General features: G+C 50.5%; 5 protein-coding genes across 6 annotated transcripts; 3 read left to right on the top strand and 2 right to left on the bottom strand.

Annotated features, from left to right (window-relative positions):
- Positions 1-12,338: 12,338 nt before the first annotated feature.
- Positions 12,339-63,596, top strand: LOC309581063 (discoidin domain-containing receptor 2-like). Its single transcript, XM_082295476.1, has 17 exons — positions 12,339-12,401; positions 38,232-38,369; positions 40,447-40,549; positions 42,559-42,787; positions 44,465-44,612; positions 44,803-44,908; positions 46,033-46,219; positions 50,012-50,258; positions 51,323-51,415; positions 51,912-52,069; positions 52,317-52,512; positions 53,643-53,887; positions 56,193-56,314; positions 56,659-56,856; positions 58,488-58,722; positions 60,179-60,328; positions 61,463-63,596. The coding sequence occupies exons 2-17, from the start codon at positions 38,306-38,308 to the stop codon at positions 61,601-61,603; spliced, it is 2,622 nt and encodes an 873-aa protein (XP_082151602.1). The 5' UTR covers positions 12,339-12,401; positions 38,232-38,305; the 3' UTR covers positions 61,604-63,596.
- A 3,061-nt stretch (positions 63,597-66,657) lies between these two features.
- CIMIP2A (ciliary microtubule inner protein 2A) lies at positions 66,658-80,137 on the top strand (the record flags this gene model as incomplete). Its single annotated transcript, XM_082295493.1, has 6 exons — positions 66,658-66,713; positions 70,161-70,330; positions 73,706-74,007; positions 75,024-75,126; positions 76,244-76,333; positions 80,049-80,137. 6 exons carry the CDS (start codon positions 66,658-66,660, stop codon positions 80,135-80,137), a joined length of 810 nt encoding a protein of 269 aa, XP_082151619.1.
- Positions 80,138-80,139: 2 nt separating this feature from the next.
- On the bottom strand, positions 80,140-82,248 carry LOC309581019 (tubulin beta-4B chain). The gene is made up of 4 exons (XM_082295400.1): positions 82,126-82,248; positions 81,931-82,039; positions 81,744-81,854; positions 80,140-81,334 (listed from the first exon to the last, which is right to left on the bottom strand). The coding sequence occupies exons 1-4, from the start codon at positions 82,180-82,182 to the stop codon at positions 80,274-80,276; spliced, it is 1,338 nt and encodes a 445-aa protein (XP_082151526.1). The 5' UTR covers positions 82,183-82,248; the 3' UTR covers positions 80,140-80,273.
- An 8,956-nt stretch (positions 82,249-91,204) lies between these two features.
- On the bottom strand, positions 91,205-102,536 carry LOC309580837 (ectonucleoside triphosphate diphosphohydrolase 2-like; the record flags this gene model as incomplete). Its single annotated transcript, XM_082295077.1, has 9 exons — positions 91,205-91,432; positions 92,653-92,784; positions 93,767-93,862; positions 95,192-95,464; positions 96,523-96,750; positions 97,805-97,964; positions 98,717-98,867; positions 100,288-100,405; positions 102,423-102,536. The coding sequence occupies 9 exons, from the start codon at positions 102,534-102,536 to the stop codon at positions 91,205-91,207; spliced, it is 1,500 nt and encodes a 499-aa protein (XP_082151203.1).
- Positions 102,537-104,423: 1,887 nt separating this feature from the next.
- Positions 104,424-114,729, top strand: NELFB (negative elongation factor complex member B). 2 transcript variants are annotated; one of them, XM_082295184.1, is made up of 13 exons: positions 104,424-104,610; positions 104,761-104,924; positions 105,112-105,211; positions 105,498-105,728; positions 106,688-106,873; positions 107,867-107,979; positions 108,784-108,886; positions 109,827-109,922; positions 111,151-111,293; positions 112,180-112,286; positions 113,145-113,286; positions 114,015-114,123; positions 114,366-114,729. In XM_082295184.1, exons 1-13 carry the CDS (start codon positions 104,509-104,511, stop codon positions 114,501-114,503), a joined length of 1,734 nt encoding a protein of 577 aa, XP_082151310.1. In that variant the 5' UTR covers positions 104,424-104,508; the 3' UTR covers positions 114,504-114,729. The 2 variants fall into 2 exon arrangements, with proteins under 2 accessions (XP_082151310.1, XP_082151311.1); XM_082295185.1 differs by lacking the exon at positions 109,827-109,922.
- Positions 114,730-123,372: the final 8,643 nt, after the last annotated feature.

The raw sequence follows: 123,372 nt of genomic DNA, 5'->3' as shown, positions 1-123,372 counted from the left end.
AGGGTGTTTGGTTGTGCCAGAGGTCCCTGGGTGCCCCCACACCAACCATCACCCTGTGCAAAATGGGAGGGTGACTTTGAGTGCAGCTGAGCATCTGCAGAGTTTGTTTCCACCCCTCTAAGACTCACCTGCCCTAAAGCAGGGTCACACCTTGAAGGCCTGCCAAGGTCTTTGCCTCCCACCAAGCTCCTCTCAGTGCTCAGAAGTGGGGCTCAGCTTCCTGCTGCGTGAAGACCACCTCATCCCTCAGCCTCTGGAGCCCCTCGTCAGACAGCACAGGAACCTCCAGGTTATGGAGAGGATTTTTCCTGCCAGAAGATAGGATGCAGGACTCAAATCCCAGCTCAAATGGCTCTTCAGGTTGTCCCCAAGGGCTTCCTCAGTTGGCAAAAGCTCTTCCTGAGTCAGGGACGCCTCTCTGTTGTGCTTGGAGCAGTGATTTGTGGCAGGCTGCTCCCACCCTGCTGCAGACACTGACCCCGCTGGTTCAGCAGCTCCAGCAGCACTGGGAGGCTGTTCCCTATCACTGCTGGCTGGGGCTCGTGGGGACACCTGCAGGTATTCTGCACCCTGCAACTGCATCCCAAAGCCAGAGCGGGGTTTGGACCAAGTTGCCTTTTTGCATTTGCGCTGGGGAAAGTGCAGGGTGGTTCCAGACAGCTCTGCAGTGAGGGTGCTGTTACTTCCCACGAGAGCAGGGCAGTGAATGAGGAGGGAAAAAGGGAATATGGAATAGTTCATGTCTTGAGAGCACAGACTGTGACCCCGCAGGCCAGTTTGTGCTGCAGCGTTCCCAGGGCCGGGTTCAGGACAGCAGATCCCGCGGGCAGGAGCTCAGATTGCTCCTGTGTGTGAGTTGGGAGGGGTTTGTTTTGTTTTACAGTGATTATGAACTCCTGTGGGCTTGGAGCGCTCCGGGCAGGAGCGCTGTGGCCGGGGTTCCCAGGGCACTCCTGCACCAGGGCTGTGGGAGCACGACTGGGATGTGCCCTGTGTTTCTCCATGGACATGGCCCAGCTCCAGCCACGGCCAGGAGGCTGCACCTACACGTTCTGCAGGAGCTCTGGATAACTTCAGCTGCCTCAGGGAGAAGAGCTTTGGATTTAAATATTCCTAAAAAGGACCTGATCCCAGCTGCCTCTCTTAATCGAAGCAGCCTGTCTGAAGCTGCCTCCAGAGGTGGGTGCTGGCTGGTGGGGCCAGCCTGGCTGCCAGGCTGAGTCCTCCATGGACTTCCCTGCACCATGGGAAGGTGTGATGACACTGGAGCAGAGCTCTCTACCACACAGCACAGCATCAGCCCAGCCACGCTGAGCTTGCCCGGTCCCTGAGCTCCTTGAGTGCTGCTGGGGCTGCTGCCACTGCTCTGTGCCCACCCAGCAGGACCCTGTCCTCTCTCCTGGTGCCTCTGGCTGTCCCAAAGCCCACAGAGGATCCGTGCTGTTGGCCCAGGGCACCTGAACAGTGTTTGCAGAGAGAGGCAAATGAAGGTGCTGCTTGCAGGGGATGCAGGGGAGTCCCATCTCCACATACTCCGGTGACCTGTCCTTGTGCTCAGGGCAAGGGAAAGCTGCTGCCAATCCCTGCTTTCTTTTGCTTTCTTCCCAACTCCTGTGGCCATCACTAAACAGGTGAGGTCCCACCAGGAAAGCAGATTTTGACCCCAGTGATGGCAGGGGAAGATCAGGGCTGCAGCAGAGGAGAAAAGAGCAAGGACAGCCCAGGTATATTAGGGCTGCAATTCTTCCGAGGGTGCAGAGGGAATGTCTGCAATGGCTTTTGAGACCATGCAGTGATGGGTGAGCCTTGGAAAGATGGAGGGAGGACGAGAATCCCCTGTCCTTGGGAAGGAGGAGGAGGGACAGGCAAATACAGGAGTGAAGCTGTGAGCATCCTGAAGAGCTGGGTGAAATGACATCCAACATTTTTCAAAAAAAGTTGTGACCATAGTATCTAATTTCTTCCTCTTACAGGATATTCAGAGGATAGCTGTCAGTAGTTACTGGGATGAGCTGGAAAGAGCTGGGGAAATGAAATATTCCATAAATGGTGGGAGAACAGAGTCAGACAGAGACAGACACAGTTTGTCTGCCCATGGAATTTGGAGGGGAAGGGGAGCTGAGAGGCACCCAAGCACTGCAGGAGCCTGGGATGGGAAGTACAAATTGGAGGAAAGGTCTGAAAGAAGGTGCTGCAGAGGAGGGTGGGAGTGAGCAAACGCACGTTCCAGAATGGGGAGGGTGAAGGGCTGAAAGGAAAACAAGCCTGGGGGCAGCGCAGCACTCACACTCCACGGGAGGGAGAGCAGCCCGGGGCTCGAGAATGGCAGACATCCCGCTGAAATGTGTAAGTAGGTGTGTTGCATATGCAAGGCATGAAGTAATGCAGGGCCACTGCTGGAGCAGTGTGGCCATATTTGGGCACCTCTCGAGGAGGGAGGAAGGGAGGGAGACCTCAGTGCTTTGCCTCCCCAGCATCCTGCCGGGAACGGGGAGCGCAGGACAGGAGCGATGGAGCCCGGGGAGAAGTTTCAGGTGAAGCGTGTAAGAGGTTTCAAATATGCAAAACACGGGCAGAAGGGAGACAGCGGTGCTTGGTTCTCCCAGCCTTCCTCGGGCAGGGTGTGGAGTTGGCTCCGGAGGGTGAGGTTGATGTAAAACTTTGGGAAAATTGCTGGAGCTGTGGAGGTGCAGCACCAAAGTGGATGGAGCAGAGAGGCTGCAGAGTTGTGGTTTAGGCAGAGACACAGGACTCTGCTCAGGGGGCTCAGCAGGTCCCGCTTTGCCTGTTCTCTGCCTCCCCTCGTGCCTGTCAAGGGTCCGGCTGGAACTTCCCCATGCCCAGCACAGAGCTGCTCTCGCTAGCAGTGCTCAGCCGCCAGAGATTGCACCAATTCAACATCATTCCTCCGTAAAGGATTTGCCTCGGTTCCTAAAGTCCACCTGGACTGAGGTGCGAAGTTTCAGGCAGCTGCATCTGAAAACTGCCGGCCTGGGGCAGCGTGATGAGATCAGCGAGTCACTGCCCAGATGGATTGAATTCCAGGTGGGATGGGTTAGAGGAATGTGGGAAGCAGCCAGCACTGAAACTGGAATGTGCAGAAAAGTTAATGATGTAATAAACTAATCTGGAAACGCCTTTAGCTCCACTTGACACTTTCCCCTTATCAATTCAGTTTATCGATATGTATTAGGTATTATTTTAGGGTCTGTATCTCGAGCTGCCTCAGGGGACCTGTAGCCATCCCCCAGGAAGTGCCTGCAGAAGGAGCAGCCCTCCCCAGCACGGCTGGGTATTGTCCAGTTACAGATGTGAAGCTGGTGGTCTCTCCCTGTCTCCTGGGCAGTTTGGGATGTGCCATCAGCTCCTGCTCCTCCTCCAGCTGTGGAGGTCACAGCACAGAGCCACTCACAGCTCCACGCAGGATACAAACAGTCCAGGATCTTCCGTGGATGCTAATTTGAGTTTTGTGCTTCCTGTGATGTCTTATCAGTTGATCCCTCAGGCTGGGATTCAGCTGCCCTAATTTTGGTAACTTGAGGAAGCCTGAGTAAGTCTGCCTGGGATTTTCCCATCCCTGCCTCCTGAAAAAAGCCTGTCCGGGAACCCAGGCCTGGGAAAAGACCACCTGGAGAACCTTCCCTGAGATGAGTGGACATTTTTGTGGCCAGCAAGTGAGATGTGAAAGAATGTGAAGCATTAATTGCAGCCAAACCCTCTGTTTATCACCTGTACCTTTGTCCCCCTCCTGCTCCTACCCAAATGTGCCTCACTGTCCAAATGCTCTCACTCAAACCAGACCCATGTGGTATCTTGCCTGTCCTCCTGAGAAAAAAAAAGAAGTTAAAAAAATTTCAAAATCCTGCAAAAAGACATTCCCAGAATTAATGGTTTCCTTTGAAACTCTCTGAGCCACCCAACACAATTTGTGTGCAGCAGTAGTTGCAGGTGTGACTGTCTGAAATCAGGGAATCCTGTGCTGCATTCCCACCCAGCCATCCCCAGCTTCCAGGTTGCCCTGGGAAAGCTGTGACTGAAGGAGTGTGTGCCCTCTCAGCTGGCACAACCTGAAAGCAATCCCGTGCTTTTCCTGACAGATCAAGCAAACTGCCCAGCTCTTCCTGAGATGACTTCATACACCCTGCTGTGGGATCAAGGTCCCTGAGTCACGGGCTTGCTTTGCCTTCACTGAGGTCCTGCATCTCCTTGGGTGCCGTGGGGGCCTTGGAAAATCAGGTCTGAGCTTTTCCTTCGAGGCTAAGCTGGTCCTTGGCTTCAAGGTTGTTGCTTCTGTCTCCGAGAGAAGCAGGGCTCGTGTGCCTTGGGTTTGCTCCAGCCATTCCGGGTGATGGAATGAGGATTTCTGCCCCTCCCTGCAGATCCCTGCAGCACAAACAGGCCTGGATTCCTGGGTGGCTTGAGGTCACAACACGATGCTGAGTGTTGCAGAACTCTTCAGCCTGACGTGACCTGGTGTCCTCAGCTCCATCTGTGCTGTGGCCTCCATCACCTCCAGCTGCAAAAGCCACTCCTTGGTGCTTCCTTCTGCCAAATATCCGGCACTTCCAGCTCCTAGTGCTGCTCCTGCTGCATCCACAGCTCAGGTTTTGCCTTTGGTGGTCAGGGAAGTGAACTGAAGTCTCTGGGTTAGAAAGGGTGGATGAAATTCAATTCTTTGGATTCAGCTCAACAGCTATTTTTATTTCTCCTTGCACCTGGTGGGCAGAAGATCTGCTGCTTGCAGTGCTGATTCATCTCCTCACCTGAGGAGGATCCAGTGACCTGCTTGGACAAGCTCACCTGGGAGTTACAAATGCATCGCTGTGTTACACTGGCATGACAATGATGGGTAACAGGAATTGGAAATAGGAACTGGATTTGTCCCTACAGGTCCCCTCCTCTTCCTGGGGCTCCTTCAGGGGCTGGGTTTGCACTTGCCCCCTCCATCTGGGAGTTGGGCAATGCTGGGGAGAGGGATTAGGGGGGTGAGATGTGGAACTTCACTGAAAACCTCTGCATGATGAACAGCAGGTGATGCCTCTGGTGCCAGAGCTGGAGTCAACCCCTGGGTGCCTGTGCTTCAGAAGCTGCCTGTTAACTGCACACAGCTCAAGTGATGGGACAGCTGGAAAAAGCTGATTTGATCTGTTGCTCTCCATGGATATGATCCTGATTGAAATAAAGGCGAGAGTTGAATGTAACACCAAATCTTTGGGTTTTGTGTTTAACATCCACCCAGCACCCAGGTGTCCATTTGGGTCAGTGTCTGTGGCACTCTCCTGTCCTGAAACCCCATGGTCTGGGAGGGTGTTACCAATCCCCAGCCTGACTCACTCAGGTGTTGGGACCAGGGTGGTTCTGAGGGCCCAGACACCGCAGGGCAAAGCAGCAGCAATCCACACGAGTTCTTTCTTAATTGTGTGCTTCTTTTAAACCACTAATGTGTCTTGGGTGTTGCCTGACAGCATTTCACCAGTCCAGACAGTGGTGGGCAGTGACTGGGCCGTGGTCACTGAGTGTTCGCCATCAGAATTAAGGGATGAGCCATTCCACCCCACTCCAGCCAGCTTCCCTGAGAGATGGTGACCCACGAGGCTGCTTGAGCCAATTCTGTACATCTTAGGAGCTGCTTCACCATGGAGGGGGGGATTTTGGAAGCAGCAGTTTGTCTCCCAGCCCTCTGGACTTTGCCTTGCAGAGGAGAGGGGGGAAAAGGTTACCAAAGACCACTGAAGTGCTGTCTTAAAGCCCTGGCGCTGTTTAAGGACTCACCTGGGCAGCACAAGGGAGAGCCCTGAGGAAGGGTTTTTTCCGCAGGAAGTGCCTTGAGGGGAGTGAGGGGCTCCAGGTTTGAATGGGGGTTAGGGGTGATTGCACAAGCTACGGCAGCATTGCCACGTGGAATGAATGCCCCATCACCTTGGATGTGCTGGGTGGCAGAGTCCTGCAGGGGGGACCCCACACGCTGCAGTCACCGTGTTATTTTATTTTTGCCTGAGTTTCCAGAGGAATAAGCCTGAAGAGTGAGAGTTCTCCCGTTGTGACAGCAGGTGCCACACTGGTGATTTACAGTGCTGGGAGCACAGGGGTTTGATGCCTTGTGGCTCGAAGCCAACATCACTTTGGTCTTCCAAGAAGCAGAAAGCAAGAAACGTTAGGGAGCCCAAATGGCAAGAGGAGATGTCAAAGAGTAGTTTTTAAATTGTCAAAAGATAGTTTTAAATTTTTAATTTTTGCCCTTTGCTGCTTTGTGGTGGCTAAAGGCTGCCTAAAAATGCTTAGGAGTGATCAAGTTCTATTTATCTGATCTGGTGGAAAGTGTCCCTGCCCACGGCAGCAGGGTTGAAACCAGATGAACTTTAAGGTCCCTTCCAAGCCAAAGCATTCTAGAACATTATGATTCTATTGTTTGACTTTACATTAGCTGTGCAGAGATGACTGCCCAAGGTCTTTTACAGAGATCCATCTTTCACTCCCACCTGCTCAGGGCATGGGGTGGCCCACAATGACCAAGACACGTGAAGTTTGCAGCTAAATCTTCAAAATTCATGACAAAGACCTGAGAGAGCTGGAGCCCTTTCCAGCAGGTTTGTGGGCACTCAGCCCTTTCAGGCTCTGTTTAGTCATTATAAGGCACAAAGAATTCGAACATGATGCTGGTTTTTTCCTTTTCTGGGCATATCTGAGATGGAGCTTGCCAGAGCAAGTGCTGAGGTTGCTCATTTTTCTGGGGCAGAGTGCTGAGGTTGCGCAGGATCATAACAGAGACTGTGATCTCCCATCTCCATCCCTCCAGCTCAGGGCCAGAGTCGCTGGTGGATGGGATGGGAAGGCAGGGGACAGCACGGCCATCCTCAAATTCTGTTCTTTATAGCAAATATGTGAATTTCAATGAAGGATACACTCTCAAAAGCACTGAAATGTCTCGAGGCAAATCCTTGTGGTAGACAGTGGTAATAAAGGAGAACAGAACCAGGAAGGAGAAAACTTGGAGCGTGCTGTTAGCAGCGAGTGCCCGTGGGCAGATACTGGGCAGATATGGGGTGCTGGGGTAGGGACATTCCAGAGTGATTTCTGAGGCGGATGAGCTCCTCCCATCATCACTTCACTCATCAAAGTAAGTATTTATAGCACAGGTAGGAGCAGGGGGAGAAATCAAAGAGGAGCTTCCCAGAAAGACGCATAAATCACTCCAAGAGTTCAGCTCTGGGGCTCTGCATTTTTTGCTTTAATGAGAGTGAATAAAAACTCTGGTGTTATTACTAATATTTCTTAATATTATTTCAGCGGTCTGCTTTTTGAACTAAAATCGTCTTTGAGGTATTTCCATGGAGTTCTCCCAGCTTTCAGAGCTACGCCTGCAGACTGCTAAGGACATGCTGTCTTACACCAGAGAAAACATTTTCTCCAGCACAGATCTGCTGAAAAACAATTCAGAAAATCTGTCCAGGCCGATGTTTGCTGCCCAAGCTCTCAGGAGACCTTCAGGCCTCTCAACAAAGCGAAGCAGGAAAGCCAGGAAGGTGCTGTACCCAGCCCACGTGAGAAAATATTTGCCACGTCAAGAGAAAGACCCAGTCAAGCGGTGGCTGCTCTTCTGTGCTGGCATCATCCTCATCCAGGTGTTAATTGAGGCTCCTGAGCAGGAGAGCCTGGCTGGGGGGCAGAGCGCCGTGAGAAGCTGCTCTGTGCGGCAGCATCCCCAGGAGCTGCCGGGCTCGCACGGAACCGCTCCAGAGAACACGCAGCAATCATTTCCTCCGCAGCTGCGGGGCACCGGGCTCTGGGGCACAGCGCGGCTGATGTGCCGCAGCAAGCCCAGAGCCATCCCCACGCCTTCTGCAGGCTCTGCCGGGCCGGCTCCTCCCGTGCCGAGCACTGAGCTGCCTCTGAGGAGCTGCCCTGCTCCTGCCCCTGCGCATCGGCTGCCGGAGCCCCAGCGGCTGCAGGGGTGGCCTGGGGACTCCTGCACCCCTCCAAGGGGACACCGAGACTCTGGATGGTGACACGGGGCCAGCAGTGGCCAGAAGAAGCGTTGATGAAAGCCCAGCAGCAAGAGCTGGGCAGTTTTTCCTGCTGATTTGTTCGTGACTGTGATGAGAGGCTGTGGTTTCCACGAGCTGTAACAAAAGGCTTGCAGGAATTAGAATCGCCCTCCTGGGCCGGGTTTGTGCTGTGCTGACCTGCTTGTCACTGTTGCGTGACTTGTTTCAGTGCCTGTATTCGCGTGTCGTGTCAGTTCTCAGAAGTTAAACCAAAGTAGCTCAGCTCTCACAGTAACAAGAGGGCAAAGCTCCCCTCGGTAACACTGTAAGAATAAACTGCTGAGACCCGACTTCCACAGCGTGTTTTGCAATTCAGATTTTAAAACGAAGATTTGCTGGCCATCCTGGGGAAATGAAACTGTCCAGGCAGCAAGGATAGTGGGGTGGGAGCCGCGGCATGACCCGGGCATTGACATGCTGGTGGTGAGCACTGGGAGAGGTCCATCAACCTGGGGCAGATGCCACAGCTCTAGCTGGGGACATGGGGCACCAGATGAGCCCAGCACTGGGATAACTTCTGGGAGAATGTTGGGAGGTCCCTAAAACTATGGGACATGTTGGGGAAAAGGGTTGGTCAAGGGGTGGTTGAACTAGAAATCACCAGGGGTCCTTTCTCACACAGTTCCACCATTTCTGTGTTGGCCAGGGGGTTACTGGGTGGTTCTGTGCATGAAACACGAGATTTCTCCCAGCTGCAGAGCAGTGCAGGTGCAGGTTTTTTGGTGAGAGTGATGATGTGTGGGGGCTGCACAGCAAGGGGCAGCTCGGGGTGGGGCAGCTGCCTCCAGACACGAGCAGGCTGTGGGAGCCAGGAGTGAAGAAATCTGGCTCAGGAGCTGCTTCTGCTCCTCAGAGCTTATTGTAAAGAGCCACTCAGGGCTCCTTGCAGGAAATTCAGACTGCAGGATTTCCAGCGGATGGTATTTTATCTTACTGAGTTCCCGGGGCTGTTTTATCAGACAGCCCCTGAGGCTGGGATTCAGCTGCCCTAATTTAGGCATCCTGAGGAAAGTCTGAGTAAGGCTTCCTGGGATTTTCCCAGCCCAGTCTCCTGGGAAGAGGCTGCCTGGGAAAAGGCACCTGAAACCCCTTCTCCAAGCCATGCCCACGCTCCAGACTTACGTCTCTCACACACCAGGGCTTTCCCCATGAAGTTCATCCCCAAAATACCATGTTATATCTGTGCCCTCCAGGTCTCCAGTCCAACCATTCACTCTGCAGAACAACTTCAAACTTCTGCCAGGTTGCTCAGAGCCGTGTTCAGCCCAACTTTTAAAATCTCCAAGTGTGAAGACTTCACCGCCTCCTTGGCCAATCTCTTACACTTGCCTGGGGCTTAATTCCAATTAATTCCGTGCCACATGATGACAGAGCTGGTGAGCCTCACACAGCTGTTCACTGGGCAGAGTGTCCCGGAAAGCAGGTGTTTTCTTGGGAACAGCAGTTCTTTCCTCAGGTCTGGATAAAACCAGAACTCAGCTGTTTCATAATGACCCACAGCAGCCAGGTGTGACCCAGGGATGGGAGGAAGCTGGGTGACACATGCGGTGGTTGCAGAGGAGGGGTGGAAAAGCCAAGTGCAGCACTGCAGGCCAAGGCAGAGGGGAACAGGGAGCTGCTGCAGCCCATGGTGAACACAGAGACCTGTTTGCCTCAAGAAAAAAGGAGATGAAACTGAACCTCTACGGGATTTTAGCTGTTTGATTTCTACTGGAAAAAAAAATAACAACCCATGTACAGCCAAGGAACTGTCTGGATTAAGAAGCAGCTGGGACAAAACTTCTGTGGGTGAAGATCCAGGATGAGCCCTTCAGAGGGGTAAGTAGGGGAGGACACACAAACACAAGGAATAACTGATCGTGAAGTTTTGTAAAATTCAGGAATTATAAATTCTGTTGGAAATAGAAAGAACTTTTAACAATGGTGTTGGTGTTGACATCTCTCAGAGTCGATGGGGAAAGCAAGGTCTTCCCCCAAGCCCAGCACATCCAGAGGCATCACGAGAGGGCAGCAGAGACAGGAGCTGAGCAGGACACACAAGGAGTGGCCTGCAGTGCTCCAGACACCAAGTCTGAAATCGCCATGGCGCAGGTACAGGGCATTGCTGAGGATGCTGCCAGTAGGAAACCAGAATCTGTCAAAATAAACGAGCGTGCTGGGGCATAACCCAGCAGAACAGACACAGCTGCCTTGAACAGAACATCCTCCATCCCTGAGTCCTGTAAGTGGGAGGTTTTATTGTTCCTACAGCGTGAGATGGCGAGCTGAGGTAAAGGCAGGGGCTGTTCTGGCAGATTGTCATTACTCATGATCACATTTCTGAGCCAGCAGTGTCCCCAGGAGTGGATTAATTTGGTACTAAAGGTGTGTCCTGGTGTGTCCTAGTGTGTCCTATAGGACCAGGCATACTGGGAGATCCTAATATCTACTTAGACTGGATTCCAGGAAAAATTCCTTCTTCTCTGAAAGGATGGTCAGGGATTTGAACAGGCTGCCCAGAGAAATGGTGATGTCACCATCCCTGGAACGGTTATAAAAACGTGTAGGTGTGGCACTTGGGGACATAGTTTAGTGGTGAACACAGTGATGCTGGGTTAATGGTTGATCTTGGAGGGCTTTTCCACCCTTAATGATTGTATGATTCTATGCAGCACTCCAAAGATGCTCCTAAAGGGGTACCTTGCTCCATATTTCCCTAATCCTACAACTTGAACACTTGACTGCCTCCATGCCCATCCACACTGGACCTGCAGCTGCTCAGTACTTTTTCCCAGGGAGATGTAAGAAGATCTTTCGCACCCTCACTAGCAGAGAGAGCTCTGTGGCAGCTTTTTGACTCTCCACCAAATATAGGAGCCGGCCCCGCTTCCCCTCCTGCGACACAAGGGCACCAGAGCTGCACCCTGCAGAGGCGTGCCATGGGAATTATAAACACAGCTGCTTTCTTCAGGCATGTTATTCACCCCCTGGCTCACTCTCCGTTGGACTGATGATGTCTCAGGAGCGTAATGGGGAACATATTAAAGTGCTTTTTCATTGCTTTGCCTCACCTAGATATTGTGTGCTGCTCTACTCCATTGCACAACTGGCTGTCTGAGAAAGGGGAGGCTGAAAATGCTGCTGTAAATAAGACTTAGAAAGGAGACAAAAGCCAGGGAAAATGCTAAGAATGCAATAAATCAATGAGCAATCTAGTGAAGACATTGCAGGGCCTGTACCTCTCTTTGCCTCATAGCAACAGAGAGCCACTTAGCAGAGCTAAAAGCCATGATACCGAAAACTGGTTTGTGTACACTTAAATAGCAAAAAAGGAGTTAAAATTATTTGTGAGAGACAGAAAGTTTGGTTGTTATGACCACAGGATTACCTAAACACCCAGTATTTCTGCTTTCTGGAGCAAAGCAATGTCCTTCAGCGTTATCTGCTCTTAAACTGTACCTTCAAAAAGTGAGGCATATGGGGGGCATGGCTCAGCCCAGAGGCACCTGGGACACAGCAGGGTCCTCAGAAACACGGGGACACAGAGACACCACGAGGCACATGGGGACACGGAGGGATGTGAGGTACATGGGAACACAGGGACATGTTTCAGCTCCAAGGCATATGGGGGCACGGCTCCTCAAGCATCCCTGAGGCACACGGGGAGATGGAATCATCAGAGTTGGAAAAGACCTTCAAGCTCATCCCATCCAAATGCCCAGCCAGCACTACCACCATAACCCCATAACCACTAAAGCACATCACCCGGCTCACATGGAGGGACCGTGAGGCACGGGGGAACACGGTTCAGCCCTGAGGCACAGGGGATGCAGAGTGACTGTGAGGCACGGGGGGACATGGAGAGACACAGGGAAGAGCTGGGAGGCACAGGGGGACATGGAGGCACACAGGGGGACAGGGAAGAGCTGGGAGGCACGGGGGGACACAGCCGTCCCACAAGGTGCTCAAGGGCATGAGCGCACAGCCCTGACGCGCGGGAGATGTGGCGGGACTCGGATGCACAAGGGACATGGATTCACAGCCGCGGCGCCCGGGGGACATTAAGGGACTCTGACGCACCGGGGACACGCACGATGCATAGCCCTGGAGCTCAGGGACACGAAGGGACTGGGATGCGCAGGGCACACGGGTGCACGGCCCCGGCGTTCAGGGCGCACACGGGTGCCCGGCCCGGCCCCGCCGCGCTCCGGCCCCGCCGCGCTCCCGCCCCGCTGTCCCGTTGCCGTAGCGACGCCTCCCGGCGGCCCCGGCCCGGCGCGGCCGCTTTAAGAGCGCGGCGCCCGCGGCCGCCCCCGCCCGCCCGCCCGCCGGAAGGGGCCGCGAGCCCGCGCCGCCGCCGCGCCCGGCCTGCCTCAGGTAAGCGCCGGGGCTGCCCCGCCCGCCCGCCGCCCTGCCCGGCTCCCCGCGGGCCCGCCGGGACGGGACGGGACAGGACGGGACGGGGGAGGCGCGGCCGCCGCGGTCCCGCCGCGGGAGGAGCGCGGGGCCGCCCCCGGGGCGCCGCTTGCTGAACCCCCCCCCCTCCCCCGCCCCCGGGGCTCCCGGTGTCCCGGGGGTATCGCGGACCCGCACCCGAGGCTCGGTGGGTGCCGGGGCCGTGTCCCCGCTGGGCCGGGGAGGGGCCGGGCCGGGGTCCTCGGGGTGCCCTGGGCTGTGCCCGGCCGTGCCGGGCTCGGTCCCCGCGGAGCCCCCAAAGCTGTGGGAGCGCTGCCGGGACCGCGCGGTGTTCGGGGCAGGGACGCGCCCGGGAGCCCCGCGAAGCGAGCGCCGGGGCTTTGTTCGGCCTCTCCGCCCCTCCGGGAGCGGCCCCGTGCCCGCCCGGGGGTTCCCGCCGGGGTTCGTGTCCCCCGCGGGTCCCCGTGCCCCGCTCCAGCCCTTCCCGTGGGGGTTTTTGGTTCCCGCAGCCGGACCCGCGCCCGGGCCGGTCCCGCTGCCCCACCAGCGGCTGTTGGGGCTGTGCGAGGTGGGAGAGAAGCCCCGGTGCAGAGCGGCCGGGTTTGTTCCGCTCAGGTCCCGGGATCTGGTTCTTCCTCGCAAGTTTGATAGTAGGGTACTCGTGCTGCCCCATGGCTCATTTGCCTGGGGTTTTCTTCTCCTTGTGAAGAAAAGAGCTTTCAATTTATTTTTTTTCCTTAAGCCGACCTTTGTGGGAAAACTTTGCTTTTAAGCTTTTACTGTAGATTTTTTTGGTTTATGCCATTGCTTGTTCGTTGGTGTGTTTCCCCATCTTTTTTTGTGTTGGATGCACTGTTCCTTTGGCTGCTCTGCCTTCTAAATGCTCTTTAATGGAGAGGTGGGATTGGGAATAGATAAAATATGAGAATCTGGGTCTGTTTTGTGTCAGTTTCTTTAATTGAAATGTTGTAAGCCAAAGGGGAAAGAAAAGAAAAAGTGATCAAGTGGAGCTCAGGGCACTTTACTTTGTTGGAGGCAGAGAGGAAAAACTTATGAGGGAACGAATGAGATTTTGTTTCACCTCTCTTCTTTTGAGGCTGAAAGATAAATGAGCATTTTGAAATGCTTTGGTTTGAAATGCCGAGCTCTTCATTTTCTATTCAGCTGACTCCATTAAAGAAAAAAAATCTTTTAAAAAAATGTAGAAGAGCAGTTCTGCAGTTGTGGAGCCAGCAGCAGTGGTGTGTGTGGGCAGAGAGGCCTTGCTGCTCTTCCATCAGCCGTTCCTGCCTTGTCTCTGTGGACTATAAAATTAGAAAGGCTCCGATGTCCATTCAGTCTGATGTCTGGGTAATGTGGGCTGTGGAAATCAAGAGGAGCTCTCTGTGAATTAGCTGCTGTGCTGCTCGTGGCTTGCTCAGCCTGTGGGTTCTGGCCTCTGGTGTATAATTAGGAAAGTAATTGTATTTTAAGAACCCTTAAATCTATTATCCAGGTGTGTGCTTGTCCCCTGGGCAGGTGTCAGGTGGTGTGAGCTTTCTTTTGCTGTGAGCAAACGATCTACATCCTTCTGATGCTCACAGGCTGCAGTCTGACATTTGCAGCATCTTAGAACCACTGAATACTTTGAGCTGGAAAGGATCTTTAAAGCTCTTCTAGTCCAACTCTCCTGCAGTGAGTGGGGTTATCTTCAACTATCCCAGGTTGCTCCAAGCCCCATCCACCCTGGCCTTGGACAGTTCCAGGGGTGGAGCAGCCACAGCTTCTCTGGGCACCCTGTGCCAGGGCCTCCCCACCCTCATTAAAAAAACCCCTGCTTGCTCATATCTAATCTACATCTCCCCTCTTTTAGTTTAGAAGCTTTGCCCCTTGTCCCACTTAACCTAAAAACTTTAAAACTTCCAAGAGTGAGACTCTGAGGCTCCCTGTCCTTTTCCTTCACTGGAAATGGCCCAGGTCATCTCCTCCTCCCCCTGAGCTGTCTCCTTGCCTTTCCTAGGAGTTTTTGTCTTTCCAGTTCCAGTCAGTGTCCAGGAAGGCTTTTATTTGTCGCATCTTTTCTGAATTTGCTTTATGTGCACATTGAGCAGCCCGGCCATAGAGAGCACAGGTCTGTGGTGAGGGACGGAGAGCCAAGAACAACTCCAACTGGCTGTAATTGAAAACTGTCAGCTTTGCAGCAAAAGAGGATGTTCAAAGCATGTGGCTTGGGGTAGCTCCTCGGATAACGCTGAGTGGAGAATTGGATCTTCAGTTCTAAAGAAAGTCAGGATGTCCAAATCCTGGGGAGTTCTGTTGGCTAGAGCACGAAGGTGAGATGGCAGTAGGGCCATGCATGGCTTTCCTTCAGAGGTGCTGCTTGGTGCTGTCGTTCTGCACCATCTGCTGTGGTTGCTGTCGCTCTGGAGATGTCCTAAAGTGACTTAGAGCAGCTGAAATATCCCAGTCACGGTGTTTTGGAGTAGTCTGCTTGTTCCAGGTTTCTTGCCCTTCCCTTCAAGGTGGCTGTTCCCTGGGGGGTTTTGGGTGCAGTGGGGGTCTGTGCCCTGGAGGGACCAGCAGAAGGTTTTTGGGTGACAAGTCCAAGAGGAAATCAGTGTGCCCAGCCAGGCTCTAGGTGCTTTGGGAAACTCTTGGCTGGGCTGAGACAACATGGGGCAGGTGGGGGCATGGAAGAAGCCTGGGCATTCAGGGGGAGATTAGAATTTGGGAGAGAGGCAGTGCTAACAGGAAGCAAACGCTCACTGTAGCACTAAACAGCACAGAGTAGCTGCTTCTGCCCAGTGTGGGTGAACTTCATGCAGTTTCTTGATGAGCTGGTGGGCAAAATTCACTGTTTAATTCCCTGATGCGCTGCCATCCTCCTGGGCTGTTGTATCTGCTGGTGTTTGCCAGACATTGCCTAAACTGCTCTTAAACTGCAGCTGTTTTTGCAGGTTCCCAGTTACTGCACAGTTGTTCTTACTGTGTTTATTTTAGTGGTTATAAACTGATTTTTAAAAAGGACTTGGAACTTGAGCTGGAAAGTCTCCTTTTTCTTCTTCTTTCATGATTTGGTTGAGAAGCTGCATCAGAGGAGCCAGCAGCTGAGCCCTTCAATACTGCCCCCCTCCCTTTATACTTTAAATTTTCTGAGCTGTGGTTTTCCAGGAATTTGGGGGCAGTTGTCCTGTACCTTGATTTTAGCAGTGGACATCAGTTTGGGGGTGGGGTGAGGGGGGTGTCTGCTCTTAATCTGGTAAAATTAAGAATTTGGCTGGGGACTAAAAAGCTCGAAGGATACTTTTTTTTCCCCCTCGTAACATTTTGTTTAGCCTGAATGTTTGCAGTCAGAGCTATGTGTTTCTTAAAGACACAGAAAGCATAAAGCTTTTTTAAGGCAGTTATTTCAAACAATGTCATCTGGAGCTAGAAGGTGCCACCACTGACCAAAAAAGTTGCAGCATGACTGTGATCCTGCATTGTCCGGGGCAAAGTCCCTCACCCTGATTTGCACCCTGGCTTCAACAGCTACGGCCTGAAGAGTTCGTAGTCCTTAAATAAGAGTAACTTTTGTGAAAAAGTTACTGAAGTTATATAAAGTAGCTTTTGTAAGGGAGAGCCCGGTGTGATTAACTTCTTTCTGCCTCTGCTCTCAGGATAATAAATGTGTGTCGCCTGATCTTTGCTGCCTTCTGTTTGTTTCAGAACAGTTACTTCTGCAAGTTGAACTGAAAATAGGTGCTGGAAGTGGTGAATAATCACTTCACTGGGAATAATCCACAGCTGGGAAGAGCCAAGGGCTCAGTCCTCCAGATCTCCTTTGTTAGAGACAGGCTGGCTTTTTTCCCCCCCTCCCTCCTGTGTTCTGTACTGAACATTAAACAGTGATTTCTATGCAAGAATTTTAAGGAAAGTCTTTCAAAGCACTTGAATGACCAACGAGGGGCAGCTGGGAAAGGGTTGCCTGGGAGATGCTGCTGGGAGCAGCTGAGGCAGGGTGTGACAGCATGGGAGGAAGTGAAGGAGGCAGGATGCTGCTCTGATCTTCCCTCCCTCCCTGCTGAGTGCAAGAGTGGTGGTCCTGCTTCTGGGAGCTCAGGGGATGCAAATGTGACCGAGTGTGTGAGCACAGGACTCCACACTGCTCGTTCTGCTCACCACAGAGCCTTGGGCAGCTGAACTGGGAGTGCAACCTGGGAATCAAATGCTGCACTTCGTTCTGCGCTCTGCAGCGCTGCTTCCCCACTGCGGGAAAACCCACAGGGTTTTCACTGGGGACTAAAAGGTGTTGCCTTCAGGGGATGCTGTAGCACAGGGAGGAGCGTAGGGCTCCTGGGTGCTCCTGCAGCATCACCAGAAGCTCAGGTAAAATTCTGTTAGGTCACTTTGAACAATCTCAGGACAACTGGCACTCCAGGGAGTTTATTTGCTTGTTCCCTTACTCCTCCTCAAAGCTCCTACTGTACTGGTTATTCCTGTCTTCTGTGCATGTCTGGGGTCCACGTGAGAATTGTGAGGAAATGCTGAAATGCACATCCAGAAATTAAGAGAATATTCTGGTTTACACATTGAGATGATCACTGTTGCATGTTTAAAGAATTGCTTTTCTGGATGCTGCTCAGCTTGCAGCTCTGAGTTTGTCCTTGCACTCTTTTAGTGCCTGCTTGAGATGAATTTTGCTTGAAAATGTGTGTTCTCAGGCTGTGGAGAATGCAAATAGGATGCTGCAGTTAGGTGTTGGCAAAGTGTCCTGTCTGGAGTTGTGTGGGAGGAGAAATGGTTTCTTGGTTGTGTGACCCCAATGGGGAGAAGAGCAGCTGGGGTTTAACAAAGTGGTTAAAATTATATAGGCCCCCAAATCCTCCAGAGACATCTCTCCTTTCCTAGAAGCTTCCTTTAACAAGCTGATTTCTCAGGCTGATTGCTTGCAGATGAGATCATGCAGTGTGTTTTGCAGGGAAAGAATCTGAACTTCAACTGGTGAGCCAGAAAGTTTTAACACGCAAGTCACATGCCCGGTGTCCTCATGGCACACACAAAACCCCAGAGGCTGCGACAAGGCCGAGCTCAGGGTGGCTTTGTGCTCCAACAGGAGCTTTCTGAGCACACAGAATAGCCAGGGATGCTCTCAAGTGCTGGGTCCTGTTGCTTGGACAGCAAAGAGAGACGATGGCAAGGAAGTATTTCATCTTTCCTGAGCTCTGTTTCTCTCTTTAGTGTGTGTGGGGTTGGGATAAGCCCAAGCGAGGGAAGGCTCTCATCTGCCTTGATTCCGCAGACGTTTTTCTGCTGGCTTCAGCAAAGGAATTTATGTAGAATTGATGGTGTTTTTTCTGTTAATGCATGAGAACATTCTGAACAGGGAAGGCTTGATGGTAATGTTCTGCTGCACAGGATCCCAGCAAACTCTGTTCTTGCTCTCAAAAGGGGTGCTGGTTTCCATTTCTCTTGATGGCAGCTGGGTTACTCTTCCAAAATAATCACAGCCATTGTTTGAGAGTGTTGAAAATTAAGCAAAGCTGTCCTGAGGTGATGTTGGGTGGTGTTGCCAGCACAGGGAGCTTTTGTTGCCAGTAGCTTTAAAGTACAACCTGTTCTCACAGGCAAGGTAGGAAGGCACCTTTCTGATGCCAGAGCCTCTTTGTGCCTAAAATCTCTTCTTCCCAATCAAGAAGGCATTAATTATGCAAACATGCATTGGGGGTGGGTGGAGTTTTTATTGGCTGTGGAAATAGGAGCCAAAGAGCCAGTTGATTCCAATCTCTCTTTAAAAAAAATTAACAATGGAGTCAGACTGGGAGAGGAAAGTTTCAAATCCCAAACTTTAAATCTATCAACGTTTTATGCAACTTGAAGACCGGAATGCATAAGGCAAGATGTGTTAAAACCTCCTACTACTCCACAGCCATGTTGTGCCTGTAGTCTCCTTCTCTAGGTCACTCCTGTGAGCTGTCTTTTTGAAACAAATAATTGAAAGTAAAATTTACAGATCAGCACAGGCTTTTTTTCCTGTCACCTAAGCATGTTTGTTCCATGGGAGATTATCAGAAACTTCTTCCAACGTTTAATTTCACACAGGTATTTTACACAGGTGGAAAGGTAAGCATGTGAAAGTGGAAAACTCCTGTATGCAGGTTATCGAACTTCATTTGGCTTCCTTGAGAGTGTGTACTAATGGAAGTACTACATACGTGAAATACTTGCTTTTTATGTCGTATTATTGGATATAAATATTATTTAGATACATATAATATTATTAGATACATATAATATTATTTAGATACATAAAATATTATTTATATTGTTATTTTACATAAAATAATTGTGAACACAAGTTGCTTTGGTTCCATGCCCTTACTGGCTCATAATCCCTTCTTTTGATGGAAAGGACTGGTAGAACACTTGTTGCTCTGATGGATGGCAGTGAGGTTGTATGTGTTTTGTAGCAGCTCAGCCATTTCACCCTTCACTCTGCTCCTGGATGGGATCCTGCTGGGTTTGCCCACCTGGGGCCTGGCTGATGGTCAACCCAGACCTGGCAGGGTACACGTGGGAGATGATGGTCTGTACTCTGCCTAAACCTTGTTTTGTCCATGAAGCTTTAAGTGTGGAGCTGTCAGAACCCCAGCCCACTCAGAGCTAATGCTTGCAGAATGCATGACCAAGGAATTAAACTGGGTGGAGTCATTCCAAAATTTGGATTTGAGGCCTGTCTGCTCCTAATGCAGCAGCTTTGGGTGTTTGCTTGGAAGTGCTCCCAGCATGGATGATGCTCTCTTGACCTGATCTGACTTTTTTTTCTTGATGCTTGGGTGCTGTGCCCAAATCTGTCTGCAGAGCTCTGCAGTGCAGAACTCCGGTGCGTAATGAACCTGAAACAAGTCAGCTCCTGTCAGAGGATGGCACGGAGATGATCAGCTCCTGTGTGCCCTGGGGGAGGGAGGAGGGACAGACAAACTGCATAAACAGTTGTGTTTCTTCCCCAGGACTGTCCTGTGTCCTGAGGCTGCCAGCTGCCGTTCGGAGGCCAGAGGAGTAGGGCGGGGTATTTTCTTCCAACCAGACGAATTTGTGCTGTGAAAATGAGGCGTTAGTTCAGTTTCTCTGGGAATAGCATTTAAGGTGTTAAAACGTCCCACCCATCAGTAAGGAAGAGCTGCTCAAGAACAAGCAAATACAGAGGTAGAGCCTGCAGAGCACTCTGCCTTTGCAGCTCTTCTTTTTCCTTGAAGAATGAGTCTGGGCATGTTTTTGTTACGTTTATCATTTGGTTGTGGTGTCAGTCATTTGTGTTGCCCTCTCATGGAGAGCTAAACTAGCCAAGTGTCAGGTTTTGTTGTCCATCTCGATTACTGTTATGTTATTTCACTTGTGCTTGTTTGTTTCTGCCTGTCAAAAGGTAAAAAAAGGAAAAAACAAAATTAAATACAGTAGCAGAAATAGCTGGAGTATCAGTATTCTCCAATAGGAAGATGTCAGCCTATAGTGAGTGCTTTTCACAGAGCTCAGCCTGTTTCTGCTGCTCCTGACAAGCTGTCATATCTTCATGCTGGGTAATGTGATCTTCCAGGAATGTTTATCTTTCATTTCTGCATTTGTGGTGGAGCTGAGCTGGGGGTGCTGGGAATGTGCCTTCAGTGCCCTGTTGTTGTTTGGGATGAGGCACTGCCCCTGTGCTGCTGAAGGGAACAAACCAGACCAGCAGAGCTGCCATGCAGAGCTCCCTCACTTTCCTCTGGATGAGGGTCCCAACGCTGTGAATTCATCCTGTGGACTTTTGGTTCTTAAGTGCACGTGTTTTGAGTTTCTCTGGGTTGTGATGGATATTATTCTAATAACTTCCCAAAGTGTCCTTCCTCTTTCCATCAGTTTGATGCCCTCTGCCTGCATACTTGGCTAGCACCAATCTTATATTTTCTTTTATGTTTTGGGGCAAGGGTTTACTCTGATAAAATGAGGTTTGCTGGCCAGTGTCATCAGTGGATACCGTGGGTCAGTCCTGGCAACACCATGGGTGGACATCTGGAGGGAACAGCAGCGATGGCAGTTTCTCTGGTGACCAACAACTCCCTTTCATCTCGGTGTCAGCAGCTGCTTCCCCATCACCCTCCAGACAGCACCTCATGTAGCCTCTCTGCCTTCTTCCCAAGGGCTGAACCCACCAGTGGTTAGTGTGGTTCGGTCTCTGCTACGGCATTTTTTGGCCTTCTCCCAGCACTGGAAGGACAGCAAATAGCAGCAGTAGTGCTGAGACCTCCCTAGAGTAAAGACTTATAGTGGGAAATGAATTTTCTAGTTCCTTCTAATGTCTTGAGAGCTATTGCCTGTCTGGCTTTTAACCTGTATTCTTGGATTATTGCAGGCTATTGTATTTGAATGCATAGCTGAAGTTAAATTGCCGAAAAGCAATCTCTTCTGGTGGGTGTTAATTTGTGCAAGGACAGTGTGACGCAGTGTGCTGACCCTGATTGAGACCTGTGCAATGCAACAAGGCTCAGATCCTGGCACTCCAGTACTCCTGCCAGTACAGAATTAGCCCTCATTGTGTCAGTGCTGACATCTCTGCTAACCAAGCTTTTAATATTATCTAGGAGGCTCTCTCCAGAGAAACCTGATGCAAGTCTGCCTTGTTGGCAATAATTACTCTGCCTCTTCTCGTTTGCTGCCACAGAATGATGGAAGCACCAGTTGAAAGGATATCTGGAGGTCTCTAGCCTGACCTCCTGCTTAAAGTGGGACTGTCTCCAGCATGTGAGTGATCACCTCAGCCATGGCTTTGTCTGGCCAAGTCTTGAGCACACCGGAGATGGAACGGGGTCTCACACCAGATCAGCTTTTGTTTGCTTTTGCTTGGGAGTTATACCTAGTGAACCACCTTGGAGAGTGGGTTATGCATTTAGGTTGGAATGACCTCATCCTGCAGGTTTGAAAACATCTGAGTGAGCTGTTGGGAAATGTCCCAGTAGGGTTAATATAATGTGTAATGGATCCAAATCCTTCTGTCTTTTCCGTGCTAACATGGGAAACATGAGCAGACCCTCGTGCTGTTTCTGCAGGAAAAGGCAGGGATCCTGTTAGGTGGTTTTCTCATGTTTGCATAGGGAATTGCAGGTGAAACAGTGCCTGTAGGACATGTCCTGTTGCTGCAATGAGCTCATGGGTGTTTACCCATGGGGGTTAGCCATGGTCCTTGTCAGGAGGCATAGGATGAGCACCCCTGAGCATTCTTCGCCCCAAGGTCGAGTGTGGGACTGATGCTGCCCAGACTGAGGCCACACAGTTGCCTTTTATCCATCCTCCTCAGCCCCTCACCGTGGGTTTTCCCCAGAGACTGCTGCATGTATTTCAGAAAAACTCCCAGGCCATGAGATGAGTGTGTGCACATCTGAGTTGCCCATCACGGTCCTTCGTGTTGAAGGGAGCAGAACAGCTCTCTACATCTGAGGAGTAGACTTGCCTTCTGACATGCCACGAGCTTCTGGACACAGTGGGTGTCCAGGGATGGCACGTAGTCAGGCCAGACCAGAGGCCTGCTGCTGTGTCTGGGCTGGATTCCTTCAGACAGAACTGTGGATTGCAACACCCTCGTGCTTGCTCCAGCCAGGAAGTCTTGCTTGGAAGGGAAATGGCTGAGATGGAAAGAGCTGCTGAGGTGGAAGCTTCCCTAGCCAAGGCCTCTTTGCTAGACTCGACTCTGGATCCCTGGACTGTGCATCCCCTAGTGCAACAGGGAGATTCAGGAATTATGTGAATGCTACATGGACACTGAAAAGGAGAGCTCCTGTGGTCCGGTCCTGATCTTGGCACTGCCATCTGCTCTGGAGATTCATGTTGTGTTCCTGTTAGAGTGCAAACCAGTTTTTGTGTAGAATGAATCTGATGCTGTGGAGCGAGCAGCAGTGTCCTTGGGTGGATTACAAATTCTGCATCCTGCACATCTGAACTGCTCCTGCCTTTTGTTTCCATGCCAGAAAGGGCAGCCAAAAGGGATGGGAGCATGGGCTTCTGCGTGCTCTGGTTATTTGAAGATGGAGGGTCCTTGCTGAGGAATCACAGAAATGTGGGGATCACTGTTGTCAGCTGCTCTCCACGTGCTTGCTCTGGTCCAAAGTGCAGAGGTCAGGTTTGGGGTTGTATGGCCAGAGGGTCCTGGAGCAGCAGCTGTAAAGGGCTTCAGGGGTGTCAGCCGCAGGCTGACATTGGCTGACAGCTCTTTTGTTACCACCAGTTTTTCCATGCACCGCTTACTTTTGCAGAGGTCTTTCTTTGTGTGCCGCAGGGGGAGCAGCTGCAGTGGCGTTGCTGCCACAAGCTGAGCTCTGCCATTCCATGGTTCAGTTGGGTTGGTGTCCCTTGCTGGGAAAAATCACATGGCTGGTGCCGAATCTCTTTTCCCTCATGCTGTTCCTCCTTGATGAAGGTTATAGCCACGCTTATGGTTTGCTCTGGTTTTCTGCTGTTGTTTTCCATGTGTCTGCAATAAAATCTCTGGTGAAGGATGCTGATTAGCTTTTCTCTGAGTTGGATGTTGAATCACTACTCAGACATTGGTCTCCTCAGATCCCTACAGCTTGTAGATGTGATATGCCAACATAGATTTATCTGGGAAACGTCTGGGAGAGAGGAACAGATATGGGGAGGTATCACTGTGGGAGGGACAGCAGGACTTTGTCCCCAGCAGCCCCAGGACCCGAGTAGCTCTGCTTGTCAGAACTCCTTACAACATCTCCTTGCTCCAAACTCCTGACAGGGCTGATGGGCAGAAGGAGCTGCCTGCTGCCTTGGTGGGGGAGGAACACATGAAGGAGAATGCTAGATACTGCCTAGTGCTTCAAGAAGAAAGGCTGGCTTTGAAAGAGGCCTTGTACATGCTGAATATACCATCTGCTTCCAGGGATTAGGGGTCAAAACCCCAGAGCAGAGGTATTCTGGTTTGTGGGAGCTGAGCCCTTCCTTGACGTGGCAGTGATCCTCATCTGCAGCAGGACACCAGAGGATGCTTGGCTCAACATGCAGACAAGAGAAAGGCTGGAGATGTCTGCTTGGGCTGGTCCTGGTGTCCAGGGACAGGGAGGGATGTCTGTTTGCAGATAATGGTTTTCTCTGCCCCTTCCTCGCTGTTACATCAGCGAAAATGGCCAGGGAGAGTGTTTACAAGTGTGTCCTTGCTGAGCACTCCTCTGTGCCAGCAGCTCAGTCCTCATGGATGACGTGTTCTCTGGGCCTTTGTCATTGCAGCAACAAAAGCTGAGCTGAGCTCACTGCCCTGGGTCTGACCTGGGGTTACAGCTCTTCACCCTCATCACCACTTTTGAGGCAGCCCATGATGGAGACCCTGCCACTTAAACACAGGGCAGATGGGAGGCTGCTCCTGTTTGGATCTTTCCTGGTAACGTTAAAGCTCTGAGAGGGATTTCTGGAGCTGGGGAAGAGTCATTGTTCCTCCATTGCCACCTCCCCAGCCATTCTGATTCCTGGGAGAGGGAGCTGTGGTGGCACAGGGGTGCTGAGGACTCTGTTCCCATGTCCCAGCAGGACAGGGCTTTGCTGAGCAGCTGCCTGCATGCCTGGGAACAAGGAGCTTGGTGCAGCTGCAGAATTGTATCAGCTGGGGACATGAGGATGTATCTGTCCCATGGCTGACCACAGGCTGTGCTGGTGATTTGGGAAGTGACTGAGAGGCAAAGGAGAAGTTCTGCTCTGATACTTGCCCTCTTGAGGACTCTGATCACTTCTCTTCAGAGCAGGAAAAGCTTCCTTGGCACTTGAGTGGGGGGAATGTGGTGGAAGGGAAGTACTCCCCTTGTTTTACACCTCTTGGGAAGGGTGTGTCCCACATCAGGTATCTGTAATGTCACCACATGCACCGTCTTGTAATCTCTGAGCCTTCTATTGCCCAGCTCTAGTCAGCTCCTGGTACGTGGAGATGGCTTGTCAGTATTTCTTGGAAGATGTCATATCTCAAACTTGCCCTCGTCATCATGCCGAGCTCTGCCCCACTTCCCTCTTTTCCCAGGTCTATGGCTGGAAGTGGATTTCTTTGCAGTGATTCCAGCAGAGCTGGGCTGAGCAGATGTTTCATGGGGTAGTGGGAGTGAACATGCTCACACTGGGTAAAGACAGGACAGAGCTGCAGGGTGTAAACAGAGCACTTTTACAGCAGCCTTCTGTGTTCCATCAAAAGTTCCTGGAAAGGTAAAGGCAGGAGCTGGCTTTCACCACCTCTCACGGAAAGAATAAAAAGCTTTAACATTGTGCAGGTCCAGCCTCCTTAGTGGGGCTGTCCTGTGTTCCTCAACTGTGTCTGTGTTTAGCCCAAGGCCACTCAGGGATGTCCTGGTCCTGTGTGACATGAAATGTTGGTGCCCACAGGATCACCAGCTCCTGCTGGAGCCTTCCTGGGAAAAGGCAGGTGGAGGTTCTGCCATAGCATAGGAGGCAAGGAGTGTAAGGCCCATGGAGCGGAGCCCCTGGGGAGGGACAGGAGGGTTTGTGGACCTGTGCTGCTGCTGCTGCAGGAGACACCAGCCAGAAGGAGCTCTTGGGTGCTGTTTCATGATGTTCCTTATTCTTATTTGGATGTGTGTTCCCATCTCAGTGTTGGTAACTGGGGCAGTTCTCTGGTCACAGGTCTGGTGCAGCTCCCTTCCGCAGTGGGATTTTGTCCCTTTCCCTCTGCAGGAGCCTTGTGCTGGGTACAGAGGAGGGATCCCCTCAGGTGTTCAAGGCCATCAGACTGTCTTGAGCTGTTTGTGTAGCTGCCTTCCCATCAGTGTCAACACAATCACAGGTGTTCACTCATTTATTTCTCCCAGTGCCACCTGACTGGGGGTGGCTTGGGGTCAGCAAAAGACAACTTCCTGATCCCAATGTGATCAGCTCACCAGTTCATCACCCATAAATTCCTAATTCCTGCCTTTCTGCTCAGCATAATGGGTTATTTTTAAGCACTGGGAGAAAAAAAAAATTGGAAACCATTTCAGGTCATTACTCTGTGCTTTGTGAGTTCACCTCTTATCTCTTGGAGTGCATTTGGAATATTTCTGGGATTCACATTATATAGATGCCTTAAACCCAACGAATTTGGCCTGCATTGGGATAAACAAGCTTTTGTGCCTAAATTTGTATGTGGAATTTAGTATGTGCTGATGGGTGTTCATCTGTTAATTGGATGGATCTTTTCCAAAGCCAAACAGAATCTGTTGGAGAAACTCTCATGATGCCAGCTCTGGCCTGAGCTGGGTCCTGCTCCTTTCTGCTCCCTCGCCTTTTAGGAACCTGCCTGTGCTCTGCAAAGCTGTCCTGTGCACAACCAAAACAGGGTCTGTTGATGTTATTCCTGGTCCTTTGAGAAGATGACTTAGTGGTCACATGTGCTGCTATGAGGTCATTAGGAAGTCTCTCAAATACCCAATTTGAGAAGCAGTGATGCTATTGCAGAAGTATGCTCGCTCTTCGATGTGAGATGCAAAACTCTCCAAAGAACTTGAGTTTGCAATAGCTCTGAGTGGGATCTGTTATTGTGCATATTTGGGCTCATTCCAGTAAAAAAAAAAAAAAAAAAAAAGACTGTTTTCTGCTTTGCTTTATCCCTCGATTGATTAGTGGATGTGTACTGTGGGATCAAGTTACATCTCAGAGGGCATCCAGCAGAGAGCCTTTTTCTGTGCTGAACTGCTCAAGTGAGTCTGACTGCAAGGTCAGCAGTTTTCCAGCAGTGTTTTGTGCCTCCACAGCAATGTCCTTCCCCAGGGAAAGGAGCTCCTCAGATCTGTTTGTGAGTTGAGCCATTGCTCTTCCCAACACCACAGGGAAATCGGGAGTGTTTTCTAGACCCTTGATGTTGTTTCTGTGATATGCATCTGCTTTGATGCTTTTATTGATGCCACTCGTGTACTCCCTGTTCCTGGATGTCCAGTGTTTCCCACTGCCACAAACTGCTCTGTGTCTTGCAAAGGGAATTGTTTTGGTCCCAGTTTACCCCAGGGGCCTGTATCCAGCTTGGTTCCCATGTACCATTATGTTCTCAGGGCAGGCATCCTTGTTTTGGGAGGACAGTGCCTTGGGAGGGCATTATCAGAATGAGCAACACCCGTTTGGATCAGGCAGAAAGGGATCTGCTGTCTTCCCACATCCACCCTACTGCTGCTCGTGTCCCAAACCATTTATGAGCCTCAGGGACTGTCCCATCCCTCTGTGCTGATTAACTCACTGATGCATGGAAAAATTACCACGGGGACAAAAAAGAAAACAGTTTTCTGTTCTCAGAACAGAGGTGGATTGTGTGGCTGGGATGGGGTAGGGAGGCAGGGAGCAAAATGGAAGCAAGGTGTCATCTGAGTGCGTGTCTGACCACATCTTGCAGCTCACAGCTGTATTTTTCAGCTGGGACTTAATGTGGGCACAGTGTGCTTCATGTCTGCTTCCCTTTTTCCTATGGGATACCCAAAACACCTGCTGCTTCTGTTGAGGCTTTGCAGTGATTCCTGCTGGAAGCTGCTGTAGCCTGTGGGATTCTGCAGGATGGGCTAAATGGCTGCTGCCCCCTCTCTTCAGCCTTCTGCTGTGGAGTCCCCGTGAGTCCTGTACAATGCTGGCTCCACTTCCCACCCTGGCTCTGCTGTCCCAGCCCTGCACTGCTGGCCTTGGGATGAGTCTTAGCCCTGCCAGGTGTGTGAGTGAGACATTGCAGCCCTTCCCTTGCTGAGCAGCTCCCTTGCAGGAGGCAGGCTGGCACCTGCATTTCCTAGCAGGCAGGGTCAGCGCATTCCTTCTGCTCTCTGGTCTCCCTGTGCTGCTGTGGTTCGTGTTGGGGTTGAATCCCAGCTCTCAGATGTTCCTCTCAAACCCCAGTGCCCTTGTCACCCAGGTGAGCGTGGCCCCATCCTGCTGTGCTCTCCAGTGGCTGGGGCAGCAGAGCCCATGTGGGCGGGGATGTCAGGGGGTGGAAGGGCTTTGCGGGGCTGTGCAGCCCAAGAGCGGTTTTGTAGCTCCTGTGGTGGGTTTCGGTGGTCTCACAGAGTGTCACAACCTGCTGGCCCTGTGCCCAGCTCAGTGTGTCTTGCTGCAGCCCTGCTTGTCCAGTCCTCATGGAGCCACCTGCCTGTGATGTTCCCACTGTCACCCTTGGTAATTATCTCCCCTGAAGTGCCACAGCCTGGTTTGAATTCTGCATTTCCCCTCAATTTCTGTATTTTTAGAGCAAAGGTACTGAGTGTGATGTGCTGTTCTCAGACAGCTGCATTGGTGACCTCCATCCTGTGGGGCCCTGAGCTGAGGAAAGCAATGGGGTGAGCTGTTGTGATGAACATGCAGAGAGCCCTGGTGTCACAGCTGGGCTCTCCCTCTTCCAGGAAAGACTTTGGAAGCACAAGTCCAAATGTCTGAGAAGTGCTCGGGGTTATAATAATTCTGTTGGCTGGGCTTGCTAATAAATGACTAGTTCTGTCTCTGCTTTTTACCTTTCCCCATGGGTGTCACAGGCTGGAGAAGATGAAGGTGAGGAGTGGTGATGTTCCTGCTGGGATTCTCCCGGCGAGCGCAGGCAGCTGCGTTACACCAGGAGGTGCAGGCTGGCCCTGCGGTGCCTGGCCTGCCCCTGGGACTACACGGGCCTTGCTTCCTGAGCAGGAGAGCTGCTTTATGTTGTGGTTTTACTAAATGAATTCAAAGCTTGGCCTTCCTCCAGGCAAAGTCTGGGCCAGGTGCCAGCGGAGCAGCCCCCAGGGAGAGCACTGGAGCAAGGAGGGGCCAACAGCAGGGAAGAGCAGAGGAATCCAAGAAGGCAGATTTGCCTAGAAAACAGCTCTGTTTCCATCTGCTGGGTCAGGAGTTGCTATAGGAACTGGGATGATAGAGGCAGGGCCATCTCCTGGGCCTGTCTGTGTGTGCGGAAGGAGGGAGGAGTTACTCAAGTTTGAACATATCATGTGTGTGCTGGTGGAAAGTTGCAAGGAATGTTGAAACTACAGCCTGGCTCAACCTGTGGAGTTCCAAAGAGACATGGCAGTTGTTCCCTCTGCTCAGGAGACCCTGGCAGAGGCAGGTAGGGTCCTTCCAGCTTAACCTGGCTCTCAGCTTGGGATCAGCTCTCTCCCTCCTCTCCCCTCGTGCTTCTTTCCTTGGATAAAGCCTTTGGAGACTTTCTGGGAGTGGTGGAGGGGTTTGTGGAGGTGGCGATGCTGGGAGGCGAAGGCTTTGCTCCCTGGGCTGGTAGGGAGAGGGTGGCTCTTCCCACCCCGTTTTCCCTCCTGCAGCTCTGAGGGGGTTCACAAACTGTGGGTATTCCCTCAGGGATGTGTGCCTGGGCACCTCTGGGACATGCAGGGTGTTTTGTGGGCACAAATGTGATGCTGGCTGGGGGGTTCTGGGCAGAAGTGGTTTCTGGGGCTCTCAGGGAGTGCGTGCAGTGTTTGAGCTCTGAGGTGCTGCTGAGATGTGCCAGGGCTGAGGCTGGGACAGATGTGCAGAAACTGGAGCTGGCAGCAAGTGCCTTGTGGGCAGTGGGAAGGTGGGGGAATGTTCTCCTGTCCCCTGAGCCCCAGCAGCTCCTGCCCTGCACGAGTTGTGGGTGTGCATTGCCTATGTTCACTCACCTCCTCTCTGGAGGAGAGGCAGACCCTGTCCCCTCCTGAAGCACCTACTGCAATTTTGGCCACCGTCAAAATTTTCAGGCTCCCATTTACCCTGAGACATGGGAGTATGAGTATGCAGCCCCTCCAGATGAAATCTGATTTATTTCCTCAGTAAACCCATTTTTTCAGGTGCTGAGAACTTTCCAAAATAGCTGTGTTTCCACCAAGAGTGTTCTGGGGTCGCTCACTGCTCCACAGGTATTTCTTTAATAGGTTTGGCTGAAATTTCATCTGCTTTTTTTGTGTCACAGTAGATAATCTCTTAAAAAAAAGAAAAAGAAAAAGGTGGGTAGTGTTGTTTTTCTTTTTGAGAAGCTGCACAATAAGCTGCTGAAAACTGAAATGTGATCTCTATCCACAGAGGCAGAGCTTGCCAAACTGGCTGGGATCACAGCCCACCTACTCAGGCACCCATCTTATCACAGGCACAGGAAAGCCCCAGAGCCTGAGTGCAGCCAGCTGTGGAATAACCTGCCCGTGTAGGAGATAACTTTCTGGCCACATTAATTACTGGTTTGCTTATGGCTGGCTAGAGGAAAATTTATCTCCAGTGTGCTCGCTTTCACTCTGTTAATGGAATTGCAGATGTTCTTATTATGGAGATCTACTTCCAATGTTTTATTGAATTACTCCCACATTGCTCTGTGGCAATATGTCCCAGAGGCTCAATGCACATGGTATGCTGTGGAATTTCATTTCCTCAGTTTTAATTTGTTGTTTTTTAATTTTAGTTCACTTTCAATATGGAAAAGAAGTAAATGGGGTCCTTTTTTTTTTTTTTTTTGGTTTAGGCATCATTGTTTTACATGTTTCTTTTTTCCCCTCTCATCTCTCCTGTTTCTCTTGCCTTTGCCTCAATACCAGGATTTTCCTACTGCTACCTGCCTTATGTGTAATTGCTAAATCTTATTACATCTCTGTGGGCTTCTGTTTTTTGTTCTGTCTTGAGAAAATTTAATCAGAATTGGTCATTCTGCCTTGCTCAAGTTGTGAAATGCTGCTTGAGCTTTTTCTGTGTTCTTGGCTTCTCCTTTGTTTATAAGCAGCACATTTGGTTTGATTGCTTGAAATACATTGTGGTAAGCAAATATCTTCTCTGTCTCTAGTCATGGTAGGTATTTTGCTGGAATGTTTAATTAATGGCAACTTATCTCTGTACATGGGGAGTTAAATTTTATCTTGCAGAGCTGTACTAGTAAATAGTAAACCCAGTGGAACATGGTTGGATCTGCGTGGAAATCCTCACTGGAGTCTCTGGGCTCGGTGCTGTGGTTTCAGGTGATGTGTGAGTGTTGCCACTCACTGCTCCCATCTCTGCCAGGCACTTCATAAATTAAACTTTAAAACCACTTTGGGTCGTAAACAAAGTTTGCTGAAGCCAAATGCAACAGCTGTGTGTACCCAGACTTGGCTGCCTTGGCTGGAGGTTGTGCTCAGCCTCTGGAGAAATGGTACCCACTGAGGTCACAGCCTGTATTGTCTCCTCTGGCTCCTGGGGTGCTGTGGGAGGGCTGGAGCACTTCCCCCTCGCTGCATTTTGGTATTTGGAGTTATTGCAGTCTGTGGAATGCAGTGAGGGATGATAAGTTATTCTTCTTTCTGATATTGGAAAAGCTTCTTCAAGTCAGTATCTTCCTGTGGCTGTAGGGCATGGCTCTTCACTTTTATTAACATTTTTTGGTGATGCTGGAGCAGAGCCCATAGTGCTCCTCCAGCAAAGGGGCTCTGTGCCAGCTACAGGTGCTCTGAGTTTTATTTTTACAGATATGAAGAGCAATTGCAAAACTCATAAAACACAGCTTTTGAGAATATCGTCATTTCTGTGGTGGTTTGATGGAGACTGGATGGGCAGCTCAATTAGCAGATGTTCCAAAATCCTGTTTCTGGTTTGATTTTCACTGAACTCTCTTAGCGTTTGGCTTCCACCCTTGCAAAAGTCAGCAGTTCTCAGGTATTACTGCAGCTCTATGCAACTGTTTTCTTCTCTTCTGGTTTTGCAAAGAGTTTGCCCCAGTAATCATGTTTTAGCTTTTAAATAGGTTCAGCTATGAGCAATTAGCAAAACAGAGGTTGTAGATAAGGACCAGTTACTGTAAAGTCAGTATTTTTGAAGGTAGGCAGTTGATAAGGAAAGCTAAAGATAACTGAAACAGCACAGCAAATATATCATGGGGCAGTGAGAAATATTTTAATATCTGTATAACAAAATAGATTTAATCGGCAGTGATTATATTGTTGGGAAAGGTTAAACCTGATTGCTGATGACAATGCAGAGAAGTAAAACATTTCTTTCCCATTTTTGTGGAGAAGCTGGATGATGTTCTCTCAGAATATCTTCCGTTGCACTGGTGACCAGGGAGGGTGTTAAACCCAAGATAACATTTCAAAGTCTTTTGAAACTTGAGCAACACTGGGACTTGTTTGTTTAAAACTAATTGGCAAATCAGCTTTCTGAATCCTGGCTGCCAATTTGTAATAAATCTGGGAAGACCAAAGGAGTTCCAGAAGTTTGGGAAAACATAAATGTTGTAGCAGTGTTTTTAAAATAGAGAAGGGAGCAGGTAACCAGCAGGCAGTGGAGACCAACCTCTGTCACATTAAAGGAGGAGCTTGCTCAGCGATCCCTGTGCTCTGATGGAAAGCTTTATTGAGATTCCTGCACTGGTTGCCAAAAGTAGCTGCACTGACATCCTATACCTGGATCCTGAGGGATCCAACCCTGCTGTTGACCAAAGGCTGCTGCTCCCAGGAGGCAGAAGAGGCTTTGCTTTGAGAGCAGGAGTGTGTTGGATCCCCTGGGCAGGGACTGATCCCTGGCATGTCCTTCATGTTTTCCTGGATGCCTCAGCATGGCTGGTGGGCTCTGAGCTGAGAAACACCCACCTGAGCAGTTTTGGTGGGTTCTGATCCTTGTCCCCTGTGCCAGGGTGGCCGAGTCTGTCTCCCTGTCGCTCGTCAGCACTGTGTTGAACAAGCTGATTTAGAAAGTGCCACCTGATACCCCTCAAAAATAGTTACCAGTGGGAATGTGATCCCTGCACTCTGTAAGCAGAGGGCTGTGGAGTCGTGCTCCTGCCACGCTCTGACACCAGTAGGGGACAAACTCAGTTATTCCCAAGTTTCCCTGTGAACAAGTCAGTGGGAGTCACGGCAAAATCTGAGTAGAGCTGTCCCACTGCCTGGAGGGAGCCTCTGTCCCGCCAGAGAGAAACTTGGGAGAAAATATTAAGTAAATTAAGTAAAAAACTTGGCTTCCCTGAGCAGGGGCCAGGGTGGTTTAGTTGGGACAAGAGGAAGCTCTGGGATACCCAAGAGCAGATTATCAAGGAGGTGCATAGCAGGAGGATTGACAGCGATTGTCAGCTGAAATAACAGGAGGTTCTGCCTTGGCATAAAGAGGGATAAAGTTTTCTCTCTGCAGACGGTCGAGCAGTGGGAGATATTGTCCAGAGAGGTGGGGGAGCCTCCATCCTTGGGAGCTTTTAAGACACAGCTAGGCAAAGCCCTGCACAGGCTGCTCTGACATTGGTGCTAACCCTGCTTGGAGCAGGAGGTGGGATTAGATGCTCTCCTGGGGATCTCCTCCAGCCCAAATAATTCTTCGACTCAGGAACCTGATCTCCTTCTGAGTGCAAGTTTGAGCGTGGTTAAGTAAAAGGTTATGGTGGAGCCCCCTGAGAATGGGGAGGGAGGAAGGTGGTTTCGATTGAGTGCTCTTAATACCCCATCTGTCATCTCTGTGGTTAACGTGTCGTGGGGATGGTTGCTATGTGAGACTCTGCAGTGGAAGATTGTAGGTCTTGAGAGGAATTGCTGACTTGTAGCTGATATATTTTAAGGATTGTTTTAAAAAAAAAAGGCAAAAAGCTGGAGAGAGATGCCAGTGTGAAGGAACAGTGAAATTGTCACTGTGCTGGGTGCTCTTTGGGCCTGTCAGGGTGGGAAGGAAGTTCTGGAAAGGGGCAGAAAGGGACACTGCTGCTTGGGCAGGGAGAAGGGAGGTACTTGGAACTGCTGGTTTGTGCATGGTCTTGTTTGCCTGCCACTTCTGTCCTACAGAAACAGCGGCACTGGAGCCTGGAGTTGGGAACTGGGAATTAGAGCCTCTGCAGCTGAGGGGATGTGTATTTTGGAGGGTGTGCTGGAGGCTCCCCTGCCCCTGCTCTGGGTGGGGGGTTCCTGGGGAATGTCCATGTCCTGAGCAGGGGGCCTGGCAGGTCTGGCTTGGGTCATGGGAAGTGTTTCCAGGATCCTCAGTTGAGATGAGCTGAGTTCCCATGCCCTGGGTTGGTGGGGAAGCTTTGGTTTTGGTTTAGCTGCGCTAAACCCCACCATTGTGGTGCAGTGGATTTGCATTTCCTTATCTTTGGCTTTGTCTTTCTAATGGTTTCTAATCTTGGCTTTGTTACTTGGATGGATTAAATTACATTTAATGCATGTTCAATTATCTCCAAGTCTGGTTTTGTGACAGAAGTGCTCTGGGCAGTTTTACAAACTGAGGACACCCCACTCCTGCAGGACTGGCTGACAGGCAGTGGGAAAAAGCTGGAGGATTTATTGGTCTTGTGCAGAAACACCGGCACCTCTCTGGGCTGTAGCTGAGGCACTGCCTCGTGTTTGAGTCCACGGGCTGAAGCTCCTCCAAGTGTTAAATGCTGTGGCGTGGGTGACCAGAGTGCTGTTTTTCTCCTAAAATCTAGCAGGAGTGAGCTGTAACTTTCTTCATAACCCCATTAAGATGTTTGGTTACAACATGGAAAACGAGGCTCAAACCCTCCTCAGCCTCAGGGCAGGACTATCCCCCACCTCTTAAGAGGGTAACCACAAAGTACACCCAGACCTCGATTCTTTCCTCTGCCACTGCCTCAGACCCAGCTCTGTGATGTCCCCGTCCCCACCCCAGGTGCCACTCCTGAATATTGTCCTTTTAGTTCCACATTCGTGTCTCTTCCAACAGGTCTCCTAATGCCACCTCAAAGATTATATTGGAGCCTATTCCTGTCTCAATTTCCTTGTTCCTGCGATTTACTTCTCACACATATCTTCATTAACCCAACCTTTTCACCTAAAATCTGTTTGCTTTTATCTGTCCAGCCTTGTTGCTGCTCCGGACATCACTCTGTGGTGTCACTATTTCTGCCCAGTGTCCCCCACAATGTTCCTAACATTACAATGGGTTTTTCCTCTTTCTGACCATCTCTGTTGGTGCCTAAATCCAAAATCTCCTGCTGTAGCCTTGCACCTCATGCCAGGATCTTGCTGGCCCTGCCCAGCTGCCCTGTTACTCTGACACGATGATTTTTGATGTCCCTGTTGGCACTTGGTTTGTCCAGGTGCCACCCACGTGTCGTGCAGAGACCTCTCCATTGCTGCCTGGTAGATTGAATCCAGGGAGAGAGAAACCACACTCTGAGTTCACCTGAGGGGAAATTTGTTGCCTTCTTTTCACACAGGGCTCCTGCTCAGGCGGTGTGGCTTGGTCCATCCTTCACCCTCCAGCAGCTCTGCTGGAGTGGGTGGCCATATTTTTTCAGTCTTGTGCCAGTATTAGAATTGCAAACTGAGCAGAACATTTTAAAAAGTGATCAGAATTCTTTCTGCTAAGTGTTTTTATCACCAAATTCTGTTTTGTCCAAGCTGGAGTTGTGTGGGCTCCAGGGGAGGACTGCTGGGTCTGGGGTCTCTCAGATTAACTCTGAGGCAAAGAGAAATGCTCTACCATTGTTTTGGGAGCCAGAAAAATGGAAATCACACTTCCCAGCCTCTTGTTTCTTCAAACATCAGATACTGCTGCAGTTATTAGCTTTGCTGCTTCCTCCTTGAATTCCTTTAGGAATGCTAGGAGATGCCATCCTCATTGTTCCTGGACCTCTTCTGGGGATGGCTTGATTTAGGATAGATCCTCCTGTCCTGCACAGGGCTCTGTGTGTGATTCACTCTGTGTCTTGCCCATGACCGTGGAGTTTCTTGGCGCAGCTCTGGGCATCTGGAATGGGATTCCTGCAGCAAACCCTCCGGTCCCACTCCGGGGTAACGATCTGCAAAGGAACCAGTTAAAACAAATGCCTGTTTCAGTTGGGATCCAGAGAGGCTTGCAAACATGCCAGACCTCCGTAATGGATCTCTGGAGGGAGAACAGTACCTGGAGGAGCTCCAAGTCCCACCTTCTTCATGCACATCACTAAAGAATAGCTCCCTCCTGTGCTCACTGAGCCTTTCTGTGCCGGGGACAGCACTGGGTCACAGCCAGCTGCTGCTCTGTGGAGGCACGGACTGGCTTTTCAGGCATGGTATCTGCGAGTTTATTGGGGAAAAGTGCCCTCTTTTGCATTTCTTGGTGAGTTTTTCAACTAGTAGATTTTTTTTTTCCACTCTCCCAATGATTGTAACAGGATTTTATTCTCCTGCAGCCAGCTGTTAGCAATTAGCAACTTGATCCAGTCGGGCTTGGGAACAGAGTTTAACACTTTCTTGCCTCTCAGAGGATGTTGCTAATCCTTTTTTTGCTGGTTTCAGGCTTGTGCTGTAATTTTGGCACTTGGTGTGTATGTGTGGGCAGGGTGGGAAGATAGGCGTGAGTACAGCAAAGGACTCTAATGCAGCTGAAAGAAAAGTATTGAGCCATTTACACAGCAAAAGTCTTTAGTAAAATGATTTCCAAGCAGTTTGTACGAAGGGTTGTATTTAGGAGTAATTCCAGTGTGTCCTAGCTTTGGGAAGTGTGCAGTTTGGGAGTCCAGTCTACTCCTGGCTGAGATTAAGACTCAGCACCAATCAACACCAGTAGTTCTTTGAGCAGTGATTTCTGCAGTTGGAGCTCCTGAGTGGGGCTGAACCTCCTTCAAAATGTTTCACCCTCCAAAGGGGTGAAAACCACTCTTGGTGACCGTGCTTAGAACAGCAGCTGGTGTGGAGCACTAAAAGATGAGAAATGGCCTTGTTTGCTCCCTCTGTGCATCACCTCTCACAGGACTCACTGACAGGCACTTTGTGGTGGTCCAGGACTGGGAACCAAATGTGATGGGAAAAACAAATCCAGCAGAACCTGAACCAGCTGCTGAAGTCCCTGTGCAGGGCTGAGCTGCTGGAACAGTTCACCACTGCCACACAGAAAGGTGAGAATTCATGTTACCAAACTGGGAGTGACAGGACTAGTCCAGACCAGCCTTTTCCTCTGTCAACAGCAGAGACACATCCAGAGAGGATTCATCCTGCTTGTCTTGGATACTGTTTAGGCGAAGGCCAAATTTGAAGTTAAAGCCTTGATGTTGATGACAGGTCCCTTTCTCAGGTCCTGTGGCAGGACTGTCTCCCCTAGTGCTGAACTCTGCAGTTCCCTTTGCAGGTCTGGCTTTGGGAGCTCCCAGGACACCTTGGCAAATCACCTGCATAAATGAACACTCACCAAGTCTGTCTTCAAACTCTGCCCCAAAACTGTCTTTACAAAGTCTGCCTCCACTTGAATACCCGATGTCTCTTCTCTGTGGGAGTTGCAGCCTGTCCTGGGATGGTGGGAATCGCTGTGTTTTCATCAGCGATCACCTCCTTCCATTCCAGGGGGAGAGGATGACCTCGGATGCACAAACAGCTGGAGAGTGCTTGGTCAAAATCTCTTCTGTGGTCGCCAGACCCTCCTGCTGAGATCTGGGCTTGTGCTTTGCTTTTGCAGGCTCACCACAGGGGATGCCACGGGATCACAGATCCTTCCCAGCCCTGGCCAGGGTGCTCATGTGGGAATCAGGAGGTGGCTGAAGCAGGAGGGACCTGGTGATTTTAAGGTGTTCTTTGGTTGCCTGGCTGGGTACAGCACGGCACAGCCACAGCCATTATTAGCTCCCCCTCCTGCCTGCATGTTTGGCTTCCTTCCCAAGAAGGCCCTTAGTTGTTTTTCAGGCTCAGAGCCATCTTTTCTGATGGAATCCAGCAGGGACAATGGCCAGTAGCATATCCTTAGGAAAGAGAATAAAAACAGGGCAAGCTCCAGTGATTCTAACCCCGATTTAACTTCTGGGCGTCCAGCAATCTGCGGCTGGGGGATTTCCCAAGCCAAAGGTTTTACCTTTGGATTTAAGAAGCTGTGGTGTATCTGTCTGTTGTGCATGTATCCAGTTCCTTGGGTATCCACGGCAACTCAGGGCTGTGACTTGTACAGTTTAATTATGTTGGGTGGGAAAAGAGAGCCTTTTGTTACCAATCTCTGAGCTAATGGCATCTGATGCTCCTGCATGCATGCCTGCACTGGCACAGTGATGGGCCCTTTTATAGCCTCTCCTCCTTTGCTAACAAATCCCAACAGTCAACGTTGCCTTTTTACTACCACTCCGAGGATTCTTGAGCAAACACCCTCTGGTCCTGGCAACTTTACATTTATTGATTTGTTCTGTTTTCTTTTCTCCTGGCATTCCATTATGAGACAGAACCTCTGCAAAGTTATCCTCCAGGGTGGGAGCCTCCCGAGACTCTTTGTAGTGAATGTGGACAGAAAGAATTCGCCTAGCTGCTGATCTGACCTCCTGTTCCTTTAGGTGTTATCATGGCTTTCCGATGAAATCGCCAGTGTTTAAGCCCTTTGCTATTTTCCCGGTTTCCAAACAGGAAATGAAGTGTGCTCGCCCGTGTGAGTGCACATGCACTTTTGGGAGCAGTGGGGATGTGCAGGGAGAGGTTATTTTCACCCTGTTTTGGACCTTTATCTTAAAGTTGTGTGGCAACTTCCAAGGTGCCCGCTTGGCTACTTGGTGCCAAGGTAGAGGTGGATAAAGCCTGCTTGGGGAGCCAGGTTCATTTGTAGCTGCAGTTTCACTACTTGTTAATTTAGTAAGGAAAGTGAAGAATTGATATGGGAGAGATTCCTTTGAGGGAGATTACGTTGCACTGGACTTGTTTAAGAGCAGTTAAGGGCGTCCATTCATCTGCCCAGGAGCCATGGCAGCCAAGGGCCTGGGAGATGGGTTGCATTGGTAGCTTTAGGGCTGATGTAAACAGTCAAGTGATGATTGGTTCTTCACGAAATTTCTGATCTGGTGATGAGCAGAGCAGGGCTGAGGTCAAAGACACTCTTGAAGGCAGGGAAGATTGCCCAGCCTGTCACAAGGCAATGACACACAGCAACCCTACAGCACAGAGAAGTCCTCTCTCTGGAGGACTCATCCTCTCTCTCTGCTTTGTCTTTCAGAGATGTAGATGGCAGCTGCTGCCTTTGAAGGACTCGCACCCGTCTGACCCTGCGCAGCACCTCCGGTTGCTACCATGATCTTCTGCATGTTGCTGCTGGCCTCCCTGCCCGAGCCCTCTGGCACCGAAGTCAACCCTGGTAGGGAGCTGCCAGGCTGGGAGAGGACTCATCTCCCACCTTTTGTGTGCTCCTTCTCAGCCTGTCTTTGCTTCTCACGGGGACTGAGTGTAAAGGCTGCATGTGGAGATAATCGCTAACGTAGTTCCCCAATGTCCTCTGGACTGAGATGTTCCCAGACAGTTGTGCTGGATTGGGACACTCTCCTGGCAGTCCCAGGAAGCCCCAGGCACATGGACATCCTCCTTTCTCTGCCCACCCAGGCCTGTCTTGAGCTCTGAATATCCCTGCACTGCTCTGACTGTGTGGCCTGCAGAACAAACCTGGCTCCAGACTGGCTCAGAGGTTCCATGCTCGCTGTGGAAAACAAATTACCAGTTAGCAAAGCATCAGCCACAGCTCTCCAGCCAGCAAGGGGCATTCTGGAGAGAGAAGTGTGGAAGGGAAGATACAAAACCTTACCTTGCACAGAGCTAGGGTGGAGATAGGGATATGAGCCTGAGTCCCTGTGGAGGGCAGGACCTCTTATGCTGCAGCATTTGGCAAGATACAGTCATGATGACGATGGATAAGATAATGGTCTGCAATGTGTTGCAAAAATTCCTCTAATGAGGTGTTTTGAGCTGGAGACAGTCTGTGAAATAAATAAATTTAATCCTTTTCCAGCTTGGCTGAAGGTGTGGTGAGGCAGCAGTGCTGCCCTGAGGGCTTGTGCTGGCTCTGCCGGGGCTGGCTCTGTTTGTTTGGAGCCCTTTGTGGCTGGCTCTGACCCTGCTCTGGCCTGTGGATATTTGCAGAGGTTTGAGGTTGTGCTGCAACCAGCCAGAAGTGCAGTGAGGGCTGTGGGGGGACCTCAGCAGCATTCCTGGGCTCCCTGTTACACAGCATTCCCTGCACTGTGCACCCCACCACACACCCAGCGTGGAACTGGGGCTGCCATCTGGTTCTGGTGGTTAAACCTCATGGAGAAAGGGTGATGAGAAGAGAAAGGGTGATGGCAGCTGGAGGGTCAGTCCCACGCAGATTCCTTCTGATGGTGATTGGTACAGGAGTCAGTGCACCCAGAGGTGCAGGAATACCTCTTCCATGCCAGCTCCAGGGAGGTGGGTGGGCTCTGAGCACAGGTCTGTGGTCCCACCCTCCTGCAGGAATCTCTTCCACCAAGAAATAACCACTCACACATCTCAGCTCTGCCTGTGACATCCTCAGGCAGCTCTGCTGCCCCAGCTGCTCTGATGCCTCTGCCTGGAGCTGTGCCCTGCTCTTCCCAGACAGATTCCAGCACCATGGCCCAGCTGGTGCTCCTTGGCTGTAATGCCACAGGCTCCATGGGTTATCCTGACCTCCAGATCTACTCCAGGAGCAGCCTGAAGTATATCCTGCATGTCCTTATAAACCACAGGGGCTGCTGTGTGGGTGATTTCAGACCTGTGTAGCAGGGTCCTGGTGAGTCTTCTTGTCTTGCAGCAGTTGTTTGACCTCACTGACAAATGGGCTGGGCCACCTCTCTGAGCCCCAGTGTCTCCTGAGTGCACAGTGAGTCCTGGTGGCACCTAAACAGAACCCAAGGATGGTTTTGCTCAAGATATGTGCATTTGGTGAGAGCCTCATGCTGCTTGTTTTGGTGAGAGCTGTGCCCACCCACAGAGTGCATCCTTCAGTGCCAAGGACGCTCTGGGTTCTGCTGCCAGCCCTGGGCTTGTGAACAAATGGGTTTTGTTCAGGATTGCAGGAAGACTCAGTCCCCCAGAGTCCTTCCCAGCCAGCTCTCTATCTGGCATTGCTGGACAGTGTGTGTCTGACCTTTAAATAAGGTGTGACCAGACAGGACTCGTGCTGCAGGAGCACAAAAAGCACTTTCTGCTTTCAAATGGTGACCCCACCCTTTTGGAAAATCTCCATGTGTTTACCCACAGTTCAGCAAGAGTTGTACTGGTCTGTGGTGGGACAGGTGAGAGTGACCACATGGGCATGACAGGCTTTTCATTAAACTTGCCTGGTGATTTTAAAAGAAATGAGTGCTGATCTTTGTTTGCCTGCCTGGTGATTTTAAAAGAAATGAGTGCTGATCTTTGTTTGCCTGTGTTCCCATTTGCAGCAATCTGTCGTTACCCCCTGGGGATGCACGAGGGGACCATCCGGGATGAGGACATCACTGCTTCCAGCCAGTGGTACGACTCCACAGGGCCCCAGTATGCACGGTGGGTTCACCTCTGACAACAAATTTAGTCCTTTTCCCCTCCAGAAACCCAATGTGTGGTTGAGGAAGAAGATCCCCCACCCTTAAAATCTCATGTGCTGCTTCTGTATTCAATCTGGTTAGAGCACAGTGAGAGGCCAGGAGGCAATGGCAATGGTCACAGCTGTGATACAGGAAATTCTGCTTAAATATTAAGGACAAAAAATCCTTCTCCATGACAATGAAGTGATGGGACAGGGACCCAGAGAGGTGGTGGTGTCTCAGTGTTTGGGGATCTGGCTGTACCAGGCCTTGAGCAACACAGGGTGGCCTTGGAGCTGGCCCTGCTGTGAGCAGGGGATTGGACTGGAGACTCTGAGGTTGCCTCTGACTTCCATCTTTCAGTCACTCTGTGAATAAATCTCCAAAGGATTTGTGACTTACAGGTCAGCCAGGGACAGTGCCCCTGGGATTCTTGTGGAGTGCTTTAAACTAAGTCATAGGAAATCCTTTGCAAGTATGAACATTTCAACAGCATCGTATTGAGGAAATGGGCTGTGCTCACTCTGACTCAAAAACCTTGGAAAGGCAGAGTTAAGGAATTGTTAAGCAAGCAGCTAAATGATTTTCTTCACTGTCAAGGAGGCCTAGAGTCCTTATCATAAGCTTTGCTTCTTTTTTTTTTTTTTTGTCATTTTATTTCTCTCAAAGCTGCTAACTGATGATTCACAAAAGAGTTGCAAATGTGAATTTCCTTAGAATTGTTTGTAGTGGTGATATCAAACATTCCTACAGCTTTGGTGAAAGTCAGGTAAGAATTTCAGGTTAACTATGATACTGATATTTTTATGATGAATTCAGGCAGTCCAAAATCATAAAATTCTCCTAGTACTCAATTATTATTTTTTCTTAATATGTGGTAGAGCAATGATGCTCAGTGTGCTGTGTTTTAATGGTGTTTGAGCAGGCCTGTGGGTCTGAATGCTGGGAGATTTGTCCTCTGAGCATGGCTTATGTCCAGTGCTGCAAACACTCTGGGCATCACTTACCGTCTGTTACCATCCTCTCTTTGCTGGGGCAGCTGGATGTCCACAGGGTGAAGGCATGAAGCTGACCTTGTTTGGTCAGAGTTGTCCCATGCAGATGTCTGTCCCTGTCACTTCAGTCACCCTTCCTGCCTTTTTTAGAGCTTCTTTTACTTGCTATTCTAGTGTTAGAAAGTCTTGCACAAACAGCTGACCAGCCAGAGATTAAAATCTCCTCTGGGCTGAGCCTTGACCTTCCGTGTCTCCTCGCGGGTACCACCTTCCCTGGTGCACTCACTGACCCCATCAGCTGGAGGTGGGGTTAGCTGTCTGAAAACCAAGGGCACTTCAAGGGCTTGCTGTTGGCTAAGAAATCCCTATTGCTAAAAAACCCACACATTTTTCTGGTGTCCAGATACATTTTTTACAACTACAGCTCTCACAGTATTCAGCTTAGGAGCAGACACTTCCCACCACTCTCCTGGCGGTGTCCTGCACCAGCAGCTCTGATGACTGCAGGAAATGTGAAATATGTGTTTAAATGACCCACAATAATTTTGTGGCAGAGCTTTTCTTGCTAAAATTTATTTTTAAGGTTGCTCATTTTTGAGCTTTGTAGAGCTGCAGGAGGTGCTCAAGCAGAAGTTCAGGCCTTACCAAGTGGGGTTCAGGAGCAGTGAGGATGCACTTTAGTAGCAAGGTGCTACAGAGCAACAAGCAGTTCCCTACTGAGCAGCAGGATTGTTTCTGATCGAGGTGGAAGTTCATGTCTGGGAAAAAAATTACTTGGAGTAGTTAATGAAAGAGATCTGGAACTGAGGAGCTGTTCTGTATATGGCAAAAGTGCCTGTAGGACTTGAGTCTCATCTGACCATCATCCCAAAGGGCAGAGGTATTTGGTAGCCACTGCTGATTTGGTTGCTTCCTCCCAATCGAAGTTCCAGGTGTTTCCTCAATTAATCACTGGAAATCGGATTCTTTTTAATGCCTGTGGTTTTCCCCTCAGGTTACAGAGGGAAGAGGGGGATGGAGCCTGGTGCCCAGCTGGTTTGCTGGAGCCTGAAGATGTGCAGTTCCTGCAGATTGACCTGCACAAGCTGTTCTTCATCACTCTGGTGGGCACCCAGGGCCGGCACGCCCGCGCCACGGGCAAGGAGTTTGCCCGCGCCTACCGCATCGACTACAGCCGGAACGGGGAGCGCTGGATCTCCTGGAGGGACCGCCAGGGCAGGAAGGTGAGCGTGGGGGGAGCTGAGCCTGCTTGGAAAGCTGCACTGTGCAAGGCACATCCTCCACATCCTGCTTAATGCACTCTACTTCATCGTGGCTCCACTGGAGCAGCGTGTTCTGCCTCAGTTCTGTGCTTGCTGGGCATCATCCAGCAGCGCTGTGTCATTCCTGACGTGGGGAGCACTGGGATCAGCAGTGGCCAGGACTGGAAACTGCTGCTGGGTTTGTCTCACACACAACTGATTTGGGTTTTCTGGCCCCGAGTAGCGGCGTGCTCAGGAGCAGCAACCCCACGGTGTGGAGATGCCACACAAGGTGCATCGTCTCATTGCTCCTCTCAGCAGATGGGCAGGATTCCCAGCTCTTCCACTTGGAGCTGCTGCAAAGGTGGTTTTTTTTCTGAGGGGATGTCTGAAACTTTCTTCCTTTGCCCATGTCCCCTGACCTGATCCCCCAAATCAGGAAAACTGTGGCTCTTCACTACCTGTCTGTGCATGTCCCAAACACCACGTGGGCATCCCTCTTAGACACCTGCTTCTAAACAAGCTTAGAAGCTGCCAAACAGATGCCTGTTTTGAGATTTAAAATAGGAGGGGGTGGCAGGGAACTAAGGAGTTTCTGGGTGTCTGATAGCAGTGTTTGGTGTATGGATGTTGAGGAGGAAGGAGTTTACAGAGTAGGAAATGTGCTGAGCCCACACACTCAGAGGCTTTCCCCCTCACCACAGTTGTCTCATGCTGTCTGCAGACCTGAGCACAGAGCTTGGGGCTGGCTGAGCTCTGGTCATGTTCATAAGCCTTTGTGAAACTTCCCCTGGGAATGAATCCCCTGCAGCTCATCTGGCCTGGTCACCCTGCCTCAGACTGGCTTGTGGAGTCTGAAGACCTGAGTCAGACTTGAGAGGTACTGGGTGTGGTGATGTTTTCTTGCACTGGGGGTGCTTTGAAGTCCCAGCAGGGTCTGCACTGCGGTATTTGGTAGCAGCTCTTGGCTTGTTAATGAATTATTTGCTCCCTCAGACCTTTGATCAGCTGTTTGGCCACTACCATTTTTTTTTTGGTGGCACACATTCTGGTGTGTGCTACAAAAGCTGTGTTTGTGGGATGGGAGAGGAAGTCAAAATAAACAGTGGAGTGTTCCCAGGACAACGGTGGCACTGAGGGGAAGGGGAGAGTGAAGGTCCCTGCCCTATCACTGCACTGTAGCAGGATGGGGTGGCTGTGGTGATGCTGAACACCTCAGTCCAAGATACCTCCTGTGCAGCACCAAATACTGCAGCACCTCTGGAACTGTGTTGGCTTGTAAAGGGCATCAGGACCCTCTGCCTGCTAACTGGTGATGAGGGCAAGCTCTGTTACCTGTTGCTGGAATGCACGTGGCTCACCTGAAGGAAGGGGTTGCATCCAGGAACTGGAGCTCTCTGCAACATCCACTCACACCTTCACCCCCACCTGCCTCTCTCCTCTCCCTCAGTGCTGCCTGGGGGGGTCTGCAGCAGGCAGGAGGTGAAATGGCAGCACCCCTCACACCCCACCAGCCACAGAAGGAGCAGGGGAGCTGCAGCAGCTCCTTCCCTGCAGATTCCACACGGGGAAGCTCCCAGGTTTCAAACAAGGGGGTACCACAGTGCAGCCCAACAGCACAACAGGAAGGAGTTGCTGCTAAGGCTCTCTCTCCTCCAGGTGATCGACGGCAACACCGACACGTACGACGTGGTGTTGAAGGACCTGCGGCCTCCCATCATCGCGCGCTTCGTGCGCCTCATCCCCGTCACCAAGGCGCCCATGACCGTCTGCATGAGGGTGGAGCTCTATGGCTGTGTCTGGCACGGTGAGTGCCCGTTCCCACGCCTGGCACTGCACTGCCCGGGGCTCCCCTGCACCCCCACGTGTGCAGAGGGAATCCCCGGCCCGTGGAACTGCTGCTGTTGGTCCGTGTCATAAATTAAAGTGCCGTACGGACAGAGGTGGTGAGAGGCTGCTGCTGCTGTGTTTCTGAGGTGTATGGCCTTCTTTTTTAGATGGTTTGGCATCCTACAGCATCCCTGAAGGAGGGACAATAGCAGCTCCTGGCTTCCCCATTGTTTATCTGAATGACTCGACCTACGATGGCTACCAGGAACGCAGGTGGGAGATGTTGTCCCGTTCTCTCTCTGTCACTGTGCAAATTCTCTTCTTTCCTACTCACCCTGTCACTGGTACCTTGTATCCCAAACACTTCCTCATGCTTGTAGGATGTTGCAAGGTGCTGGGTATCAATGTATTTATATATTATCTGATGTTTTCACATGGGGCTGATACAGTAGAGCCTGGATATTAAAAAAAAAAAAAAAAAAAAGGGGGTTTTATGTAGAGAAATTAGTAGGTGTTGCATGTAGCTGTCCAGCACTAACTTAGGAACCTGCTGGAGAGTGTCAGGGAGCTGCAGATGTAGGTGCAAAACCCAACCTGCTAAGCCAGGACTCTTTGGAACTACTTAACCTCTAGTTTACGTGCTTGATTGGCTTGGAAGTAGGAATCTGCCTCTTCCAGCTGTTAATCCTGGTTTGGAGTTCAAAGGCACCTGTTCCTGTGCTGCAGTGACAGGAGGGCTCACCTGGGATGGACTTGCAGAGCCAAGGACTTGCAGAGGGTGTCAGGATTGTGCCACATTGGCATCTTCTACTCTGGAAAACTGCATAATGGGCTCTGCACCCTCAGACAGGAGTGGAATGAGGCAGAGTCCTGGCAAAGAGTCCAATCAGCCTGGGAAAGAGCCAATAACGCTCTCCTCTTGCACAAGGAGCAGTGCCAGAAGTGATCCTGGTTAGAGCTGGCTGTGGTCTCACTCCCCCCTTCCCTGCTTTCCTGTGCTTGCCTGCAGGACTTTCCCCACTGCTTCCCCCAGCACAGGATGAACAGAGCTCCTCCCATGCAGCTGCATGGTGGGATGCTGCACTTCCAGCTCTGTTGGGAGAACACACAGACTCATTTTCCATAGTCTGGTTTTGTTCTCCAGAGGCTCTGGCTGTAGCTCAGCTTTGCTCTTAGTCCTTGACACCAGTGCAAAAACTTCTGTCTTTTCCCAAGCTGGGAACAATGTTAAAATCCCAGCCCAAACAGCATCAAGGTGGTGCTGCATAAGAACAGGGAGTGAGTTCTTGCCCAGGATGGGTTAAGAGTAGGAAAACTGATGTTTTCCTGGTCCTGGTTGGAAGACCCATGTGGTTTCCCACTGGAGCTCTGGCTGACTGTTGGTTCTCCCTGGCCAGGCACCTGTATGGAGGGCTGGGCCAGCTCACAGATGGAGTGCTGGGGCTGGATGACTTCACCCAGAGCCACCAGTACCGTGTGTGGCCGGGCTATGACTACGTTGGTTGGAAGAACGAGAGCTTCAGCAAAGGCGCTGTGGAAATGGAGTTCCAGTTTGACCGCCCACGGAACTTCACCTCCATGAAGGTAACTCAGCCTGGACCCTCTCCAGGGGCACAAGCCTTGGGTCTAGGGGCTTCCAGGTTGCCCCTTTGGGTCATTGAATGGCTTGGAAGGGACCTTAAAGCTCATCTCGTTCCACCCTCTTCCACAGGCAGGGACACCTTCCACTAGACCAGGTTGCTCCAAGCCCCGTCCAACCTGGCCTTGAATCCTCTTCCAAAAGCATGAGGATACAGGAAGTGCCTGACAGCAGAATTTGAGCAGGAGATACCCCAAGTTTTCCAGTGTAGAAAGGTGAAGCAGGTGAGCACTTGCTTCTTCAGAGCTCAGACTCTCCTTCCAGTATTTGGCTTGAAGGAATAAAAAGCAGACACCTGAAGCAGTGTTTAGGCAGCTGAGATGGATTTAGGATGTAGGATTTACTGACCCTGGAGATAAAGGAATGTGGCTGCGCTTCCATTTTGATTTCTCTGGATGCCTCAGCCTGTGCTTGTGCTGTGGGAAATTGTTTGAACACACAGGAAAAACAAGAGCTGAACTTTGGGTCTGTAGTAAACAGCAGGATCTTTTAAAAAGGATTGGTGGCTTTTCTTGTAGAGATTTCAAATGAAGGAGAACCCACCACATCCTTAAGTAAATTGTTTTGGTGGTTACTTACTCTGGTTTTATTTTGTCTATTTTTAACTTGCAACTGTTGGCTCTTTGCCTGCTTTTGCTGGCAAAAATAAGAGTCCTGCCTTCTCAGAAATCTTCTGCTTCTCAACCTTGATTAAACCACTCTCTTAATCTTTGCTTCAGTAAACTAAGTTGGCAGGACTTCTCAATGCCTTCCTGGTGAGACCAAGGGTCATTTTTGGAGCTGTCACCCAGTCCTTTCTTTCTTTGCTGATTACTCTTTTGGAGGTACAGAATCTGGACCTGGATGCAGGCTTTCTATCAAATTGCACAAAAGAATGGTACCAATTTCCTGCTTTTGGATGATTCCTCTTTGTTTGTGAATCTTGTGATGATATTAATCCTCCAAGCCAAGAGAGAGGGAGCCAGTGGTCATTAAGGTTTTGGGATCATGCTAAAAGCCAGTTCCAAGTTATTAGTGTCCAGGATAAAAGTCCAGTGTGGAAAGCATCACTTATATTGTGTCCCTGAGTTCACTACCCTGACATGAGTCAGTCCTTGAGATTATTTTAGGCAATTCCCTCCCTCCTGTTTAGTTTATTTTATTGCTGTTGATTCTTCTGTCTCCCTGAGGTCATTGAAAAAGAGTAGCAAAAAATTTTGATTTAGGAATCCATTCCTGTCAGAAAATCAGAGAAGAATTTGTGCCTTAAAATTTGTAGCATTTACTAGTTGACAATATTTAATCAAATTAATATAATACACGAGCCCACACTGGGACATTGGGGACAGATGCCTTCCAAAAATCTGTCTTGTAAACACAAGCATCCTGATAAACCAAACACATCAGATCATAAAAACAGCTACTTCATCCAGCACTTAATTAAAAAGCAGTTCTGATTAGCATAAATCAATCTTTATTATTTATTGAATGTTGCCTCTTTCAGCTTTGCATTTCTTTTGTGCAGGCCAGGTGGTCTGTGGATAATTTTTGCATCCTCTTACCTGTTAGCTTTATCCCAGTCCTCTGGGCTTCCCCAGTATCTGAGGAAGTATTAAAAATAAATGTTAGTAACATCACAACTGCATTGCATAGGCTTGCATGCTGTAAAGTTGGACTTTAGTAGGAGATGTTTGCAATAGAAAATGTCTCTGTATCAGTCCAGGATGGAAACACATCCAACTCCTGCCCAAATATGGCACAAATTGTATATTCCAGGCGTCAGGCTTTCCTGCCTGCTTATGAATGACTGTTTCTCCTTGTTGAATAATGTTTTCTATGCTTCATCTGGTCCTAATTATATGCAAATAACCTCCTTTTGTCTTTTTGCTGCTCATCAGGCCTGTTGTCCTCATTACTGCTTCACTGCTTTTCACTGCAGGACCTTACAGAGGCCAAGCAATTAATAGGGTTCAAGGCTGTAGGTGGTTTGGAAACTGTTGTTGTCACCATGGCAAATCCTCCATAGCCATTAGGAAATGATTCCTGGAGTCGCTGGGGAGGGTTGGACCACTGTGGCTGTGAGAATGGAGCAGCCTGAGGGATACTGAAGACTTTGAGTCACCTTATTTCTTCTGGTTCAGATCAGTGGCCACAGTGCTGAGATTGTGGTCCTGAGCTTCAGGTCTGCGTGGCAGAACTCCGTGGTGGGTGTTGAAAAGGAGCTGGGTAAGGTTTGCATTGCTGACTGACAGTGGAACAGCATAAAGGAAGCTTCCAAAGCTTGTCCCTTTTCCCAAAGCCTGCTTCCTGAAGGCCTGGGGGAGTGCCAGGTGTTTGGTGGTGATGGAGATGTCACTTTGATGCTGCAGCCTGCGAGCAAGGAGAGAGAAAGTTGCTCCCAGCTCTTGGAAGGTAAAACACACCCCAGCTAGGGAGGTGTGGAGTCAGCCTGGGAGGTGCTTGTGAACTGCTCAGTGTGAGCACGGGTTGTGGAGCTGCAACGGGGAGATGAGAGGGTGTCTCTGTTCAGTGAGGTGCTGTTGTGCCAGCACAGTGATTGCAGTTAAACTCCAGTGTCTCCAGCTAAACCAGGGCTGCAATTGCAGCAGAGACAACCTGATGCTGAGCCACCAGGAGAGGCTGATGGATGCAGGCTTATTGTGAGGGTTTTCCCCTCAGAAAACTCATAAAAAAACCTCATATAAAACTCAGATCCTTGATTGTATTCAAGGTGCAGCCACAGCAGGGTGTGTGTCACAGGGGAGTATCTTTTTGAGTTTGTACTCGTTTGTGGTTTTCGGAAGCCATTAGCTTAGACTGCAGGTGCCAAAAGTTTCTAAATGCTAAAGAAATTTAGAAGACAAACCTCATCTAATGGCAGAGATCAATTGTGACATCTCACAGCTTCAGCTGGTACCTCAAAAAAGGGACCACAAAGAAATCCCTGGGATCTCTCATGCCAAGAGGGACAGAAGAAGAATCCAAGAGCAGTATTAGGGTCTGGATTCTCCTTGCTCTTCATTGCTTCACTGTTTCATTACCAAGTGGCTGCTGTGTCATTGTTTCCACTCTGGCCTCTGAGATCGGTTTCTGTGGGGGTTTTGGTGGGTTCAGTAGTTCATTTTTTTAACATGGTTGTTACAGCTCACAGACCACAATCTGTGGGCGGTCCACTCCAGTTATTGATCTTTAAGTAATATTTAAGCTGCAGCTTTGTTTATTCTAACTATTATTAATGATCAGATTGTTACCTACAAGTTTCACTACAATCCATATTTCCTATTATCAATGATCAGATTATTAGCTCTAGGGTTTACTCTAATCCATATTTGACTTGCAGTACAGAACCGTGTAGTTCAGATTAAGTTCAGCTTGTGGCCTAACAATTCCAGCTATTCATGTCAAGCAATTCAAATAATATAACATTTTTAACACTAAGAGTTTAGGTGTGGTTTTTCTTTCCCTTCTTAGGTTAAATGTTCAAAGAGAATTGGTCTGCAAGGCTTTAGATTAGTACAGGGTTTGCTTGATTGATTTTTATATGGGCCTTTTGAAGAGCCTGTCAGAGTTTGACCATGAATGTAGCTCTTGCAGGTAAAGTTCAGAGCTGTTCCAGAGCAGCTTTTTGCACAGGTGTTCCCATTGCATGCTGGAACAAGTCACTCATTCTGCATTCTTACAGGGAGATACTGGGCATGGAGAATGTTCATGAACGGAACATCCTTGGGGCTTGATTTAGTCCGTTGTCCTCTTCCCAGGTGCACTGTAACAACATGTTTTCCAAGGGGGTGAAGATTTTCCAGAGGGTGGAGTGTCTGTTCAAACCCCGCCTGATTGCAGACTGGGAGCCCGAGCCTGTGGGGGTGGCGACGGTTTTGGATGACAAAAACCCCAGTGCCAGGTTTGTGACCGTCCCCCTGCAGCAGCGCGTGGGCAAGGCCATCCTGTGCCGCTTCTACTTCGCCGACACGTGGATGATGATGAGCGAGATCTCCTTCCAGTCAGGTGAGTGCTCCTGCGGTCAGGCAGGCCTGGAGAAGCACAGGGAGCAGAAGAGCTGGCGTGGGAGTGCAGGAGATGTGGGGCTCACAGGAGTGTAGCACTGTGGGCTGCACAATGGGAAGGAGGAGGTTGTGCAGGCACTGGAAGGGCGATGCAGGGGCTGAAAGGTTGGGTGGATGTTTTCCAGGCTGCCACTGATGCACATGTGCAGAAGCACGACCTGGGCAACCAAAAATTGGGCTGCAGAGCAGTTGTTTTTTTTTGAAACAGATCACAGAATGACAAAGTATCCTGAGCTGGAAGGGCCCACCAGGATCATCCAGTGCAGTCCCAGCCCTGCACAGACCCCCCAAGAGCCCCACCCTGGGCATCCCTGTCCAAACGCTCCTGGAGCTCTGGCAGCCTCGGGGCCGTGCCCATTCCCTGGGGAGCCTGGGCAGTGCCCAGCAGCCTCTGGGGGAAGAACCTTTCCCTGCTCTCAGCCTGAGCCTGCCCTGGCCCAGCTCCAGCTGTTCCCTGGGTGCTGTCACTGGTCACCAGATTGAAGATATCAGTATCTGCCTCCACTTCCCCAGCTGCCTGCTGGCTATGAGGTTGATTTTTGCTTCTCTTTACCAAGTATTTTGTTATGAATAATTCAAGTATATCTAGAGATGAGGAGATCAAGTTTAGCAGATTATTAAAAAATGGAGGCTGTCTTTTTTTTTTTTACCTTAAGTTTTAACTATGATGTAGAAGTCAATGCCATGAGGTGCTTTAAAAGGCTCTGAAAGGAAAAGGACAAGAGTCTTGGAGAAAACCAAGGACTGGCAGGAAAAAGAAAACCAAGGACTGGCAGGAAAAGATCTGGCTCCAAGGTCTCTAATCAGCTGTAGTGAGAGGACATTCCTGAGAGAGGAATGCCCTCAGTGCTGCTTGTTGCTTACCTTGGAGACAGCAGCCCCTCTGCTGGGTTCCTGACCTGCTGCCTGGACCCCAGCACCCTCCTGCTGGGGTTGGGATTGCAGGGACTGCTGGCAGGAGCAGGAAGGTTTTGGTGGGCTGACACATTCCCTTTCCTTTCCCAGACATGGAGAGTGTGAATCCCAATTTCGTTACGGCAGCCACAAGCACCATGGATCTCCTGGAAACGGAGTACAACGTTACTGAAGGCACCTGGGGTAAGGGCTTCTGCCCCTTGGCCATGCCAAGGGCTCAAGTGTTGGGGAGTTTCACAGGAACATCCCAGTTAATGTGCTCTTTCCCTCCGTTTCTGGAGATCTGGGGATGGTTTGGGTGGTGCCTTATGCACAGGGCAGCATCTGACAGTCCCCTGAGCCTCAGTTGGTCCTCCTGCCCTCAGCTGGCCAGAGCTGCCTCTGAACATGAGGCTTAGATGGAATCAGTGGAACTCTGAGCACTGTCTGCTCTAGGATGGATCCACTGCAGGAATCTGTTCTGCTCAGAGCCGTGTTTGGTTGCAGAAGTTCTCTGCACAATTCTTAGCTCTTTGAGCCTCCAAAATGAGAATTTCTGGTAAGAGCAAAATGTGAACACAGCTGATGTTAATGCTCAGGGAGCTGCCCAAGATCTTTTCTGTACCAGACTGTAGGAAGTTGGCCAGCACAGAAAACTTCTGGTGCTTTAACCCCAGATTCTCCTTCTCTGTGATTGCAGGAACCACATCTTCCGTAACCAGCACCTGGATAGGGGAGAAGGCAGATGACTCCAACACCTCCATCCTCGTGGGCTGCCTTGTGGCTATTATTCTGCTGCTCCTGATGATTATAATCATCATTCTTTGGAAGCAATATGTTCAGAAAAGGTTGGAAAAGGTAATACAATGGGGCTATTTTGCAGACACAAATTCAGAACTAATCATTAACCCTAATGAGCTCAGAACTCTGTGAAAAGCACAGGGTTTCCCCAGCTCCATGGAGTCGCTAAAGCTGCTCCCACAGCAGGGGAGGATGCCAGCCCTGTCCAAGACGTTACTGGAAGTTGCTGTGGTTGCAGCCAAGGCATTACTTAACAACTGAGTGTTGCCTCAGTGTTTTGGGCTTTTTTCCCCTCTCTCTGCAGGCCCCACGCCGAATCCTGGAGGAGGATGCCACCGTTCGCCTCTCCTTCTACAGCTACACCATTGCCAACAACCAGACCCAGATCCACCAGTCAAATCCCACCTATGAACGTGCTTTCCCACTGGATTTGGAATATCACCAGCCAGCTACACTGCTCCAAAAGCTTCCAGAGCTCTCCCAAAGTGCAGAGGATTCAGGTAACATCATCAGTCTCCAGAACTGCATGTTTCTTCTTTTGTTATTTCTGTCAGATTGTAACATGTGCCACTTGTTTAAGTTGCCACCTTTGACTCCTGTGCAATGCAATAACCCAGGGACCTCAGGCAGTATTGTGGAGCTCTGACACTTTTCGGCATGGAACTGTGACAGCTGGAGCAGCAGCCCCACTAGAGGGTGGTGGCCTTTTATTTTTTTGTTTGAAGACTGTTTATGTATTACCCAGGTCATCTTTTAGCAGCTGATTTGGGCAGTCAAAGCAATCACACATCGTTTGTGGAGCTGCTGCCTGCAGCACTCTTGGGAGAAGACCTTTAGCATCTTTTTCTGCACCCAGGGCTCTTTGAAATTTCTGTAGAAAAACCAGAAGGAAATAGAGCAGGGAATTGTCCGTGGTGTCCTGGCTTCCAGCCCCTGGGGAGCTTTTGGACCCACACAGAAGGGAATGTTTCCAACAGTGTTTTGTACTCGGTGAGGGCAGTGCTGATCAGTGAATGGAAGGGCAGTGCTGCATTCCTCACACTGACAAGTTGCTAAGATCCAGCATTATTCTGCACAGGGAGACTGATTGGATTGAGCCAGGGCATGAATTCGAAGCAGAACAAATGTTCTGTGTAGTACTGACCATACAGGGAGTGAATTCCAAAGCATTATCCCATATTTATGTGAATAACTGTAAGAGGGAGAGGAGTTTGCTACCGGAGGACATGGCAAATAGAAGCCTTGATCAGTTCTTGTAGCAGGAGGGAATCCAGAGCAAGTTTGACATTGTAAAAAAGATCCCTGCATCAGGTAATGGAAACTGATTGTACTTAGGATGAATCAGAAACAGAAAATCACTTCAGACTCGCCTCCCTGTCTGGACAAGACTCATGACTGGCTAGAACAGGCTGTGTTGAGCAGGAATTTGCTAGCAGCTCACAGGTATTCCACAGCTTGTTCTGGTTGAAGCCCTGGTTAAAACAGAGCAGTGTCTCCCGTGTGGGTGTCCCTCAGTAGGGGGTAGCAGGCGGCCGAATTCCCAGAGCTGTGGGACTGGGAGGAGCGGAAACTGGGACACACTGGTTCTGAGGGATGAGCGTGTGACTCACCTGTCTTTGGCTCCCCTTAGTGTGCAGTGGGGACTATGCTGAGCCTGACCTGACCAAGTCCACCCCTCACCAAGGCTTCCAGAACAACGTCCCTCACTACGCTGAGACGGACATCGTGCACCTGCAGGGGGTGACCGGCAACAACATGTACGCAGTGCCGGCCCTCACCGTGGACTCCCTCACCAAGAAGGACATCTCCGTGGGGGAATTCCCCCGGCAGCAGCTGAGGCTCAAGGAGAAGCTGGGGGAAGGACAGTTTGGAGAGGTACAGCCATTCTCTGCTGCTTTTCCTCCAGCAGAAAGGAGGTGCCTGGCAGAGATTAATCTCCTGAGCTGCTGTGCAGTGGGACTGAGGGGTCTGCATTCCAGCGTTTTAGTTAAAATGTGTGTTTGCTCTTGGGGAAAGCTGATGTCCCTCAGGCTAAGCCACTGAGCCCCTGTGCAGCTCTGAGGCTCTGCTCGGTACCACAGGAGTCTTTATCAATAGATGAACTTGGCAAACTTTTTCTGTTTGCTATCTGTATCTCTGTAAATTCCCACCTAGGGTTGGGAATCCAGGCTTTCATGTCTTCCATGGACATCTCAAATGTGATGGCTGTCACCCACCTTTAGGCATGTGGGTTTGAAAACTCTCCAAAGTCCAGCTAACACTGATCCTTGCTGTAAAAACAGCTTTCTCAGCCATAGATGGAGCTTCTGGGGGTGCTCTGTGCACTGACCCAAACAAAGACATTTCCCAAGCACTGTGGCACCCTCATTTTCTGGCATTGCTGCTTGCTCAAGCCCCAGTTTGTCAGCAGCCTCAGGCAGAATGATGCACACATCTGTCATCTGCCAAGCTTTCCCTTTGCTCCTTGAGCTCCTTTCAAGCTGTCAGTGTTTTCACCTCGCCTTTTCTTCTCTCCCTGCTTCATTTTCATACCATCTGTAGCTCTATCCTGAGCAGGTCTTTCCCTCTCCTGCTCTCACTTTTCCACTGTCTTTTTTTCTTCCCAGCTTTTGTTCACTCACAGCCTTAAAGTCTGTCTCTCTATTACATTTTGACAAGCACAGCCCTTTACTGGCTGCTTCCTGCTCTGTGATGTGCTCATCTTTGTGGTTCCTCCATTCTGACACCCCAGCCCCTTCCCTGTCCCCTCACCTCTTCCTGGCTCACTCTGTGTGCTGGGAAGGTGCTGACATCCTCAGCCTCCTCACCTGGCTGTCAGTGCAGCCCTTTCTGCTGTTGCCTGGATCCTGCTCTGTGCTCCAAAAGTGACACAGAGAGAGTTACTTTCTCATTGTTTTGCTTCTGGTTTCTCCTTTCTTCTCATGCCTGTCCTTCTAGTAACTGCAATAACTCTACCTTTGTGTTGATGGGAGATTTGCTCTCCCATCCTCATTTTCCTTGAGAATGGATTCAGAGCCTGTTCCTTTCCATGCATCACAAACTCTTTGGCAAATGTGCTGCACCACATTTTCCTGCCTCTCCTTCTCACCTCCTCAGTCCTTACCAAACTGGCCATCACGTGCTCTGCTCCACTGCTCTGGCTCTTTGTGCTCCTAGAAACAGGGCTTATTGCTTCTTTCAGCTCTCCACTCTTCCTTTCAGTCTTTTTTCCTCCTTTCTCCCAGCCACCCCTCCCTGGTGACACATCACCTCAGAATTACCTGTGCTTAGTCCTGTGGCTCTTCCCTGTCTCAGGTCTTATGGCTGCACTTTCCCCACAGCAGCTTCATTCTCTGTGGAACTGCAGCAGCATCTTTGTACCTTCATTCCCGTTCTTCAGCTTTGTCCCATTTTTCTCTGCTCTCTCATTTTTCTCCTCACCATGCTTGTGACAAAAGCTCTTGCTGCTCCCTTCATACAAAATTCATTGTGCTCCCATTACACTCTCCTCGCTGCTTCAAGTCTTTCACTGACACATCCAGTCTGCTCCCCTTTTCCAGTCCTTTCTCCCATCCACACCCTCAGGTCTGTCTGCTTTCCCCACCCTGTTCTCCATTTGGATGCATATTCTGGTAACTTCTTAAGCAAGTGTCTTGTCACCCCTTCTTGTACAACCCTGGCAGCAATTTTATATCTTTAATCATTAATTTATTGGAAGACATTTGGAATTGTGTGTAGTCATTAGAGTATTTGTCTATTCATCTCTGGGTATATGCACAGGTGAGGTGTTCATATCAGAGACACACATGCACATGCTTTTCTCCTCTTTTTTTCCTCTGGAATTAGAGGATTTTGGATAACTGGCTGTAGTTCCTGGATGCTCCTCAGTAAAGTCTGAGCAATGCCTCAAGCCAGGCCATGGTTTGATGGTTCTGGACTTGTGTGAGGTGCTGTAGTGTTGGGGGCACATCTGGCTTTGATCCCTGTGCTCCTGTGTCATGGGCTACATCCTGGACACATTTTACCAGGATCTAGGGCCAGCCCTTGGGTCATTTCTCATCACAGCTGTGTCACCTTTGCTGATCATTCACTTGTTCATTCTGCCAGCAGTGACAGAGCAGTGACCTGGCTGGGATGTTGTTTTCGTCTGGTTTTCTGCCCGTGTGTGCTCTTACAGCTGCCTCTGCCTTCTGCCCTGCAGGTGCACCTCTGTGAAGCCGATGGCCTGCTGGAATTCCTGGGAGTCTCATCCTCAGAATTCACTCACCAGCCAGTACTTGTGGCAGTGAAAATGCTGAGATCAGATGTCAACAAAACAGCCAGGTAAGTGCACCTGCAATGCCAACCTGCTGGGGAGGAAAACAATGCTCCCCAAGCACAGGTTAACCCTGGGGACTGCTGTGGGAGTGTCGTGTGTCTGTGGTGGATGTTCCATGTGTTCATGGAAGGAGCAGGACACAGCAGGGAGTGGGGGTAGGGGAAGCTGGAATGTCAGACTGGAATGCTGCATTAATCCTGTTTGCTGGGAAAGGTCAGCGTTGAACACGAGCTCAGAACCAGTTTCACACTTGTGTGTGCAAAGTGTGAATTGCTCTGAGCTGGGAACACACCACTTGTGCTGTCCTCGGGAATGGTTTAGGATTCAAAGGTGTTTTCTGGTTTACAAGGAACGATTTCCTGAAGGAGATCAAGATCATGTCCCGGCTGAAGAACCCGAACATCATCCGGCTGCTGGGCGTGTGTGTGCGGGACGACCCCCTGTGCATGATAACAGAGTACATGGAGAACGGAGACCTCAACCAGTTCCTGTCCCAGAGGGAGATCTACAGCAAATTTGCCATTTCAAACAATATCCCCTGTGTCACGTAAGAGAAGCTGCCTGTCTTTTTGGGATAAATCAGTTTTATCTGCTGTGCCTTCCCTGCAGGGACCTTCCTGCAGCCTGGCCACTGCCATGGCACATGGACACCAGTCCTGCTTGCTGTGGGGTTGTTCCTGAGGCCTCTGTGTTCCCCTGAAGTGTCCCTGACAGAGCTGTTCTGGTCACAGAGACCATCCCAGATGTATTTATTGAGGTGGCCATCTGTTTATGTTAGTGGGCTTGCATCAAATATTTCATTAATACGAAAAGCAGTTGCATTACAGCAAGAATTTTGGGATGAAAATCAATAATGTCTCTTAGGCTTTTAAGTAGGTTCATATGTTCCCTGGTGTCCAAAAAATATTGCATGAGAGGAGCTGAGTGTGGAGCTTCAGTAAGGAGAAGATTTTATCAGCCAACAGAAGGAGAATATTTGGCAAAGAAAAACCACTTTTTGTCAGCAGTGGCACTCGTCTCCCTCCTCAATGGGAGGATTAAATCTGACATAAAAGCATCTCTGCTATTGCAGAAATGCTGTCCTCAGAGGAGAGTGATGTAGGACTAATACATTCTGCTTGATAAAGAGCCCTGCACTGACCAGAAGCTGCAGCACTGCTGAGCCTTTGGCGTGTTCCTCCCCAAAGGGTTGCACAGATTTGTGGTTCAGGCACAAGGCTGGCAGGCAGAGCCAGCTCTGGTGTGCTGGACAGGAGGTGACTGGCTCTTACCATGGCCAGACAGCACCAGCCTTGCTGCCAGGACCTGTCAGGAGTGTTAATCTGGGATAGTGGAAGGTGTCCCTGCCCACGGCAGGGGTGGAATGAAATGATCTTTAAAGTCCCTTCCAACTCAAACCTTCCATGATTCTGTGATTAGTCCCCTTTTCTTCATGTTCTGGTGACAAAGACCTTTTTTTTTGACCTTTACTAGAGAAATACAAACTGGGAGCAGTTTATCAGATGTGTCCTGGTGAGCACTTGGTCGTGTGAAGCATTTGAGCAGCAGCAGTGGGAACCAGGCTGAGCAGCACAGAGCAATAGTGTGGGAAGAATGCTGAGAGTCCAGTGGTCCAAACCCTGTCTGTGTATCCTGCAGCTTTATTAATCCCATCTTCATTTTGCTAATGGAGGAATTAAAATTAAATTAGATGGGAAATGCATCTGTTTCTATTTTCAGTAATGTTTAGCATATTTAAAACCAAGTAAACTCTCTTTCATGTGAAGTGACACACTTATGTTAATATAAGCATTCAATAGTGGTGTTGTTTGAAATACCAGGCTAAGTGGTTTTTAAGATATGAGATTCTGAGCTTCATTTTTCATGTCTCTCTGCAAAAAAAGTTGGTGCTTTGATGCATGAACTCTTTGAAAATCTCGAAATTAATGTTTGATATTGAAAAAAAAAAAAAAATCTAAAGGATGTCAGATTGTAAAGGCCTGAATTTCAGGGACAGCCTGTCTGCTCCTGCTTACTCAGCTTGGGAGCTTGGCTGTTCGTGTCCTGGAATGAGACAGTTTAGTTCCACTGTTATGGCAGGAAATAAACCAACAGGTCACTAACCCATCACATACAATAAAGTCCTGAGTGTGGGGGAACTCCACTGATTTTTCTTTGTTTTATTTTCCTTTACTGCAGCCACTCCAACCTGCTGTACATGGCCACCCAGATCGCCTCGGGGATGAAGTACTTGGCATCTCTGAACTTTGTGCACAGGGATCTGGCAACTCGCAACTGCCTGGTGGGGAACAACTACACCATCAAGATTGCAGACTTTGGCATGAGCAGGAACCTTTACAGTGGGGATTACTACAGGATCCAGGGGAGAGCTGTGCTGCCCATTCGTTGGATGGCCTGGGAAAGCATCCTCCTGGTAGGCACTGCACAAAGCCTCTCCTCCTTCCTGCTCTGATTCTCACTGTGCCCCTGAAGCAGTGACACATCTGTGTGCCAGCCCTTGCACCACCAATATCTGTGCTGCACCTGGCCCTGGGTGAGAAATCCACAGGGTTGTGTTGGACATCACTCATATCCTTGGAAATACAGCACGTCATGGAATGGATTGGGTTGGAAGGGACCTTAAAGCTCATCCAGTGCCACCCCTGCCATGGGCAGGGACACCTCCCACTGTGCCAGGCTGCTCCAAGCCCCAATGTCCAGCCTGGCCTTGGGCACTGCCAGGGATCCAGGGGCAGCCCCAGCTGCTCTGGGGCCTGGTTTCTGTTCTGTGCCTGACATTCCTGCTGGAATTGTAAGGAGGTTGCCTCTCTGTGCTTATTTCCCCAGTTGGGAAGCTGAGAGGGGCAGGGACAAAACTTCATGAGTTTTTCAAGTGCCAGGTTGTGGGGTTTTTTCATGTTTAAGGGTCCTGCTTTTTCCCCTCAGATTGTTCCACAGCGCAAACACCTCCACTCTGGAGGATATTTAGCCAAGTATTTCTTTCTCATAGTAGTTGGTGAGTTACTTTCTTGCAACATGCTCTCCAAGCACCCAGGAAAATTGCAGTTACCTCTGCTATAAAGGCTGCCAGGCCCACGCTTTCCTAAAAACCACCCTCTTTTCCTGGTTACAGTTGCATCTAAACCATAAATCACTCCCATCTTCCCTGTGTGAACATCTTCCAAACCTTGACAGACTGCAAGGATTGCCAGATAAGCCTGGGTGAAGTGGGGCTTGGGTGTTTTCTGCCCAAACAGGCCTTCCAGCCCCTCAAGTGTTTTGTGTTATTTTCTGAGCAATCTTCTTTTTACTTCTCCAGAAACACATTGTTCCAAACACAGCCAGTTTGGGCACATTTTTTTGAAGACAGAAAACAGGGACTGCAAGAAGATTGTCACTGGCTTCTTACACGTGCAAAAATCAAAATTGTCTTGGGCCTTTCTCTAAGAGTCTGGAGTCTGCTCTGGCTCTGCTTTCACCCTGAGGGCTTTGCTTCCCTTTCAAAGGCTCTTCTGTGAGCTCTGCTGTTTTGGGTGGAGGTAGGCAGTAGCTGTCCACCCCCCCCCCCCCCCCAGTTCATTTAATTCTGCTGCAAACAGAATTTCTTGGAGGGACAGAAGTTTCTGGCCTTCTCTGGGACCTGCTCCCTGTTACAAAGCTTTGCCCCTGTGAAAACTTTCTCAGGGCTTGTGGGACCCCCCTTGCTACTCCTGCCCCACAAACAGCCCTGTCATCCTTGTGTGTGTGTGGCTGGGAGCAGCTCACCTGCTGTGCTGGCTCTTTTTGGAGCATTTTCCCTGGTGCATCCTCATGTTGAGCTGCAGAGGGTGCAGACTGAAAGGGCTTTGCTGAAAGCAAACCTGGGCTGAGCAGATCCTCTCTGCCCACAGGGCAAGTTCACCACAGCCAGCGACGTGTGGGCGTTCGGGGTCACCCTGTGGGAGATGTTTGTGCTGTGCAAGGAGCAGCCCTACAGCCTCCTCACGGACGAGCAGGTCATCGAGAACACGGGGGAGTTCTTCCGGAGCCAGGGCAGGCAGGTAAGGAATGCAGCAGGCTCCTCCTTCACTCAGCCACTCCCATCCAGGTGGGTGTTCCCAGGGCCTCCTCGCTGCCCTCACCTCCTCTGCATCTACTCAACTTCTCACCTGTGTCCTGCCTCTCCTCCCCTTTTCCTGGGCTCACTGCACCAATTTTCCTCTCTTGGAGTCCCACTGGAAGAATCTCTCTGCCCTGTCCTGCTTCTTTCCTATTCTAAACCACTTCACTCTGCCCTGTCTGCAGCTTTTCCAGGCTCTCCCACACAATCCTCGTGCTCCTTTCCTCTGTCAGCACTCTCCCACCAGCATTGCCTCTGAAAGATGAGGAAGCAGGAGGGAGTTGAGGTGGGAAGGAGCAGTTGTTAGTTCCCAGGGATTAGATTCTCCCTGTAGTATCTCCACATATGCCAGGAAGCCTTTGGCCATCTCCAGCTGCTGAAGGGCTTTTCTGTGTCATTTTGTCCCCACTGCTGCTGCCCTCAATAGATACCAGTGGTACAGGACACTCCATCTCCTCAGTACCCAAAGCTGTGGAGTGCCAGTTCAGAACAGTTCTCCCCAAAATTCACCTTTAGCACCAGGGAATAAAGGGAAATAAAGTGATGGGGAGTTTACTCACCATCTCCCAAATACTAATGATTAACCAAGAGCCTAAAAGAAGTGAGCCTAAAAAATGAGAGGGAGAAATGAAATCATTCTGCCCAGCTGTGCTGTAGATAAGCTCTAAAAGGTGTTCTTTCTGTCTCTGCTAACAAGCTGTCACAATGCTTAGAAAGCCTCATGGATTGTCTACGGTGAGTTGAAAGTACTTGGATTTTATTGTGGTAAATCTGGGTTTGGTTTGTGTTTTGCTGTCTCTTGGGAGACAAATCCCTCAGAAGCCTTGATGTTTTCTGGGGGACAAAGGCCTGTTTTGTGACCAGCTCATCAGTCAAGTTGGCAAAGTGTCCGTGGTGCTGTTTGAGAGGCTCTGTCCAGACTCTGCTGCCAGACTGGGGCTGGATGGATTCCAAACACTGCATGGTGGCTGTGTCTTGTAAACCTGGAATGAAACTGTCTTTTGGTGTTACTTTAGTAAAAGCTCAGTTCTTTTGTGAAAACCCCACTGAAATACCATGACTCTCTTCCTTTCAGATCTATCTCTCCCAGACTCCTCTGTGTCCTAACCCTGTGTTCGACCTGATGCTGAAATGCTGGAGCAGGGATATCAAAGATCGTCCCACTTTTGACATGATCCACCAGTTCCTGCTAGAACAAATGGAATCAAACATTTGACTCCAGGAAAGAGGCAAACTGTTGAGAACAGAGTGACTTTGGGGTCTCTTTGCCTGTCCCTCACAGTCTGGGCCCTATTTCAGTTGGGATGTCCATGGCAGCTGCTCGTTCTCTTGGCCATGGTCTGACACACAGGACCAGAGGATCTCATTTGGTTGAAAAAATCATCTCCTCTTCTGAATCATTTCCTGGGAATACTGTGAGAGGGGTTTTATTGGATACCCATACACCTTTGGGCAAAAGGAATGAGTAAAACTTGGAGGGACTCGGAGCTCTCTCCTGGCTGGAAGAGAAGGCCTGGTCGGTGAGAGCGCTGCCACTCGAGAGCAGGTTTCTGGAAGGAAAGACTGCAGCCTTCTAGAGCTGTTCCATGAAATCAGATGGAAGTCTTGTGCACATTAGCAAGTGTTTCTGTGTGCTCTTGCTACAATGGTGAGAGACCAGAAGCATCTGGAGCTGGGAAATGGTTTAATGGACTTGGGAACTGACGGAGCATTTAGGAGCCCTTTGGGAGTGACACTGCCAGGGTCTACAGAAGATGCTGAAACAAGAGTCCAAGATGATGTTCTGTTTTCCTGTGGTTGTTAAGCACTGCTTTGGTTATATATGTGCGTTTTCCCCACACTGGATTTTTTTGTTGTTGTTTTCTAGAAAAAATTATTTTGAAAATGAATGTTAAAGGTCATTGGGAGGTCATTGTGTTAGAAGGTCTTCCTCTGACCTACAAATTAAGGTTAGGGTAGGGAGTTTGTATTGAGAAGTAGCCGATACTGTACTACTGTCACTACGTAGATTTATTAACCTAATGAACTTGTAGCCACAATGGACTGATGTGCAATTAATCCTGTATAATTACCCATCAATATGAGATCTCTAAATCAATGCTGTTACGTGGGAGAGGGAACTTAGATTTGGTGGAACCGGATGGCTGAGAGCAGAACCCTCTTTGTCACTTGTCACAGCTGCCACGAGAGGGGTGGGAGGAGCACGCAGGTCACACGTGTGTGTCTGGAGCCCGAGGTTCCTCTCCAGGTGTGCAGCAGGTTGGTGCCACGGCCAGGCAGGGGCAGCTGAGCCCAGGCTCTGTCACTGCTGTGTCACAGGAGGCCCCAGGGCTGGGCTGGCACATCCCCTGCTGTGGCCTGTCCTTTATCTCAGTGCGGGGCCTGTTACTCATTGAACTTGGGGTTGCTTTTTGTGTGTCCTGTCACAAACAGCTCATTCTCTGGAGGGTTTTAGAGGGCTCTGAAATCCATTTGGAGCAAGTTAGAGAATTCAGTGTGTTTCTACAATGAATCCGTTGTGGATTTACCAGGTGCCTGGGGAATACTCTGCTATTCCCTCTCTAATCATTTAGCAAGATACTTTGGACCAAACCAAATATTTCATAAGCTGGGAGAAGATGAAAGCTCAGCACTTGGCTTTTTTTTTTTTTTTTTTTTTGAAGTAGAATCCAGCATAAGATGTATTTCCAGTAAAGATGATAAAGATAATTTTCATGTTAGCCACAAGCATAGATGACTGGCTGGCTGTGCTGCGAGAGGGCACTGCTGAGAGGGGAATGCCTGAGTGGTTACAACACAGGGATAATTGTGCTAAAAGAAACACCCTGCTTCTGAATGGGCAGATGCCAGGATGGAGCGTGGCATGGCTGTGTCTGCTCCTTGGGAGGGCTCCAGCCATGCCTGGGCTGTCCTGCTGGGGATGTGTCCCCACCCCAGCTGCTCCTCTGAGCCCCTTTAGGGCTGGGGAGCTGGAGGGCCCAAGTGCTCTCATCTCCCTGCAGGGATACCTGGACTCTCACCTCCACATAGGTTTGGTTTTTTCTCTCCCCTGTGACTGGGGTGAGCTGCCCTTCCCTGTGGGAGTCAGAGCCAGCAGGTCCCTGCTCCAGCCTGCTGGGTGCTGTTGTCTGGCAAACCACTCAGCCATGGGGTTTCTGGAGCATTCCTGCCCCAGAACATGTCCCCAGTATCACCCAGCCATGTGTGTGGTCCCCTGTGCTCCGGAGCTGGGAGCTCCCAGGGTGTGGAGTGTCCCCTCTGTGCTTCTGTGACATCTGGATGTGCTGTTCCTCCACTGACATGGTGACATACAAAGTTTGTCTCATACCAATAAATTCTAATGATAACCTTGACAAAAGTGAATTTCTACCTTTTTTTTTTTTTACCCAGGTGTCTGCCCTGAGAATTGATATTTCGGTGTGGCTGTTCAGTAGCTCTTTGGGGAGTGTGTGACCCCTGGGTTTGGAGGAAGCAGCCACAGACCATTCAGAGAAGAGAGTTTTGAAGGGAGTTTCTGGAAATGCTGGAAAGGTGCTGGCCCAAATCCCCTTGGGCTGGTGGGACCTGGATGGGCCTCTGGGGTTGTTGGTTGGTGCTGCATTTCAATAAGCAACTTTTTCATCTCAGTGTTAAAATCGGGTGCTTTAGGCTGGGAGAAGACTTTGTAGGTCCCTTATCAACCTGTCCACTAAAAGCTGAGCTAATTTCAAAGTTCCCTTGGGGTGCTCTGGGCTTTGAGAATCTCCAGGGCTGGAGATGCCACCTGCACCCCTGACCCTGTCCCTGTTCTGTGCCCACGAAGAACTTTTTCCTGGTGCCTGGTGGACCTTTCCCTTGTGCCTGTTCCCTCTTGGTCTTTCACTGTGCCCCTCTGAGCTGAGCCATCGTACCCCTGGCAGCCCCTGGGGTTGCCCCTGCTCAGAGCTTAGGTATTTGGGCAAACTCAAATAGATTTTATAAAGGCTGGGGATATCAGATCTCTCAGTTTAGGCACCGAGGACAGGAGTCAAAGCAGCATTTTTATCTTCTCAGATATAAGTTTGAGGGAAATTAGGCCTTAAGGTGATGATCGTTAAGGTCCCTTCCAACCCAAACCAGTCTGGGATTCTGGGATGTTTAATCAATTCCATACAGGAGTTAGATATTCACTGATTTATTTCTATCTTCACTGGCTGCAAAAGTTCTCGAAAAAAGAAAGGTTTGGCCAGAAGGAGAAGCTACTGCTGCTCCATCAGCAATCCAGTCAGTATTCCAGGAGTTCTGAAACATCCACAAAATCCCAGTGAAATTTTCTATGTTGAAGGCCCTGGGCCAGGCTCAGCAAGTCAAGTATTGCAAACTTTACACCTCCTAAACTGGATTTTAATCTTTCCTTTCCTTCCCTCCCCCTGGGCCAGGTGCCCTCACCTTCCTCATGATCTTCTGCCGCTCGCACATCACTGTGTTGCTCTTGGAAAACCTGTACTGAGGCACGTGTGGCTGAAGTTGTTCTGGAACACAGAAGCAGCACATCAGAAACCACCTTTAGCATCTGGGGGAGAACACCTGAGCACAGCTCGGTGACTTTGCTGCCTCCAGAACAGCTCAGGGCAGCGTTTGGAACTTAAACCTCCCTGGGATCCCTCATTCCCCAGCTCTGGCCAAGCCCCACCAAGGCAGGGCTGGCTTGGGGTTCTGCCTCAGCCCTGGAGGAGACAAAGGGCTCTCCACACAGACAGAAGGAGTGGGTAGTTTTAATCTCCTCAGGAAAACCTCTAGTTCAATCCTTTCTCCTTACTGTGACAGTGAAATCACAGCAGGGCTGAAACCATTTGCATAATTCACAGCTGATACTGAGGCTGATACTGCTCAGACACCAAAGAAATAAAACCCTGCAGGTCCTGCACGGACAGCTCTGGGTTCAGACCTGGGCAAGTGAAGCAACACAAGTTCTTCACCCTTTAAAGCTGTTGTCCTGCAAGAACCACACCCCTACAGCAAACAGCTACCACAGAAAATTACAAAAAGACTCAAGACTGATGGGAAAACTGGTTTGAAAACTTACATGGTTCTCAAGTACTTACTAGTACTGTCTCACTCTTCTGTACACGACAAACACAACAACTGCTATAAGCAGCAGTGCAACTGCAGCTCCAATTGCAATTCCAGTCAGCTGGGAGGGGAATTCAGGGAGAAAGAAGTTAATAATTTTCAGCTTCAGAAGCTAATATGTATTTTTTGGAGGGCTGAAGAACACTCAGCTCAGTGAGATGTCTAAAAGTCAAGCACATTCATAAATACTTAATTTTTAATTCAAACATCACACATGCAAGAAGTTTAAACTGCAGCAGTGACCAGTGCTAAGCTCACATGCAAAATATCCCATGTTTAAATTCCCCAGGAGCTGTGAGCTGATCAATGCAGTGTACAGGAGGTGCATGAGGGCATCAAGTGCCAGGACAAGGGGGAATGGCCTTAAGATGAAGGAGGGCAGGACTGGATGGGATATTGGGAAGGAATTGTTCCCTGGGAGGGTGGGCAGGCCCTGGCACAGGGTGCCCAGAGCAGCTGGGGCTGCCCCTGGATCCCTGGCAGTGCCCAAGGCCAGGCTGGACATTGGGGCTTGGAGCAGCCTGGGATGGTGTCCCTGCCCATGGCAGGGGGTGGGAGGAGGTGATTTTTCAGGTCCCTTCCAACCCAAACCAGTCTGGGCTGTTCAGCAAACAGGAGCCCCTGTTCTGGGCTGGGAGAAACCCAGCACCTGCAAGGCAACGTGGCCACGTTGTGTTGGGAATGGGAGCAAGCTTTACCCTGCAGGAATCAGGCAGTGAAGGATCATGCCACCCTCAGACAGGCAGGCCGGGAGGGCAGCGAGGAGCAGGGAGAGGAGGGATGGCTGAGCCCAGGGAATCCCTGAGCCTGTGCCTCGAGTTTTCCCTGCTGGGAGCAGGAGCACATGGCCTGACCAGGCAGGCACAGCCAGGCTCTCCAGAGTGCTGGTGCTGGGTGTGAACCACGGACACGCGTTTGTGCTGGGGCCGCTCACGGGGAACATCTGGCACTGCTGTCTCCGGGGCTGGGAGCCCTCAGGCAGCCTGACAAACGCTGTAAAATTCCTGTGTTTGTCCAAAACTTCCAGGTGCGGAAAGAAAGAGCTGTGTCCAGGAGAAGCTGAGGGGTTTTGTGCTGCAGATGGAACCTGGTGGGGGCTGACATCACAGAGGCTCCCCTGGTGACAGCATTGAGCTGCGTCTCCTTCCCCCCCTCCCCACCACCAGCTGTAACATCACCATGGCATCCTACAAGGGAAGCAGCATCTTCCCTCGAAACCCCTACCACATCCCTGGGTAAGTTCATGCAAAACATCCATTTCCAATGCAAATAGCTCTGGTTGGGATCAGGGAGAATTTATGACTCGTGATGTTTTGGGTTTTCTTAAAGACACAATTCAATATTCCGTGTAACAGTGCTCTGAAGGACACAGAGCTCCAGGAGAAGCAGCACCTTACAGAAGGGTAGAGTGACAGACCATGCCATAGTGTGTGGACAGCAAAGCCAAAATTGTTCTTTTTTCCCATTTCTTTTAAGCTGCCAAATGCCACCAGAGCTACTGGGCAGGGTTTGGCTTCCAAACTGTCATAATATTTGCATCAAGGATTTTTGGAAGTCTCCTTTAAGTAAATGGTTGTACAGATGTGACACCCTCTGGTCACTAGGCTGGAGCCCTGTCCTGCTGCTGGGTCAGGGACTGGAAAGTCTAGTGACTTACTCCACAAGTAGTTGGATTTCTTTCCAAAGCTTTTTGTGATGCTCTCCTCTAAAGGCTTGGAAAGAAGAAACCCTGGATATGAGGCAATGATTTACAGGGGAGAAGGTAAGATATGAATGGGAAGAACGGGGGAATTGCTGTGAATTAAGAAGCTGTGTGTGGGGTGAGACCTGGTCTGGGTGTGTAAAGGGGGTGGGAAAGGCTGGGCGGTCCCCAAGGGAAAAGCAGCTGCTGTGGGTACAGAATCCCTTGGATTAGCCCAGGCTGAGGCGAACCAGGCTGTGAGCCCTGGCACAGGGAATGCCAGCCATGTCCTGTGGGTGCAGGGCAGGAACAGTGGGGGCAGATCCCAGCCACAGGGAGAGGGTGGAGCAGGTTTCCTCAAGGCTGCTCCTGCAGTGACGACCAAATCAGCCCTTCCCATCACAGTGACAGGCAGCATTTTCCATTACTGATCTCTGTACCTTCCCACTTACAAAAGCTCTGAGGTTGGGGGTTTTAAACTCCTTTTTGCATTGCTGTGGCCATCTGATGGGACATTCCGTGTGTGCTGTCAAAGCTGTGCTGGCAGCAGCTTGGGAATGACGAGGGACAGCAAGGAGGGAGCCATGGCTGGAATTGCATCCCCAAAAGCCTCAACACCTTCCCTTGCTCACCCCTGGCTGCCTGCAGCTCCCCCAGAAGCAGCTCTAAGCCCAGGTATGGACACAGCAGCTGGGGCTGCTCCTCTCCGGAGCTGCTTCGACCTCTGGAGGAGGAACCAAAGGCTGCTGCTGCATTTATTGGTGCTGTGCAGGCTCGGAGCACCCCCTGAGCCCCCGTGGGTGCTGAGGGCGCTGCTTTGTGTCTGCTTTGGGTGGCTGAGGGTGAGGAAGAGCTGCCTGAAGGGCATCATCAGCAGAGCCCTGCACTGGGGTGTCATGGGAGGAGGATTTGTGTCCAGGATGTCACCCGGTGTCCCATGTGCTGCACCTGCCTGTGCCACTGAACCTACAAACACCACGGGAACACCAAAGCACGTTGTTGACACTCAGGCCAGGCAATGGTCACGGCAGGAGTTTGAAAAGCCACCACAGCGCTCAAGAGCACTGGGAAGCCTAAACCCAATGAGTGGGATGCCTTGGGAAGGTCTGGGTGGGCAGAGAAGGGGTCAGTCCGTGAATCCTGGGCACTGGGCACAGCCCTGTCCTGGCTCTGCGGAGCTGGGAAGGGTTTGGAGACAAGTGAGGGTGGGCCCAGGGCCAAGGCTTTGCTGGCGACCAGGGAGGCAGAGCAGGTTTGGGTGGCAGCCTGGGAGTGGTGATGGAGGAGATAGGGCTGAGCAAGGGCAGGGTGAGCCGGGCTCAGCCTCGGGCGAGCGGGTTTTTGGTGCTCACCAGCCTGAACCCCCAAAGAGGGATCCCCAAAAGGGATCAACACCTCAGCACAGGGGCACAAACAGCCCTGCTGAGGCTGGTCCCTTCCCCAGGCTTTCACCAGCAGCACTCGTAGCTCTCTCCATGGCAGATCCCTCTCTGTGCACCCAGACCGACTCGCTCAGCTGACCTCGTGTTTAATCGCGGGGGAACGGAGCCCTTTCTCAGCCCAACCATTATTTTGTCCATGATCAAAATCCCTCCAGCCATCCTGTAATTATTTGGGCTGTGTCATTTGTGCCCTCGCTCAGTTTTATCATCCTGGTGTTGCTTCCCTGTGTTGCAAGACTCATTGAGAATCCCTGGGGATGAGCCACCGAGCTGCCGGGGAGGAATCCTGCGTGCAGAGTGGGGAAACCTGCCAAGAGTAAATGCACGGCTCTGCTTGCTGTTGTTTAAACTATTTGGAAGGGAAAGTACTTACTCATCATCTTATGATCCTCATGCATCATCTGGCTTTATCCCCGGATCCACGCTGCGCTCATTGATGGAATATTTCTGTCTGTCCCTTGCAACTGGCAGCTCTACCTTTCTTCAGTGCTGGAATAACATCACCATTAGGAAATCTGAGACTGGAGCAGCTCGAGTTTCTCATGGTGGCTCGGAGCAGAGCCAGAGCTGCAGCACCTGCCCTGCCCTCGGCCACCAACGAGTCACAGTGCCCATCCCAGGGCTTGGGCAGCGGAGAGATCCCAAAAAACCAGAGCTGTATTTGTTCCTGGGGCTGACCATGTTCACTGTGCCCGCCCTGTGCCAGGCAGTGCCTGGGTGGACTCACCAGCCCAGGCCCACTCCTGGCTGTGAGCAGAGAGAGGAGGGTGCAAGTGAAGAATTATTCTGGTTTCTGAGTTTCAGTACTGAACAAGAGACACTGGGATTTTCTCAGCTACTCACTGTGTGTCAGAGCAAAGGCACCGCAAAGTTTAAACGTTGAAATGGAAATGATATTTTAACTGGGGGACTGTGGATGTTGGTGCTGCCAAAGCCACTGCAGGCTGTGCTGGGAGTTTCCCATCCACAGGTGCAGCTCCCTGACCTCATCCTGCATTTCTCCACGAACCAAAGGCCTGTGCCTGTACACGCCTGTGAACTGAGCCAGTTTTCATGCTGCCAGATGAGAACATGCGTGTGAAACACAGACACTGCCCCCGGCCTCCTGTGTAACCACATGTGTGGTCTCAGTTCTGCCCCCGCGCTGCGGCTCCACCCGGGCTCACGGGCACATCCCATCCATCACCTTCCCTGGGCTCCTGGACAGGGCCTTTCCAGGGTACAAAAGCTCTGCAGCAGATTTTCACTGCCAGAGGGCAGGGCTGGATGGGATATTGGGCAGGAATTGTTCCCTGGGAGGGTGGGCAGGCCCTGGCACAGGGTGCCCAGAGCAGCTGGGGCTGCCCCTGGATCCCTGGCAGTGCCCAAGGCCAGGCTGGACATTGGGGCTTGGAGCAGCCTGGGACAGTGGGAGGTGTCCCTGCCCATGGCAGGGGTGGGACAGGATGGGCTTTAAGGTCCCTTCCAGCCCAAACCAGTCTGGGATTCCATGATTATCCCACCAGTCCCCAGCTCCCACTGCCACCTTGGTGATGGCTCTTTTCCGGTTTCCTCCTCAGCTATGGGGGCTACATCCCTCAGTTCACCTTCAGGTTTGGGAAGACCTACGGCAGAACCACCCACGATGTGCTGATGGATCCCACTATCAGCAAGAGCCATCGCTCCGTGCTGGCACCACTGGACAACAAGGAAAACCTCCTTGAGCTCCATTACCACATCGAGCATCCAGGTGAGCAAATGGGCCCTGCTAATGAGCACAGGGTTAATTACCAGTACTGGGGTCTGTGCCCACCCGTCCTTGGTAGGCTGCTGGGTGAAATGGGGTATTTTCCTCGGAGCAATCACAGCTCTGGTGTAGGAGCACTGACACCTGGAGAGAGTGAGGAGTTGGAGCTCTCAGCCTCAGCTTGTGAGGATGGGGATTCCTGTGTTGTGGAGAGGAGAGTTTGACTTCTCAGGTTATCTTCAGTTAGATGAAGATAAGTGATTTTATGGCATATTATGAACTCACTCCCTGATTCTTCCAGAATTCCTGTTGTGGTTTGACCCTGGCTGGCAACTAAACCCCACACAGCTGCTTGCTCACAAATCCCAAACATGGCCTGTATTAGCTGCTGCAAAGATAATGACCTCTATCCCTGTCAAACCCAGCACAATTCCATGGGCTAGGATCCATCTTTCTGGGGAAGATGTGGTCTCCTACCTCAGATCCTTTCCTGGCTCACCTGCCTGGTGCAGAGCTCGCTCAGCTCTGAGCTCTGACAGCTTGGGATTGATTTTGCTTCTTGCTGCTCCTCCTCAGCACAGCAGAAGGACTCCTGTGCTTTCCCTTTCCATCCTTTCCCTTTCTTTCCCTTCCCCACTTTGCTAACAGGCCCCATCTCCTCCATCAGAGACAGGCTCATGTGGATTCCCAGCGCTGGGAATTTGCAGGAATCTCCTACCAAGTCCCAGCCCTTTGGGCAGAGTGCCTGGTCCGTGCTGAGCAGCCCCAAACCAGGCAGAGCAGAGCTGCCCCGTGATCCTGACCAGCCCCTTGGGGATGTGCCATCCTTTGGGGACATTTGCCACGTCCCATCCCGTGGCTGAGCCGTGGCTGTTGTGGATGCCCTGGGCAGTGGGAATGAGTTTCCTCCAGGATGATGTGCCCATATGGGATCTGGGTCTTTATTTCCCTGGGGATGCCACACCAAAGTGTTGCTTTCTCATTTCTCACGGGGAATTCGTGCCGTGCAGCTTCTTGCAAACTTTTGGCCTCTCTGCTCCTCCTGGCCCTGTTTTCCAGGATCCAGACCTCCACTACACAGGTGGTGTTTACAGGCTTAATTCCTGGAGATTTGAATTTGCATTTCTTTGGACTAAAATAGAGCTTGGACAGACCCAACTAACCAGTTGACCGAGTTGCTCTCTCATTATTCTGGTTCTCTCCTGGTTGCCAATGCCAGAGCTCACGTTCGCTGCTCGTTAGTGAGGTCCTGAAGAACGTGGCCATGGGGAGCCACCCCTGGCTGTGCTGATAAGGTCCCCAACAGCTCCTGCTGTCCAGCTGGCCCCATGCAATCCCTGAAACCCTCCCCAGGTGCTGCCTGGTGTCCTTCTGGGTGTTTTATGTGATGGAGATCAAAGAGCTCATGGCAGTGCCAGGCCTGTGGCTGCCTTTGGCAAACTCGGTCTCAAGACTTTTTCTCAAGGTCTGGCTTTGATAAAGCCTCGTTGATGGGCACCAAGTACTTTGCTGGTTTCTATCAGTTCAATCCCATTTGTTTTCTTGCTGGAAGTGAAATCAGGCTCTGCTCTGGGGGATCTCTTCCTTCTGGTGACAGCACCCAGGGAACGGCTGGAGCTGGGCAAGGGGGATTTAGGCTGAATATCAGGGAAAGGTTCTTCCCCCAGAGGGTGCTGGGCACTGCCCAGGCTCCCCAGGGAATGGGCACAGCCCCGAGGCTGCCAGAGCTCCAGGAGCGTTTGGACAGCGCTGCCAGGGATGCCCAGGCTGGGGCTCTTGGGGGGTCTGGGCAGGGCTGGGGCTGCACTGGATGATCCTGGTGGGCCCTTCCAGCTCAGGATATTTTGTGACTCCATGAGATCAGCCAGGGATGTGCTGAATTATCCATCATCCATGCTGGAACTGGTTGTGGGCTCCCCAGGAACCTGACCTGAAAATAGGGATATTTATTCAAATCAAAAGCACTGTGCTCTCCTGGCTTTTCATTTTGCACCTCACTGAGCAGCCTTTCAGAATCGATCAGTTTGCAAGTCCCAGGGTCATAAAAAGGAGCTCTTAGGGATTTCTCAAGTACAGAACAACCTAAGTTTCCCTTTCCTTTGGTTTGTGGGAGAGAGTAGATGCAACATTCTCATTAATAATGAAGTAAAAAGTAAACCTGCTTTAAAATTTGCACTCTGGATTGAAGAATCATTTTAATCAAGGATTTTTCTTTATTTTGTTGCCAGCCTGGACACTTGATAATTCAGTTGCATAGAGCATATTTTATAAGTTATATACAGAATATATACACATTATTCTGTGATTCTGGGCAGATTGCAAAGCTAAATGCCCACCAGAAGTTTATACTCGTGCAGAAAATGGGCAGATTTTGCTGATTTCTGCAGATTTGCAGAAATCATGGAATCATTCAGCTTGGAAAACACCTCTGAGATCGAGTCCCACACCAATCCAGCACTGCAGATAAACGGACTGTCTGCAGATGGAGCCTCTGCTGGAAGACGGTGCCTCATCCTGCAGGCTCAGCCCTGGGATGCAGATGTGCTCCCTAGGGGAGCTCAGAGGAAGGCTGTAATGACCAGAGGGTGGAAAAGAAACGACCTATGAGCACAAAAATGGAAGGAATTTGGTTTGTTTTAAAAAGACAAAGCTGACATAATAAAAGTTTTCCAATGAGGAAAAGGTGGCTGTGGGGTAGATGAGTGATCCTCGTCTGGAACCACAGAGGAGGGAAAAATGGGCTTCACTGCTGGCACAGAGGAAGAGAAAGTGCCTGAACCAGGGCTGGGGCACTCGAGGAGCCACGGCATCGGGGATCTTTACGGGGAAATAAGACAAAAGTTGCCAAGCTCAGCTGTCCCTGTGAAGTCTCAAATCACAGGGCTCTGCCCCTGGCTCACAGTGGAGATATTTCGCATTTGCTGGATGTAAGATAAATTTTTTCCAGCCAGTGTTACAGCAGATCCTTTCCTCGATGAGCAGCAACGGTGCCAGAGCAAGAATTCCTTGGAGGGGGCTCTGTTTGGGGTGGACAGACACAGCCACGTGGAGTTAAGGATTGAGGATTTTTTTCCCCTTTACTACTTTTTAACTTGGCTGGTGATATTTTACCGTTTAGGTGACAGTTGCAATAAATGTTATTTAGCTCAGATTGGTGCAGGGTTTTCTGTGCAGGCCAGTTTGTCGATGGGGCTGACGGCACAGCCATGGGATGTGCATGGAGTGGATCCTTGTGGTCTCTTCCAACTCGAGCTCTTCTCATTCTACACCACTGACCTCCAGGCTCCTTCCCATTCCCCCGGAGGCGCATGGGGATAATGGGAATCCCTCATCCTCTTCGGGCCACTCCTATCCCCTAACTCCGTGTCTGTCCTTCAGGGTATGTCACCTTCCAGCCCATCAACAGCCTTCCTGAAGTACCCCTTGGGCCACAACCCGTGGTCACACCAGCGCTGGAGGAGCCCATGATGGCCCACATGGACCCCATGCACTGGCGGAGCCCCCCGGACACGGCTGCGCCCGGCGCCCGGCAGACCTGGCTGCCCCAGGAGCCGCTCCGGGGGCTCGCCCTGCACCCCGCGGCTGAGGAGCTGCAGAGGGAGGTGGCCAAGCCACCCCTGGCCTGTTGTCTGGGGAAAGCAGCTGGAACCTGCCAGTGTAACTGTGGAGGGGGCAAAATGGTGAGCGGGCTTGGGGGCTGGCGGGAGCGAGGAGGGAATTTCACTCGGGTGTGGGTGGCAAGGGCAGAGTTAAGAGTGTCGTGTAGAGAAAGAGCTGGTACACAAATGTTTCCAGGAGTAGCAAATCTACTCCATCTTCAGGAAATGGTTTTAGTTGTTAATTAGGCTTCCCATTCAAAAAGGCTTAACTTCTCATTTGGATGGGTTTGGCTTCAGTTCCAGTTGCTGAAGTTGTGTTAGGCTGTGCTGGGCAGCCAGGCTTGAGCTTCCTTCGGGTGTCCTTGGAGCCCTGAGGCTGCCTCTTCCTCCTCTTTTTCTTCCTCCTTCTCTGCCTTTTTCTTCTTCTCCTCCTCCTCCTCCCCAAAAGAGAGCACTCCCAGCACCTTTGGTTACATTTCTGACCCTGTATCTCCCCCACCTGAATTTCCCATCATTGTTACCCCTCATTTAAACACTGATTAACATTTAAACATTTAAGTACTGGGATTTGCCCATGGAGCTGGGGGCTGTTGAGCACAGCACAGCCAGTATCACTCCAGACCAACATGTTTTATGTTTTTAAAAATTTTTTTTTAATTATTATATTTATTATTTTTTAAAAAACCCTTTTATTTCCTCTGGAACCAGCAACAGCCTTTGTCACGTTCCTGCAGCCATGGCTCTGCAAATCCTCTGAAGGCAGAGATTAGAGGTTTGACGCATGGAGTCAAAAGCTGGCTTGGATGTAAATCCCAAGAAGGGGCATTCCCGCTCCTTGCCCTCAGGAACAGATTTGCACAGTGCCCAAAGCTCCCCTTGTTCTCCATGGGGATTTGCAAACCCCTTCAAGCTCTGCTACTTGCTCATCTCGTAATTTGACCTTCCCAGAAATCGCTGGGGCAGCTCTCAGTGTAAAGCTGGGAAGAACTGGAAATGGCAGTTGCCGTTCCCAGCTCCTGGCAGTGCTTTAAGCTCTGCAGCCAAGGGAAGAAGCGGGTTTTACTGGTGTTTTCTTTTCTTCCTCCTTTTGTTTCAAGCAGCTACGAACCGGAGGTGTGGCACTGCCAGGAGGGGCGACGGCGGATTACACCTTGCCAGTGCTGCCTGTGCCAAATGCCATCCAGCAGAAAGCCATTTTCGGTAAAACACAGGGAGGGCACGTGCAGCACGAGGCTGCAGCTCTGAAGAACTGCTGTGACCCATCTCCCCCATGGGGAAACTTCAGAGATGTTGCCCAATGTCTCCAGTTCGTTTGGGATGGAAAATATCCCTGCTCCTCTCCCTGCAAGGGCGTTTCTTTGGGATGTTGTCATCCTGTGGATGCCACTCTGTGCCCGTGGGCACTGGGAGGGATTCAGGAACCACCTCGGTTCCCTGCAGCTGTGGGGCCAAGCTCCAGAGGGTGAGGAGAGCTGGGCCTTGGGCTCTGCCCCACCCTGCTGGGGTGGTTATTCATCTCCTAGAAATCAGATGTTTTCCTGAATGACCAAATCCACACACAGGGATGTATGGCACCACCACAAAGGCATAAACCCTGTCCAACAAGGGGTGTTCTGTGACCTCCCCACTTGCTCTGGGAGAACATTCCTGTGCGGCAGGAGAACTGTGACAGGGGATGTGCTGAGCTCCTCCCTCAAGGGTCTGACTCCAGAGGGTGGGACCCTTCACTCTGCAGTGGCTCACGGGAGTACAGGGATCACAATATTTCAGTTAAAAGGAGAGAGAGTCCATACTTTAGGATGCAGAAGACGAATTCCTCTCTCCAAAGCTTTCCTTTGGAAAGAGGGAGTTTGGGCTGCTTTTCAGTTCTACCTCGCTAGGTTTTATGTAGTTTTAGACTTTATAAATTTTCTCTTGTGGGAATTTGTTGGATGGGCAGAGCAGATGAGGAAAAAAGATTGGACAGCTTGTTGTTAGCCCCTGAATGTGTATTAAGTTGGGAGAGAATGTGAAGGAGTTGTGGATGTAAAAAAAAACCTAAGAAAATGAGATGGTTCTCCCATACCACATGGAGACCAACAAAATCCAGCTCAAGCCATTTTGTTTTCCTTGGAAATCATAAGGAAAAAACACCTCTTTCAGAGAAGATACCCCATGTGTAAGAGTTAATTTTACACTTTAAACAGATTAATTTTTCCTTCCTATACTTTAAGATTTTATATTCATCCCAGGCTCCTCCACTCTCAGAGTGGCTGATCTTTAGATGATCAATGTATGTTCTCAAGCAGAAAATGTTCTCTCTTGCCTCCATCCAAAGGGTACACTGGATTCATCCCCTGTGCCACTGACAACATTGGCATGAACTACATCCTATCTGTGAAGAAAGCCATGAAGGAATTTGACCGACGTCAGGTAGATTATAGATTATAGATTATTGAAATAACAATGTGCATAATGCTGATCCACCCGAATTTTCAATAGTACAATTAGAACTGGGATATAAGTACAAGCAAAATCAAACACTGTCAGGTAATGTTGAAAAAAACCATGAGCAATTAAATTCTGTAACTTGTTTCCTTGGGACATTAAGGGAGGGTAAATGAGTTCATAAAAGGATTAAGCAAATCTATGAGGGCTGGGTCAAGAGCGGCTGTTAAAAATGTTGCTCTGAGTGCAGAAATAGAGGATGCAACTATCTGCACTTCCCGTATGGAATACATCTCCTCTGTCTGGTTGGCAGTGCTGGATGGCTTCCTGTGATACGTCTCCCTTTTAATTGGTTGTGAGGCTTTTTCCCTTCCTAACACAATTTGTCTTAAAGGGATCTCGATCTTCTTTCTCCTCCTTTTGGGAAGGATGCAGAATTATCCCTTCTGAAAAACTGTTGTTCCCTTGCTGTAAGAGCTCCCATACAATGACACATAATCCCCCGGCACGGGAAAACGAGCTCCCTCCCGCAGCAGCTGATAGTTTGCATTCAGAGCTACACATCCCTCCCTGTCCCCAGGATGGCGTGAGATCCCTGGACGCAGCGAGATCTCCGGGATGCAGCGAGATCTCTGGGATGCAGCAGCCTTGTGTGGACCAGCTCATTAAACGCAGGCTGCAGCATCTCAGCCCTTCCTGCTCCCCGGGACCCACTGCCGTGCCTGCGTCCCCGAGCGTATGGGGCTGATGTAGGAAAAACGTCCAAGATTGAGGATCCCCAGCTCAGAGAAATCAGCTGGAAAGAAATGAGTCAGCAGGGAGAGCAGCAGGGCAATGCTGTGCTTTGGATGAAATGTATTTCCCTGCGCTGGCTTCCTTCTCCTTTGCTGCTGCAGTGAATAGGAATTGAAATGGAGCAAACAGAGCAAAACCCGGGCATTTATCCCCAAATGTGCTGTTTGCCAAGCCTTTCTGCCCCCGATGCCTTCAGAAACGCCTGCCTTGCCATGAATCAGCCAGGGAGGTGTCTGTCCACCGTGGGATTCAGTGGAATCCAGGCTCGCAGGGCTCGGCAGCACCAGAGGAGCAGCCACACTGAAGGGAGAATCACGCCACATTTCTAGCTAAGATAGCTTCCGACTTCAAGCCACTAATCTGCCCTAAATCTTTGTTGTCCTTGGTTACAGATGTGCCATGGATCACTGCTCACTGCCTGCAGCAGGCAAAGCAAAAATCCACTCGAGGAGCCACAGCCTGGGCTCCATCCCACTCACAAAGGGCTCCATGCCCTGCAGTGTGCTGGGCTCCGTGACCCACATCCCCTCTCCACATCCCTGGCACAGCTCCAGGGACACTTTCAGGGATTCTGTGGCTGCAGAGCTGTGACACCCACCCTGGTGCCCAGCCCCTTGCCTGCATCTGGCCTTGGAGGGCAGGGACGCTTCTGGGAGATGATTTACACTCTTCCTTCAGTTAATGCTCCCTAAGCCTTCCTGTTCCTCCTGGCCTGGGAATTTCAGGCTATTCCTGTTGGTGGGAGTCATGGAAACACAAAGGGTGTCAAACCCAAACACAGCCACAGCACAGGAGCAGGCCCAGCTCCAGGGACAGCAGAGCAGGAGCACGAGGCCTTTGGGACTTGGGGATGATCCCCAAGGAAAGAAATCTCTGCAGCCTGGAGTGCAGGGATCCCAAGGACAGCACCTGGGCAATGCTGTGGGCATGGAGGAGGAGGTGGCAGGGACTGCTGCCCACACCTGCCAGGAGAAAAATTTATGGAGTAGAAAAAGGGACGATGTGATGCAGCTCTTAATTAGAAGAAAGCAGGACTGGAAAGAGAATTGCTTTATGTTGGCTTAAATATTTTATATAATGCAGAGTCAAAGCGCATGACTTTGGTAAAAATAGTATGTTTTAAAATAAACCGTTCCATGTTGTTGTGGGGATTTTTTGTTTTGTTTTCCAGCTTTTGGAAAGAAATCCACCTTATACCTTGGGCACGAGATTTCCCCGGACACACTGGCCAGACACCAAAATTTACACCCGTGCCGGACTCAAACCTTTCTACTCGGGCTTTGTACCACGTAAGTTCATCAGCTGAGTGAAAACGAAAGTCACTAATTACTGGGTTAAGTAGTGCTGTTATGGGCTGGAGTGGCACAGAAGTGAACAATTCCTGAGATGTTCCACACAGGTAGCAGGATTGTTTTCTGTTCTGTGCCGAGGTGCTGGAGCTGTGCCATGCCCAGCATTCCCACTGCCAGCCTCTCCTAGGCTTCACATTTCCAGCCACCACCCCCCTGCCGAGGCAGGGGAGGCTCAGTGACATCCCACCTGTCACATGTCAGGAAAGGGATTTGTTCTAAAAAGCTTGAAGTCTGATAAAAAGGAAAAGGTAGATGATAGGAAGGGGTTGAGAAAGCACAAAAAGCCTGGGGAAATGGTATTTGCCAACAGGACAAGTCCCTGCTTGAGCCCTGTGACGTCTTGGGCTGCCTAAAAGGAGAGGTCTGGAGGAATTTTGTGAGTAAGGGGAAGGTGTGTCCATGCACCTGAAAACATTAACGTACCAGGCTAAAAAAATCTCAACAAATCAGCAACTAATGCATTGCTGTGTTTGGTCACAGCTCAGCAATGTGGGTGGGAGGTCATGGAGCTCAGCTGGGAAGAACTGAACTCACTGCTTGTCCTTACTGCAGTGCAGAGGGGGAAAATGGGAGAAGATATAAAATGTGGTAGGATTGAAAGCAAAGAGTGGGAAAACAACTCTCCTGGCAGGGCTGGGCTGATGCAGAGACCAGAGAGGAGAATGTTGAGTGCAGGTCTGACACTGGGCCCCATTCCTGCAGACATTCCCACTTCCCTGCCTCTGGAGCCACCAGTCAGCACAGTTTTAACTGCTCCAACCAGTCCAGCTCTGGGTGGAGAAAATTAATTAAGGCAGAAAACCTTTAAACAAAAGCAGCTATAATTTAGAACGCTGAACAGAATTTCTTCAGCAGGGAAGCAGCCTGCTCCCTCCTGTCCAGCTCCTCAGACAAGGAGCTCCTTCAAGCTTTGTCACTTGAAGTTGACGCTGAGCATCTGAACTGGTTCCATCCTAAAATCCTGCAGTTAATACAGGGTTTTCATGAGACAAACCAGTGTCAGACACTTGTCAGGTGTTCAGCTCAGCCCAAAAGCAGAGGCTGCACTAACATCTGGTTTTCAAAACCTTTACAGCGAATTCTGAAATCACTGCAGAAGGGCTGTGTGCATGGGACAGCTTTGGTGTCACCTGTCACAGCTGTGCCCAGCATCCCTGGGCCAGGCCAGGGCTCCCTGCGGGGTGTGCAGTGCTGAGGAGCTGCAGCAGAACAGCAACGCCCAGTGCTGGGTGGCAGCTCCATGGCACCATTTTGTGCCCAGGCAGCTCAAACCTCCCGTGGCCCCCGCTGCAACAGGCCATGGGCAGGTACCTAAATTTAGATACAGGTTGGAGTTAATTCTAGCCTCCTTGTTAAATGTGTTCCCCTCCAGCAGTGCCTGATTCTAAGCGAGTACCAGGGAATTTCTTCACTCCCCACACCACCAGGAGCAGGACTGCCACCGTGCCAGTGACACAACGGGCATCAGCTGGCTGAGGGCAGGAGAGAAGGGGGTTGCCATGGACAGGGTGGCAGTGCTCGTGCCAAGTGCGTTGTTTTCCTCTGCAGACCTGCGGGACATCTACGGGCTCACTTACGGGGACGGCACGCGGGAAGCTTACCGGTGTGAACAGAGGAGACGGGGACTTGCACTGTGAAAACTGCTTTAATGGTGCCTGTACAGCATTGGGAGTGACTTGGAAACAGCAATAATAACACAACACAAACAGAACTTTTGAATGAGAGAGTTCATACAACTTTAAACAAAATTTACAGGTGTTCAACTGCATAGCTTTACTCAGCTTCCTCCTCTGCCTCCTCCTCAAACTCCCCCTCCTCCTCGGCTGTGGCATCCTGGTACTGCTGGTACTCAGAGACCAGGTCATTCATATTGCTCTCAGCCTCTGTGAACTCCATCTCATCCATGCCCTCGCCCGTGTACCAGTGCAGGAAAGCCTTTCTGCGGAACATCGCAGTGAACTGCTCAGAAATGCGTTTGAACAGCTCCTGGATGGCCGTGCTGTTGCCAATGAAGGTGGCAGACATTTTGAGGCCGCGAGGTGGAATGTCACAGACTGCCGTTTTAACGTTATTAGGGATCCATTCAACAAAATAGCTGCTATTTTTGTTCTGAACGTTTAGCATTTGCTCATCCACCTCTTTCATGGACATGCGGCCCCTAAAGACGGCGGCCACTGTCAGATAGCGACCGTGACGAGGGTCACACGCCGCCATCATGTTCTTGGCATCGAACATCTGCTGGGTGAGCTCTGGCACGGTTAGAGCCCGGTACTGCTGGCTCCCACGGCTTGTGAGCGGGGCAAAACCAGGCATGAAAAAGTGCAGACGTGGGAAGGGAACCATGTTCACTGCCAGCTTCCGCAGGTCAGCGTTGAGCTGGCCTGGGAACCGCAGGCAGGTGGTGACACCGCTCATGGTGGCCGACACCAGGTGGTTCAGATCACCGTAGGTGGGGGTCGTTAACTTCAGTGTTCTGAAGCAAATGTCGTACAGCGCCTCGTTATCGATACAGTACGTCTCGTCCGTGTTCTCCACCAGCTGGTGCACCGACAGCGTGGCGTTGTAGGGCTCTACTACAGTATCTGACACTTTAGGGGAGGGCACCACACTGAAAGTATTCATAATTCGGTCTGGGTACTCCTCACGGATTTTGCTGATGAGAAGGGTACCCATGCCAGAGCCTGTGCCACCACCCAGGGAGTGAGTAAGCTGAAAGCCCTGGAGACAATCACAGCTTTCTGCCTCCTTCCTTACAACATCTAACACAGAATCGACTAATTCAGCACCTTCCGTATAATGGCCCTTTGCCCAGTTGTTTCCTGCTCCGCTCTGACCTGGAAAAGAGCCATTTTCGTATTAGATTACGGTCACTGCTTCCTGCTTATTGCTTGCAAGCAAAGCTTAAGAGCATCAGGCTCTATGAAAGCTTTTATCTTATCGAGCACAGGGCTGTGGTTTTACACAGGCACCTCTGCAGTGGCTCGGCAGACACAGGGAAAACATTAATTATCAATGATACAGCAGCCACTCCACTTCTCCCGGTGGCACGCACGGAGGCGGTAACGAGAATCGGAAGAGCAACGACCTCTGGTGCCACCTCGGAGCTGCTCCCAGCCGCAATCCCGGTATTCCATGCCAGGATTAGCCCCGTCCGGGCCGGTCCCTCGGAGCATGTGCGGCGGGGCAGCCCCGCAGTGCCCTGCCCGCCCCACCCCGCGGCTCCTCCCGCCCCCGCGCACTCACCGAACACGAAGTTGTCTGGCCTGAATATCTGCCCGAAGGGCCCGGAGCGCACCGAGTCCATGGTGCCGGGCTCCAGGTCCACCAGCACGGCGCGGGGCACGTACTTGCCTCCTGCAACACAGGGAGAGCCGTGACTACCGCGCCGGGGGGGCTGGGGCGAGCCTGGGGGGGTGGGTCCGGGCCCTACCTGTGGCCTCGTTGTAGTAGACATTGATGCGTTCCAGCTGCAAGTCGCTGTCCCCGTGGTAGGTGCCGGTGGGGTCGATACCATGCTCGTCGCTGATTACCTCCCAGAACTGCCGGAGAGAAGCGCGTCAGCAGCGGCCACGCCGGACCGGGCGCGCTCCCCTCCCGCCCCCGCGCCCTCTTTCCCCGCCCGGACCTTGGCTCCGATCTGGTTCCCGCACTGCCCGGCCTGCAGGTGCACGATCTCCCTCATGATGGCGGCGGCTCCAAGCACTACCAGCGACCCTAACCTTCCCCCAACCGACTCTGGTTGCGTGAGGCAACCGCCAGCCTTTATATAGCAGCGGAATGCGCGCGCAGCCGTCTTCTCCCCGCCCAGGAGGCCATCCGCAGCAACGATTGGATGCTTATAGCGAGGCTCTAAAAATGAGAGAATCTGATTGGCTCTACTGCTGTCACTCAAGCCGACGGCTCCTATTCGCCCCGCCCGCCTGTCTGTTGGCTTTACAGTTAGGCAGCCGGGAGCCGCGAGTGCCCGCCCCAGCTCGCTCACGGCGCTCCCGATTGGCTCAATTGAATGATTGATGTCGAAGCCGATTGGCTGCCGGCCCTGGGGGATGAGCTAACGCCATTTGATTGGCGGAGAACCAAGTGCCCTGGTAACCGTCGCAGTGACTCCGCAGCGGGCTCTGGGCGGTGGCCGCCGCAGCCGCCCATTCACGGACCCGAGTGCGCGCTTTGCGCAGCGCAGGCGGCGGCTCCTCCTCACTGCGGGACAGGGCGGGTTCCCCGCCGGTTCCCAGCGCTTCCCCCCCGCCCCTCGCCTCCCCTCCTCCAGGCGGGTCTCCCTGCTTCCTTCCCTCCCCGTCCCCATGTCCCGCTCGCCGCCGCAGCGCCGCGGTGGGTGGGGGGAGAGCCCCGCGTGCGCACGCGCGGGCTGCAGCGACGTTCCAGCACTTTCTGGCGCGCGGCCCCGCCTGAGGGTGGCGGGGCCGCGCGCGCGGGCGCTGTCGGGGCGAGAGCGCGGGCGGGTGGCGGGAGGGGTGGGCGGTGTGAGGGCTTGGGAGGCTGAGGGGGCTGTGAGGGGTCAGGGGGCCCTGAAGGCTCAGGGGGTCTGCCTGCTGTGAGGAGTCTGGGGGGCTCGAGGGTCTATGAAGGGGCTGTGAGGGCTTGAGGGGCTTTGAGGGCTCAGGGGGTCTCAGGGCTCTGAGGGTGCGGGGGGGGCTGGCAGCTGTGAGGGGAGTGTAGAGGCTTGGGGGGTCCAGGTGCTGTGCCTTGCAATGGCAGCTCTGTGGAGGCCTGTGTGCTGTGAGGGGAAGGCCCCAGTGAGGAGGTCCTGCCTGTGAGGGGATCTGTATGAGCTAGATATTGCTTACCAATGTTTCCCCACATGGGCATGTCCATCCTGAGCTGTGTGTGGGTGCTGCAGCTCTGTCATGAGGCAGCCAGACACCCCAGGCTGGATAAATAGCACCCTTGCCTTTCCTCTGTCCCTTATTCTACCGCCCAGCTTTGTGAGCACGTTCTTGCCCAGGCAGTGCATCCACTGGTCACAGTTTTATTAAGCGTGTTTGACTATTGTTCCAGCAGAATCTTTTTATGGTTATATGTATTCATTGTGATGCCAGCTGAGTCTACAAGTCCCAGCATCTCTTCTTGTTTCATACCGTAGCAAAAACTTGAAAGAGGCTCCTAATGGAGCTCCCAGGGCAGGGAGTCTCATCCTGCTGCCTCGCCGTGGGGTGGGCTGAGGCAAAGGCAGCCATGACCTCAATTCTGCTGACACAAGCCAGCTCTGTGACACACAAATGGCTTGTACACATCCTGGAATCTGTGCCTGGATAACAATAATCCAATCCTGTGGCTGGGTCAGGTAAGGAGATGGCAGGATATAGAAGCCCGGTGAAGGCTGTGGCTGGAGGTTGAATGTCCTCTGGTAGTCAGCTTAATATAAAGGTTATGGTGATTGATATTTCTGGCATATAAACAACATATTCCTGCAGAGGTGCTGGAAGGAGTCCAGGAGCACTTGGAGCAGCCCCAGAGAGCCTGGGAGGAGTCCCAGAGCATCAGGAGTGACCTGAGAAGGTCCTGGGAAAGGCCTGGGTCAGCCTCAGAGGTGTCCAGGGAGACACACACGGCTCATCCTTCACATCCGCAGCCGGAATGCAGGAGGTTTATGCAGTTCCCTTTGAGATAGCTGAGTAATGCAGAGGCATTAGGGTCTAGATTTATCCCACTAATTACAGGCATTGATTGAATAGTGTTCACACTGGAATGAGTGGAAAGGGATGGCTTGGCTCTGAGCAGTCCTCTGACAACACCTTTCTGTTCTCTGTGGTGGTGTTTGAGGTGACCAATTCGAAAAACTGCAGCATCATTTAGGTATCAAAGGCAGCCAGGATGAATCTGGATGAGACTTGCTCAGGATTTCACACCAGGCTGTGCTAATCAGTGAAGACAGCTTTTCCTGCAGGATGCGATGCCATCTCTTCCAAGTAATGTACAAAAGGAATCCTGGCTTCTTTCTGATTAAAACCAGGGAATATATTGTGTGTTGCCTGTGTTGTGCTGTGCAGGAAGGTACATTCAGCATCAATTCTCATCAGGTGTGCTCAGCACAGCGTTCACAGGCGCGTGTGCTCGGGAAACCCTGGAAAACCCTCCCTGAAATGGAGCAGGGGAGCCACTGCAGGGCTTGGGGGAGGTTTCCTGGTACAAGTGCTGCTGTATTTAATGCAGATACAGGTTTGGCTTTTTCTCAGTCAGGGCCAGAAAGCCAAGGCCTGTGCGTTAGTGCCATCCATTTCCTCCTCACTGTGTGAGCAATCCTGAGCCTTTGTGCTTCCCACAGCCTCTACTCCAGCCCGCACTGCCTTGCATGTTTGGGAAGCTGCTCTGTAATGTGTGGAGTGAGCAATTGTTGCCACCCCCAGCATTCCCAGAGGGAGTGTGAGAGTGGAAATGCTCTGCTCGGTTAAGGCTCCCATACCTGTCTCTAGAACACCAGTGGGATTGCTCCCAGCAGAGCAGGGGTAGGACCCTAGGGAGGAGCTAAACTTTGCTCTCTGATTGAGCTTCCAGATGTTTCCCCAGGAGATTCAGCCACCTGTATATTTATGGGATAGGAGACATTTCAAATTATTTGTGCCAACACTAATTTTTGCTAATTCTACCCCAGTCAGTGAGTACTTTGCTCTTAGCTACATCCACAGGAAATTTAAAATTCTATTTTAAATACTTTTCAATTTTTAAAATTGAAGTAAAATGCCAGTACTGCTAAGATCTCCCTGAGGAGGAACACAGCCAGGAATCTCCATGGAGAGCTGCTGGAGCTGCCGACCATGTCAGCCCTGTGATTTCTATTGCTGTGGCAGCCCAGCATTAATTAGTGTGTGCCAGGAGGTGAGCTGGCAAGTACCATGACAGGTCTGTGCCAGAACCTTGGCTCACATGGAGCATTCCTCCCGAGGCAAACCTCTGTATGGAATACTGAGGGGTATTCTGGGGCAAATTCTGGGAGAAGAAGCTGCACATTCCATGGTGCTGCCTGAGCAAAATGCTGAAGTGCATTTCTAGTGGTCGTTGGTTTAGTGGAGAGGCTGCAGCTTGCCAGAGTAAGGAATGCTGGAAAGCAGTTGGGAGGGCAGAGAAAGGAACAGCACTAAGGTGGGATGTTTGTGGCTCCCACATCGTGTTTTCATTGCAGACCTCTGTCTTAGCTGGTATTTGATTGCTTTGAAAGCTCTCCCCAAACTCTGCTGCAAGTGACAAGCAAGGAGGTTTCACCTCTTTTAGGGGCAGGTCCCATCTGTAAGTGCTGCATAAATTAATGCTGCAATAGGGGTCCTAGAAAACATCAGGGCTGGTGTTACATGGCTGAAGACCCTGGGTATAACCCAAAGAAAGACACAGGGAAGTTAAAATTGAGTTGGAAATCACATTCCTGTTTTGTTGAATTATGTATTAGGGGTTTTTTTTTAACTTTTTATTGTAATTGTTTTGATTTTGTAACTACCTGTACTGCTTTTGGCTTGGAAACAGATTTTACTGTAAACACAAGTGGTTTAAGCAGAGTGGGGAGGGACTTGCTTTTCACTTTTGCATATTGCCTTCCCCTTTCGCTGAACCAGTGTTCTCTGTGTGTGTGTACAGAGCTGATCCCTCCCCTCAGCAGGCAGGCAGGCAGTGGCTGTCATTCTCCTCTTGGTGCTTAACCAGCGAGATTGCAGCCTGTGTCTCTGAAACAGCATGCAGTCTGAACTGAGCCTCTACCCGGGGCTGGCAGGAGCCCAGACAAATCACAGAACTAATTCTGCTTCTGTAGGTAAAAACCTGAAGCCCTGACTTAAGGGAGGGATGCTGGAGGACGAGTGTGTGGGGGAGCTGCCTCCAGAACCAGAGGGCTTTTGGTGTTGGGGTCGTGCCAGGTTTATGGCAACACTGAAGTGAGACGTGGGTATGTGCAGGTGTTTTCTCATTCTCATCTTTCTGATTGTTACTTCTAAGGATAAACAATCTTGTTTCCCAGAACTTATTGCTCCTGTGATATTGAAGTTATTATGGAGGTCAGAGGCAGCTTCCAGAGACCAGTGAGTGAGAGGTGCAGTTGTGGGATTCCTGCCTAAGGGAAATCAGAACAGCTGAATGGGATCAAGCCACGGGCCCACCCAGGCCAGTGTCTTGTCTCTAATGGTCCACAGCAGTTACCAAAGAACAGGGCAAACTGATATGGATGTGGCAGGTGGTTCAGGCAATTCTTTACCCACAAGCAAGTAACTTTTTGTTTAATAGCCCCAATGGGTTATTATGAATTTATCTAATCACCTTTTGCAGCCATGTAAACTTCTGGCATAAACAACCTCCTGTCCTGATGAGTCCTGTGGTTTGACCATGATCTGTGTGGAAGAAGAGCTCCTTCCATTTGGTTTGATGCTTTCCACTGAGTAACTCCCTTCACAAGGCTGAGTCTGTCCCTTCAGAGCTTTCGCTCCAGGAATGTTTAACATTGTCAGTGATAATGTGAGACAAGGTAATGCTAAACCAGCTTTTACTTGATGTAAAGTTCAGCATTAATTGGCCATTTACATCTCCTTCATGTTTAAAATCTGTGAACTTTGAACATTGTTCCCATGAAGGTTCCACAGCTCCGCTGCTGTTCCTTGTCCAGTGATAAGTCTGATAGCTGTTGTCTTCTTCCATTTGGAGGATCTGTTTCTCCTGAGACTTTCCACCAAGAAGTGGTGACTAATTTGATCATGAGGTGCACATATGGTGACACCCCTGCTGTGAACAAAAATAAGCTTTCCTTCACACAAACCTTGATTTTATCATTCCCCTGTCTCTCTCAAACCTCCTCTTCATTCCCAGGGCCATCCTCGTCCTGGTAGTGATCATTCTTTCTCCCTCTTGTTCCCAAAAGAGCCTCCATCCATAATCTGTGCTAGTGCTTGTCTCCCTGCATAGAGGACTTCTTCCAATGTCATGGCTTCTTACATCCTTGGTTAGAGCTGCTTTCACATCCCACACAGAGAGGGTTTCCATACTGCAGTGTCTTTCCCCTGCATCCACGACATGTTCCCAGAGAAGCCTCCTTGCTAATTGATGTCATTTGTGGTGGGAGAGATTTCCTAAGGCTTTCCTGGGGGTGCTCTGCCAGCCTCCCTCTCGTGACTGATCCCTGGCATTGCACACTCCTCCGGGGAGCAGCAGTTCCTCTCTGTATTTATCTGACTTGAACATGGTCTGACAGCATCTGACTGCAGGAGGGCTCTGAATATCTCACGTGGTGGGAGCGTGGTCACCTCAATGTACAAGTACACAGTGATGTCTGCACGTAGAAAACACCAAAACACTGTGACTTGCCTGGGTTTGATGGCATTATGAAAGGACTTTTATATTAAGAAAGCTGTGGCAAAAATTACTGCAGGTTTTCTGATCCCAGTATTCCTTCAGGCCTGTTCTTCTTTGGTGTGTTCAGAATTAGCTCTTGAAGTAGGAGTGACAGTCCATGAGGTAGGATATAAACATCATATGGCTGCCTACTTCTCTGGAAAGATACTCAGATACAGGATCAGAGGCAGGGTATAAGAACAACATGAAAATATACTGATACTAAATCCAGCCATCCAAAAGGGCACTCCTCTCACCTTCTGCTGGATTTGCTCCCCAACTGGTTGTGGATTTGAAGGCCTCAACTTGGGTCTCTCCTACAACCACAGGGAGCCTAGGTATGTCAGAAAGGGAAGAAAGAAACAGCTCAGGCCCTGTGGGTACTGCAGAGTGGGACTGCAGGCAAAAAACTGTTATTTCTCTCAATTTTCATGGGGATTCATTGGGACAACCCAGATGGGATGTACTGGTTGAGAATCCACAGTGCTTTGGGATGCCTAAATGACAGTTATGCCCCAACAACCAGATGCAGGTCAGTCACCATTGTATGTCTGGAGCTAAAACAGAGAAAGTGCTTTCTGGTGTCAATTTTTGTATCTAATACTTTTTATTTCCTTCTCATTGGTATTTGCTGACAGCAGCAGAACTGCAGTTGCACATGAGCAGACTTTATTATCTCTCCCATGGTTCAGCGTGAGTGAGAAGTGAGGGACCTGTGAATAAACATAAAGAATTTATGGATGGTTAGAAAATCCTCATTATTTATCATTTCCACAGTTGAATTATAACCAAAGGCCTGCAAGCATCTTTGTTATAAAGTGAGTGAATTCATCTAGAATCTCCTTTTAAGTAGATTTCTGCTGTCCAGATAATGTGGGGATTAATTCTGCGAACTTATATGGGGCTGACATGAACGAGCTGCTCTACAGATAGCTGGGAGGAAGGAATATGTTACCAGTATTAGTTTCCTTTCTTCTCACAGTTTCTCCATTTTGTTATTTTAAGGCTTTTTTTACTGCTAAAAAACCACTTCAGTTTTAAAATCCCAATCTATTTTATCATTTAGTAAATACATCTATAAATCTGTCAGAAAAAGAAGTGGTTGTGGGTTTTTGCATGGCAGAGCAGTGGTTTAATGTCAGGGTGGCTCAAGGGTCAGGGATTTAATTCAGTGGCATGTGCAAGGCAAAAGTGAAGTGTCAGGAGGCCACACTGAGCTCATTGCCTAATTACTCACTTATTATCTGTGTGGAAGTCCCAAAGCTTCTAAACAAGAGCTTGGGGAAGTTCTGGCTGACATCCTTTTCTCTTGGACCCTGTGATCTATTCCAGTTCAAGAAGGGGCAATGACTGACAGGCCAGAGCACCCTGGAGTCCAGGGGTTCCTGGCATCCCACTGGCTGGTTTCCATTTCTGACAGTGGTAGGATTCTTCCTGGGCAGGTCCCAAATCTCAGCCAGGAATCCCAGAACTCTGTTAAAGGATTGCATTTCCAGGTGCAGGATGAATGAAGTCTCAGGAATTTCCCTGATATTGCTGACTCCATGATAACCTCTTTATTTGTTCTACTCTGCCTTGCCTGGATCCCTCCTACCTTCTTCAGATGGTTTGAGCAAAGAACACATCAAAAGGTGTAGGCATGTCTCTCATCAACTAAATACCAGCAGTCAGGTTATCTGAAATCTTTTTCTTTCACTGGAAAGAAAGTGCCTTCAGGGGTTCTCATTGTGTACCCCAAAAGTATACAGCAAAACAGCTCTTGAGTAGAGGCAGCAGCAGCAGCCCCCATCCTGCTCACTGAAACACTCTGTGTTCACAATAACCCCCCTGCTTTGATCTCTTGCCAAGAATAACACAGACAGTCTATTAGAACATCTTTAATGACATGATATAATTAAAAATATCTAACGTGCAATTCAAAGAAATGAATATGAAGCTTGTTTAGGTCTATTTCCACACCCCTCAAAACTTGACTGACAGGTTCCAAATCTTCATTAATTGGCCTGAAAATGTATGAATACCCCAATATTACGGTGTGTGTGTGTGTGTGTGGTACATTATCAGTTGGGAGCACAAGGGATAAATAATCAGATTTGAAAGGATTTAGGTGCCATGGTAGCTTTAAAAATCCTGCAAGGCACATCACTGCATCTGTGAGCATTTACATTTCTGTTTAAAGTGGTCTGAAAAGCCTGGGAGACACTCATCCCTGAGGCTCTTAACAGCCTGTGTGTTTTAAGTCTCTGAAGCAGTTGAGAAGTGAGCTCTAAATGCCTTAGTCAAAGGACAGTGTTTGTGAATCGATTCCTTTTCTTCACAGTAACACAGAGAATTTGTACAGCACCTCATCTTTCAGACGTGCAGAGCAGACCAGAGGAGCCAGAATGACTGCCAAGTCCCAGGGGAATCCTGATTATTAGATCATAAAGTAACTCTGGGCATGGTCTAATATGAAAGTGACAATTAGGAAAGCTTCTGTTCCTGAGTCTGCTCTGGTCTAAAGGACAGTGTCAGCTGAGACAATTCCAGAGTCAGCAAGGCAAGCAGGTCAGTGCAAATGAGCAAACAGGTGAACCTCAGCCCAGCGTGAGCCCAGCTTTAGCAAATGTGAAATTAGATGTGTTAATTTGAGTCCTGGCTAAAGAGTTTAAGTTGGCAATTTTAACCCTGAGTGGCCATGACTCAGCTGAGAGACAAAAACTCTTTTTTGCCCTTTGTTTCTCCTTTGATCCTCTGCACATTTTGTAGAGGCCAAGACTAAGAAGGATTGGCTTTGAAGGATTCCTGGTCAGCAGGAATATTCATTGGAAGGGACACTTTGACATCATCACTGAGATGGAAGCACAAACAGATTGGGCAGAAAATACCTGCATTTTCCCTAGAACATGGAAGCAGTTGGCTGTTATATTCTGACTGTATTTTAATGCTCTTCCAGTCTTCACTAATGGCAATCTCTCACTAATGGTATCCTCTCTCAAATGGGCATAGAAGAGGACAGAGCACTTTTTTCAGACACCACCTCTCCTGATTTGACAGGATTATTCAATATTAGCATCGCAATAGCTCAGGGCGTGCGTACTCAGAGGCATTGTTTCATGTCTGACATGAGTAATCCCAGCTGTAGCCCAAGGAAGAGCCGTGCAGGCTGTTCTTGTTTGGAGAATGAATAGCTTGCCATCCACCAGGAATCACAGACTTCCTGTGGAGCAGGATCCATTGTCTCAAAGTACAGCAGTCCAAGTACCAGCAAGTTGAAATAAGACATCGAGGCTCTGGGAGCCCTGCAGGAAAATGACTTATATCCTCCAGTGACTTACACCTCTGTGATTTCTGTCTGGACCCTGTTAACTGTGCTCTGACAAGTCTTGAGTCGCAGAAAACTGTCAGTCATCAAAAGCACTGCTGTTCCTGTGGCTGGAGCTGCTCTCCTTGACCATCACTCGGTACGAGATGCGCATGAAGGAGCCCATGAGCAGCACAACGAAGAGGATCAGGAGCAAGGACCAGACCCCCGGCTCAATCCCCTTGAGGAAGCTTGGGCTGTCCTGGGGGATGGTGTTGGTCAGACTCAGCAGGTACCCAAGAGTCCAGCCAGATGATCTGTCACCCATCTATTGAAATTAAAAGGAGAGGTCAGAAGAGAAGGAGGTGGCCTAGACCCCAGCTGTGTTTCTGTGCATGGGCCCAGGGCTTTGTATGTATTATCTGAGACTGATCCAAGGATTTGCCTTGAAATGAGGAGCTCTCTCTCAGTGCCCTGAGTACACCAAGAGGCCTTAATGGCACTTCCACCCACACCTCTGCCTATGGGCATGGGAGCTGCATTTAAGCTCTGGCCTGGGCAGCCCCTCTCTCCTGAGCTGTGCTGTAGGGGAGTGCTGTTCTCTGCTTACTGACTGGTTTTCCCAGTGGATCTTAAGTCTGCATTGTGGGTAGTTGTCTCTCTGGCCCTGGCTGAACCTCAGACTTATGTTTATGTTGCTTGCCTCTGTCTTTCCAGGCAGGGCTCCCTGGAGGCCCCGGACCTATCTCATTACTTTGCCTTTCTCTGATGGTCACCATGTAGCACTGCTCAGTGGGACCATGGCTGTGATTGCCAGTTTTGAAGAGGTCTGGGAACAGGCTTTCTTTTCTTTTGTGAAGGGAACGACTTGAATCAAATCCCCCTTAGGGCCTCCAGATCCTGAAGCAATTTCAGACCTTATTAGAGATTAGGTTATCTTATTAGATATTAGGAAGAAATCCTTCCCTGTGAGGGTGGGCAGGCCCTGGCACAGGGTGCCCAGAGCAGCTGTGGCTGCCCCTGGATCCCTGGAAGTGTCCAAGGTCAGGTTGGATGGGGCTTGGACCCAGCTGGGATAGTGGAAGGTGTCCCTGCCCATGGCAGGAGGTAGAATTAAATCATTAAGTTTCCTTCCAATCCAAAAGCAGTCTAGGATTCTGTGATTCTATAAGGAATTTATCACCCCTCATGAGTATAAAGGTGGTTGCAAAAAAGTAGGGAAGCACCTTTTGGCTCAGGAAATGTTATCAGCAGCTTGTCCTTAGCCTTAAGTGGAGATCAAGCTGTTCTTCCTTCCCTGTCAACACAGATTTCTAAAGATGGTGTTGATCCAGGTAAGTTTTTTGACCCATCTGTTTTTCAGTGGGGACAAGTGTCATCTCTAGCTCTCTAACACTGGTTTTCTTGTTTATCACAACTATGAATCCATTTTGCAAAACCATCCTGCTGGAGAAGCCCAGCTGGTTAGGGCTTGTCAGTGTGGGAACAGGCTGGCTGTACTGGGACCAGCCCTCCCTGGTAACTGGGAACACTGCTGCGGGAACTGACCTTCTGGAATGCAGTCCAAGCAGGCCAGTCAAAGTCAAGAGTGTATCCTGTTGTACTGAGATGGAAGATGAAGGCAGACTCAGTGCAGTAATCAACAAGTGTATCCAGGCTTGCTTGGGACTCTCTGATCAGCTGGTGCCATTTCCGAAAAAGAAAAATAGAAAAAAAAGGAAAAAATAAAAAAAGGGGGAAATAAAAGAAGTAAATACTCAGTAGCTGAATTTCACGTCTGCTATAATCTCTCCTGTCCTGTTCTGTGACTGACTGTGGGACTGGAGGAGGGGTTTGTGTCCTGTGCAGACTGAAACCACATTTCCTGCACTCCCTGGGCTGTGGGGTGGAAATCAGTGTCATCTTTTACTGCCTTTGATCCCATCTTATTAAGCCAGATCCAAGAGCAGCAGGACTGACAGCCAGGTTGCCTTGCTGGTGAATTGCTTGGTAGGATTGATTCCCTGCTCTCTAATTAGGTTGAGCTAATGCTGCAGCCTTTCTCCCAACTGGAACTGGGATCTTTCTCCTCCTTCCCGAAGAGAATGCTTTAGGGAACTGCTTATGGGCTTTGCTGCCTCATTAACAAACCCTGGAGAAATTGTCCCATTTGAATGTTGCTGTGGATGCTCCATCAGTGTAAGTGCAAATGAGGGTGACCTCATAACCACCAACTGAGGAAAGAACCGACAAACTCCCCCTGGCTTGAGCTCTGTGGGCCCAGATGAAATGGGAACCCTGGAGTCTGGGTGGATGTGTCCCTTGCACTGAAGGACAGAAGAATAACAGCAAGACCAAGGTGATGTACAGGAGTCAGTAGACAGCCTTCCTGTTTACTCCTTAAAATGTAGTAAAAGGTATTTGTGGCTTTTCATTCAATTAGGTCCAGGTGTTACCAGCAGCAGCTGGGATTTGAGAGGAAAGAAAGTAAGTGGAGCCTGTTTCCTCAAAGCAAAAAAAAAAAAAAAAAAAAAAAAAGCAAATAAAAACCCCACAAAAAATCAAACCCCACATAATCCAGACAAATCTGTTTTCCTTGAGGGAGCCACTAACTTACAGCTCTGTCAGTCTGAGCCCTGAGGGCTTTTACAACACTCCCTGCACCCCCAGGTATTCCACAGACCTCTTTGACAGACATCCCACACAGTCTCCTGACAGCCTGGCCCAAGTCAGGAGAGGGTGCAGCTCCTCTCATGAAGTCCATGGCCTCAGAAACCACCTACAACAGCAGCAGAAATAATCATCAGGTAGGACTGTGCTCTGTGTCCTTGCACTGCACACCAGAAATTACCCCTGGCAAGTGAGGGGCAGTGGCTGTCCATTGCCAGGGTGCCCTTGGTATGTAGGGCTGGGTCCAGTGCCTTGGAAGGGCTCAAAGGACACGAGCAGAGCTGTTGGTGTCTGGAGATGGAAACAGCTCTGTTCTCAGCCTGCATCCAGCAGCCTCCCTGACTCTGCCTGGACAATAGACTGGTCATAGAATCAAAAAATCATGTTGGTTGCAGAAGATGTCTAAATTCAAGTTCAGCCATTAAGCCAGCACTGCCCAGCCCACCACTAAACAATGTCCGCAAGTGCCGCATCTACAGAGCTTCTAAACCCCTGCAGGGGTGGGGACTCCACCCCTGCCCTGGGCAGCTGTGCCAGGGCTTGACAACCCTTTTGGTGAAGGAATTTTCCCTAAGATCCAATCTAAACCTCCCCTGGCCCAGCCTGAGGCCGTTCCCTCTCCTCCTGTCCCTGTTCCCTGCGAGCAGAGCCCGACCCCCCCGGCTGCCCCCTCCTGTCAGGGACTTGTGCAGAGCCACAAGGTCCCCCCTGAGCCTCCTTTGCTCCAGCCTGAGCCCCTTTCCCAGCTCCCTCAGCCTCTCCTGGGGCTCCAGCCCCTTCCCAGCTCTGTTGCCTTCCCTGGACACGCTCCAGCCCCTCAATGTCCTTGCACTGTGGGGCCCAAAACTGAGCACAGTATTCATGGTGTGGTGTCACCAGTGCTGAGGACTGGGAGATGATCCCTATGCTCCTTGGCACCACGTCCATGGGAGACTCAGGAGCAGGGAGCTGGGGAAATGTCTGTAACTACCCTCTCTGGAAATGCACTCAGCTTGCCCTAGGATCATGAGCTGCTCCTGGCTTAACAAATCAATGACTTTGGACACTGAATCCAGGTTCTCAGATAGAAGAGTGCTTGTGGTGCAGCATGACCAGATGTTTGCTAAGGGAGGGGCAGAGGATCTCCAGCTTTACCACAGAGTTGGTGTGGGAAGACCTGCTCAGCACACAAGTCCTGACTGTCCCATCCCTGCTCGCTCTGCGGAGCCCCAGAGCTGGTCTCAGAAGCAGACACTGAGGAGACATGGATGAAGAAAGCTCCACCACAGTCACTGTGGGAAGCCAGTGATCCACATTTGAACAGCTGTGTGGCAATGAGGGGGAGAGGGCAGGAGTGTCATGGTCTGGCTGCTCCCACTGTATTTATTAATGGTCAAACTGGTCCCAGTTCATGGGTTCCCCATACCAGTTGCTTACCCCAGTGTAAATGAGAACTCACCAGAAACCTGGTCTGGAGAGGCTTGAGAGCACTGCTGAGGGAATGCTTGAAGAAGCTGCAGGAAGAGGAAGAGTTGAGCAGGCTTTGCACAAGTCTCACACAGGCAGTGGGGTTGCTGGAGCCCGTGATGTTGAAGACCTCCTTGGGGCCAGGGATGTCCCATGTGTCATCACTGGCAGCACAAGGCCCAGCATGCACTGATTGCCACTGCACTTCCCGGGAGTAGCTGAGGGGCCAGCAGGGATTGGACATGGTTTTAGCACTTCTCTGATCCTGGAGACAGAATAAAACAAGGACAGAGGCAGCAAGAGAGGACATTGGCATCCCAGGGCTTCACACAGGAAGACAGAATGTAACATGGTTAGGAACAGCTTTCCCAAAGCACCACAATGCTGAGATCAAGCAGGGAGGCTGTGAAAGCTTTGCCAAATCTTACGGCATTGGGTCAACTACGAGGCCCAGCCAGGTCCCAGCTCCTGCTGAGCTTGGGGCCAGTGAAGTGGCTGGACCTGCTGTGGGAGGTGATGAGTCCCAGCCCTACCCACCCTCCCTTAGAGCACAAATACAGTATCATGCATCCTGTACTCTTTCTAGTTGCTGTTCTGATCTGCCTTCCAAATGGTTCAACCCCACAAGAATCAGTGTTTCTTATCTCTAGAAATTTCCCTGTATAATTGTGGTGAAGCTGGTGTCCAATGTGGGACATTCAGGTCTCAAATAAGGGCAGGGGGGCTTTACAGGGAGGAAGGTGGATGGGCAGGGAGAAGTTAAGTCTTGAAAAAACATCGTTTTGATGAAGACTAAGGTGATTCTTGAGTTTGTACCATCCTACACCACTCTTTTCTTCCCCCCCATTTCCCAAGTGGAATAAAGTTTGGAAGAACCAAAACACCCGCATGTTTTCAAAATGAAATACTGCTCTTTTAAAGATGCTTCAGGGTTAAAGTCAGCAAAGGAAATACCCCAAATGGAAGCCCCCAACTGGTTCCTGGGTGCTCCCATTCCAGGATGGAGGAGCAGTTCCTAGGAGCCAAGGCAAGCCTTGCCTCTCCTCACCCTGAAGGTGATGTTGACACCTCTGGAGAGCAGTTTTGTGCATGTGTGTACTAAGCAGGAGTCAAATAGAACCTGTAAGTAGGAAAACCTTGAATGGGTGCCTGTGTGTCTGCTTGGAGAGAGAGAATTTTACAAATGCACTGGGTTTTTCTAATATATGCAAACAGGGGCATTGACTTTAAAGTGATTGACATTTTGCCCACTATCACACCTTGTGCAGCTGTCATTTAGTGATGTGCCCAGGAGCTTTGCAGGTGCCCGTGGCAGACACTCACCTGGATGAGCACGGAGAGCAGCCTGCTGCGGAGCTGCTCCGTGCCATGGCAGGGGCACTGGCGGGTGTGCAGCCTGTGTGTCTGCCCATAGAGCTGCAGCCTCACCCCCTCCTTTGGGGCCTGCGTCTCTTCTTCCAGCTCCGAAGTGAGCTGTGCTGAGGCTCCTCCCATGGACAGGACTCCTGCCATCCCCTTTCCAGAGGGGACCAATTGTCCTCGCCAGTCGTACTGACCCAAAAAGAACAAGAGAGGTCAGACCTTGAGACTTCTCCATCTCAGTCACAGCCAGGTGCCAGCATTAGTGCAGAGAGAAAGCAGCTCCATGGTGCCCCACTGCCCAACTCTTTTTTGCCCACAGGACACGAGGATGCTGAACCAGTGGCTTTGGAGGGAACAGAGGAGCCATTGTACAGGCACTGCCACCTGCACAGAGCCTTCCCACAGTCCGTGGGGGCAAACAGGGCTCCCCAGCCTGGATGGCCAAACCAGGCAGTGTCTCAGCAGGCAGGAGCAGGGGAGAGCGGGGAGGGTGGTGGGGAATGGCAGGGACGTTTCCAAGAGGGCAGATAAGGGTTTCAAGTGCAGCCTTGATGCTAAAGTGATCCTTCTGTCAGAAGAACCCTGTGGCCTCATCTCCTGCAGTCTTGCAGAACTGACTTTGGCAATGCTGAAGTTGGCAGCACAGGCAGGGGAGTTTACATGGGGTGAACACTCTGTGCCTGGCCGGGGGAGGCCATACTGCTGTCAATGGGTCTGGCAATTCCCTAACCAGTATGTGCTTGCTGCTGGCTATCAGAGCTGCTTTTCACATCCCTGATGAGGAGTAACTCAGTCTAACCCACCTTTCTCTTGCCCTCTGAGTTCTTTTTGAGACCCTTTGGCTTGAGAAGTGATGGGTGAAACACAAAAAACTAAAGCTTTTTTTTTGTTGTTTAGCAAGTGCCTTCTAAATACAGACCAGGCCTCCCTGGTGTCTGACTGAGAGGAAATGAGATGGGCTTTTGCTTTGGCAGCAACAGAATCTACTTCTCTACTGTTCACAAGATACCCCATGGGACAGCTGGACTCCAGTGGCAATCCCACAGCACTCCAGAGACAGCAGCAACACCTCAACCAGCTGGTGTTGGATCTAAGCTGCCTCCTCTGGAAGACAGTGGAAGTTGTGCTGAAGAACTGTTTAAAGTACAGGGGTTTACCCATCCCTCCATGTGTTTCTGTGGCTCTCTGTTAACAGCAGCTGCTCAGCCCAGCTCTGTGTGCCCCAGGGAGAATCATCCTTTACCTTGAAGAAGTTCTCCAAGACGTAGTTAACAGCAACCCAGTTGAATGCTTCCTCCTCTGGGCTGGACAGGATTTGTGCCCCTTGAAAGTTGAAGGGGGACGACTTCAGGGTCCCAGTCAGAGCTGCAAGGAGACCGTCAGAGAGGATGGGATGGGTGAGGCTAAACACAAAAGAAAAAGAAGGCACATTTGATGTTACAGGACCCTGCCAGGAGCAGCCTGCAGTGGGGGCACACTGCAGGGCTTCTGCTGTGCTCCCCACTTCGGGCAGTAGCCCAGAGACACAGTGACAATTCCACTCCTGCTGCTGCTTCCCTCTCCCCTCGCATGGCACTGGAGGCAAGAACAGCAGAGGGATGATTTGAACAATTGTGCCACCATTTAAGAATTTGGGACCTTAGTACCCTCTGTCACTGAAGAAATCCTCTGGCCTCATCCCACTGGCCTAGTCCCCTCCAGACCTTACTTTTCCCCAGTGCCGAAAAGGAGATAATGCAGTGACTGAGAACAGGGTCCACAAAAGCATGTGTGAAAAGGTGAACCTTCCCACCACCATTTCCCATTTGCTGACAAGAAACACCCCTGCAAGCCCATGTGGGCTGTCACACAAACTGAAAACACTTGAGCTTCCAGACTGATGGGTGTTTTCTCAAGCGCTAATTGTGAAATTGTAATTGTGAAGGAGATGCTACCCAGCCTGGCAGCAGCTGCAGGACTCTCATCTTCATGGCTGCCTGGGGGACAGGATGGAGACACAGCCAAGCCATTCTCCTCTCTTCAGGGCCTGAGGAAGGTTTACCTGACTAGCAGATTAGGGATGGCTCACACTGCAGAGGAGACAGGGTGAGATGCCTGCAGAATGATCCCGTGGTGTGTGCTGATCTCTGGGTGTGGGTTTGCAACATTCACTCACTTCAGCTGCCTCATGCTGGCAGTGGCTCCCAAGTACAGGGGGGTTTGGCTGTGCTGCTCTGCTGGGATCTCGTTCTGGGCCCAGTTCAAACACGGCTCCAAGCTCTTCCCAGCTTTCTGAGGAGAATCTGAGTAGCTGGAGACTCCTGGACCTGAGGACCATGGAACAGAATGGAATTTTAAGGGAAGTTATGGGAGAACTGTGAGAGCTGTTACCCCAGAGATTGCTATCCTAGGACACAGCTGAGACTGGCAAAGATGGAATGAAGGAGTTTGCGCTAAGACTACCCTCGCTCTGCAGCTGAGACATCTATCCCAGCCACACGACTGCTGCAGCAGCTGAGGCTGTCTCAGCCCACAGAGGAAAAAATGTGTTTAGTTGCTCTAAAAATAATCAAAAGGACACACAGAGACTGATGTGTCACCTCTCTCCTCCAGTCACCAAGCCCCTGCCAGCAAGCAAGACACCCCTGCTCTAGAGGAAGCCAGTGTGCTCTGCAGAGGGAAGCTGCGTGCCAGCCTTGACTCATTTTTCCATCAAGTCAGTGGGGTCTTAAATGTTGGTTTTGAACCAGGAAGAGCCTTCCTTCCCCATCCTCCTGACCCCCTCAGCATGTGCTTTGCTGTCTGGGGCCCTGTGCAGGGCTGAGCTGCAGCTTTCCTGCAGCCCCTGCAGGGCTGTGGCTGTGCTGCCCTGCAGACAGGGCTGCTCACACCTGGCCTCTTGTGCTGCTCACAGAGCTGCTGCTGAACCCAGCCACTGAACAAGGGATACGTACAAGGTTTCAGGGAGCCCTTCTTGCATCTTCTGTGTGTGATTTGTGTTGTTTACAGCCTGCAAGGGCACAAAGCCTGTTCCCTGCTTGCTGTGCAGCTGCCCTCCCACAGCATGCTGCTGCTGAGGGCTCAGTCCTTCCCAGCATCCCGCTATAATCAGGCTTTAACATCAAAGCAAGATTAGGAGATAGGGAAGGAAAACCCCATCATTAATGTATGTAACCCTCTCAGCTGGTATTGGTAACGCCAAACTGATTCAAATTCATGATGAAAATCCTAAAATTCTCTGAAATGTGATACCTAAAGGCAAGCTGAACTCATGCTTGTGCTGTCAAATGCCACATAGGGGATTGGAGTCTTTGCAGCTCTGTTGTCCTGGAGCTACCCCACTTACTGCCCAGGGCACGGTCAGGAGGAAGCAGAAGATACCAGGAATCTGCAGTCAGCTTTGTCTCCATGGCTGCTCCTGGGTAAGAAGCTCCAGCAACCTTGGCTCTGCCACTGATCCATGTGGACATCAGGACCAGCCCCATCCTCTCTGTGTGCTTCCCTGCCTGCAGCAGCCCCAAAATCCTGCTACTGCTAAGTACCTGATGTCCAGCTGTGTGTGGCTAAATCTGCCCAGTAGAGAAGAGCCATGCTGAAAATAAGCACCTTGTGCCTCACTATTTCAGTGCACAGCTGGGCGGTGCAGGAGCCAAGGAATTTGTGGCCCTGATCCATGCACAGGTCTCTGTTTTTCCATCCATCCCATGCCAGTCCCACAGAGCACTGAGCAGGAATTGGGCACCTTACCTTGCACAGGACAGGAACTGCATCCTCTGATCACCCCGGTCTTGTTTGCCTTGGTGGTTGTCCACTGGTAGATGAACAGGATGGTGCGGGATGGGCCAGCATCCAGAACAATGCCATACTGGAAAAAACCCAGAACATTCTACTGAAAACCACCACTGAATGCAAGCTGATTGATGCTGCAGGGTCACCCAGCATACACAGCAATTCTGGGTGACCCCTGGGCCTGCACTGCAGTATTTGAGTTTACTTGTTACATTCAAAGAGCAGGTGAAGCCAGAAGATGAAGAGGATTTGCAGGGAACCATCTGCATTTCTGAATATACATGAGGAACAGCAGGAGTGGAGAAATGCCCAGAAATACATCAGCCCTACAGAGGCATGTGCTGGAGCTGCTCCTGAAACCAGGCAGAGGGCTTCCCCTGGGAGCTGAGCCACCTGGAGCTCAGGAAAAACAGGTCCTAAAGCAGTGGGAGATGGCACTATACGAGTTCTCCACTGACTCTGGGACTCAAGCTGCTGCTGATTGGTTTGTCAGGCTTTTGTGCAGGAATTGGAGGGCTGCAGCTCGCTTCTCCTGAGGAACCCAGGAGTCCTGTGTCTCTTTGATGTCCCACTGCAGAGACGGTGTGAGACAGGCTGGGTTTGCCCTGATACGTGCAGAGCTGTGAGAGCTGCAGCAAACAGCACAGACAACACAGCAGCCCCTCAGAGACAGAGATGGTGTCTTGGCTGGAAGAGCAGCAGCAGTGAACATGACCAGCTCAGCCCCTTCTCCCCTGACAGCTCTGCTATTGCCCAGGCCAAGGGCTCTCTGTCTCTTTGCCCCCAGTGTTTGTCTCTTTCCTGCTGACTGAGCCTTGCTGCTCCCAGTAGATGAGGGTGAGCAAGTGGAGGCCACTGGACTACCCTACAGCACAGCTCTGGATGTACCCACATCCAAAATAGCTCCAGAGCTAGCCTAGGGCTCCTCTTCCCCCTATTACATGACCCCAGTTTGGGACATCTCCTACACAGACAGGAAGGAAACTCATGAGCTCCATGGTAGCGCGTGGTCAAAGCTGTATCTCACACACACACACACAGAGCTGTAACTGAGTGGGAGGAGAAACCTCCTGAGAGGTTGATATTAATGCCACCAGAAGGGTTTCAGCACCAGGCAGAGCTGGCTGCAGCCTCTGAGCGAGGCAGGCTGCCTGCTGCCCTCCTGGAACTCCCAGTTGCACCAGTCCTGGCACCCCAGCCAGGGGCTGGTGGAGCTGGGCTGGAGCAGAAATGCGGAAGGAGGATGGAGCTCCCTGCCCGAGCCTGCTGGTAGCCTCCCACACCAGTGACAGCTCAGATTTCTAGCAGGGACACGTCGGCTGCCGCAGAAGAGGAAGAAAGGAATGGCATTGGTAGAGAAATGTGGATTTTTTTCCTCCTTCAGAAAATGAGAGGCTGCTGCTGAGAGCGCAAGGGAGAAGGGGAGGGATCACCACATTTGTGCCCAACACCAGGAAAGGACAGAACGTGGAGCAATAAGGGGGTTTTCAATCCAATTTCGTGTCTGAGAGGAACGTGGAGGAGGGGTGCTATCTCTAAACACACAGGATAACCTACTTCTGTTGGGTTAAACCATGGTGTGCCACTGAGCTCACCTCAGCAATGGGAGCATCAAGAGACAGAGCAGGTGGGCATTAACCCCCCCAGACCTGACCCAGCTGTGAGGAGCATGCTGGCTCTTTGATTGAAATCACGATAGGACCAAAGAGGAGAAGGCATGAAGGACATTTTTTTAAAGACAGAAGCAGCAGTTCAGGGGCACATTCCTACTGATTTTCGAGAGGAGCCTGCACTGACGCCACTGGTTCCTTGCTGCTCTGGGGCAGCTCCTGACATAGGCTGCCTCCCCTCAGCCTGCCCTGAGCATCTCCATTGATCCATGGACCATATCCAGCCTGTATTCCCTGACCAACCAAAGGGGTCAGCTTGTTTCTGGCTTGAAAAGCTACAGCATGTTGAAAGATGCCAACCTGTCTTGACAGCCTTGTTCCAGTCCCCTCCTCGGTTTGTAAGTAGCTCAGTAATAAAGTGAATGTCAAAAGCAACAAACCAGCCCAGTTTAACTAACTGTCTCACCCCTCGAGAGCCCTTACCTTGGTCCTGAGAGGGGCCATGGGCACATCTTTGGTGGAGACACAGAGCAGCACGATGCCCGTCAGTCCCGCTACGATCACCAGCCAGGGGGGAAGCAGCTCACGCCAAGACATGAAGAACTTTCTCCTTTCACCAAAGAGGAAGCAGTGGAGCAGCAAACTGATACCGGCTGCTTTAACAACCTTTAAAAAGAGCAGAAAGGCGTGGCCGGGGCCAGGCTCTGACTTCAGCCCAGCCCCAAGCCACAGGGACCACAAGGAGCGTGGGCCCGGCTGCGATGCGTCAGGCAGAGCTCCCTTGCATCGCTGCTGTCCATAAATAACAGCAGAGCTCCGTGCCCGTCCCAGTGCGAGCTTTGCAAGGGCACCGCTGCAACCTCGAAACCGCCCCAGGCAACGGGGCTGAGGTAAACAGAAATGTGGGGTTAACTCAGCTGTGTAATAAGCAGAAAGCAGGCAAAACTCATCCCTTTGGTATTTCACGTCTGGCAGTGTGAGCTTCCAGATTAGAAGTGGGGAAACTCCTTGTCACTGGATTTAACTTTATCTCTGAGGGCTCCAGGGTGGACCTGGGGTGCTTCCCCTCAGGTCCACTGGGGTGGGGAAGAGGACAGACACCCTGTCTGGTTCTTCCAACTGTACCTGTCTCCTTGGCCACTTTCAGGTGCCACCTGGGACACAGAAACACCTGCATGTTTGGGTTTCCACCTGCAGAGACTCTGGCTGGTTTGGCCCTTGCTGTGGGTAGGGGACTGCAGGGGCTGCTCTGTGTGTCAGCCTTCTGGGGGATCTGAACCCCCCTTCCTGACAGCCTCCCTGCGGAAAATAACCAAGGGTCAGACTTTATGAAACACATGCTGCTTTCTCCTGACAGTGCCACAAAGCCTCATGCCTGAAAATGGAAATTCTGAAGAAAACTGTGCACAATTGGCTGATTGCTCGTGTCCACAGACTGGTGATGGATCTGAAGATCAAACCAGGAATGGGGAATGGCCACTTCCCTGTTTTTGGTGGTATTTCCTCTTTTCATTGCTCTCTACCTGTGATCAGCCAGGAGGGAAGCCTCAGAAACCCCCAGGAACCCCAACTTCTGCTGCTCTGACACCCCCTGCTAATGTAATTAATTAATGTAATTAATGCTGTTGGCTAGAGCATGGAAACATAGAATCACAGAATCTCCTGAGTTGGAAGTGACCCACAAGGATCATCCAGTCCAATCCCAGGCCCTGCACAGGACACTCCCAACAGTCTCAGCATGTGGGAGCTCCTGGAGCAGGTCCTGTGGAGAGCTATTAAGTTGGTCAAGGTTCTGGAACATCTCTCTTGCGAGGAAAGGCTGAGAGAGCTGGGCCTGTTCAACCTTGAGCAGAGGCAGCCGAGAGGGGACCTCATCAGTGTGTATGAGTGTCTAAAGGGTGGGTGTCAGAGCGTGGACCAGGCTCTGCTCAGTGGTGCCCAGCAGTGGGACAAGAGGCAGAAACTGATACCCAGGAAGCTCCACCTGAACATGGGGAAGAATTTCTTTCTTGTGTGGGTCACCAAGCACTAAACAGGCAGCCCAGAGAGTCTCTCTCACTGGAGATATTCCAGAAGCACCAGGACAATCCTGTGCCCTGCGCTCTGGGATGACCGTGCTTGGGAAGGAAGGTGGGACCAGATGACCCGCTCTGGTCCCTTTCAGCCCGAACCATTCCATCATTCTGTGATTCCATGTGCGTGAGAGCGCTGTCCAAAGGCTCTTTGAGCCCTGTCCGCCCTGCCCGGCGCTCAGCGAGCCGCACCGAGCTCCCCGGGCCGCGGTGGCCGCGGTGGCCCCGCTCGGAGCCCGCGGGGAGCGCGGGGACACCCACGGCTGCCGCCGCGGAACCTTCGTGCGGCGGAACCTTCGTGCTGCGGCGCGGGGGCCGCGGGCTGCGGGGGCGGGCTGGGGCGGACCGCGCGGAGCCGGGGCGGGAGCTGAGGCGGGATCGGGGCCGGGATCGGGATCGGGATCAGGATCAGGATCAGGATCGGGATCAGGATCAGGATCGGGAGCGGGAGCGGGAGCTGAGCCGGGAAGCGGCCCCGCGGACCCGGCCAGGCCGAGATGTACGCGGGGCTGCAGGAGCTGGGAGTGGCCAATGGCGAGGACCTCAAGGAGACCCTCACGAACTGCACGGAGCCGCTGAAGGCCATCGAGCAGTTCCAGGTGCGTTGGGCGCCGCGGAGGTGCCGTGCGGGGCCGGGCTGTGCGGGGACAGGGAGCACGGGACGGTCCCCAGTGTTGTCTGGGGTTATTCCTCGCTTTTTTTGTTATCCCGAGTGCCGTTCTCAGTCCTCGCTGCGGTTCGTGTTGCAGACGGAGAACGGGGTGCTGCTGCCCTCGCTGCAGTATGCCCTGCCCTTCCTGGACCTGCACGGCACCCCCCGGCTCGAGTTCCACCAGTCCGTGTTCGATGAGCTGCGGGAGAAGCTGCTGGAGAGGGTCTCTGCCATCGCCTTGGAGGGGAAGGTCGAGGAGAGGTTTGTCAGCAGTCTTGTTTGTTCCTTAGAGTAAGCTGGGAGTTCTGCGTGAAAATACAGTGGATGGGTGACTTCTGTAAAGGAGAGTTGTGTTCCTCAGGCACTGAGTTGCAGTGGCTTTGAAGTGAGCCACTTTGTTCCTTCACTGCTCCATGGTACTTAATTTGGTGCTTTTCCATGTTTTCAGATACAAGAAGCTGGAAGATCTGCTAGAGAAGAGCTTTTCCCTGGTCAAGATGCCCTCCATACAGCCCGTGGTCATGTGTGTCATGAAGCACTTGCCCAAGGTAGGACCACTGCACTGGTTGTCCTGGTGTGACATGGTGTGTCACTGCTGTGGCATCTCTGCTGTGGCTCTGGCAGGTGGACTCTGCTCCTTCTGCAAGTGTGTTATTCAGTGTTGGGGACTGACTGAAGGTTTAATACATTCTTGTATCTGCTAATAACTCAGTGGACTAATGCAAAAAGCATTTTATATTTTCATAATCAGATGAGACTATTTCCCTATTTTCTTCAATCCATGCAGCTTCCTAAAAAGTCAAGTTCACTGACAGCTGAATGTGTGGATTGCAGGTCCCTGAGAAGAAGCTGAAGCTGGTGATGGCTGATAAGGACCTGTACAAGGCCTGTGCTGTGGAGGTGAAGAGACAGATCTGGCAGGACAACCAGGCTCTCTTTGGGGATGAGGTGTCACCCCTGCTGAAGCAATACATCCTGGAGAAGGAGAACATTCTCTTCAGCAATGATATTTCCTTCCTGCAAAATTTCTTCAGTCCATCTCCCAAAACGAGGCGTCAAGGAGAGGTAAGGACAAGGGAACCCTCACAATGTGCTGGTGAGGGGAATTGATCAGCTTTCAGTCAACCATCACATAACAGGGGCTCTTTTCCCCTGCCCACCTTTGCTGCTGAAGTTGTTCAGCTGGACAAATGCGAGAAACACCAGGCCATTTTCTTCTACACATCTTCATGAAAGCAGCAGGAATTATTTTAGTAGTTACGTAATAATTGATGAATTTTCTAAGCTGTTTATGCACTTCAAAAAAAAAAAAAAAAAAAAGCAAGGCCAGATTTTTTTCTCTGTTGTTCAGTCTGGCTTTAATACACTTCAGCTGTTCAGCTCTATCACATCAGTTTGAATATGTTAATATGTTAAATTTCTTTTCTTGGGACCTTTTTTAGTGGACATAGCTCAACTGAAGTTGCTTTTTTTTTGGTGAAAATGGAGAAGGACATGGAAAGCTGTAGTTAATTAGTTAATTGGCATCCAGAAAAGTTCCTCTTTGAATTAAATTAACTATAAGGCAGTGTAAAGCCATAATTTAAGAGAGGGCAGCACATCTGTGACATGAGGGGTTGTTTTAGGCCTGTTTTGCTTTCAAAATAATTGGGTGTAAATGCCCTAGTGCAATTTACTCCAGGTTTGCACTGTAGAGTTGTGCACCAACCCCAGCTGGGCACTCAGCCTCACACGTCCACTCGGTCACTTCCCCTGAGGGGGTGGGGGAAGAATCAGAAGGGTAAAAGACAGGAACTTGTGGGTTGAGGTAAAAACCTGTTATGGCTGTTGAAGGTTTGGTAAATGTCTCTCGGACAAATGCTACTGGAAACCTTGGAGTAAACAGTTCCTTTTCAGGACCTCATGTCCCTGCAGATGCTTCAGTCTTGGTAAATCACGTAACAGAATTAATTTTAATTTTGTGTGTGTGTGAAATGAGAGCATCTCTTGGTGCTGAGCCCACATCTCTTCCACCCTGAGCTCAGGTGGTGCAGAAGCTGACCCAGATGATTGGGAAGAACGTGAAGCTCTATGATATGGTGCTGCAGTTCCTGAGGACGTTGTTCCTTCGCACCAGGAATGTCCATTACTGCACGCTGAGGGCAGAGCTCCTCATGTCACTGCATGACCTGGAGATCAGTGAGATCTGCACTGTTGACCCCTGTCACAAGGTACCAATCATGTGGGACAGATGGGGGTATTTATGGAGAGTTTTCTGGAAAAAGCCCAGAGAAGATGAGTCCTTCCTGTAAAGAGAATTCAGACCTTGAACCCAAATGTCATCTTATATTCCTTGGACCTTCAGGTGAAAATTTCATCTTGGTTAAGCAGTAGTTTGCTTTCATTTCATAACCCATGAATCATTCAAATTTAGGGAACTTTGGCAGTGTTAAAAGCAAGGTCTAATCCGACATCTAATCTGTGTAGATGCTGCAGAAATAATAAAATCCATCAGCTCGCCCCAGGTTCTTACTCCAGACTTCCCTCCCAGTTGTGGATATGCTCCATCTGTCAGTAAATTCTGTGTGTAACAGTGAATACTTTGGATATTGAATTATAAGGACACATGAAACTATTCAAGTATTGGGAGGTGACAGATGCGTTAGTGTCACAGCAGGATCTTGTCACTGGCCCCTTGTTCATGGTAGCATCACTCTGACCTGGAACAAGGCTTTTCTCTGAAAAAGCCTTGTGTATTATGCTTAAAAAATACTTTACTAATACAGCTCTAAAGCAGAAGCACCTGCATTGTCAATATCCCCTTATTTAGAGAGTGGGAGTGCTATTGCAATGGCCAAAATCAACCAAATTTGTATTTCTAAGTGATGCCGCTTCTTTCTCAGTCTCCTACTTGCGTAAAGCCACAGGTGTGCAGGGCAGTGGTGGATTGAATAAATGCCTGCTCCTTAGTTCCCAGGGAATGCCTTTCCTGGGAGGGCAGAAAGTGACCCCAGGTTAACTTCCCTGGGCATTCCTGACCTCCTTTTGGGATATTGGCATTTCTGCGCCCTGTGTTTGTGACCAGTGTGGTACCATGCCTAAGTGCATTAATGAAGCATCTTAATTCCAGATATTGGGGAGTCATTCTGAGCCTGTTTTCTCTGCCATCATGTGTTTTATTGCTGGTTTAATGGGTTCATAAAGCTCCCTCCATTTGGTGACAGTTCACCTGGTGCCTCGACGCCTGCATTCGGGAGAAGTTCGTGGACAACAAGAGAGCTCGGGAGTTGCAAGGGTTCCTGGATGGAGTGAAGAAAGGACAAGAACAGGTGTTGGGGTAAGGCACTTGGGCTGTTCATTGGGAAAGTGAAAATGGGTTCCTGGCACTCTCAACGTCCAACAGGTGCTGAAGGTGTTAATTTTTCCCTAAAGCCAGCAAACCTCCAGCAGCCCCTCTGTGCAGTCACATCCCAAACATCCCCCAGTGCACTGGGGCACAGCCAAGCACATCCTGGTGGCAGAGCTTGCACTGCTTCACTTGCCACTCTTGAGTCTCCCCTGTGGCCTCATAACAAAATTCAAGAGCCTTTGTTAGGGAGTCAGAATAACTTATTATGAATGCTTTGTCTGGCTTAAACCCAGAGAAAATTGGCTGGTGGTGTTTGTCAGTTAAAGTACTTCATTAGCTCCAAATGAGACCCCTGTTGTGATCTGCCACACTTACTTTTCTGGAAGGTGCCCTCACAGTATTTTATTTAGCTGGTACTTTCAGATTTTGTCCATTGGTATTTTAAACTATTTGAGAATCACTTTTACCTGTTGTTTTTCCAAGGCCTCTGAGACTTTTCTGTCCTCAGCACTCTGGAGATGGTCAAAACCTGCCAGGTTAAAATGCTGGGGCCACCAGAGCTCCACTGCCTGTGGGCTGTGTCCCAGCAGGGCTTCAGCTGGCTGTGTGCTTGATCTCAGTGCAGAAGACTCTCAGCAATTGTTTTTGTGCTCTTCCAAGTCAAAACCAACCATGAATGTTATTTCTTTGCAAGGCAGGAGAAGGTTCATCAGGTGCACACAGCTGGGTATGGACCTGTACAATGGGGTTGTTGGTTATGTATGACAAGTGTTGATTTTTACATCTTCTCAGAGACTTATCAATGATCCTGTGTGATCCCTTTGCCATCAACACCTTAGCCCTGAGCACCATAAGGCACCTGCAAGACCTCATTGGGCAGGACACCTTACCCAGGGTAAGCATTGCAGCTTGTGTGCCTAACCTGAACTGTGGTCTTGGCTGACTGGCAGCCATCAGGGAAGGACTGATGCTGTCCAAGTCTCCTTAAGTTCCCAGATAATCAGTTGGAATAAGGGAAACATGATTCCTGTGCATTTGCAGAGCTCTGCAGGAGCTGTTTGGACATGGGCATTTTGGAACTCTCCAAACTGACCGTAAATTCTTTGCATGGCTCATTCTGCCCTGGCAGCTGTGCAAATACAGAATAATGTGTAGAATCTGTGCCTCCCTGCTTTGTCCTTCCATCAGTTTGTCTGATAGCAGCACTTTCTCCTGCCACAGTGAATGCCATGGGTTTGTTTGCACTGTTCTGGTCTGGTGGCTGAACTAAAACACAGTTCCTGCAAGTGGAGTCTGCAGGAGGTGCTGAAGTGTTAAAAAAGGGCACCTTGACAGGTGTCTGAACAACGGGAGCCATTGCTGGGTTTATCCCTGAGTCGTTAAATGTTATTGTTGCATGGAATAACTTCCTTGTGACAGTTTAAGACTGAAAATCGTTTGGGTTTTGGGACACAATACAAACAAAAAAACCCATTGGCATTCTTACACACCCTTTCTCCTCCTTTCTTCTGCTGAGATGACTTGGTTTGTCCTGTCACACAATATATTTTAGTGCACTAATTGGGCTGGACACATTTTAAAAAGATGTGCTCAGATGGCTGCAAACTTCCTGGTGCATTATAAATTTACAACCCCCCACAAGCCCTCAGGTGTGTCAGTTATTTGATGCCCATTTGAGGATCAGTTTTCAATTAACTTGAAGAACTGAATGCCTTAAGCAGTGTTGGTTAAAGCTGCTAATCCAGAACAGCTTTGAATATAAACCACTACTTCCAAATAAATATCTCATGTGGAAGGTCAAAATAGCTGTTTTTCTTCTCCCCTTAAAATTCGAGGAAAGCCCAGATCTGCTGCTGCTCCTTAGGATGCTGTCTTTGGGACAGGGGGCCTGGGACATGATTGACAGCCAAGTCTTCAAGGAACCAAAAATGGTGAGCCCTTTTGATGTTTAGAATTTTAACACAATGAATCAAATTTAGACTTGTTTACTATTTTATTGCATTCCTGATTTAACATTTGTTCTCCAAATGTCTCATCAGAGCTTTCTTGGGAACAAACCAGTGGTGACAGAGCAGTGGATATGCTGCGAGCTTCCTTTACCTGCTTTTTTATTTCCATGGTCCTTACTGTTCTAAAATCAGCCTGTACCTCTGTTAGATACTGCACTGGTTGCTCATTGCTCTCTCATTTTTCCTGGAGTCTTGTACACAACTGGTGGGTTCGTGGAACACATCTTGCATGAGGAAAGCAGGATTTCCAGGACTGGTCTAAAACTCTGGTAGCAGTTTAGAAGCTTTTCATTGACAAGAAAAATGGTTTTTCCCTTCCAGCTCTCTGTTACAGCAGTTTTGTGTAGTGCCACATTTGACTGGAATCTTTTCCATGCTTTGGAAATCCTTTCCCAGTGTTACAGGAATCTCTGGTGGAGTTCAGCTGAGAGCACGAGGGCCAACCCTGGTGTTGCACAGCAGGGCTGTTCTTCAGGAGGAATTTGCTGTTTCTGTTCTGAACTATAAAGCAGTAAATGTTTACCTAGGGGAACATTTGAAGTCTCCAAAATACATCTATGCCTGGCTGCTGGCACACTGAAATTCACCACAGGGAGGGTGTGCATTAACACTGGAACTGTAGCAGTGAGAGTGACCAGTAATTCTGAAGGTAGTGCTGTGATTTGTGTTCTCTCATGAACTCTAAGGAAAAATGCTGAGTTTCTTTCCAAAGGGAGTCTCTGAATCTGTCTTTAAAATCTGATTTATTTGTGGTTGTGTTACCACAAATAAGCCTGGGCCATGCTGGGAGTCTGTAATTGTTGATATCAGCAGTTTGATGTCATCCTGAACACATCTCGTGGCTGCAGCAGTGCTGGGAAGGGCCTCTCAGAAGAATTGCTGCATAATTGTCCAAAGAAGGGGTTTGAGCAGGACTATTTCTGTAGTGAGATGAAGCAGAGTTTTCCTAATTACCATGGAACATGTGGAAGTGAATTATTCAAGAGTTTTGGCTGGAACTGGATGTCTGTGCGCTGGTTTTCCTCAGTGTGGGGTGAGGCTCCTCACACTGCCTGGCTTTTGTTAGAGCACTTCGGCACCATTAGGTGGCATGAAGTGATTAATGATGGCTTTGTTCATTTCCCTCTGTCCTTCCCTCCCTCCCTCCAAGGAAGCCGAGCTGATCACCAGGTTCCTGCCCCTGCTGATGTCCTTTGTGGTGGATGACCACACCTTCACTGTGGATCAGAAGCTGCCTTCGGAGGAGAAGGGACCAATCCCCTACCCCAGCACCATTCCCGAGGCTTTCACCAAGTAGGTACCTGGCACCAAAGCAGCAGGGAGCCAGCCAGAGCTGACAGGGAAAAACTGCCTGTGCTGAAGGCAAGGCTTCCTGGGATGAGATTCAGTGCTAATTCATCAAGTCTGAACTTTCCCTTTAACAAAACAGCTTTCCATTGTGCTTCCTCAAATAAAATTCATCTACATAAAGTAATATTTCCGTAATAGCCATTCTCTCATTCAATATGAGAGTATTTGGTGTCTCTGTTCAGCTTCCCAAGTTTTGGGAAGCTGAGTTTTGGGTGATTTTGGGTGCAGCACACTGGACCGTGCTGAATGCCCATGCTGAAGAGCACTATTTGAAATCATAAAGTTGGCATTTTTGGCACCCCCACTCTTTCTCTATTGAGAACCTGTCACTCCAGGGATGTCAGAAAGATAATTAGAACCTCTGTGTGCTCTGTTGTGTTCAAATCTTCCACTAACTTCCAGCACAGTTCTTCTCTGTGTGCCAGAATCTGGGATACTGTAGTTGTACTCTCCTCTATGACAATGTTGGTATTTGACTTTGGGAGACTAACACAGCATTGGACTTTGTATAGTTTTTGAGTATTTGGGCTCCTTCTAGAGCCCATTTTGAATAGCACTTTTATAATGAATACATTATGAATGTTCTTTGTTAAATCCAGCTGTGTGCTGAATGTTCAGTTTTTCTGGAGTGTGGTGGTGAACATAGGGGGGATGATCCATCTGCTCACTCACTGAGTAGCTGCTCTTCAGTGGCTTTGAGGTTAGCCACTGCTGTACCTGCTTGATAACTATTCCAAAATTACTTTAAATCTCTTTAATAAAAGATCTAAAATTTTAAATAATCTGTTTTAGCTTTATCAGTGAATAAACTTTGCTTGTGCCGTAACAGGTTCCTGCAGGAGAACAGAATAGCCTGTGAGATTGGGCTGTATTACATCCTTCACATCACCAAACAGAGGAACAAGAATGCTTTCCTTAGGCTCCTGCCAGCACTAGGTAAGTTTTTGTCTCATCTTCTGTTCTTTGCCTTGTATTGGACACCCAGGAGGCCACTAAACCTGGAGTGAAAGGGATGTCAGAGCCAGGGACATAATGTTCTGCCTTTGGCTCTTCTGGTGACTTAGCTGTGAGTCCTTGTAGGAGTGTGTGGGTTTGGCTGCAATTTTCTGCTGATCTGAGCATTTAGGGACAGTGGTTCCTTACATCAGGGGCTCCATTAGCAACGAGATTAGTTGAAAACTGTTTGGAATGAATGTGAAAGATAACAGAGCAGGTGCCCTAATTCTGCTGCTGCCCAGGGTGATTGCAGGTGGCCGGAAGTTGCTGGGACTTGGCTGTGTGTGGTGAAAAAACTGGTAACAAAATAGGACTGGACACAGCCTTAATTTTTTCACCAGTGTTATCTTGTTCACTGACTCCTCTGGGAAGAGTTGCAGGAGGTCTCTGGAGCAATCTGCTCCTAATCTTTTATGTCCGAAAGATCAAAGCCACCTGCTTGGGCTGCCTGTTTCCAAAGGAAATTAGAAAAAAAAAAGACTGAAAGAAAGTAGGCTTAGATTAGATATTGGGAAGGAATTGTTCCCTGGGAGGGTGGGCAGGCCCTGGCACAGGGTGCCCAGAGCAGCTGGGGCTGCCCCTGGATCCCTGGCAGTGCCCAAGGCCAGGCTGGATGGGGCTGGGACAGTGGGAGGTGTCCCTGCCCATGGCAGGGGTGGCACTGGATGGGCTTTAAGGTCCCTTCCAGCCCAAACCATTCTATGATGAAACCTCACTGCAGGGTTTTCAGCAGGAGCTGTGTGGACAGCTTTTGGCACATCCTTGTCAGTCTGTTTCTTTCCTTTCTGTGTTTTCTAGTTGAGACATTCAGTGACTTGGCCTTCAGTGACATTTTCCTGCATCTGCTCACTGGTAACCTCACCCTGCTCAGTGATGAGTTTGCACTTGAGGAGTTCTGCACCAGTCTCTTTGATGGCTTCTTCCTTACTGCCTGCTCCAGGTAAAGCAGATTTTTCTCACTGGGAGAGAGGCAGTTTACAGAATGCCTGACTGAGGTTTTACTGCTTTGAACAATGGTTTAATAGTTCACCAAATTCTTCACAGGCAGTGGAAATATTATCCTGATGCTGTTTCCCTTTAAGGAAAGGTTTATGTTTTGGGATGAAGTTTTTATCAGCAAAATGGTTATGTCTTGACTGTGAATGATTATCTAAACTGTAATTCATTATCCCTTAGCTGGAGTTGCAGAGAATATCCTTCAGGCTTTGCAGTAGCTCTGGATATGTAGAGTTAACTTCAGCTCTTTGCAATATCATCTGCACACAAAAATCTCTTGTTAGCTCTGGTCAGGCACTGTGGTTTAGCTGCTGGCCTGCAGACCAGTACAGCATCTAGAAAGCTTCTCCCAAAGCCACTGAAATTGCTGCTGGGGCATAGCAGCATGTGCTGCTGCTTCCTCCACACACTCTGTGCTTGAAATCTCCCCCTCCCTCCTCATGGTTGTGCAGGTAATCCACTCCTGTTGAACAATTCCTTGTATCCTTGAAGGTCTAAGGCAGTGTTAGTGCTTACACTAAATTAGCCCCTTACAGAAGCTGCAATTCTCAGGGGTTTTGCCAATCTGTAGCAAAGTCTGTGGTGGGGTGTATTATTCTGGTGCTGTTGCTTCCTTGTTACAAGGTGGTGTTTGTGTGTCTTGGTTACTCTGTTTTCAAATGGCTCTTGCAGGAAGGAGAATGTGCACAGACACGTGCTCAGGCTGCTGCTCCATCTGCATCACAAAGTGGCCCCAACCAAACTAGAGTCTCTCCAGAAGGCTTTGGAGCCCACCAAGCAGGTAGGAAGGGAAGCAGGAGAAAGGGAAAACTGATTGCAAATGAAAGCAGCTGCCTTTGCAGACTTTGTTTAATGGAGCATGAGCTCTGCTTTCCAGCTGTACCAAGCTGTGGCCTAATTCCCTCATGGCTCCCTCTTTCTGTGCTGGTTTGTGTTGAACACACGGGGTGAAGGCACACTTGGTGTTCTGGCTGGAATGGAGTGTGACTCTGCTGTTTCCCCTCCCTGATTCTCATTCTGCAGAGTGGGGAAGCTGTGAAGGAGCTTTACAACCAACTCGGTGAGAAACTGGAGCTCCGCAAGCCCAGCCCGGCTGAAGTGACTGAGACTCCCTCCATGGAGCTGCCCCTGCCCACCGTGCCCACTCCAGCCTCACGCTGAGCTCTGGCTGCAGGGCAGGACTGAGAGGAGAGGAACTGAGCCTGTGCTGCCTTCTGAGTGTCTCTGCTCACGTGGTGGAAACAAAAAGCCACTGAAGCTCCTTCAGGAAACGCTGCAGTTCACCCAACTCACTGGCTCTTGTTGGTTAGAAAACTGTGTGCAGTGCATTGCAAGGTTTACTTTTCTTAAAGATAGCTGAGTGTCTTCTTGTAGATCCACTTCAAATCTGACTGTACATTTTTTTTAAAAAAAAAGGAAAATGCATATTTTTAAGCTTGGCATCCTGTGTTTAATTTAAACTCTGCTCAGTGGAGCCCTGGTGTGGTTGAGCAGGTGGTGTGGGCTCCTGAGGCTGAGTGTAGCTTTCTTTGGCCTTGATCTGCCCCTTGAGGTCTTTAGAGAAGATGCTCAAGAGGAGGAAAGAGTCAGAGGAGATGAGCTCCACTGAAACCAGTTCCTGTTCGAGGTTCCAGCTCTCGTGGCACGAGGTAAGATGAGCTGCACTAGTCAGAGGTGTTCACTGCTGCCGCCAGCCCAAGCAGCAGTCAGCGGCCTCTTCTCAGATGGGCTTTCACAGAGAGAGCCAGAAATTGAGCCAGTCTCTCCCTTTTTCTCCCCACTTTTCTCCAAAGGAGTAGCTTGAAGTGAGTCCTGGAGCTGGTTACAAAGAACAAGACTGTGATGTCCCTCAGTGACAGCAGGGGTTGAGTGTAGGTGGAGTGAAATACAGTTTTTGAAAGAACAGAATCATGGAAATGACCTGGGTTGGAAGGGATCTTAAAGATCACCCAGTGCCACCCCTGCCATGGCAGGGACACCTCCCACTGTCCCAGGCTGCTCCAAGCCCCAGTGTCCAACCTGGCCTTGGGCACTGCCAGGGATCCAGGGGCAGCCCCAGCTGCTCTGGGCACCCTGTGCCAGGGCCTCCCAGGGAAGCGTGGTAGTGAACATAGCCTGAGCAGCCTGTGCAGGGTGCTGGATGTGCAGGATGTGGGATTCCAGGCATCCAGGGGTGTGGGGTGCAGAGTGCAGGGGTGCAATATCCCAATATCCCATCTGTCCCTGCCCTCTGGCAGTGGGAAGCCATTCCCTGTGTCCTCTCACTCCAGGCCCTTGTAAAGAGTCTCTCTCCATCTTCCTTGCAGGTTCCCTTCAGGCACTGGAAGGCTGCAGTTGGGTCTCCCCAAAGCTTCTCCAGGCTGCAAGGCCTGTTCATGGCTCACTTGTGTCGCTGTTTCTGTTCCAGTTCTGCTTTTGCTGCTGCCTCAGCTGGAGTGTGCAGGGGCCTGTTCAGTGCCTGACCACCCTCTGGGGGAAGAACCTTGTCCTGATACCCAGCCTGAACCTTCTCCCTTTTCTTCACCCCTCATCAGCCCTCGTTTTCCTGGGACTTGAGCACTCGGAGTGCCAAGTCATGCTCAGGAGACTTTTCTGGTTCCTGAAGCTGTGTCCAAAGAAACCAAACAAACATGGTAGTTGAGTAGAGTTGGAACTCCCTCTGCAGTGCTGCTCCCTCCCTCTCTGTGTGGTTTTCTTCCTCCTGAGCTCAGAAATGCTGTGTGAGGGCAGTGACTCCCCTCTCTTCATTGCCTTGGTGCTTTATTTCTCCTGTGATGCCCTGTGGGAGAGCAGGAAAGGTGGGATAGGTTTGTGTCTGACACAGGTGCACTGCCCTGTAGCCCACACTTCTTTGTGCCCCTTGTCTCCACTGCAGCTCCCAGGGTCAGGGTTGCTTTTGGGAGCCTCTCAGCAGTTCTGACTGGATTTGTTGGAAACAGGACCTGGGTGTAACAGTTGGGTCTTTCTTGCAAAGTTTTGGTTTCAAACTGTTTAAACTATCCTGGTAACTTAGACAAAATAACATCCCATGCTGCTGCCAAACCTTGGCAATGAACCTGCTCAGGCCTATGCTCTGCTCAGACTTGGAGGTTATTTTAGGATTGTTTTGGGGATTCTCTTGGTTGCTTTAGGTTCCCCTTATCCCAAGGCTGTCATGGTGCCCTCCTGCAGCAGGAATTTATAATCCAGGATGTTTTATTTTTTTTACTGCTTGGTAGAAAGGCCTCTGGTGTTTCAGCCTGTACCTGCAGAACTGACACACACAGTGGTGATTATTCCCAGTTTTTTACATCCGTGAAGAAACTGAATCCCAGAATATGAACGGGCTGGTGGCAAGTTTGGCTGAGGAGGGGAGAGCCGGGCAGCTGAGCGGGGGTGGCTGCTAGTCCATGCTCTCCTGGCCTGCTGCTGCTGCTCAAGGGCGTGAGAAGAGAAGACAATTTCCAAAAAACAGCTTTAGTAGTGAAAATCTTCTGCTTCCATGTTGTGAGATGAGAAAGGTTTCACTCCTGTGCCAGGAATTAGAGACTCCTGCTGTGCATGTGCATGGCAGGAGCTGAGCTGGCTGCAGCGGGGTGCAGGGTCTGGGATTCCAGGGATGCAGGGGTGTGGGGTGCAGGGTGCTGGATGTGCAGGGTCTGGGATTCCAGGGATGCAGGGGTGTGGGGTGCAGGGTGCTGCCTGTGCAGGGTGCTGGATGTGCAGGGTCTGGGATTCCAGGGATGCAGGGGTGTGGGGTGCAGGGTGCTGCCTGTGCAGGGTGCTGGATGTGCAGGGTCTGGGATTCCAGGGATGCAGGGGTCTGGGTGCAAGGTGCTGGATGTGCAGGGTGCTGGATGTGCAGGGTCTGGGGTGCTGGACCGTGGCTTTTCCCTGTGCCAGGGCCAGGACACCCCTTGGTTCTGCTCTGGGGTTCCCACTCAGAGGGGTTCTCTCCCTTGTGCTCCCGCAGCTGCTGGTGCCGGGGCTGGTGCCGGCGCAGCTCCGGGGGAGGTTCAGCCGCGCTGGGTAAGGGAATTTTTTCCCAGTCTTTCAGCACAGTGCCCGGCGGGGACGCTGCGAGCACAGGCACTGCTGTGGGTGTGCACTAGAGGGTGGTGCAGCCCTGCGTGCCCCGAGATCGTCCCGGACTGGGAGCAGGAATCGCTCCCTGCTCACGCTTAGAGGTGACAGTTTGTCTTTGCAACAGGGGTGTGATCCCTGGGACACGAACAAACCGTGTGTTCTCTCAAAACCTGCTGTGCCTGACTGCGGGGAGAACTTTTACAAAGAGTTCGATTATCTGGAGCAATCCGTGGGCTTTCCTGAGGGATCAGAGGAACTCAGAGCCCAGAGAGGTTCCTCAGGCTCAGTTAGGCTGTGACTTACACGGCAACAAGAGGTGGGGGCTGGACAGCTGAAGGCATTGTCAGGCATCCTCACGCTTCTGAATGCTCCAAAGCATCTGCTCCTTGGCAGAACACCCTGTTCTTGGTGCTGTGGGCACTGGACCCACTGGAAAATGGGAACAATGAATGGGATGTGGTGCAGGTGGCTGGAGGGAAGATGGACATTGAAAGGAGTGTCTGACAAAGGCTGGAGCAGATGCTGCACAGCAGAAAACTGAGTTATCCCTCTCCAGGAGACTTTTCTGGCTGAGTTGCTGCAAGATTCAGGTTTTGCAGTTGCCTTTGATTTAATTCTGGTGAGTTGGGTGTGGTGGGGGATTTGGTTTGTGACTTTCCCTGCAGAAGATCCCCTTATCCAGCTCCTTGGGATGAATGTCTGTCTTCAACTTTGGAAGAGTTGCATCTAGGCCAGAAAATGAAGTGACATGAAAAATCTTGTTAATTCCTGTCCTGGTTTCAGCTGAGATAGAGATAATTTTTTTCTTAGATATTTAATTCCTTTTTCAGCATAATTCAGCCATGTGAGGGTGGAGAATATCCCAATTTTGCCTGTAGGTGCATATAAAGGGGTTTCTGCCTGCTCTGAACGCTGTTTGAGCTCTCCTCAGGCTGGGGCTGTCTCAGCTGCCTCGGAGGTGTGCTTGGAGGTGCCCAGCAGCAGGGCTGTGTGGGGCAGGGCTGTGCCACAGCCTGGGCCTGGATGCTCTGAGCCTCTCCAGAGGCAGAGACAGAGCACACGGGGCCATCCAGTCTCCAGCCTTTATTCCAGTTTTGTTGGGTGACACACGGCTGCTGCTCTATGCTCCCTTTTGTACAGCAGTGAGAAGTCTCTCAGTGACTGAGAAGTCTCTGTCCCTACAGCTGTGTCCGTGGATAGGTGTCTTGCTGGAGCAGCTTTGCAGGACGAGGAAGCATTTCTAACCTTCTCTAATAGATCCTGCTGGGACCTCCCTGCTCTCTCCACTTGGGTTTCTCACCATTTCCCCCCCAGGCCATTTTGTTAACAAGGACTGAGCTCCTTCCTCACAGCTCTGAACCCCAGGCGTGCTCTGGGTGTCCTTGCCAGCACTCCCCTTCCACCAGAGCCAGGCTCAGCATTAAAAACAAGGGGCAGATCAGCTTCTCAGAGCTTCAGGTGGGTGTAAAGCATGGATCGAGGGCATCTGCACCCAGGGTCACTCAGTGCTGAGGACACTTCAGACAGGGTTGCTGCGCTATGGTTGCTCCAGTTCATGGACATCCTCTGCATTCCCTGCTCTTTCCCAAGTCCCTTCCCTGTTCCTGCCCTCTGTGATGCAAGAAGGACCATCAACAAATTGAGGAGAATCCAGCAGCACATGGAGACCACACTAAAGATAACGAGGTCAGTCTAGCTGGTAGGAGAACTTCCCAAAAGCAGCTGAACCATCTTTGTTTGTGGGTTTTGGCCAGCTGGACCTGCCAGGGGAGTTTGAGAAGGACAATGCTGAGCAACTGGAGGCAGTGAAACCTGCTTCCTTTTCTTGCAAAACAATTGCACAAGGGGCAAAGGTGCCTCACCCGGGCTGGCAGAGCTACCCTGGGGTGAGTCTGTGCTCTGCTTCTCCTCATCAGCAGGGCCTGGGGAAAGGGAAAACATCACTGGGAGACCACAGCCTCACATCTGCCTGTGACAGAGACAGCAGCCCAGGAGTGAGAATCGGGGTCTTTCCTTCTTCAGCAGCTTCTGTGAAGGTCATTCTATGGCAAAGAAGTGAGAAAGAATCAGAGTGGTTTGGGTTGGAAGGGACCTTAAAGCTCATCCCATCCCACCCCTGCCATGGGCAGGGACACCTCCCACTGTCCCAGGCTGCTCCCAGCCCCAATGTCCAGCCTGGCCTTGGGCACTGCCAGGGATCCAGGGGCAGCCCCAGCTGCTCTGGGCACCCTGTGCCAGGGCCTGCCCACCCTCAGATATTTCTGTGGAAATTCCTGTAACCAGACATCCAGCTTGAGCCAGACTAAACCGTGCTGGTTCTTGTGCCATTGCCATAAAAAACCAGTCCAGGACTCAGGAGACAATTGTTATTGTAGTTTTAATTTTTTTTTTCCCCTCAGGGGGAAAAATGTGCCAAAGCTGAGTTGCCTGATGAGGGTTAACAGAATTAAACAAGGGGTGAAATGTGCACAAAATCCTGGTGATGAATCATTACCAATGTGATACAAAGCAACCCAATGATTAAGAAAAACACTTTCATATTACCACTTTTCCAGGCACGGTTGTAGGTAGAAGCAAGTAAATTACCCTCAGAAGAAATGTGTCTCATAGCATCTGTTCTTTCTTTTGTTAATTATTGACTCGTTTGAGCCTGTGGAAGGAGCTGACAGATTCTGCAATGCCCCTTGTTCTTTTTAACTCTGAAGCTCCACTTTCCTGTCTCCTGTGAAGGCTGAGAGCTGCTCCAGCAGTTTATGTCCACTCTCCTCTCTGCCTCCAGATCTGTTTGATTCCTGAGTGAAGGAGGGGAGCCCTGGTGTGCTGAGAGAGGAAAGAGAGGCTGTGGCTGCAGTGGTTAATTCCCCTGAGCTCCCACATTGTTCAAGGTGTCATCAGTGACTTGTGAAACGAAGCCTGGACAGCAACAACAACGAAACCTCTGATCCAGTGGGTCACAGCCAGGTTTGTTCCCAGCCCACGTTCTCCAAACCAGCACCGTGGTCTCTGCTCAATATCTACTGAGTAATCACATAATTGCAGGGGGATTTTTACAGGTGGTTCCTTGAAGAGCAGCCAAAGGGCAAGGAAAGGAATCTGTTTTCCATCTCACCTACACCCAGCAGGACAACATTCATGGGCTGTGGTGATGCAGGAAACAGCCCTGCAACCAACAGGGCCCTGCTTGGGGCATTTGGAGACACCAGGACCTCCAATCCACCTTGGCCAGTGCTGTGGCTAAGCAGAGGGACCTGCACTTGCAGGTGTTTGTGGCCTGACTGTGCCTGGGGGGTCACTGGACCTTCTGGGTGCCTCAGGAATCTTGGGCTGTGACCTCGTGGCCTCTTGCAAGAGCTGCCTTGTCCTGATCTTTCAGTTCGACCCGTGTGTGGGAGGTTTCATGTTTCCAGAACTTGTCTACCCTGGTAGCTGGAGGGATCCTGCAGCCTTTGGGCCCCCAAAGGGAAATGCAGATCACTGTCTTTGCAGTGAAGCTCAGGAGCTCCTTCTAAAAAGCCAAAAATTGCAGCAAGGTTTAGGTCAACCCTGATTTACTGTAAGAAAACAGTTATTGCTGCCTTTTTGTGATGCACCTTGGGGGTTGTGGGAATTCTGGGTCAGTGGTGAGCCCTAGGAAGGTGGGTTTTCCTGTTTGTTAGTCAGTCACACCACGTTCCAAGTGGAGGAATGGGATGATGGATGCTTCCCAGGAGCCTGAAGGAAGGTGATTGTTGGTGTTACAGGGCTGCAATGAATAGAAATATTAACTGGCACCTCCCACCTCTGTTTATTAGAATCTCTTCAGCAGTGCAGAGGCTTAGATTGACACCCAAAGTGAGGAAAACAGGCCCTGGGGAGCACAGGGACATAGTCCTGTTCCTCAGGGCCTCTGCTCCAACAATACACAGCCCAAACAACGGGAATGCTGCAGCAGCCGGGCTTGCAAGGAGTGAAGGGCTGCTGACTACTCAATTATTCTGGGTTTTAATTCCAGCCCAGTCAGCTGGACTCAGCCTTGGACAAAGGAGCATGGCCTCATGTCCACCCTGGTTTTACAAAGGAATTTCAAACCTGCCCTTGCTGCTGCTTAGGAATGAGATGCTGTCATAGCTCTGGAGCTCGGCTGTGTCCCTTCTGTGTCTGCTTCTCCTCTGCGTGGGTTTGTGCCCCACCAAAACTGGAGCAGGCTGCTCTGTGTCCCAAAGTCTGCTTTTCATTCCCTGCTCTTCAGAGCCTGTCTGAGTTCCAGGCTCTCTGACATCACCCCAGGTCCTGCTCCCCTCTCACTTTAGGTTGGGGAGCTTTTCTCCTTTCCCACAGTCTCCACCCAGGTTCCACCTGCTTGTCTTCTCTGTGGGGTTGTCTGAAAGCAGCAGCAGCAGGGCCAGGGTGTCTCTGAGGAGTGCTGGCTCTCAATTAAAGCCATTTGCAGAGCAGTGGAGAACTGGAGGAGTAGATCAAGGCTCTGGCCTGCAGGTGAGCTCTGTTTGGTACCTATGTTATCACTAACCTTGTACACACATTTTATTGGCTTATCTCAGGTACTGATGCTTATCAAACAGGGCAAGAGCCCAGCTGTTAATTGCTCCCAGCTCTTAGGAATCCACAGTGAGTTTGCAGACAGCTGCTGGGCTCTACTGACAGTGTTTGGACATGTGAAGGATCCTCACAGGTGCTTCTGCTCCCACCAAACTTCTCCAGGAGAACGAGGCCATGCCCTTGGGCTGAAGTTGTGGAACCACAGAATCCCAGACTGGTTTGGGTTAAAAGGAACCTTAAAGCCCATCCAGTGCCATCCCCTGCCATGGGCAGGGACACCTTCCACTGTCCCCAGGCTGCTCCAAGCCCTGTCTAGCCTGGCCTTGGGCACTGCCAGGGATCCAGGGGCAGCCCCAGCTGCTCTGGGCACCCTGTGCCAGGGCCTGCCCACCCTCCCAGGGAACAATTCCTTCCCAATATCCCATCTAAATCTGCCTTCAGGCTGAGGGGCAGAAGGGAAACACCAACATCCCAGGGCTCCCCACTGCTGTACCCCCTGTACCCCATGGCCACCACAGGGGCCCCTCAGCAGCACCACCAGCTCCCACCCTGCCCTCCTAAATTGGGCTTTAATCACTCTAAAATCTAAATATTTTTGAGTCATTTGTCAAAGAACTTGCTGCTCGTGACTAGTCACAGTTTGGGAGTCAGCTGCCATGCTCTCAGCTCACGAGCTGTTGGCTTTTCTACCTTATCTAGCGTTAATTATTACTTTTGTTCAGATGTTGGAGCATCTCTAACAGATCTGAGTGAGCTGTTGGGAGTTATTCCGCTGCTCCTACCCTGGTAACGTCTCTCTCTGTGGGAAAAGCTGCTCCCTCCTGGAACAAAGGAGTCACGTTGGGTTTACTCATCAAAAATTGCATTTGTATAAAACATCAGTGTTGTCCTTGGTCTCCAACCCCTCACCACGTCTGACTCGTACCATACATTAGAACCCATCACGCGCAGCCTGGCAACTCTCTCCGTTGCCGTGGGAACAGCTCCACTATCCTTTCATGGAGAACCTCAGATATTCCCATTTTCAGAGCTGCTAGAACACCTCCAGTCCTGGCTGCTTTCATTCACTTGCTCACTCCCCTCCACGAGCTCTTCTCCTCCCGATTTAGAGTTACTCAGCACTTCTGGGCTTGTCATGAGTTGGCTGAAGAAAGTCACACAGCACTTGGAGGTGCACGTTTGTGTGGGGCATTGATGGGTTTATTTCACATGCAGACCTGTCATGGAATTAGCATTCCCTAATGTGCATTGAATTGGTACTTAATAGGAAATTATCAAAGCCCTGGCTACTGCACACCTGTCTGCACTTACACACCCAAGGGAAAAGGTTCTGAGAAACCTCTGACCTCAGGTGGGTGAGGTGAGCTGGGTCAGGTGAGGAGCAGCTTCCCTGTGGCGAGTTTCTTGTGGGAGGGTTGTGATGTGTTTG

This window comes from Coloeus monedula (genome assembly GCF_965178545.1).
Source record: "Coloeus monedula genome assembly, chromosome: 21".
NCBI classification, from domain to species: domain Eukaryota; kingdom Metazoa; phylum Chordata; class Aves; order Passeriformes; family Corvidae; genus Coloeus; species Coloeus monedula.
This window is presented reverse-complemented; position numbering and strand designations above follow the sequence as displayed.

Coding starts and splice junctions, on each gene's coding strand:
- LOC309581019 (XM_082295400.1), bottom strand. CDS start 82,182: ATGAGGGAGATCGTGCACCTGCAGGCCGGGCAGTGCGGGAACCAGATC. Junction 82,040..82,125: donor GGAACCAGATCGGAGCCAAG/GTCCGGGCGGGG, acceptor TCTCTCCGGCAG/TTCTGGGAGGTAATCAGCGA. Junction 81,855..81,930: donor CTACTACAACGAGGCCACAG/GTAGGGCCCGGA, acceptor CCTGTGTTGCAG/GAGGCAAGTACGTGCCCCGC.
- LOC309581063 (XM_082295476.1), top strand. CDS start 38,306: ATGATCTTCTGCATGTTGCTGCTGGCCTCCCTGCCCGAGCCCTCTGGC. Junction 52,513..53,642: donor CCAAAGTGCAGAGGATTCAG/GTAACATCATCA, acceptor GGCTCCCCTTAG/TGTGCAGTGGGGACTATGCT. Junction 58,723..60,178: donor CCTGGGAAAGCATCCTCCTG/GTAGGCACTGCA, acceptor CTCTGCCCACAG/GGCAAGTTCACCACAGCCAG.
- NELFB (XM_082295184.1), top strand. CDS start 104,509: ATGTACGCGGGGCTGCAGGAGCTGGGAGTGGCCAATGGCGAGGACCTC. Junction 105,212..105,497: donor TCATGAAGCACTTGCCCAAG/GTAGGACCACTG, acceptor TGTGGATTGCAG/GTCCCTGAGAAGAAGCTGAA. Junction 112,287..113,144: donor TAGGCTCCTGCCAGCACTAG/GTAAGTTTTTGT, acceptor TGTGTTTTCTAG/TTGAGACATTCAGTGACTTG.